Consider the following 126,731-nt stretch of genomic DNA (forward strand, 5'->3'; position numbering starts at 1 on the left):
GTCTCCACCTGCCCAGACAGCTGCAGAGTGCGACACTGAATGCGGTGCAGGTGAAGGGGTTAACTCCCCCCGGTACCAGCTGCTCCCAGCAAGAAGCAAGGAGCAGTATCCTGCCCTCCGGGCAGACCAGCCAAGGGGAATCTGTCCAGTGGGTAACCAGATCTCCCAACCCCGGGCTGTTAGAGCAGAGTTTCTGGGGAACCGGACATGATTCGGGGCCCCTCCTCACGCTACCACCCCGCCGTCACCTGCCACAGCAGAGCCCGCTCCCAGTTCCACCACGTTTCCCTCCACACAGCCTGCTGTGGGACCACGTGCTTTAAATAAACCAGGGCTTTGTGAAAGAAAAAACCCACCGCAGAGAAAGGAAAGTCTCCACCAGCGAATACGGGATGGGAGGAGGCAGGAGAGGGATTTGTGGGAGGGGAGGAGGGTCTGAGTCTCTCCCCCCAGCACCCCCAGGCTGGGTGCTGCCGTCGGCCTGGGTGCTGGCGGGAGCTGCCACGAGTGACATGCCAACCCAGGCGTGATCCTGATGGACTGCAGAGCAGCCCAGACCTCCAGCCGTGCAGGGAGCCTTTCCGCTGGCCTTGGGTCTGCACGGCAAAGCGTGCCGCCACGGCCCTGCAGAGCCGTGTGTCGGAGGGAGCAAGGGCTCCGGGGGCTGCTCTTTTCCTGTGAAGTGGCACGTGTGCAGGGCTCTGGGGAATCTCAGCGCCCATCTGCTCTTGACTGCAGGACCTAATGGCTTCTGTTTTAATCCAGGCACTGGCACGTGGGTGTGGGTGTGTGCATCGCGTCCTTGTTCCTGGCGTTGGCACATTTACAGTCTCTGGATATGAAGCATCGTAACAGCACAGCTCTGTGGGACTGCCCGTGAGTGGGCAGGCACGCGAATGTCAACGTCACGCAGCGAAAGGCTGTGTGCCCGCCAGCCTGGGGTACAGGAGAGGTGTTCTAGGATGAAGTAAAGTTTGCTGTGTTGCAGTGTGACGTGTAGTAGGGCTGGTGGCTGGAGAGTGGGGAGGAGGGTGAGACAAAGCTTGTCAAACAGGGCACGGAGTCAGGATCTGCTGCGGGGTCCAGGACTGGAGCGCAGCACAGGGACGGGCTGACTGCTCACAACAGTGCCCGGAGGAGCAGAGGCAATGCTGGGCAGAGGCAGCAGGAAAGGCAGACCCTTGGGAGGGCAGGGAGGAGAGCTGAACGCCACGGACGTGGACCTGGCTCTCTGCAAGGGCAGGGCTGAAGCCTCTCTTGTTTTTCTGGTTAGTGCAGTGATGTGCAGCGCAGTGCAAGGAGCATAATGCTGCGGGCCTGGAGGAGAGCAAGGGCTCGGCAGCAGCTCGGCCGGTCGAGGGCAGGGGAAGGAGGCAGCTTCCCTTTCTCTCCATAATGCAGCAAAGAGGCAAAATAATAGCAGGAACCTAAGCTGCCAGCAGAAAAGCAAGAGACTGTTCTGGAAAGCACTGGCTAAAGCTGTAGGAACACGTTTCTCCTCCCACTGACTTTCAAAGCTTTGCAGTGATTAAGACACACATCACTGCCAGGACTCCTCAGTAAAGCTGCTATTAGGTGGTTTCCCTGTGGGACAGGGTGAGGTACAGGACTTCCCAACGATGTGAAGCGAGATAGAAGAGGAGGCGTTGGTCCCCGTCTCTAGCCTCAGTTGGTCCTCCCCGGGCTTCTCTCTCCAGGGAGGTTTGTGGGCCCTGGTTTGGAAAGCACCCGTGAGCTGTGCTGGACACAGGGCAGTGGCGGCACACTGCTCCTCCTGGCCTAACCTGCAGTCTCGCCTGGCTCCTGCTATTCCAAAAGGGAAAGGAGCGGTTTTCATTCTCCCTCTACGTTAAATTTGCCACGGTGGCTGCCACAAACAGAGGGAGGGAGCCGAGTGCCTTGGCTGAGCTTTGAAACCTCAAGGGCCACAGCTGATGGGGAGGGGCTGGCACACCGGGGTGGGCACAGCCGCCCTGTGTCTTTGCCCTGACAAACCACGGGATTTGGACAAACGAGTTCCCTGCTCTACCCAGCACCTTGGTTTCTACATTTATAAAATGGGGATAATAACGACCAGCTTCACTGCAGTGCTACAAAGGCTGATATTTAAGTCGTGCTTTTAAGCTCTTCAGGAAAAGGCATTACTATGAAGTGAGCGCGGCATCCTGGAGCGGGGTCCTGTCCGCCCGCGCCGCCGGCCGGAGCACGAGCAGCCCGCCGTCTCCTACAGGTGCACACACTTGTGCTCGTTCTGTTTTCATTTTCACTCTTCAAAGGGCTGGGCATCTTGTATGAGGGTGTGCAGGGAGCTGGGATTTGAACTCATTAGCTTTGTGCAGCCTGCACCTGCATCTCACTTATGTCTGCAGCCTGTGGGGAAACAGTTTTGTTTTCCTTTTTTTTTTTCCCTTTTTTTTTTTTGTTTAAGAGGGGAGGAGAGGGAAGAGAGAGAAAATGACAAGTGCTCAGGAGGACCAGCTTGGTTCTGGGCCAGGTGCTGCACAGTAGGAGCAACAAAAAATGCCTTAGAGGTAGCTGGTGAAACTGTTCCAGGGAACGTGACTGAAATACCTGTGCCGCTCGCTGTGCTGAGGCCTCATTTGCCTTGGGACCGCATGCAAGAAGGGATCGTGCGGGGGGAGCTTCGCTGCGGCTGCTGGCTGGGCGTCTCCTGCCTAATGTGTCCGCAAGACCAACCCAATTTCAAATCTCCAGTTGTGGATGCGCCTTGTTTGGTACAGGCAGAAAATAACACAGAATTTCTGCCTTTTCACCCCATCCTCCCTGCGGAGGGAGCGTGCAGAGAAGGAGAAGGGTTAGACTGTAAAGCTGGACGGCAGCACTTGCATCTCCTTATTCTTCCCTCTGCTATTACTCACTCTGCTAGCATGGGGTTTTTTACTTGAAGCATTAGTTTCCCCATCCGTAAAACAGAGGTGGAAACTAGGAGCCTCACAGGAATACTCTACACCCTTCAGATGGAGTTTGTCTCATCTGAATTCACATCTACCTGCCTCTTCCCCCCAGCCCTGTATCTTTTTCTTTCTCTGTGATTTCAGAGAGACTCCCATAAATCTTGTTCCAGGCCTAAATTAAATGACTGCTCAGAAGTCAAATCCCATCTGTGGCATGCCCTGTGACCTGGCAGTCTTCCTTTCCATCGCTTAAAGCTGGCAACGTCCCAGGGTCTCAGGGAAGTTCTGCAGAAGGATTGTCAGGCTCCTGGGATTTAGTTTAGATCAGTATTTCCATCCCCAAAACCTGTTTTCAGGGGAAGGGAGAGAAGAAAGCGGTTTGATGCGGAGTTTTAAATTGGCCATGTAAAGTCCATACACTTAAAAGTTAAAATACCAAGCAATCTGTTTTATGTCTGAATTTGTTGGATCCTCTTAAAGACTATGGAAACTTAAATACAAGAAGTCCTGTTTTTCCCACAGTTGCTGTTCCTTGGTTATGTGCTCTTTCTACCAAACATCCTGCCCAGTGTGCAGCAGTTGTTGGTGCCTGCTCCGCTGGCAGCGGCTGGTAAGGGGCTGCAGTTTGCAAATCTTTTGTGAAAAGTCTGATTTTTATCTTAAGTGAACATTTTTGCTTAATTTAATACCAGGACTTTGCAGTGTCTGAGCACTGCACAAAATGTACCTAATGAATGCGGAGGAACAAAAATAACAACAGGAAGCTGTTACAAAAGCAGCAGAAGATGTGATCTGCACCACGGCGGGATCAGGCTCCGGCCCCGCTGCGCACGCAGGAAACGAGCCGCAGACGGGGTGCCAGCAGCGTCCCCGGGGAGGGAGACGGAGTTGGGACCCACTCCAGAACTTTTCCATGGGAATTCAGCAAGACCTATTTTCTGATGAAGTTGGCAGGACACGTAGCCGAGCCAAGGAGTTCACTCCAGAACATGGTGATTTTTAATAAAGTCACAATTGCTGCTCTGTGCTAAATGAGTCATTTTAAAGTCAGCCCCTCATAAAACAATCCTTTCGCAGATACTGCTTCCTTCTATACATGTTTCACCAGCACAGCATACTTTTATGGCGTAAACACTACCTTAACTTATACTGCTGCTGAACAGTTACTGCTTGTTCTCGCAGATTTCTCAACAGCGAAATCCAGGGCCGCGCACAATGCCAGTGAACAACGTGCTTGTAGAAAGCGGGGGCAGAATTTTACATCCAAACGCCGGTGGCGTGAGCTGCAGTTACGGTGACAAGTGCATTGACGTGGGCACGTGGCACAGGGCCCCCGCTCCCTGGCTGGACGGGGTAAGGGACCGAGGTGGCTGTCGGGCTGCTTTCCTCAGCAAGGACGCTCATTTGATCGCTTTCTAGTCCACTGATTTTTCACAAACTTTGTCAAAGTGAAATCTGTGTTGGAGGCTCCTTCAACTGCCTGCCAAATTCCATAAAATTATTTAAAATTGTCCGGTGAGTTAAAAAGAGAGAGGGTGGAGGAGGTAGGGGGAGATGACAGATGGACGGTGTGAATGCAGAAGTCTTGCGTCCTTAGGAAACCAGGCTTAAAACATTCAGAAAGCTGAAGAGGTCTCTGATCCATAAACCCCTTTGTTCCCAGGCACTAATCTACCCCAACCAAGCAAGCTGTTGAAGGGCAGGATGATTTAGTTTACTTGGTTTTGTTTATTTGCTTTTTGAGGACGTGTGGGCCGAAATCATGTCTGAGAATATGGCATGTCTCGCATTATTTGACTGCGGATCACAACCTTGTAAAACAGCTTTTTTCTAAACTACACAGTGCGAGTATTTGTAACCTGAATGCAAACTGCCAAACACACGTTCACAGAACTCTGGTATTTTTGTTTAATATGTATATATTTTCTTTTACAACTTGGACCTAATGAAAAACATGTGGTTTGTGCTGAGTAAAAGGAATAATAGAACTTTGTGGCGGCTGTCTCAGTTCCTGCTGGGCATTACTGACCGCGTGTACTCTCTTGCTGGCTTGTGACTCCAGATCCTGCAGAATAACTTGAACACGTTCCTCATCCCCACCCAAACCTGAACATCGCGGTTTTCAAAAACGCTGTTGTCTTGGCAACCTTCCAGATCCTTTCTGGGCATTGAAAACTCGGCTGAAACTACTGGAGCAAAAGCGTGTTTCAGGTGTTTTCCCAGGCCTCCAGCACACCTCCTGACTGCCACCCTGCCTTCCTCCTGATACTTGGTCGCTTCAGTTGCCTTTGCTCTTACTTCTGACAACAATGGCACCGCCGGGGTACCTCCCTGTTTCCTTCCTGCTTAAAAGAAAGCCCTGTATCTGTCCAGCATTTGAACCAGGGGCACCAAAACATTTTTGTTCTGTGGTTATTCACGACTGAGAACTGCAAACAGTGAGGACAGAGATGCTTCATGAGATCTCCGGAGAGCTGAGTCAGCACTTTCAACTTCCTGAGCGGTACAGACTCAAGAGGGCATGAAACAGGGCTGCTGCTTTAGAGATGGCACCGAAACCATACAAATGCAGAAAACTGCTCAAAGAAATGTAGATTTGAGTGTGTGCCATTGAAACACATATAGGAAAATCCTTCATTGTGAATGTAAATTTAAACAAAATCGTCTACCTCCCGCCTTTCCACACAAAGGAAACCCACTGCCTCTTCCCTAGGAGAGTGTTTTACCAAGCTCATATGAAACACTTTTTACAACATCCCTTTGTCTCTCTTGGAACCTGACCAAGAATTATAAGCCTTTAAAGAGAGCTTTTTGCTTGTTCAGGCCCAAAGGGAGTAGCTGGGTATAAATAATAGATGGGCCTCTACTGTTGCCAGTGTTTCTGTTTTGCTGCTCCTCACAGACGCAACCTGGGAAAGGTGTGGCGGTGCCTGTAGCAGCAGGAGAGCAGTTATCTGGTCTCCCTCGAAGGAACATGATGATAAAGTGAGGAACAGCTGACAGGACCAGAGCTGGTATGTGCAGCCCAGCGGACGTGACGTTCCAATTTTAGAAAACTACAACTGGGGAGACTTGCTCGCTTGCTGGACCTTGCTGCTGTTTTCCACACAGGGAGCCCTGGGAGAGCAATGTCTTATCTGTCCAGCCTACTCAGCAATAACAGCCCCTCATCCCGGCAGCCGATGGTTAACAATTAATACCTTTGGAGCATACACCTAGCTAAGGAAAAATGTTAGGGGTTTGCAATATACAGCCAGGCAACGTGAACTCCTTGTTTTTCCAAGGTGAACAGCTCTGCCACGTCAGCCTGGAAAGCCACGGTTACCCCTTGTTTTCAATTCTGCCAGTATTGCATCTTCCACTTCTCGCCTGCATGTAAGCATCAGTGGTGCAACCCCCGTGGTCCAAGCAGTCCTGCTTCCCGCCCGCCCCCTCCCACCATCCCTGCGTTCTTCTCCTTTCATCTGGTGCCTTCTAAGCTATTAAAAACCAGCTCCCCACCTTTCCTACTAGATACCCTTAACTGTTCTCTCTTCTCCCCCAGTGCCAAATTCTGCCTTGAATTGTCAAGTTTGACACTGGCAATTTGGCAGAATCCCAGTTCCCACCCACCTCTTTCTCCATTGCTGTGGTTTGTAAGGAAGGGAGTTAGGGGCTGTTGCATATTCCCAAAAGGAAAGTCTTGTATTTATCTCTTGGCAAGCAGAATTAGGAACCTGAGCGAGAGTATACAGGCTCCTGCTCTCTTCTACTCCTCAGTTACTATCTTGGTCTCTCTGGGCAGATTAAGGCTTTTGTGCTGTTTTTACCAAGGTCAGCGATCTATTCTTTTGTATTCACTGTACTCCGCTCAATTAGTTGAGGGCATTTAACATGGATTTTTCATATTTGTATCACAAATTCTAAATGATCCATGAAAAGCAGCTGTTCAGAAACTTCGGAATTCATTATCCCCAGTGTCTTGGAGTAAAGAAACTTTGCCAGCCATTTGATTGGGGCCCTGTGTAGTCAGTATGATGGCAAACTGTCAGTCATTTTCAGTCTGCATTGAAGAAATAATGTGATGCTGTGGCATCTGGTTTCCATTTTACATTCTCTACAACCTCTTCTTTACCTGACTCGCTATTTACTGATAGCTGTGTCAACAGGTCAGTAGCTGAAGACCTGGGTAGCAGCACCCTCAAGGACTTTCAGTGTTGGCACGGTCGTATGCAGTGGTGTTTCACGCCACAAACCCCTGTCGATCTCATTCCTTCTTTCTTCTCTTCCTTTACAGAGAACATGCTTTAGATTTGAGCTGGAATTTTTTACTTTGCAACACAGCATTCCTTGGTCTTGTTCGCAGGCTCTTTTAGAAATACCTAGGACCTTGACAAAACAACATGGTGATATGAATGAAGGACTAGAACAATAAAAACTCTGCCTTTCACAGCAGACCTTGATGCCATGGCCTGGAATAATAGGGGCAAGTTTAAACTTGGGAAAGTTTCAGCATAAGGTTTTAAGGGTTGCTTTCCAAGTCAAAAAGGAACTGCAAGAACAGCGGAGGAAATGCAGAACACAGAGCACGCAGGTTCCTCTTCCCTAAATAAGCAACAGCGGGCTTTCCAGTGAGTGCTCTGGGCTTTAATTCCACAAGGAAAACTCATAATCCTCTAACGTGAGCTGTGTTTGTGATATTAGCTCCCCTAGCTTCGCTTAATCATTGACAAGCTCAAATAGAGGCTATGGAGAAGGACTCCACCACATTGCAATAAGCCATAGCCATCCTTTTTGCATTGACACTCCTATTTTCTCATCCTTTACTTTGTGTCAATGATTTTTTTCTACAGGCCTTAGCACAGCAGGCACCTGAGATCATTTCTTAGTGACAGCCTCAATGTTTTCCTGTCCAGGCATTGCACAGTACACATTTTTGAGCTCGCTAGTCATGCTTTTTCCCTGAACTCTAGCTCCTGCTTACACAGCCCTTCTACGCCTCACTGCTGGGCATCCACGCGTCCAGCTTACAGCACGACGCACCTCAGCATGCACGGGCAGCCCGGCCCACACGCGCCCTCCCCTCAGCTGCCCAGCGCTCCCCGACGCACGGGTTTGTATCGTGAGCACGGGATACAGCTAGAGACAGCTTTTTATGCACCGCATGATTCTGCTGTCTTACATGTGCGTGTGCAAACGCCATGCCAAAAATCACACGCACGGCGCTCTCATCGGCCCTTCTGCATCTTCCACCCAGCCGGTTTCTCAGCGGCCGTTGCATTCATTTGTACAGAAACAGCGTGGCTGAGAGCCAGAGGCTGCTCTTGCTTTCTCCTCTTCCCTTCCTTCCTTTCTTCGGCTGGCTGGGTGTGACAGTCTGAATGCAGTTGTTTATTGCTTTTGTTTCCACAGATAATCAGATCTCTTTCCCTGACATTATGCAGCTCAGCACAAGCACTCCAGGTGGGATGAATCCAGTTCAGTGCCCTCCTCCCACCCTAGGCTGCTCCTATCGCTAATGAACTGCAAACAACCATGTTCCCCATGTTCAACCTTCACCCTGCCCGATGCATCCATAATCTAAATATAGGCCATAATTATTCCACTGGCGTCGGCAGACCCATTGACAGAACTGACAGTGGCAGAGGTCGGGAGACCCTTTGCACCTTTAATATATTCTCTTAACCATTTCCATGCCGCCGGTGGTTACAGTCTCCCTAACATCCAATAAATGTGTGGGATTTGTCCTTTGAGTGTTCCAAATCTGTTTGTTCCTTAGTCCTCTCAGTTCCTGTACCGCCAAACCACAGGCTGATTATTTTCCTCCCTCTAATTGGGACACTTCGTTTGTTTATCTGGTTGTGCAATCAAAACGTGAACTCAGAATGCTCTTTTCAAGCCAATGACCTGCATCTCCCCCAGATGCAAATCCCAGTGCCTGAGAAAATGAGTGCAGGAATCGATCTCCTGGCCAATGCGCTCTTTCCATGTTGGAATACCCTGGAAGCAGAGGCGCTGACTTTCCATATTATTATTTTTATGGCCCTATGGAACAAACAGTTGAATATGGTGCTGTGTGAGTGAATAGCGGGGGGAGAAGCTAATCTGTGCTGTAAGTAATTTGATCACAAATCATTTAGAGAATGTAAATTGTAGGGGAGAGATGTCACTCCTGGCAGGAGGTCGCCTGTGTCACCTGTCAGACAGTCCCCAGTGGCGATCATGAAAATTTCTTTGCGGGATTATTAATAAATAAACATAATGCTCTGCATTTCTGCAGCACCTTTCACTGGAGGGACAGAAAGCACTTTTAACATTAAGAACTATGCTATGCAAGTATTTTAACTTCCTTTCAAAATAGTATTTTAAAGTCAAATTTGTAATTTGTTTCCTGGGTTCATAAAATGGTATTAAATTTAAACTTCATGATTTCCACCTCCACCTCTGCTCATTTTGAGGTAAGGTATAATCTCCAGTTTACATCTTGATAAATTAAATGAAGTGACAAGTCATTAGTTCTGAGACGTACGTGAAGTACTTGTAGCGCCGTAGCTCTCAGTGTACCAGTGGTCAGGAATCCCATGTGCTGCTATGAAGGACAAAGTTTTTGTCCCACAGAATTTATAATTTAGTTCAAAACTAAGAGAAGCAGTAGAAGAGAAAGGAGGAGGTTGGATAAGACCGTGACTGTTTAGATCTCCTGTAAGCGTACGTCACGTGGGACATGAAGTTAGAATCATAAAATTGTAGTGCTGTCATTCGGTGTGTAGTGATATATTGCTGCGCTTCTAAAGAATGGGATCCTGGCTGCGCATCTCGGTATATGTATCGCCATAACTGTTAATAAGCTAGAGGAATATATCAAAGAGGTGAAGAAAAGATGGAAGAAGAGCTGTTGATGCTGTACGATCCCTGTGTGCTATGCTAACCAATATTGCCTCATTTCTCATTTGCATTCTTTTGTCTCTCTGTATCCACGTTGTTAGTCTGAAATGTAAAACTTACCTGCAAGCTTTTTCTGGGCAGGAGACTTCTTTTGTTCTGTATTTTTTGCACACCAAGCCCAGTTTGGGTCCTGACTTATGAGTAGGACCCAGAAGTCCTACAACATTACTAATCTGTTCTGTCCTGCTACCATTGAAGTTTATGGCAAAATTTATCCCACTTTCTCTAGCTGTGAAATTATATAGCACTGGTGCTATGAACAGATCTTAAAAGTGAAGAAGAGAGCAAATCACAAAAGAAAAGTATTACCCAGAATAGATTCTTCAGAGACTATCCCCTGTGAAAGGGGGCTGAGAATGGGAAGGTGCATGCCTGCAGCTTCTGGGCAGGGTCACACTTGTAACATCTGGCTGTGAAAGCTGGAAAGCTCTGCCAGCTCCTTTTGAATAACAGGCCGTGCTCACGGAGACTGAGCATAACTGTGCATTTCCTGCAAAACTCGCCCAGAACACTTGGAAGGGGTCACAAGGAGGAATGTCAGGGAAAATAGGGGAAGGGGCCTAGGACTGTTAAAGCCAGAGCTGCTCAATCTGGCTTCAATTGCTTTTCTCTTCTCTTTTCTTTTCTTTTTCTTTTCTTTTCTTTTCTTTTCCTTTTCTTTTCTTTTCTTTTCTTTTCTTTTCTTTTCTTTTCTTTTCTTTTCTTTTCTTTTCTTTTCTTTTCTTTTCTTTTCTCTTTTCTTTTCTCTTTTCTTTTCTTTTCTTTTCTTTTCTTTTCTTTTCTTTTCTTTTCTTTTCCTCTTTTCTTTTTCTTTTCTTTTCTTTTCTTTTCTTTTCTCTTCTCTTCTCTTCTCTTCTCTTCTCCCTTTCCTTTCCTTTTCCTTTCCTTTCCTTTCCTTTCCTTTCCTTTCCTTTCCTTTCCTTTCCTTTCCTTTCCTTTCCTTTTCCTTTCCTTTCCTCCTTCCTTTCCTTTCCTTTCCTTTCCTTCCTTTCCTTTCCTTTCCTTTCCTTTCCTTTCCTTTCCTTTCCTTTCCTTTCCTTTCCTTTCCTTTCCTTTCCTTCCCTTCCCTTCCCTTCCCTTCCCTTCCCTTCCCTTCCCCTTCCCCTTCCCCTTCCCCTTCCCCTTCCCCTTCCCCTTCCCCTTCCCCTTCCCCTTCCCCTTCCCCTTCCCCTTCCCCTTCCCTTCCCTTCCCTTCCCTTCCCTTCCCTTCCCTTCCCTTCCCTTCCCTTCCCTTCCCTTCCCTTCCCCTTCCCCTTCCCCTTCCCCTTCCCCTTCCCCTTCCCCTTCCCCTTCCCCTTTCCCTTTCCCTTTCCCTTTCCCTTCCCTTTCCCTTTCCCTTTCCCTTTCCCTTTCCCTTTCCCTTTCCCTTTCCCTTTCCCTTTCCCTTTCCCTTTCCCTTTCCCTTTCCCTTTCCCTTTCCCCTTTCCCTTCCCTTCCCCTTTCCCTTTCCCTTTCCCTTTCCCTTTCCCTTTCCCTTTCCCTTTCCCTTTCCCTTTCCCTTTCCCTTTCCCTTTCCCTTTCCCTTTCCCTTTCCCTTTCCCTTTCTTCCTTTTCCTCTTTCTTCTTCAAGAAATTCACTCATGGAACTGTGAGAAAGCAAACCTCTGCAAAAATAAAAGAGAACTCCAGCATGGCCGAGTAAGGGAAGGCATCTGGGTATTGCTAACAACCAGCGACCCTATATAAACAGGGACCAACTTAAGACAGTTCACCATGAAAATAGGGGAGACAGAGCAGTAAAGCTTGCGCCTTTGCTAACAGTAACGAAGCAGTTAGAGAGGTGTGTCTTTACTGTCAGCTTAACATACAGTTTGAGTTCACACCTGAGCCCGAGCTCTCCAGTTATGCACAGTGCCCGTGTGTCAGTGTGCTCTGTGGCTCCAGCCCAGTGAGCCACATTCAAACCCTACCCACGGAAGCAAGAGGGAGGCAACGAGTTTGAATTAAAGCGCTTCAAACTCCAGCACAATTGGCAGTGTGAGCTGTAACGCGGGTGGCGTGGCATGCAGCTTAGAGCCCGAACAGCAACAGAATAGCGCTGCTTCTGATTTTTATTGCTCCATACGTGGTGTGGCCAGTCTTGCTTCTCAAAGCAAGCCTGAGATACCTGCTGACTTAGCACAGACACTTCTGCCAACAAGATGGTTAAGAGAACTGGTGCAACAGATAGCACACCACGGGATGTATCAGAGAAAGTACTGAAGCGACGCGCCTCTGTCTCCCGTGTTCAGGTCTCCTCTCTGGGTTCCTTCCCACCACTGTCCTTCCTTCTCTCTGCCCTGTCGGAGCCTCTCAGGGCAGGGGCAGCAGCAGCAACCAGCCAGCCTGTGCGTGCTGATGGGAAGTTTAGATACTTGCTTCTCCTTTGACCCCCTCTTGCAGGGTTCTTACACCAACACACAGACTGCTTCTCGTGGTGCAGCGTGACTGCTGGTTGTTCAGCCTGTTGCTCAGGTCCTGCTGTACGGCCGAAGGCAGCGGCACCTGCATTTCACCAGTAGCTACAACTTTCTGGTGGTGATGAAGGACTTCTCAGGAGCAGGCGCTGCAGCTGGGAGTTACTTTTGTGTGACTTTTCTCTTTGAAATCTAACTCAAGGAAACCTTTTGCTGCTTGGCATTATTTGTCCTTTCTGCTTTCTCCCTCCGTATCATAAAGTTCCCAAAAGAGGACAGTGGGACGTGCTGGCTGCAGGGGAGATCCTAGTGACCACGTGCTGTCAAGAGCTGAGGTGCCGGAAAAGCCAAAGAGTCGTGAGTGGGCAGAGGGTGGTGCAGAGTCTGCAGAGACACCAAAAGGGAGGAGGGTGTGCTGGCTTCGGAGCAGAGGGGAAGTTACATGAATGGAGCTGCAGAAAGGAAAATGCATGAGTCAATATTCATCCATATATTCATGATCTGTAGGCTTGAGTGCTGTGATGCTCATTATCTAGGCATGACCTTAAAAACTGCAGTTGATTGAGAACACGGCAGCCCATCTGCTTGGCAACACAGGCTGCTGGGGGCCTCACCCCAGCACTCTGCTCCTGCACTACTTCTCTGTTCTTTCTTTGAATACAAATTCAAGGGCTCAGGCTTCATCTCCAAATCCTTTGCTAGGGGTTGAGACAAGGCATCCACAACTCCTTCTCTCTCAAGAGCACATGAGTGAAATCTGTGTGTGCAGGGGACACAGCTTTCTCTGTGCCCAGCTCCAGCTCTGTACAGCAAACTGCCTCCTCCTCCCTCTCTCCCCAAAACAAGCAGCGACCACGAGCCTGTGTGCCTGAAAAACTCCATCTTCCGCTTGCCCTTCCACAAAAGCGGCAGACACAGCCATCCCGCAGCCCCTGCTAGGCAGCGCGGAGCTGATGGCACGAGCTCTCTTTGCAGTTCGGGGTGGTGGTGGGTACCACCCCGGCAGTCAGACGGAGACGGCCCTGCAGCCGGCCTGGATGTGAGGAGGAGAGCATGCTACGGCCGACACTGAGGCGTTCCGTCTGCCCCTCGGCTCTGCTGGGGCGAAACACCTCTCCCTGGCTCTCCTCTCCTCACGGGAGAATGAGCAAATTCATGAATGAAAGCTCACAATTTCCTGCCCTGCTAGTAGGGGACAACAGGCCTCTTCTATTTTTTCTCTACCGCCCCGCCCTGTTTGCAGCTGACCAAAGAAATGAATGAGAACCGTCCGCTGCCACTTCATCATTTAAAATACACAATTGCCAGAAAAGAGGAAGCAATGTTAAATTTTTCTGTCCTTGTGAAAAATCCTGCTGCTGCTTCCTCCAGACACCTTCCTGAGCCTGCTTTCTAGCATCCCTTCTTCTTTAGAAGAAAATGTGTCTTTCTTCGAAGCAATTAAACTCTATAAAAAAAAGGACATTTTCTCCATCATACTTTCCCATCTCCCCTTTCCTGGATGGCAATCACATACTCCAGATCTCACGCTGTGCAGGATATTCTGCCACTGGTCACATCTGGTTCCCTGATGAGATCCGCAGGCGGCTGAGCTGGAGCGTTCACCGGGTCACGTGGCGGCTCTAGGTTGCCTTATCTTCCTGAAGACCAGCGCTTTTTAATCTCCTTTGATTCTATTCCTCGCTTTTTGCAGCGCTCTTATCAGTTTGAGACTAAACTGCTGCACAAATGCTCATGAGATCAATCTACAGATCTTAAATATGGTAAAAAAGAGGTGTTTCTCTGAGCAATCTGTTGGAGAGATTTTGTACTGACTTTTAGACTAGTTCCACACTGGTATGCATTCCTTTAGCATTAATGCTTCCTCTGGGACTCGAACCTTACAGAAATATGAGAACCGAGCATGCAGGCTGCAGACACACTATGAAAGCCAGCCTGCATGTAGTGCGTGTGTGGAGAAGACATGCTGCAGCTATGTCTGTGGAAAGAGAAATTCACAGCCTGTCTTCTCCAGCCACTGCTGGAAAATGGAATCTCTTGAAACTCTGTCATTTTCATTTGAGGAAGAAGGCTTTGTTTTTTTTTTTTTTCCTGAAAATAACTTCTGGCAGAAGTCTCCTCAGTGTATGCTATTAAGAATGGAAAATACAAATAAGTCAATAGGCATATATTAAGTCAGTAAGGCCAGGATTTTATCAATAATGGACTGAGGATGAAGGATACAGTGACAGTTGCATTTAGCATTCAGAATAAAGTAAATCAATCAAATTGACTGTGTGTTGATTTAAAATCCTTAAAGATTTGGGTCAAGATCGTTCTAGTTTTCCCGAAACAGACTTGTTACCGAGAATCTTCCTACCCACAAGTCATACAGAAATTTTCCTGTTTAATTTTCTCAGCCTCCACCGATGCTGTGTGCTTACTTGCCATGCTTGGTCCTGTTCGAACAATGAAAATAAAGTGGCCTCCCTAGCCATGGGTCAGTACTGAAACATTTGGGCTGTAAATAATGAGGATGTGGTGGTTGCTCTACAACTGTGTATTAGCCATAAAAGCTTTAGCGGCATAAAAGACTATTTCTTCGTATTTTAGGTTAAAAATTATTTAAAGCACTTTTATTTATGTAGTTCTCCATTCCTTACAGGCTGATCTTCAGGCTTATACTAGCTGCTAAGAGTTCCTTTTGGCAGTTCTATCAGTGGGGTTTTAAAAACTGTAGATTAAAATGTACATCAACCCATCCTTGAACTGTATAAAATAATCAAATTGATTGAATGAAAACGGTTAGCTGAGATTTGTGAGTGGTGCGACCTTCATTTAGATGGATGCATATGAAGTACACTTCTCCCACTTCAGGCGACGCGCTCGGGAGACACAAAGGCTGATCTTGCCGCGCCGTGCCGGCAGGGAGGTGTCGCTGGGCAGGGTGCGAGCGGGGCCTGGCGTTACGCACACCAGGGCCAGCCAGGCCGCCAGCATCGATTCCTGGCCTGTTCTGGGGGGGGGGGGGGGGGGGGGCTGTTCTTACAGAGGCCGAAACAAGGAAGAGGTAAAGTAAACATCTGCTGGAGGTTCTCACTTTGGGGGTTGCTTAAAAGAGAATTTCACACAGAGCCGTAGCATAGAATATGAAAGAAAGTCGATTTCTGTCAAGACTTAATTGAGGAAATTTAATTTTCTTTCCTAACTGAATTGCTTTTGATAATCTAAAGTAATTCTGTCCGGTATGCCTAATTTAGCAATGAAAAACCTGGATCTTGAAGCTGTGCACAAGAATGTAGCAGATTTTTAAAAACAGCTTTTCTGAACGGAAAGACGGTAACTTATGGCTCCGTAACAAAAGATTTTTTTTTTTTTGTCGTCGTCTTGATGTAAAACACTGAAGTCCTTACACCTCAATGCACTGACGCTCTCTTTTTAAGAGAAAGAAATGCACTTTTGCAAATGGTACATCAACAGACCTTGGGAAAATTGAGTTTGGAGAAAAAAATTGAATTCATTTTGTTTCTCTAAGCATTTTCCCATGTTTCAGATTTTGTACTGATAGATTGATGATATGATTTGCTTTAAAACCAGGTGGCCTCTTAGTTTCCATCTGTTGTGTCTATTGCTCTGTCTCTAGTGAGAAGCATTGCATAGCTGTGCAGGCATCTGTACCCTTGAGAGAAAACTCTGCGCTATCAGAAATGCTCAGGGAGAGAGAATCTAGTTTTACAGTATCTTAAATGTGAGGCGTATCAGAAACTTGAGCCCCTGGAATGATCATGTTTATATTCACCCAAACTGAATGCACTGAATTTATATTAGCTTTGTGTAAACGACTTTACAACAAAAACAAAACCTAGCGACATTTCCAGAAGAAACAGTCCAAATCTTACAAAACCACCCGAACGTCTCGGAAACATCTGCTGCAGTTTCTTGGCTCTCTGGATGCCAGAGGTGGCACTGCTTTAGCACGGATGTTTTCCTAAAAGTAGGAGTTTTGATGGATAAACGACGCCATTTGAGCAAAGACCTGCCGTCATTTTTCGGGTTCTGCAATACAGAGACTTACTGTGGAGCTTAAACTATGTGAGTGGAGCCTGCTGGAAAAAGTGACTTATTTGAGCCAACACGTCTTTGGTAGCAGGTTCCCCGCAGCTCTGGTGTAGGTGTAGGTGATGCAATCGGCCGAGAGAGGAGACGCAGCAGCCGAGCGTTACGCTCCACGCGGGCTGCAAGCATTTCCCTGGAAGTTGTACGTAACGCACAGGACGCAGAACAGGGCCTTTCCCCGCTACTCCCAGGGAACGCGCGTAACAACTGCTTGCTGCTGTTGGGCAGGGCGTCACGGCGTCCGACTGTCTTCTCCGGACAGCGAAGCCCGGCGCCACGACACCTGAAGGAGTTTGGAAACACGTAAAGGCCGGGGCACAGGACAAACGGGCTGAAAGCGTCGATCACGTCCCAACCAACGGGGCTCCCCGCGTACGCGCGGTTTCGTTCTGGGTGCCGGCTGTTCGTTAACGAAGCGGGCTGCCTCCAGCTCCCTCCCTCGCACCTGCGTTTCCCATCCCAGCTGAGGCGGCAGCTGTAGTCGGCTCCACGCTAGCTGCTCGCAGCAATTCGGCTCGTCTCGCTTAGGGGACTGAGTCTAACAGAGAGAGCTGTATGATTTTTAACTGGCAAAGGGCTGAGTGGAAACAAAGATGTACCGGCAAAAGGTGCTTTTGCTTGCATAGCGTGTTTCATTTGCTGAACCGCGCTGTCACGCCAGCGCTAGCACTTTCTGCTATGACAGCACCAGGAGTTTCCCAGTCGCACCAGCAAACACCTTCTGCTGGAGCTGGGCCTTGGAGTGCCGAAGCTGATGAAATGCGGGCAATCGCGTTTCTCAGCAGATGCGCTGCTACCGGCGCCTTTTGCCCGCTTTGGACAATTAGATGAGGCTCGCTAGTTTCGTTTTCCTTTATTGTTCAGTTCCCTTTCAGGTTTTTTGTTCGCTTGTAAAAAATCTCCTGTTGCAAGTTCAAGTTCAACTTAAAACACACCGAGCGCTAACGTTTGTCGTCTGCCAAAAACGCAGCGGTTTGCGAATTCGGGATTTTTCCAGCCGGGGCGCGGCAGAGCCAGGCCCGCCGAGCCCCCGCGCGGCACCGGGGCACGCGCCGAGCCCGCCGCCCCCCGGGCCGCCCCCCGCCGCCTGCAGCCGCTCTCCGGGCCGCCCCCCGGCCCCGCACCACGGGCGGCGAAGGAGCGCGTCGCGGGCTGGCGGGGCCGCAGCAGCGGGAAACCCCGCAGCGGGCGCCGCCTCGTTCGGCAGGCCGGGGCGGGGGGGGGGCGCGGGGAAACCGTGGTTTTCCGGGGGAGGAAAGGCCGCGGCGGCGGTGGGAGGGCTTCGCCCGGGCTCTGGTCGGCGGGGCCCGCCGCGGGGACGGGTGGAAAAAACACCCACGCGCAGCCCGCCCCCCGCGGCCGCCCCGGGCCCGCTCCGCCGGTGCTCGCGGCTCCGCCGGGCGGGCAGGGCCCGGGGCTGAGGCGGGGGCAGGACCGAGGGCAGGGCCCGGGGCAGGGCCGCGGAGCTGGGCCCGGGGCTGCGGCGGGGGCAGGGCCCGGGGCTGAGGCGGGGGCAGGGCCGTGGGCAGGGCCCGGGGCAGGGCCGCGGAGCCGGGCCCGGGGCTGAGCCGTGGGCAGGGCCCTGCCCGCGCCGCCTCGCGCCTCGCCCCGCCCCTCCGCGCGCTCCCGGCCCGCCCGGCCTGCGTGGCAGCCGGCGCGAGGCGGGGGGGGGGGGGGGGGGGGGGGAAGGTTGGAGGCGGCGCGCGCCCGAGCGGCGGCGGGCGGCGCGTGCGCGGGCGGCGTGCGCGCGCGCGGCGAAGTTGTCTGCGGGACGCGGCGCCGCTCGCTCGATCGCTGCGGGGCTGCGGGGCTCCTGCCCGCCTACCCCCCCTTCCCCCCCCGCCCCTCCGCGCCTCCTCCGGGACGGGCACCGGCGCTTCGCCGCCGCCTCGCCGGCCGCAGGTGAGCACCGCAGGGCCCCGCCGCCGCCGAGGGCCGCGCCGCGCCGCGCCGGGGGTGTGCCCGCCGCGGGCCCCTCAGGCGCTGCCGCCGCGCCTACGCCGCTCCCCCGCCTCAGCGGGCCCGGCCGGGCCGCGGGTCGAGCCGGGGGCTGGGGGGGTGCGGCCGCCATGGCGGGGCCGCCGAGGGGCTGCGGGCAGCGCTGCGGCGCGGGGGGCGGGCTGCCGGCCTGCGGGGCTGCCGGGGCTGCCGGCCCCGGGGCCCACACGTGCCCGGCGGGGGTGGGAAGCGGACGGGAGCGGCCCCAGCACCGGGAGCCTGGCGGGCCGCCGCCGGGGGGGGGTGCCTGGCAGCCTTAGGATTCCAGCGAAGTTAAAGCGGCTACAAAAACGCGGATATTTGCGCGGTTTGGTGCCATCGCAGAGTTTTTTCGGAGGTGGTTTGTTGCGGTGTTTTGTTCTTTTTTTTTTTTTTTTTCCACACGAAGCGCAGCCGTGCTGCCAGGCACGCTGCCCCGGCGGAGCGGCTCCCCCCCAGCGCCCGGGGCCCCCCCAGAGCCCGGCGCCCGCGTTTCCTTGATTCGCCCCCTCTCCGTGAGGCGCCGGCAGCTCCGGGGCCGGCGGCGAGGGCCGGGGCGCGGGGAGCCCTGGGCGCTGGCCGGGGCCCCCCCAGCCGCTCGCTGCGGCCCCCTCGCCCCCGCAGAGGAGCCTACCTGTGCCGGGGCTGCGCCCTTGGGGGGCTCAGCAGACGGGAGGGAGCTCTGCGATAAACGCAGCGCCCTGAGAGGGCACATGCCAGAGCTCAGCTGTGGAATGCCATCCCTGCCCCCCGCCCCCCCAGCGCGTTACTCCCTCCAAAGTGCGATTTATGCTCCTTTCAAATAATGGTGGGTTTCTGAGCTCCATCTGCTTGTCTGCTCGCGCACGCGGAGTATTTCTGCCGACGGTGATCGCCTGTGGCATTACTCGCAGTGTAGGTAGTTTGATAGGAAATACTGTAGCAATTAGAAGTCCAGTGATGCAAGTTCCTGACACCTTATGACTGTTTTGCTGTCATTTCTGCGTCTCCTCTAAAAGTTCATTTTTTGTGGATCGCCGTAAGCGACCGTGTAACTTCTGCGGCATTTACACAGTTTTTACATTTTGAGACATCTCTTGACATTGAGTCAAACTCTTTCCACTGTTATTTTTTCCCTGTTGACATTCTTTGTGGCAGTCATATTCTTTTAAGCAACAACAGAGGGGGGGGAAAGAAAAGAAAAAAAGAGAAGAAGGCTTCTTTTCGATAAGAATGTTGCTGCCCCTGTTTCCTACGGCTGTGTGCCTTAGAGACCTAAAAAAAAATGGGGGCTGGGAGGAACTTTTATTATGGTGGAAAAAGAGTGTCTTCTGTGGGAAGTGAGATTTCTAGACGGAGTGTGAGTGACTGCTGTCACCCCAAAGGAACTTGTCAGAACAGAATCAACCTTTTGGTTTCTTAGCACCTGCAACGTGTAAAACACTTCTGCTCGTTTTGTTTTCCCTCCGTCCTCTGGAATTCTGTTTCCTGACGAATAACGTGTTTTACGAGAGAGGACAGATACGTAATTTGAATACAAGTTTTAATATACCTTTTCAGACTCTTTGGTATTCATCTTGTTGGGAGAAAAGCAGGTGAAGATGAATAACTTGGACTTCAAGCACACATTGGGAAACAGAGGGGTTTTTTTTCTTCTTTTTTTTTAGTACTTGCCTCCTGTGATCGTGCCCAAAAAGTTTTATGTTAATATGTAATACTTAAATGTACATTGAAAATACTGAGCCTACACTGGCTTTTCTCATTTCTCGTAATAATCGAGGCTGTACTAGAGAAAGCAGCAGGAGATTCTGAGATTTGGCTTGCGGCAAACTTTTTGGCTTTATTCAGACCTGTCTGTTGGTCTGAAGGCCTCTTTCAGTGGCTTTAAAGAGGTTTTTTGTGTACCGAATGATCTATTAATGATTGTTTGCTCAGGGTAGAATGAGTATGTTTTTTGTATGGGGATAGGAGCCAGAAATACCCGTGTGGGTTTTTCTCCTGCCCTACCTCTGCTTTCTTATTTGTAAAGTGTGGGGAGTTACCAAGTCCACCTCCTGCGCACCTTCAGAACACGCTTTCTAGATGTGTAGAAGACAAATTAGTGGATGTACTTTAACACCTTTTCCTACTTCATGCGGTGCCAGATGTATTTAGCCTCAAGGCTATGAAAAATGTGTACACAACAAACAGGGTAGTACAGATGAGACTGTGTGAACTGGAGCAGCCAACAAGTGGGGCAGGCGGTAGAAATCAAATGTATTCGTTCTGAATTTAAAGCAAGAAAATTGGCCGTACGTTGCTGGAGGAGCAGAGGAAGTACTAGAGAAAGATTTCCAAAATTAAATGATGAAAGTAGGCATCAGTCTGACCTCTGGGGCTTGACTTTTGCTCCGTCCTAGTTGGGATATGGTCCTTACAGAGAACGAGTTTAATAGCCCAACTTGTGTTTTAGCTTTTGTCATTCTAAGTTGCTTTTCTTAGGTGGTCTTGTTTACCAAAGAGGTTGTTTGTGGTGATCTCCAGCAAATGAGAAAAATAAATACATAGAACCTCATTTTAGAAGTTGGGCTCCTCTTTAACCATTGGGTGAACGTGTTTTTAATTGCAACTTGTCAGTATTGCTGCAATGCAACACTCATCTAGATGGACAGTGGCCACGATGCTCTATATGGTTTGAGCATAGACCTATGATTAAGGAAGTCATGAAGAGCCATTCTACCTGTGACACGCGCTCCTGCATTTGTCTTTAAACTCACTTAACCAGTCTGTTTTACTTTTTATGGGAATGATGGTGACTAATTCAGTGTACACTTATCCAAGTGTTTGACCGGGTTGTTTGTGGGAAATTATGTGATATGTCATTGTATCCAGTATAAATGCAACGCACAAGACAAACAGTGTTGCAATTTTGAAAGCAAACACTAAATATTCATGCTGTTGAAATATAGTTCACGATTGCCTTGATACCACTCATCACTGAAGACCCTGAAAATGTGGCCTTTTGCAAGAAAGTGGTGACTCACTCTGCTGCTGGTTACAGGACGGGCTGGTGGCAGAGGAGGCTCGCGTGCGTCCGTGCCACGCTCTGTGCACCGGACAAAATGGCCTTTCCCAGTATAAATCATGGGGAAGCTAAAGATTGTCTAAAATGGACAGAATTAAAGCTTTGTCCTATTAAAGGCAGAGGCCTTGAAGATAGTTTCTTCTGTTACTAAGCCCTGTTAACGCTGTGTTTATTATACTCACCCTTCCCTTTGTAAAGCTTTTAGTACAAGCACATGCAAGTACTTGGCAAGTTCCTTGCGCTTTTTCATCAGTAGATCTCTAAGTGCCCTAGAAGATAAGTACGTTTTATCTGAGAGCTGAGGAGAACAGAATCGGGAAGATTTGGTATGTCTGTGTGACGCAGAGTCCCTGGACGGCTGAGCTAACATCGAACAGCTTGGTGCTACCAAACTGGACGTTTCCCACGTGTTCTCTGTTCCCCTGTGCCAGGGCTGGCATTCTGAATATTGGCGAGTTGGCTCAGCTGAGTAAATTGGTGTAAAACTAAGGAACCAGAACAGAAAGAGGGGGGGAAAAAAAACCCCGAAAGTTTGATTAAATAAGAGAGTTGAACCACTTTACTCTTTGTGGCTGCTGAAAGGGCAGTCTGTGTTTTCCCTAGCTGCGTCCTTGCCTTTTCCCGGAGGGTAACTGACCCACCGAGGGATCGGCAGACTGCTGCTCCGGCGGGACTGGGATGTGCGCTGGGGAACGCAGGTTGGACCCTTCTGGCCTGATGCTTTTCAGGGAGCGGTAGTCTGTCGGCTGCAGAGTGTGTGTTGGATGTGATGTGACGGGGTCTCTTCCACTTCCAAATTCCGTGTTTCGCTGTAGAGCTGTGTCTTTAAAGTTAAAAGGAGGAAAAAAAAAAAAATAGTATCTAGGAGATAGAAGAACGTGTTCAAACTGAGAGGTAATGTTGGCCCAGACAATATTTTTCTTTTTGAAGACAAAAAGAGAAGCCAAAAAATTTGCATGCAAAATCTAGGTTTAAAACTGACTTGAAAATCATAGCCTTTCTCCCCAGCAGGTTGGAATTGCTGCAGTGTGTCTAAATCACACAGAAAATCAAGCTGTATAAAGTACTCGTTTAAAAATTCCATACAGGTTTGGGGGAGGTATGGAGGCGTGTACGTTTGGTTTTTAAGGCCAGATTGGTAGCTGCTGTCTTTAGTTGGCTGAAATGTGGGACAGGGAGAACCGAGGTTCTGTGTGAGCGCATGACAAAGTGGGCAGTTCTAGAGCTTGTAAGCTAAATTTTGTTTAAAAACAGAAAACCACAGGGAGTTGTTTTTAATAGTGGTTCAAATGCAGAAGTCTGTAAAGCTGTCAAATCTTTTTTATTGGTAGACAGGTCTTTTTCGATCTTAGCTTATTTTTTATATCCATATTGGATTGGATCAAGATTACTTCAGGTTCTAACCTGTGCTAAGTATTTAAACATCTGGACTTACTGTAAGCACCATTGCTGTACATGTGTGAGTAGTCTCTTGGATTATTTTTTAACATTTTAAAATATTTCAGAAAACATTTTTTTTAATTATTCAATTAAAACAGTATATTTAGCTTCTAATGTTTAGTCGTATGATACAGCTTATCACATGGCACGATACAATAAATTGCAAATAATTTTCCGGTGTCGGTGCAATTAAAGAAATTAAATTTCTAAAGTGTTTACTTCAGCTTGGTTCTACTTTAAGTGTCTGCTATCATAGATTCCAGGCAGTGAACAGCTGTCTGTCGCAGATGGGAGAGGAAAAAAACCTTCCCCTTAGCTTCTTACTGCTAAAAAGGTTTCCATATAAAACCAGTAGTAATGTAATACAACCTTTTAGTCAAATTTGAGTTTCCTGTTACACGCTTAAGTGAACCGGCGGCAGACTCTATCTATTTGAAACCAAATGGTGTAAGTGAATGAGACTCTAGGAATTTAGTACTCCAAAGCGTTCTTGAAACCTCACAAATGCTTGTTTAGCAGTCAGAATGCATTACTTATTACATCTCAAAAAAAAAAAGAAAACAAACTTGTAGGTAGTTTATGAGTTACTTCTTTAGAGTCTGTTGTGTTTCAGTAAGATAAGGTGCTGTTCTCTGTCCTGTTCTTGTACTGTCTTTCACACAACAAAATTGGGTAGATTAGGAACTGTCAAGAGAGCATGTAGCAAATCCGTATTTTTAATAAGAGTCCAAGTGCAATGAAGCCTGAAAAAGAGCAAGTGTGAAAGGCGTAATGATTTTTGTTAGAGTTGTGTTTTCTGCTAAGATCTCAAGATGGCAGAAACGGAGTTTGTGCACAGAACTACATGAATTTACTTTTAGATTGTCAATTGGATATGCTGTTTTATTGTTTTATGAGCTAGTACACCATGGCAATTAAACTTATTAAAATAGTTACGACATGTCTGATCACAAAATGCAGAAGATGGCAAGATTGTTCTTTTTAAAGTGAAAAGTTGCATAAAGCTTTTTCCCTTATGGTTGTTTTCTCGCTATCTGCCCCCCCCCCCCCCCCCGGACTACTAGCAGGTATATTACAATCCCTAGGCACTTTCTTCAAGTTTTTGTGTTATTTGCTTTGAGTAACTTAGGTCTCCAGTTCTTGACTCCAACCTTTGTATGTGCTTCACGTGATGAATCAAAGTAGGTGCCAAGCCATCCCCTGCCTTTGGACAGACCTCGGGCACCAATCCTGACAGATCAATGCATTTGCTTTTTAGGAAGGCAGTTTATTTTGTCATTTTATCAAAGTATTGACTGGTTTTGGTTGTAACTTCAAGCAGTTCTCATTCTGAAGCAATTCCAATTTCTCTGCCGGGAGCTGGCGGATGCAGCGGTCCGTGCACGTTTCATTTCACCGTGTCTTTAAAACGTGGCTGCACCTCTGGACTGATTTATCTCAATACAATGAGTAATACGGTGTTTTTTTTTTTTTTTTTTTAATTCAGTGGATGGATTGTTTGTGTAACATCAGTTGGAAATTGTGTTGGAACGTTGTTTTTCCAAGTTTGGAGACACTGCTGAGGCTGTTCCAGAAACCCCTTTTGGAAACGAGCCTTCCGGTTAGGGGCAGAGGCGGCTCCCAGCCTTGTGTCGCCGGTGGTGGGATGGCACGTGGGAGTGCTCCCCGGCGCATGTCAGGCAGCGCTCCTTCGGCGAGCTTAAACCTCTTGTAAACCAACCTACCTGAGGAATCCAGGGTAATAAACCCGAGTGTGGCAATGCTAGAGAAAAGGGCAGATTCCCCTTTGAGGAGGGGGTGATAATGTCTTGCGCCGCCCCAGCTATTTACAAAAGGAATGGCTGTCAGCAGCCTGGCTGCTGCGTCCCCAGATACGCGCTTCGGCATTGCCGGGGGACAGCTGAGCGACCTTCCTGAGGAGCTCTCAGTGTCTTCTTTCAACGCAGCATCCCACCTTTCGCACCCGAGACGTCCTTTGGTACGGGTGGGATTCCCCAGGACTGGTTGCGCCGTCCATTTGGGGGACGCTTTCACCATCTTGCTCCTCCGTGCGCTACGTCCGAGTGACTTGTAGTCGCCTCACCTACGGCGCTAGTATTTCAGGGGTCAAAAACTGAACTGATAAGGGCTGTGACCCCGCGCCCAGCCCAGCCTGCTGACGGAGCAGGTGTTGCTCCACACCCTGGGGAGGATTTGCAAGTCTTTCATTTTGCAGAGCTCAGCGACAGATACTGTTCTCCAGTTACTTTTGTCGTTCGGTCTTTTGAGAAGCGCACTTGCTGCGAGGCAGGAAATATTCACCAGCCTGTTGAAAACCTGTGGCGTGCGTGAAGCAGAGCTTTAAGTCCATGCTGACAGGAAAAACGGGTGCTGGATAGTTGGGATTGCTCCCTCTCGGAGCCGGTGTGCTGGGAGGTAGCGCAGCCCGAGCGGTTTCATCCATGCTCGCTGCTTGTGGTGCTCTCTTCCAAGGCAGCCGCTGTCTTCTGGCTCAAGTGGTGCAGGATAATTAAGTTCCAATTTTTCTTCTTTCCTTACAGCCAACTGTCCTCTTTTACTTGGGAGAGTAACTTTTTTCTTGACCTAGTGATTTTTAAACTGTGGAGTTGGAGATAAAAATCGCTGCAGATGGTGCAATAAGTGGGGAATGTTGACCTACAGGATGGATTGCAACTTCACAGTACATTCAATACGATTCCTTTCAGGAATTTCACTTTAAGTCTCTGTCCTGTTCTTAACCTTGTGGACACTTGTCTCTGCCGTCCTGAAAAGGAGTGGGTTTTCTCCTTACTGGAACATTTTGTTTCTTGCATAGGAACACTCTGAATGTCAAGCCGATCTTGGAGAGTTTGTGGTGGGTTCTGGCTCTTGGGGCATACGTATGTTATTACAGTGAGAAGACGGGGAGGAAAGCTGTAGGTATTTTAAGATTCCTTTCCTCCAAGAGTAGGGACTCGGGGTAGAATAGATATCCCCAAACATGGACACAAAAACTCCCTCCTCTTCATTCATGGAAGTTCTGCTTTCATTCTTTTCGTGCTGTCAGTATTTTAGCTCTTCTGTCAGTTGTACAAAATGTAAGTCTCAAAAACGTTAAACTGGAACAAAAAAAACCCCAACCAACCTTGAAAAGGGTTTTAAAAATACATGAATGTATTCCAGAGAAGCAAATCAGTCGCAACCGTGTGTGTCTGTATGCTACCCTTTCTAAGTGGTGACTTTCAGCTGTCACTATATTAAGAACCAGCGCTGCCTTTTGTGGCAGTCTGTATATACTGAACTCAGTACTATGTAGTAAATATTCTTGCTGTGTTTTCATAATCATTCTACTTAGAGTAAGTGCTTCTTGGGTGGGTATTACAAATCTGTTAATCTTTATGGTATTTATAGGGTAATTTTTAACTCTCTTGAGCTCCTTACTTCCTTGCGGGTCAGTTACTCAATTTATAACATTATGTCAGTTGTAAGAACTTTACCATCCAAGGGTAAACAGTGCGGGGTACAGTTCTTTACCTGTGTTTGCTCTTAGTTCTTTGTATATTAAGGTATGCAATAACTTAGTCTGTGACTTATTTATTGGGATTTCTTTTAGTCTCCCTGGTTTGTACTTTAAAGTGACTATGATGACTTATTTTAGCTTTTGTGCTTCATCACTAATGCGGGGAGAGGGAAAACATGCAGCAGTCCTCTCTGAAGAAACGGCTGTTAATCAAGTTGCAGCTACTTAAGTCAAAATTGCTGCAAATAGTGTTTAAATATTTTTGATTGTCTATTGATGAAACTGATTACTGTAAGTAAACATTGCTGTGTTGTGAGCACACAGCTCTCTCTGGGGCCGGGTTTGGCTCTGTAGTAGGAAGGGATGGCTGACTTGATTTTATGTTCTCACTCTAGTTGTCCATGTTAAAGTGAAAATCTGCTCCGACTCTATGGGGCTTGGCCTATGGAAAGAGAGAATAAAGTCATCTCCCGGCACAGGAGTTTTTCTTACTGAAATTGCCTTTCCCCTTGCTCCTTTTGCTACCGTCAGCATTACCACAGCAGCGCAGTCTTTGTGTAGCAAAGGGGCATGCCCTCTTTCTGTAGCATTTTACCTGTTGAGAGTAAGTTTGGAGCTGTAGGGTAGGGGGAGAGGTATGTGTAGTCAAGAAAACTGTTGGTGACTTGGAAACCATGGGTTTGAGGTCCAGTCCATCATTGCTCGTGCAGCCCTAGCTCTTGGAGACAGTAGAATGGTAGGAATTTTTCTGGAAAGCCTAGGGTAGATAAGGTCAGAGATGCTAAGTAGTGTAGTGCTAAGTCTCTGCCTTTTGTTACCTGTGAATGCTGAAGTGTGATCTACCGACTTTTCTTCTCTTACGCTTTTCTGTTGTGTATTTTCAAGATGAAGCTTCTGCTGTAAAAGCAGGTTTCGGCATCTGTGATGGCTTTTTGAGGATCTAAAAAGTCCCCGAAGGAGCATGTGTTCTAGTTGCACTTTTCTTTCTTCCCAGGGGTAAACCATGATTCAGTCTCATGGAAAAACAGACCTTGTAGCATTTTTGGTACAATGGACTGTAGATTGTCGCTCTCAGTGAAGTGTGTACCGTTTTCAAAGATTCAGCCAGGTTTTTTTGGAGTTGGTTGTTTTGTAAGCACATCACGCTGTGGTGTTCCTGTGGGTTTTTTCTCTGCACCCCCCCCCCCCCCCCCAAATGTTCTGTTTACTTACGGATTAGAAAAATGTCAAAAGGGTCGTGAAGGAAACAAGAACTTTATTTTCAGAATAGGAAGGTCAAATGTTTACTGCCTCTGCATTGTTCATTCCATCAGTAACAAGGCAGTGGAAATATTTCAGCACTGCTCGGGCCATCCTCTCCTAATCACCTTATTCACATCTAGGCACACCTTTTGGAGTATTTGGCTTTACATTTTCCTAAAGGTGGCTGTGGGTGGGAGCTTTGTGCTCGCACCTTCCCTCCCGCACAGCGTGGCCATGGCATGGGGTCTCTGAGGTGCCCTCCTGCCTTCTGTCAGCTTTATTGCAGAGTTCGTGGGACTGGCAGGAGAAGCTGGCAGCGTCTTCTGGCTGGTGTGTGAGAAGTTGGTCAGCTAGAAAAGCTTAAGGGAAAATGAAGCCTGGGTTGGCGGGAGATGAGCATTGTGTGTGTTTTTAAACAACCCATTTGCATGTGGTGCTCCAAAGGAAGTAAAGTTTGAAATGAATCATTTCATCACGAGTCTCATCAGACTTTGCTGAAGTCGCATGTCATCCTTCCTATTGTTCATCTGAAATTGGGGACAGCTGTGTGCCAGCTTCCTCATTTTTTTGGTGGCATAGATGGCACTAATGGTTTGATAAAAGCAGCTAGATGATATGGGGAATATAGTTTCCCTTTGGAGACTGTCTCTAACTTGTTATACAGGACCATATTTGAATTTATATCTACTCTTAAGTCATCAGCCAGCAGTAGTAACCAGGGTAGCTTTTGTTCATGCATCCAGTATGCGGCATTAATTCCCCTCCGGACTCAGTTGCTGTTGTCCATAGTTTTTCCTTCATGCTGTTTCCATAGGATGAAGTACTGGTGCTTGCAAGTACGTGGCTGGACGTTTTGCTGAGAGCGCGTGGTAGTTATGCGCTTCATAGACTCACTGTCACTTTACTAGTAGGCTTTTGGCTTGGTTTAGGCTGTAAACGCTTCAGGGAGCAACTCATCGTGCAGTGGAGCTGGGGTCACTAGCTGCTGTGCTGAAGCAACTCTCCTTGCCATCTCCCGTGTTTTAAAGCTTGGGTTTGACCTCTAAAACTGGATGGTGCAGTCCTGCCTCTGCCTCCCTACACCGAGGGTTCGCGTTTCGGGGTCTCTGGATTCGCCCCTCTCTTGCCTTGGTTTGATCTGAAATAGTCCATGTCTGTTAACCAACTGGTAGATGTTGCAAATTCATTAATAAATGTTTTCTGTTTATTTAAATACCTTCTTTTTCTTCCACACATTCCCCTTTTCCAGACATTTACTCTTTTAAAACAAGTTGTGCAGCTCTTGGTTGTAGTGTGAGAACTCTGTCCTCTCACAGGAATGTGTGCTACCGAAATGGCTTTGTTGTTTTTACAGAAAGCTTGCCCACACACTCCGTTTGCTTTCCAAATATCTGCAAATCCCTGCAGGATCCTGCTGACATCACTGTGGTGATCCGCATTTATTTTGTGATACTGTCTAGGGGTTAGAGCAGAGCAGAGTATGGAGTCAGGACAGGCGTGTTTTGTCCCCATCTTTGACTCCAGTCAAGTCCGGACACAATACAGCAATTCATGTTATTTCCAAATAAATTGCTGCATCACTATTCATTTATATTTTTCTACTAGCTCTTGAAGCTGGTTTGTTTTACATTAGGTTAATTTGATCCTTTGCTGTTGCTGCTCTTTAAGTTTTATTTTTCTGCTTTTGCACTTGCTTTGCCATGTTCCTTTCTACTTCACTGGTCGGGGATAGCTGCACGTGGATTTTGCTGGACTTGAAAAATTATTTCTATTGATGAGTAGTAGTGTGTTATTCACAGGTATTAATAGGGTGTCAACATAATCTGCATTGATATTACTAAACCATATTGTAGCTTATTTTGAAATACTGTAAATATTTGTGTTTCTTTTCTGAAACAAACCTTTGTGTTTGTGCAAGTATCTGATTGCAAACAGTTGTCTTTGAATGCTGATGAACTGGTCCATGGTAGATATTTTCAGCTGTGTTCTGCATAATTACTCTTAAAAAGTGGTAATTTGAGATGGTTGGAAAATTACATTTTACTTAGTTCATGGATTGCTGAAAGCTAAATTGCATTCTGTGCCTCAGCTGGACCTTTTTTGATTTCTTTCTTTTAATTGCATTAGCACTTTAACCCGAAGTACTTCTCGTCACGGCTGTGGCTGATAGGTAGGTATCTGGTGGTTGGTAGAACAGATGCTGCATTTTGGAAACATAATGTAAAGGCCTTTGCAAATGTCTGTTAATTCTTTGATTTCATGCTCTCTGACGCAAGCGCTTTTTTAATTATTATCTGAAGGTCTGTGTAGTGTCTGCAAAAGAGCTGTGAGATGGCCCTCCGTTTTAGGGGGAAGGAAGGACCAGGCAAGTCTTCTCCACTCTGCCCATTTCTTGCGCCTGTATGGCGAGAAACTGCTCGGTCTCTGATCAATATGCTGCTGTAGAGCTGGGAATGTCTGGAAGGCACCTTGTGGTATGTAGCAGAGATCTTTCAGACAAGAAACTGGAAGAGAAACTGCGGAGCTGTTGTCTTGGTAGGTAAAGCGTCATTTTTGCAGCTCCCTCAAATAGGTGAATTTCTGTTCTAACAGCTTTGTATTAATCTGAGATCAGTGCGGTGTCTTGGCAGTTGGGGAGGTTGGGAAAGAAACGCAGGGTGGGCAGGGTAGAAGATTTTTGTTTGCATGAGTAAGCTTAGGGTTTTTAATAATCTGATACTGAGTTTATGCTTCAACATTGAGTCTTATTAGAATAATAGAAAATTGTTACATAGAGGGCAGAATCTAGTGTGAATTGTGATTTGTCTCTTCCACAGAGCTTGCACATTTAGTTATAATTTTCTTGAAAGGTTAATTCCCAGTTTCTCTTCAGAACATTCTGTGCAGGCCTTTCTGTAGGGAAAAAAAATTGGACCCAATTTAAATAGACAAGTCTTGTGAATCCTGAAAGAATGTGGGCATTTAGCCCAGGAAAGGGAGAGTTCTCTGCAAGAACTTCATTAACCCTGTCTGTCATCAAAATAAGTAATAAAAGTAGCTATGCAGACTTCATAAAGAACAGATCTTTTTTGTTTTACCCCGTAGCCTTGATATGCAACGCACTGGTGAATGAATCTTGTTCTTTAAGGAAAACTGTGCCCATGTGGGAAAGGAGATGGAGATGTGTTGCATACAGTGATATAGAAGTGTGGATACGAACTAAAGACCTGCATTAATTTTTGGAAGACTGGTGCCATGAGTTCCAGGAACACGTTCAGGAACACGTAGGGAAGATGACTATTTTATTGAGTATCAGTAAGACACCTTATAGCAATATTGATAATACAGTCTTATTTAGCATATTTTGAGGCAGAAGAAAATACAAACATATTTCTAATGTAGCTATTTTTGTAAGTAGAAAAATGTTAAATCTTTTTACACGAGGAAGAGTTTCTGCTTCCGTTTGGCTGTTAACTTGCGAGATCCAGATGCTGTGAAAGCTCTTCCTGCAACACTGGCATCTGGCTGCTTGGAAGTTTTGCATAGGGTTTTATGAGATGGCTTTGAAGTTGCCTTTGGATTTGAATCATATGAATCTTTAGATTGGCTGAGCTGCATAATTCTTGGCATCATTTCCTCTTACTTCCGATTATGAGAAATGTAAATACTTCAAGCTGCTGTTCTGATATTTTGAAGTTGGGCGAATGTGTATCTATATCTATCTATATCTTCCTCCGTTCCTTCTCCCTGTATTTGAGACAGATATGTTGGCTATTAAAGACTTGAGTCAATGGCTCTAGAGACAAACTGCATGAACAGAGTGGTTATGGCAGGTTTCATGGATTTTGAGCCCATCTGACACGGGCTTGCTCCTTTACTTTGGTCTGCGTAAGCTTTCCTTAAACCTTTGAGAAATTACAGCAATATTTCAGAAGTATCTCTGTGAGGTTGGCTTAATGTTTGTCAAGTGCTTTGAAGTGTGCTAATGAAATGATATTTAACAGTGCTAAGTGGTGGTGCTTCTAATCACATATGTATATATGTATTTATAGAAAACTTTGTTAGGATTTAAGGTCATATGTTAAACTTTTCTGAAAACAGACCAGGCTGAACACTTCCCACGTTTGGGTTTTGGGGCTGCAGCAGCAGAGCTTATTTAAAATTTTTTTGTACTTGTTACTTCTGCTTTTGTCTTACTGGCTTAAGATGATCTGTTTGCTGGTGCTCTTGTTTGAGATGGCTAATTGCTAAAGGTGTCTCGAGGGGAGCAAGCTGTGGAAGTAGTTTGGATTCTTAGTTGTGTGTGGTAGAAACTTATTGTAGGGATTGGCTTAAATTGGATGTTTGCGCCATAGGTTGGGAGCAATCGGTCTTCCCTACTACTTGATTTTTGGCTCTTCTTTTCCACAAGGGCTCTTCAGATGTTTATCAGGAAACTGTCTGTGTTTCCTATGCAGATTGCCAACTTGCTGGTAGTACAGTAAGTTTGCTTACTTAGGGGCAAATAGCTGGTTGTTCCCTTGATGCGGAAGGGCAACCATGCAGCCAGCGTGGTAATGAAGCTGACATTACTGGTACAGACAGTGCGCGTTTCATGGCTGTATGTGATGTTACTTAGTTCAGTTATGATTTAACGATGTGAAAATGGCAGTTTCTGTGAACGTATACATTATGGATGTATTTCCAGCCTATATTTAATCTTTCCTTCATCAGAAATGAATGAATTCTGTGAAGGATAACAGAAATGTTCTTAAATAATTTGGCTTCAGGCTCGAAAGGTTTATTGCATTATAAATTAAAAGGTGAGCATGTTGTTGCATGCTTAGTAAGCAATACAGTAAAATTCCAGGTAGATTTAGTATGTGTTTATTTTTAACGTGTGTTTCGTTAGCACCGGTAGTGGCCTGAGAGGTCTATCTCCAATGTTTCAAAGGCTGTAAAAATGAATACAGTGAATACTTTTGGAAGGCTCAAAATTGCAAGTAGAAGAATATACATTAAGGTATGTTGGCTTCTTGCTTTATCTGAAACATACATAAGTGAACACTAGTCGGGGGGAAAAATGCAACCTGCTGTTGCTGTCCTGTGTTTACAGTATTATCTCTCTTCAGAGGAACTATTGTCACTTTAAATGCCACTCACTGCTGTCCATCCTCAGTTTTGGATGTGAATAAATATTTGATATTTATCTCCATCTTACACAAACTTTGTACATAAATACTTACATGTGGTGTTGCACTAGGAAATTCCGTGCAGTGAAATAAGAGGTAGGAATAGTCCAGTTAGGCTGGTGAGAAGGAACATCTACCTTATCCCATTGATTACTTAGTCATAACTATAAATCACCAAGTACTCTTGGCACTGGTCCTAGGACTGTTTAATAGGAGCCGTGTGAAACCATCCCTTGTAATGGATGGATTGAGCTACATAGCATCTAAAGTGTATTCAGGAGACTTTTACTGACAATTATGTCTCTTGATTTGGGCACAAGTTCTAGGGAGCTGATATTACAACATAGAAAAAACAAACAAACAACCTTTAACTCTAAGTAGACCTTTTAAAACCAAAATTAGAAGTAAGCTGACTACCTTCCTGGTTGGTGGTGAGAACTAATGAAAGTAATGGGCATGCGAAATGTTCTATCAAAAGTATTGTATAAACTCCGGTAGCATCTTCAGGCACAGTAATACAGTCGGGGAGGGGAGAATACTGTGTCAGACCTTGCTATTTTCAAGTCATTTTACTAGACTTGTCTGCAAACTAGAATACAGAGTATTTGAAATGATAATCTTGCTTGCTTAAAATGGGAATATAGACCTGAGCTGGATGTAGAGAATGATTTGAAAGAGAGTGGGAAGTTTGACACAGATACTTAATTATTGACAGGAAGCATTTGTTTTATTGACATCTACAGTGAGATGGCTCCGAATAGCTTTAAATAGTTGACTTAATGTCATTTTGCTTCTAGGTATGGAACAGTGAATTACAGTGTCTGTCACAGTATTTGTTTAATGAATATCAGTTGTTGACATAGTATGAAAAAGCTCTAGGGCTTTTCAGCCATTTTACTAAAACATTCTCAGTTAGTGGATTTTGGGTCTTTGAGAAGCCAGCACTCTGTTACGGGCTGTTGAAAACCTAGTTTGCACAAAGTCTTGACAGAAGGTCTGCAGAAAGTCTTAACACAAACCCATCTGCACCTGCTTTCAGGGCAGTTGCAAGGCTCGTAAAATGGAAGGTGTGATTAAAGCACTGTTCTTTTGCTCGGTGGTCAATTTGTTACAAACATCCTCATCCTTTTTAGGGGTTTATAAATTGCAGGTACAATTTTCACTGAGGGCTGTGACTTGGTTTCTGCATTTTGATTGGGCAGCTGCTACTTGTAAAATTTTGAATATATAAATGCATAAATATATTTTTGTATTTTCTTATTGTGAGGTCAGTTTCATAGTTTGAATATTTGTAGCTTCTATTAATACGAGTTAGCCAAGGTTGGATGAGGATATGCTTCTGAAAGTTTTCAAAAATACCCATCTGCTAACTCGACCTTTATTTGAATTTCATTTAAAAAAACACAGCTGGGGTCCTTAGTACTTAGAAATACAGATAAAGAGAATTTTACTTTGAATCGCCACTGTTGTCTTTAACTGCATTTGCTGAGTGATGCTTTTATTACTTTTAGTACTAGATCCAGGGCCTACCCTTTAAAGCTTCCCTGATATTAAAGGCTGGGAAAGTTGATTTCTGCCAGTTTGCATTTGTCCTTTAGAGCTTATGTCAATGAGATTGAGTAAAGTTGTATTAGCTAATATATTAGCACTTTGGTCACGGATGGCATTACTAAATCTACCAGAGTTGTGTAACTGAGCAGTCTTAATGTATCGTTTTCAAGAGACTGTTCACGCTTCCATATATTTTCTGCTTTCTCGGGCTTTGCGGGTGTACGTAACTCATGCTGTCTTACATTTGCATGTATATATCTATAGCTACAGTTTCATCTCGATGCTAAGCCTAAAATTTTGGAACTATTTACTGGCGAGATACCTGCACGCTATGTGACAGTTCTTGCTTGAATTCCCTTGTTGCGATCGGGAGCTGTTGGGAAGACAAACCGTACAGCCCTCCCTCTGCGGGGCTGGTGGTGTTCGCAGGCAGCCTTGCCACCGCGCGCTCCAGCCTGCTCCACGTTGTGTAGGCAGCTCTTTCCGAGCTATTTTTTACTGAATTGTATTACTAACTCTGCAGCATTCTCTCCTGTCTTGTGCATTTCATTGGCATTCTTCATGTTGTTTCCTTTAACATCCATATTCATATTTTTTTCGGTGTTGGCAGGTGTGTATTTCACATTAACATGAGGGTTTTTTTGGATGTTAGGCTGCTATTTGCGTATGGTAATTTCCAGTCATCATAAGGTGACTGTTGAGAGAGATGAGCAGAGAGGAAAAAAATTGTCAAGCGTTTACAGTAAATACTCTCTGCTTTTGGAAACGCTGTCAGAAGTTTAATTGTTAGGTTCAAGTAAGTTTGTCATGTGCCAGACAGAATCAGTCTGCTGTAACGAACGGGTTACGCACCTCACCAGCAAAAAGGGAGAGTGAGAAACCAAGGGATGCTCAGGATTTCCTGTCACCTTGCACTGCAGAAGGAATGGGGTAGGCTTTTTAACCTAGCCTGTAATTAGGTTTTGCATGGAAGCATATATTACTGTGCTTGCTTTGCCAAAGCTCTTCAGTATGATGGATGAGATTTAAAGGTTGATCTGACTAAATTGCAATGAGAATACTAACGACAAAGATATTTCTGTTGTGAACTATTCCTACCAGACATCATAGCTGTGACAGAAATGGTGTAAGATAATGGACAATAAAAGTCACTCGAAAATAGTACTCTCCTAGGATTGGACTGCCTTCCCCACGGCACGTACCCTGAACCAGAGCGATAATGTAAACATAAGCCAAGATCATAATTTAAATATATAGGTAATCTCATATACTATCCTGACAGATTTATTTTATGAGCGAGCAAGAGGAAGAATATTATTGGGCAGCAGAGAGGAAGAAAGTGTTACTGATGTGGTTGTGTTTATTTTGTAAAATAGTTTGCATTGCTCCAGTCTTCGGGGAGCCTGCGGCGAACAGCGTGCTGATGGCTCCGGGGAGGCGCGGGAGCCCAGCTCCCACCGGCAGCGTGTCCGCTGCGGGTACCGACCGCTGACCTCGGAGCCTGGCTTATGTGCACGGGGGGATGGTACTCACCTTAATCGCAGTTCTTTGTATAGGTTAAAAGATGGAAATTTGTGCAGTAGTTTAAGTAATGTACTTGACTGCGTTTAAACAACTCGTGGATTGCTGGACCTGTATAAGACTTGCCGTTTTGTTTTATACCAGGTACCCAATAGAGCTGCTTGCCTCCCCCACCCCCCATGTCGCTGTGTAGCGAGGGGGATATAGTAACTGAGTGGAAAAGCATATATATATCTCGCATGATACTTGAGGGCATTGGAGCAGGTCGGAGGTACAGAAAGCCCCGTAATGTTTCCAGGAAGAGCACAGCTGCCTCCGCTTCGCAGCCAGGAACGCTGAGACTCCTGGAGATGGAGTCGTGTTGCTTTTACAGTAGGAAGTGGTGCAAAAGTAGAAAACCTCATAGTTTATTCTGCAGAAGACTTCTTGTGGCAGTACTAGGGAAGGCTGCAGTTGCTGTGGCTCGTTCTGCATTTACCAAGCTGTTCACTGGGAAGTCTCCGATACGTATTACAGAAAGAGCTGCTCTCTGCAGTGCCGCCCCTTGCTGTGTCCCTGACCGGTGAGGATCGGTTTAGCAATGGCTGGAGCGTTTGGCTTTGGCTCCTCCAGCACTGTGGGCAGCAGCAGAGCTGAACGCTGGGCACGTGGAAGCGGCTGGCGTGTCCTGCGGGAAGGTGAAGAGTGTTGGTACAGAAAACGGTTGTAACACTGAGTGCTCGTGCTGCTGCTTTGCTGTCTGCTTTAGAGGTGCACGGTCCTATCACATTGGTTATGCATCTGGGAGCAAATCGTTTGGCCTGTGGTTGGGTCTGAGGCATCCGGAGACACACGGTGCTACGCGATTAGACCAGGCACAGCTGCCTCACCCAGCCGGTTCAGAGGAGCTGCACCCGGGGCAGTAGGGTGTGTGAGACTGAACGCCAAGATGCTGATGAGGTTCTGCTCCTTAATGAGTGTCTCGTAACTAATGATCTTGGCCTTTGCTGCCAAGTGCCCTGGGCTGTTCTGCTCTGAGAATCCCACCTGTCAGGTACCTGCAAGGTACCGCGGGGTTCGATGGGCTTTTGTGTTTTGTTTTGCTTTCTGCTGATTCAGCTGTCAGAGGGACAGGATGGGGCATAAGGACAGTTAGGTACCCAAAGAAGAATCGCAGCCTGGGACGTGGTAGGGGAGCTGACTGCACAAGAGGGTTTTTATTTTCCTTTCTTCTGTAAAAACTCCAGGTTACCTGTGACTACGGCCACTGTATGCACTGCTGCAGTGATAACTGCACTGCAGAAGGGTGACAGTAAGTGGCAGGATTCCTAAAGACTATGATGCCAGTCAAGTTACTGCGTGATGGGGTGTTCTCTTTTTTAGGTGTTTTGGCATAGTTGGACATACATTTTGTGTTTCTCCTTTTCGCATTATTCCCCTATGGAATGGAGGGTGTGTGGTGACAGACAAACTTACATCAGGTTGTAGTTGGAGAGAATAAGCTGCTCATACCCCGTGGGCTTTGGTCATATTCCCCGCTATGTTGTTAAATTTATTCTGAATTCTTAGAGACTAACTGAATTGCCTGCAAAACTGTTGAGATACGAACCTGAAGAAAATGAGGGGGAAGGTTTTGGTAGCTTGGGTATTTTCAGTGCATTGTCTTCAAAATTTCTCAGCTTATACCTTAAGATCTGTTGGGAGAAGTGAAGCAGCTCTATGCCGAGTTCAGTTATATTTTCTCAAATACTTATTTATTTTTCATTGGCCTCTGATTTAATTGGAAATCTTTCACTTCCTTCCATTGTTTTCGGAAACTGTTTCCCTCCGTGAGTGGATCGGGTACAGGCAAACAGCCCTGCACCACTCAGTTACATGGGAGCTGCCATTTTTTGTGTGTGGCGCTCTGCTGTCATGAGGTCCTTCTTGTATTAGAAAGTAAAGCTTTACTAAGACAACGTGAGTCTCACGTTATTAAAATATCAGTACTTAGCTGCATAGTATAATTGGAAATATCAGTAGATTCTGTATTCATGAGAGTTCCTTCTGATTTTGGTATGATAAATGTACTTTTGTGGTTGGTGCTGAGGGAAGTGAGCCTGTGTCTGTTACTGTAAGACAGAGATGGTGCATACGCAAGGTCATTGGGTTTTGCTAATGTTGAATGAACATCAACTCCAGTATTTGAAAGTAACCTGAACTGCTAACGCTTTTGCTGCTGTAAAAGTTACTACATTGGTTGGCAGCCAAGCCAAGTAATTTGGAATTTCTCTGGCTGATTAAAATTGACCCCAAATACTAAAACAATCGTGATAAATCCTTAACACAACTTGGCTGGAATATCTTGGAAGTAATGCTGCATCAACAGAACTTTGCTGAAATCTTCCTCCCTGCACTCCATCTACCAGCAGGCACAAACGTGGTTATCTGCTCCGCTTACCTATTCCTCTCTCCAGGACTGGACCCCAATTGCTATCATGTGTTTTCTTTTTTTAGAGTATAGTTCCCAAAGCAGATAATTGCTTTTGTGGAGGTAGAGGTAAATGCTTCTGTTTTGATTAAAATAGGGTAGAAATCTGTCTTCAAAAGCTGGAAAATGCTGCAAGAGATTTTATGAACTCTATACAGTCCTTCCTTTTCTTTATGCGGATTTTTGAGGTGTATGTTTTATTGGGGACTTACATGTATGAGATACTTGAGTATTCGTAGTAATTCCAGAAAGCTCTTAGGTTGTTCTTATAATGCCTTTCACAGATGATGATCCTGTTCCTTTATCCACTTTCTGGAAAGATACATGATGCTTCATGCAATTTAAAAATGTTTTAGTTTACTGTCTTGGTCAAGACCTAGTCTGAAAATGTTTGATGCTGCAAAGCTCCTTAGGAAATTTGGAAGCAGGAATAAAAAAGCCTGTCGCTTGAGAAGTAAAAGTGCAGAGCTAGAACAATGCGAGGTAAAAACCTGCCAGTGTTAAGGGAGCTGATTCCAAGACCTCTTGTCTTATTTCCTACTATTGTCTTCAGCTGTTTAAAAAGATTTAAAAAATCTTCAATTACTTATCTGCAACTGGTCCCCTCCCATCCCCCCCGTTTGGTAATAAGGAAATGAGAGCGAATCTGGAGTGTTATTGTCACTGCTTGGTTTTGTGTTGAGTAGCTTTTTTTCTCTTCCCTGTTTGATTTCTTTGATGCTGTATTGTGTCAATGATACTGTTGCTGCTAAGAAGTGACATGTAAAGTAAATTTGTTGATCTTGGTCCAGTTGTTAGTAGAGTTACATCCTAAAATACACCAGGATAGTAGATCTATTTTCTCCCCCTTCTCATGCAGGTCAAAGACTGAATTAGATGGGGAGACATAACTTTGGTTTAGACATGGTGACCACTGGCTCTAGATGTTGGTGAATTAAGTGTTGCATTTAAGATTGCTACTTTAAAAAGACAATTAAAGGAAAGTTCATTACCTATTAATATCACTGTCAGTTAATGAGGCATTACATGCTTTAACTAAGCTGAAATGTCATGTAGTTCAGCCTTTTTACTGCGGTGTGGTTAACGTTCACATGGTGTTATACGTAGAAACAGCTTCTCTTAGCGTGAGATACTTCCATCCTAACCCATACAGCCCGAGTGAGGTGGGAGATTGTAACTCATTCAACTTGAGAAGATCATTCCTTTTCGAAGGAATGAAGATACGGCTTTTGGTATGCTACCAAACGTCATTCAAACGCTTGTGTTAATTACAAGGAAGGGTTTCATGGTAACTGTTGGATTCCAGGAGATAACTTCCTTAGCGCACAGATTGTGTAGCCTGAATGGAGTGATGGAGTAAGGGGTGGCTAAACAGATTTAAACGTTTCTTAGGTGTTTATGGTTTTCTTCTGTAGTCTAAAATAACTCCTATCCAACATGTTGCAGCGAACATCCAAACTAACCTCAGGATTAGTAAAATGCAGCTCAAAACATGGTCCTTTCCTCAGAGTGCAAGTATCTGGAATGGGGTGCAAGTCACTGGTTTTAAGCAGTTGTATCAGACACTGTCATGTTTTTTCCTCAACACTTTCATGTTTAAAAATGTAATTGCAATACTGGTTCTGTAGTTAGACTTTTTAAAAGAGGGGATCTCAAAAAAACCCGTAGAATTTTGTACAATTGCAATTCTGCGCACCTTTTTTGACACGGTAAAGTGCCTTTGTGTTGTTGGCCGCTATTTGAAGACCCTCCGTGAAGCCCCTTCCCGGGGATCCCCCTTGCAGCCTACCTATAGCATGTGCTTGCCCACAGCCCAAGAATAGCCGAGCTGACAGCTTGGAGCAGGACACGCTGTCCCGTAGGTGTCAGCGGGCTCGGAGCTGGTGTCATGTGAGCTGGGCCGTATCTCTTTTCAAAGCTGATATTTTGTTCTTACTTCTTCCTTTGCTTCCAGCTGTAGAGCTTTAAACAAACAGTGACCAAACCCAAACACTCTGCCTAATGCATTTCCATACACGCTCGTGGCAGCTAGGCTGTTCTGAGCTGTTAATCACCTTCCCATTGTCTAACCCTTACCGTAAGTAGTTGTACCTTGAGTTTCCTCGTGGCAGCTGGAAAGTTAGGGTTCTACTGGGAATGTCCCAGATTTGTGTGTTATCAGGTGACTCGGCTGCTCGAATTCAGAAATAAGTCCCTTTACTCTTTTTCAGCTTTAGCCCTTTCTGAAGGCAAGACTCAGTAGAGACGATGTTTGATCAGTGTCAGACTGCAGATATTTCGCATGATACTGCCTGCGCGTGCCTTTTATCTCGAGGCTGTAAATGTGAAATTTCTGAATTCCTTTGGAGGGCAGTGGCGAGAAGCGAGGCCGTCGGTAGCCTGTAGTCCCTAGCAGTGTTTTCTCTGTGCTTGTGGACTTAGAAGAGAAAGAACGTGTGTTACGTTCTCCCTTCAAGTAAACAGCCTTTCTTCAAATTGTGAATAATAAAATAATCAAGATTGTTCTGGCAGTGTACTTTAAGGTAGGAATTTCATAGGACAGTTTAATGGTGATATTAAGTGACATACTTTTAGTTTTTAAATGTTCACCTGGTTACTAATAAACCTACAGATGCCCAACACTGAAGGAATCTTAAAATCAAACTTCTTCATACTAATAGTGATTATCCTTTTCCCAGTGAAGTTTCAGAGTACCAGCTTTGAAAAACTCTTTTTATTGAGAGCAACCTATGTGCTAGCCTGTTTATATGGCGCAGGTACTCCAGCTCCCCAACTGTTTTCTAGTGAGTGTTTGTTAGCGTGAAAGTTCTTTTGCTTAAGAAATAAGAAGAGCCTTTTCTCTGCTTTCTCCCCGATACTGCGTGTGACCGTGTTACGGTAGCTGGTGTTGGGAAAGATCTGCCAGAGCTAAAGGCTTGTTTCACTGACAACTGTGAAAAGAACCAAGCACAACTTGCTACAGAAATTCTTCTGCATCATATTTGCTCCCCCACTCCCCCAAATATTTAAAATACCTTTGTATTTTAAATTAAGAGTTAGTCACTGCCCAAGTGCCAGGCATGCACTATTAATACACTAATGAGGTCAGGTTGTGCTCTTTTGCTGAATGAATACTTGCCAAAACTCTTGAAACAAGGTTCTGAAAATGCTTGTGTTGGCCACTAAATCTTCCCTTGTCACCGTTACGCTTCTAGTCGCTGCTAAGGACAGCAAAAATGCAACTCTAAATGACACGTTACCTGGAGCATTTGTGGATAATGAGTAACTAGCTATGAATAACGTTATTAAATAAGCCCCCAAAAATGCATACAGGCCTTTGCGGGGAAAGGACGTTAGTGTATTTATTGTGTGTGTTCCGTATATGCTGTGAATGTATTTTGAGGACTGGCTTTGCTCTCGAGGCCAGAGCCTGACCCCAGAACTGGCATGGAGCAAGGAGCGCTGTGATCCGCTCTGAGTGTCCCCTGAATAAAGAGCTGATAAAATTACCGCGATTTGTCCCCGAGTCAGGCTCAGGCATGGTGACACTAATAGTTCAAGTATGGTTTTTTGTTTCCTAGAAAATACATGTATGCCCGGTCTCTTGTGCCTCTGCAAACAGAAGATGTATCCGGCAGGCGTTCAGCCAAAAGCCCGTAACCGCCCCGTTACTGTTCACTGCGGCGCTCCTGAAATCCGTGCACAGCTCGGTGGCAGAGGAGGGTTAGTCGGTCTGGGGTGACACTGTCGTTCCAGCACTAGGAATGTCTCAGCTGCCTGACGGGCAGCTCTTACAACCTTGCAGTACAGTTTTTGAAGGTGAGCAGACTTACCATTTCAGATTACTGCGCGGTGCTGGCCTGGAAACCGCGGCATCTGAGCGAGCCCTCCCTCTGCAGGGAGGGACCCGGTGAGAGGGAGAGCGTGGAAACCGCGTAGAGGGGTCTGGGCATCACGGCTGGGGCTTGTGGGCAGGGGTGGCTTGTCCCGATGCTGAGGCAGTGCGGCTGTACACACACGCTTGGAGGAGCGCGGTATTTCTGCACGGTGGCGATGAGCAGTCGAGAGCGGCCGTACCCATGCCGCTGTGCGTTGGACTTGGGTGGTGTTTTCAAATGTCCAGTATCCTATTTAAATACCAACAAGTTTGGTACATCCAGGTCGGGAAATAAGTTCCTTTGCATCATTCAACCACTGTGGGATATTCACTTTTCAATTTTTTTTTCTCTCTCTCTTTTTGTTTTTAAATTCTAAAGATGAAAACTGACTACCGCACTTCCGATTCCTTCTAGTTGGTTTGTGTTATGGTTGATTATAACCTCTTTTTTTGAGCCCTCTCACCCAAGTACTCATGTCTCTTCTTCCTTCCGCCTACCCACAAGCTTTTGCTTGGTTTTATAATACTGCTCAAAGTAAAACTTACCTTGTCATACTGTGAAATAATTTGATTCAAGGTAGACCCAAGGTGTGATGTACAGAAGTCTTATGTTACAGGTGCTGGATTTCACAGCTCTTCACCAGCTGTGCTACCAGCGTTAATGAAGGTTAAATTTTGTTTTGTGTTGTGACTCAGAACTTCATAAACGAGATCTTTGCACTTAAAAAAGGGAGGGGAGACTGACTTGGTCTCTATAGGGTGAAGAGTAATTTTAGAATGATAATTAAGGATCGTTGCAAACAGTGATGGTGAATTTATTTTTGCCTCCTTACAGTAAGCTCTGTATCTGATAACTTCTGCTAGATTCTCTTCTCCAGTGCTGCATCCTTTTAATTTCTGTAGCTTTTGTAGGAAATTCTGCTGGACAACTGTGCTTAGTAAGTAATTGCTGCAGGTAAAACTGGAACAAATTAATTCATGGAATTTTCCCTTGTTTGTTTGTTCCTAGAATAATACTTGGATCTCGTTGAATCTAATATGGTTTCTAGCTACTGCTTCCTGTGGCTTACCAACCTGCACGAAAACTTTTAATTTGGGGGTGGGGAAGAAAGAGTGTGGGTAAAGCTACACTTTTAGGTTGTCCCTGGCCAAAGAAAGCTACAACTGTCTGGTGGGACTTTCTGTAATTTTTGTTTTGCAAATGGAAACGCGCTAACCTTCCTTGAATTGTGCACTAAGTGTCTGATGCCGGTGGGGATCATCTAGGTTCAGTAGTTCAAGGGGAAGTAACACCAGCTGCTGTTACAGGTGTCAAAAGCCGTGCCTTTTGTAGATAACATACCACTGACCAAATAAACCCCTTTTCTGCTCTTTTGCTTATTGTGAAATGGTACCAGTAATATTTGTGATACTGGTATTTTTGTTTTGTAATCTCGGGAGGGCTAGCGTAGCTTTGACCGGTTGCTGTGTCCTTTCAGCTTGCGGGCGGCAGCGGGTACGTTCCGCTCCGTCAGCGGCGAGCTGAGCTCCGGTGGGGCTGCTGGTGGATACGGGTTTTCTCTGAGAATTGTGTTCATGAGTCAATCTGAGGGAAAAAAGGGGAGGAATCAGTTCTTGCCGTCTTGATGTACAACCAGATGTAGGCACACCCCTAGAAAGAGTTTCTTGCTTTCAGCGTGGATGGACAGTGATGAGACTTCTCTCTCCCCTCTTTCTTTTAAATCCGGCAGAACTGTGAGGCAGAGTTTGGTATGATACCATGGAAGGGCAGCATAACCATCCACATCATCTAGGGGACCAGAACAACCCTCTGTGCAAGCTGCCGGGGCAGGAATATCAGCATGATCCGCAGGTAAGTGCATGTATCTCTTCAGTCTTTCTCCTTCGCCGTTTTCTTCCCTTCCTTTTATAAAGGTCTGTGGATTTACTGGCATTTGGGCCTCCCCCTTCTGTTTATAGTGCAGTTACAGCCGGTTTAGGGTATGTCCAGTTTGGGATTCTGCCAGCCAGCCAGAGTTTCCTGAATCTAGGTTTTTTTTATGATAATAAAAGGAAATATTTCTTTTTTATTTTGCTTAAAGCAAGTGTTTTTGAATCTTCTTGTAAAAGCATGTACTGTGTTGGCTTTCTCTTCTCTGACTTCTTGAAGAAAAGGCCAAAGAAAAGCAGTTGATTGTGTAAGTGAATAAATGTATTTTATCTCCTTTTATAATAAATGCTAAAGAGGTAATTACCAAATACAAGAAAAAGTTCATCCTGCATGAAACTGTAGGCTCCCTGCCCTAATTTCTCGTGAGTCTCTGGAATCTCTCCCATAATATATTTTGTCTATACTATTACCAAGTTTCATGATAGTGGCTCATACCTCTCTCTTCCCTGCCTTTCAGCAGAAGCGGGCTATAAAAGTACGGTTAGACCTGTATTCAAAGTGATGTCAATACCTTCACTGTAATAATGAAACTTGTATTTTGTGAATTCTGGCTGCTTGCCTTTTTTAGACTGCCTGTCTGTGTATCAGAGCAATTAAGTTTTACCTGTACGTATTTTAAGGAGTAAACAAAAGATCGTGGAAAAGCTGTCAAAAAGAAGATGTTGCAACTGTGGTGTAACGCTACCTCGGGGAGGGGGCTGTGGGTGTTAATTTGTCATTCCAAACGTGCAGTCCGGTGGTGATCAAGGTTCCTTGAACAAGAAGCGGTCATTAGGAAGGCTGTAACAAAACACAGTATAGGGTTTGCAAAAACCCTACGTTGCCTAGACATGGAGTGCAACGGTGAACGTGTCTTGTGCAGCACTGCTGGGAAAGTAATGTTGTATGGAGCCAAGCCCCCCTCTCCTAATGTAGCAATTTGTCATATTAAGTCATTTAATAATAATTGAATCCCCTTGATTAATCTCCTAGAATTAGCCAGTTGCATTTTGAGCAATTAAGGTTAATTACTGCCTCATTTGGCAGGATAGAGCCCCCGTAATTATTTCATGAACAAGATTAGGAAGTGTTCCTGTGCAGCAGATACGTTCATGGCATCTTGGAGCACATGTTAGAATTTGTAATGACATAGTTAAGCGTAATTAGTAGCTAATAATCTATGTTCTGCTGTTATGCTGATGCTGAGTGGGCTCATTTTGCTGTATGGTCATTGTTAGTGAAACCTCCCCTCAACTCTGGTAATATCCAGGTTGTGTTAATGGAGGTCTCTGAGTACATTAACTGTTCTGAGAATGATCTAGTTTGGAATTAGGATTGCAGAAAGACTTTCTTTTGGGTTTGCTGCTAAAATTTAAAAAAAAAAAAAAAAAAGCTGAATAACAAAAATATACAGTCTACCGGAGAATAGAAGAAAATGCTCCTTCTTAGCAAACTCAGTTTAGAAATTAACAAGAATTGTACTGTTTAGAGGGCAGGCCATCTTACATTGATGGCACGATATGACTGCTTATTACATATTTCTGATTTTCCATTTTGCAGGAACATAATTATGTATCATTTTCAATATTCTGGTACGTATTACTTGGAAGAATCCAAAATTACATCATTTCTGTCTTCTGAAGATAGAAGCAATACAGACATGCTATATAATAGCTTGTAGAAGAGAGAGGGGTTTGGGAGGGAAAAATTGGCCACACTTGTCTTACAAGACATGTCATGCATGGCAGGGGTGAAAGCTTAAGCAGAAAAAACAGAACTTGAGCTTTTAGAGCCTCAGATGAGGAGTGTTTTTTTTAATCTCCCCTCTAGCCCTTTCATTCAAAACTACTGTGTCACCCCCAGAAAGACCGGAGCAACGGTGTGCTCCTCTAGTAGAAACTTCTCCTATAATTACGCTGCTCTCTAAAGCTTTTTTATTTTTAATTCTGACAGAAGTGTTATTTCTGTTTTATAAGTAGTTAGTATAGAGCTATGAGTAAGTGAATCAGACTTTTCTTTCTGTCTTTAACTACTGTACTTCAGTAATAAGATGACACTTTTGAGCAGTACTTCATATTTAGAAGCTTTCTAATTAGAGTAAGTGAATATATAAGTATAAAAGAGGCCAAATAAAATCACAGTTGAGCTGCTGGCTCCCTTACCTGCCCAGCGCTACCCTGATGAAGTTTGTCAGCAAGAGACAGAACACTTTCTAGTAATGTTCCAGAGTGAAAGTGTCAATTATTTAAGTCTCTAGATTAGTTGGTGTTTATAGCAGTAAGCAGTAAAAGTTATTTAAGAATAAATCAGTGATATAAAAATACAGAGCTATAATTTTTTACTTAGTTTTTGTACTATATAAACGTAATAACTCACTTCCAAACAACCCTTATTATATACTCACCCAGCTTAGCAGCAGAGCTGCTCGCTGTAGTTTCATTTTTGTCTGTGAAATTAAGGTAGATTTGAACTGCTCATCTGGCAGCAAAGACTCTTCAATCTATCGTTTTCTGAAATGCTTAGAGTATTTCTATATTAATGTCTTTGTGAATATTACCTTGGTCTGCTATTTTCAAGCTGGTATTTCTCTCTTTCCTTGTCATAAGCTAGTACAAATATCTGCTGGTAGGGATGTTAAAACTTTGAAATTCAAGCCAAGTTCTTCAGCAAACTTTAAATTCTAGTTAACAGGTCAGGTTAAGGATATTTTATGATGACTCTATAGTCTAGTTTTGAAGCTGCGAATTGAAAAACCTGATGTATTCTTCAATAATTAGTCGACTACCTGTTTGAAGGATAATCCATATTTTAAAAGATTCCTCATAAGTTGTGAGCTTAGAAGTTCTGTTTTTAATCAATCTGTTCTAATGTGTTCTCAAATTCACATTGGAATTTCAACCTCAAAGTATGCAAAATTCTTTTCAGGTAGGCATTATTGAATGGAGATGGGTGTATAATTTGGGACATCATAAAGCGGTTTGAAACACTGATGTTGATAGTAAATCATTGCTTATAATGTATACGTGTTCAACTGGAGGGGCTGAAGCTTCCCCATCTACTACCGCAGATGTCTTTTAAAGGTGAAATTAGTTTACGGTAAATGTCATTCCGATGAAGTATGCACTTTAGAAGCAAGGAAGCCATTGCTTTAAAATTAATGATGCATTGCAAATATCAGAAAAAAACCTTATATCCAGCGTAAAGATAATTAAAATTCAGGTCAGAAGTGTATGACTTAGTCGGGCTAAATTTTTTAATGAGATTTCAGAAAATTAATTGGGTGAGTATGTTTTTACTCTTCTAAAGAATATTTCATTTCATGGCTCTACAGGAAAGATGCTTTTATTGTCATCTGAAGATTGTAGTGTCTGACTTTTTAACTGTTGGTTAACCAATTTTTAACAATGTTTAGGCCGATTACAAGTAATCTAAACATCTCATGACCTTGTAGCCATTTGTGCAGAATGATGACTAGTGCCGGTTTTCCACATGCCAGTCAGACAGCAGTAAAACAGCTGACTTTATATTATTAATTAACATTAGCACTCTGGGTTTATGTATTGTGCAATTAGCAGAGAACATTCCCCTTTTTTCAGCTCATTCGGGCTTATTTCTTTCTGTGCCTCTGGGAGAAGCAGTCGTACAGGCATTGCTCTGCAGCATGTTAGTATTTTACTGATATTTTTGTCTCTGGTCTCTCAGTAGTCTCCTTTGCCTGAAACGTCGGGTTAGCGGCTGCAGGAAAGGCTGCTTGGACAGTTTTCTCGGGACTGTTCAGGTTTTCCCCAGCTCTTAAATAATTACAAAGAGGTAAATTTATTGACCAAACGTTAATTGTTCTGGAGATTGAAAGTCTTTCTACAGAACAGTTTCTTCTTATTCTTCCTTATCCCAAAATACCAATTCTGAGCTGTACAGCTACTCATTTAAAAAATACAAAAATTCTGTTCGGGTTATGTAGCTGCCCTACCTGCACGTGGTTATAGCAGCGTATGAAGGATTTGGGGGAAATTGTACCAAATCTCCAGTTGTAAATTTTGGCATGTTGGTACTCTGGCATGCTCAGAGTTGCCTCTGGTGGCATTGTAACAGACCCCCCTGGAAATGCAGAAGCCGGAGTAGAAACTACGTCCTATCACCAGGAGTGAGTACATGGCAAGGAACTCTTCTAATACTGTCCTCCTCTGTATTTGCCTGGCTTGCTTTATAATCTGGTACAGAGAGACTCCGATTAATAAAGCTGCTTCTCCTTGCAGCATCAGGTGTGTACAAGATAACACAGCTGAAGTTTTAATTTCATTGGATTTTTTTAGTATTATAAAACCTTACTAATTCTGTTTTGCAGAAAATCTGATAACACCTCAAAATTCGAGGCTGAGAGTTCTGGCAAACTTCTGTTAAGTATTGCGACGAGGGCTGTTGCATCCTTTTGCCAGCTTTGAAATTTTTGCTCTTGCATCAGTGATTACATCCAAAAGGGAACATGTGTGCCAGAGACGTTGTCCAGAATAGCTTGTTCTTGGAATAATCTCTGCATTTCTTCTTAAAAATGAATAGCCTCTTTATTTGAATGAGGAATTAATTTACTTTAATCTTTGGCTTTTTTTTTTTTTTTTTTTTTTTTAAATGGAGTAGTAGAAGAATGAGACTTCATTGTGTGGATGAAGAGAACAGCCTTTGTCTCAAAACTAGTTCTTCCCAGACTGTCCCCTTCCTTCAGCTGCCCTGGGAACAGAAGTGTGCAAACAGCCCAATTTTCATAGTGTAGAGGTTCAGTAGGTTGGGGTGGGGGTGTGTGTGTTCAATTTTTTTCCTCCTTTTTTTCCTTTCTTTTTTTAATTTAAGCTCAATCATTGACCTTAAAACCTGTTCTGCAGAGGCAGTGGCTTGGTTTTCCTGTATTCATGCAGACCTGAACCCTTCACCGAGCCTAAATCTGTCCTGAAAATGAGAAGATCTATTTTTCATGAACAGGTTTGAAGATGATGGTGGTATCTAATTTTACACACAATTTATATCTGTATCTGAAAACTCTGAGATTTGCAGAAATAAAGATCATGGTTTATTTGAATGAATAGGTATTGGTTCTTTGACAGCTTTATGAAAAATTGTGATGGTTAACGTGGAAGGACTTGGAAAAAAATGGAGTTCCCCTTGTCAGAAGTCGTGAAATAAGTGAAATGTATAGGGATGATATTCTGAGGAGGTAGATATTTCTTAGGTATTCTAAATGTGTCCTTGTAACAGTATTTAGAAGAGTTACCTGCTTATGTTTAAGTACAGTAAAGCATAAGAGAAGATTAATTTTAAACAGACGTATGGGAAAATGGACTGCCGTAATCAATAGGGAGCTGTCTGGTACGGCTTGGTCTAACCTGAGCATGCTCTCTGGTTTATACCGCAATCAAACATCTTCTAGCCTGTATGAAAGCTCCATTACTTTAATTAGGTCTGATAGGTTGTGCTAGCAAATGCAAATCTAGGTCATTGCATATGTAAATGTGCAGCTGTAGTCCTGGAGGATGCCAGAACATATCAGCTAAGGTGTCCAGGCATCACCCAGCATTAACTCCAGCACGGCAAGCAGACTTTACGTGCTAACCACGTGAAAGTGCTTAGCACACACACATACGCCCTGTCACTTGCCTAACATTTTTTTTTTAATATTTTCAAGTTAAGAAGTTGCTAGATATTTCTTGGCACATACTTAAAATATTAATTTGCACTTAAACACTCTTGGTTTAAACACACAATTTAATGATTTATGAAGGGCATCCTTGATTGCAGCATGGATTTCTTCCTTGAAAAGAAAGTTTTGTGGTAGTTGCTTCATAAAACCTTGTTAAAACTGCTACCTCTATTGTGAATGACAACTCCCAAGTTAGAAAAGCTTTTGCTCAAAATTTCTCACTACTCAAGAAGAGCGTGGCTTAGGAGGCACACGTTCACTCTTAAGGAAATGCTTTGATTCCTTTCTATTTTTTAATTAGGAAAAAATGTTTTGTAATTTTGTGTACTGACACCTTTGTTTTGGCTGGGTAAAGCGATTTGACTGGACGGCTCAATGAATTTGCTTACTAGCTCATATATAAAAAAAAAATCAGGAAATGGAGATGTTCCTGGTTAGTTACCAGTCAATTTGAACAAATACTTGTGTTCAGACGTTCTTCTCATGAGTTTGTTGCACAAAAAATGCACGTAAACTGATATTTTGTTAGCGCTCCCTGGCATGAGATGAGTATTCTTGTAATGTATACTGATGAGTATTAGTGAGAGACTGCAATACATTTAAACTGAGAAAGCTGCAGGGGCTGATTACTTTGAATATTTGCCTGTCTGGTTTCATCCCATGTTGCCTTACTTTGTTGATAATTTAGTAACTTAGAGGGGGATGTATGTAAGTAATACAGCAGTGTTATCTTAACATTCTGCTATTCATCTGATGAGCCATAGGCTACCTTTTTCCTCATCAGTGAAAGGATTCTCCCGTTTTATTGTATAGTATACACCCCGAAACTTAGAGAAAGGAATCCTGAATCTTCATTTTAATTTTTATTTTGCTGTGTTATAGCTTGTGAACACAGTATAACTTCAAGCACAGCGTGAGTACTGAGAGTAACCTTCCTTTGCTTGCTCACTCAAAGTTCGATTGCAGCCGGCGGCGGCTGCGCGGTAAGGTGGGTAACGGGGCTGCTGCCGGAGTACAGGGGAGACTGAGGTGATCTTAAAAGGGAAACACGCCCTGAACTGTTAAAAGGAAATACTTGATGAAATTAGCTTCCTATTTCTGCGTGACTCGCCTTCATCAATAACTGCAAATTCTAATGCAGCCTTCTTATTTGTGCAGGTTGTTGTTCGTGAATTAGAATTTTTATTGTGCTGACTTTAGCCTACGGAAATGAAAACCATTTCTCATAGTATGAGAATGCTCATGGTGGTAGATGGAAAAACTTACCTGTGGCCTTGGCGTTTCAAAAATAATTACTCCAAGTGTCATTTAATCTGAAAAGGAGTGGGTTTGCTCTTTTAGGGAACTTAAACTGAGAAAGCGGATGGTGATGATGGCCTGGAGTTAAATTTCCAGTTATGTGCCTACTTGAATTAGCAGGGATTGGCTGGGCGCTATGGCATTGCACTTTTGTCTTCTCCGGAGTTCATCGCTGTCTAAGCTTTTCAGTCGTCTCTTCTCAGAACGGCAGAGCTTGGTCCTCCTCGGTGGCTGGCGCGGGGCGGTGGCGTGGAAGCGCAGGGCAAGCTCCAGCAGCAAACAGCCTTGCGCTGCCAGAGAGATGAGGGGGAAGGTGACAGCAAAAAGACCCGACAGTCTCTTCACTGGCTGGTTTGTGATTTCTGTCTGCATCTCTGCATCATTGGCATTTATAAAACGCAGTCATTTTTCTTGAGTATGCCTGCAGGAGAGTAGCTTTCCTTGTGGGGATTTCTCCTGCGTTTGTTGTGGTAAAGGTGCTGTAAAGGTGAGAGTTTTCAAAGTAGCTTTTCTTGGTTGATTGATGCAGTTTGCGGGTCAGAAATTACTGTTTAGAGGACTTTATTGGTGAGTTTTCTTAAAACCACTGAATTTTACAACTTTGTTTACAAAACCTCTGCCAAATAACTGTGATTGTCGTTCAGAGTTCCACAGACACCTTGAAATCTGGAAGCTTTTTCAGATGTCTGATTGATACTTTTTATTGTTTGTTGAACAGTAGTTGTTTTTATTTCTGTTGCAGAGAAAGGAAGTCCAAACTTACTCATCAAAATAAATATACACTGTAAGAGATCCTCACACTGTCTTGTATCTAGGGCTGGCAAAAGATGCTGGACTGAAAGCTTTACCTGCATTTCAAATCTTACTTGCAGCCCCATCCCTCTGTGTTAGGGAATGACAGCGGTAGCAGTAGTCATCTCCTTAAAACACCCAGCCCTCCTGGCCTGCTCTCCCCAGGCACTTGCTGGGGTAAGATTCAGCTGCGAACGATGGCCGTGTCCCCGGGAAGCCTCCCCACCCCAGCTGTTGTTGGGTACTTGCTTTTTGTGGAGTTTGATGGGAACTCTGAAATGGCTCAAGATGCTGAAGCTTAAAAATATTCTACTTGGCCTGCATGGTAACTTTAAGTAATTAATTTTCATAATTTCTTTTTCAAACATTGGTTAGCAATCACGTTAATTATGGGAGAGACCAGAGTGGCTCTAGGGAGCAATTCCTAGTCCGTGGAGTACGTAATCCTCATTACGCTGTGTCTACCTGCCTGGCTGGGTGTCTACCGGAGACGCTCGGAAGTAGGCGTCAGCATCTCCCACGAGACGCAGGCGGGCAGAGTTGGTGAGAGGGTGTGTAACTAGGGAGACCGTAGTTTGGGACTAATTAGTTACTTACACGGAAGGCGAGACTTTACTTCCTTTAAAAAAAAGTCATTTAACTTAATTCAGCCTATGCTACTAATACATTTACTAGGAAATAAAAATGCATTTATGGTCAGAATTACCTATAGACTGATGAGCCTAGATTAAATTCTTGACCGTCAGAAATGAGAGCAAGAGGGTGTGCACATTTGGCGATCTTTTCTGTACATTTTTGGTAGCTGCTACTAGTTTTATGCTTTGGTCTGGTTAATATTTTTACGCAAGTCTCTGCCGTTACGCGTGCGTGTGCTTGCAGCTGTATGCTGGGCTTTTACATTGCGACTGCTCTGGGACAGCGTTGTCTGAAGTGGGCAAAGAAAATTGAAGGTGGGAAAAAGAAAGCCAGACTACTCCGTTGTCCGTTGCACACCAAATCAACTCCAAATTTCTTTGTCTTTCTTGCTGGGCAGTCCTTACTGTGAGGAATTTATCCTCCTGAATATGATTAGTCACAGAAACCGCTGGTTTGCAGTCACAGAGAAGAGAGATTGGGAATGCAAGTTCATGGGTTTGCATCACTTTTTCTAGTTCATTGTTTTAATTTCTTTTGACCCAAACAGAGACATTTAACGTCGTACCCGTATCGCTGCACACTGGCAGATTTTCAGATAGAGAAAAAGATTGGGCGAGGACAGTTCAGCGAAGTTTACAAAGCAACTTGTCTTCTGGACAGAAAACCTGTGGCATTAAAGAAAGTTCAGGTGAGCGTTTTTAAGTTCAAAGTCTTCTATATTTAGTGAGTAGAATGGAAATGTTTTAAGTGTCTACACAGATTACTTTGAGTCAGATATCTCTTTCAGTATTCTTTTGTAGCAGTAATAGAATCATAGAATCGTTTAGGTTGGAAAAGACCTTTAAGATCATCCAGTTCAACTATTAACCTACACTACCAAGTATGCAATAAAATGCTTTATAAGTTGAGAGTTTAAGGTTTGAGAGCACTGGATGATCTGGTTTGATATTTTTACATTTAAAAAAAACCCGACACTGCTTTCTTATTTTATTCAGTTGGGTTTTAGAGGTTTTTTTTTTTTTACTTTATTATTTCAAGATAAGGAATAAAGCATAATGCTTCTGAAGGTCTCAAAGCACTTTTAGAAGTATTAACTCAGGTTAGTTTCATGGTGCTCAGTTCACACCTGGATAGAAGAGGCCAAGCGGTCCCACTGTGCTCCTGCCTGCCCTTCGGTTGGATCCTCTGGGGCTGTCTTCTCCATATGGCCCGGACACCCTATATGGGACCCTGTTGCCACTTGGAGCTGTCTGTTTGCACTGCATGGTCCTAAACCCACTCCAGGCTGGCGAGGGATAATGTTTCTAAATCAGAATTATGTAGCAGTAGTGCAGTTTCATATTTATTTTTAATTTCACTTTTTACTTTATAAAAAGGGTTCACTAAATTATTATTAAATGTGTGTGAAAGAATGAGGCCCCAATGGCCATAGTCATACAGCTGGGAGCCGGCCGTCGCGACGCAGGTGAATAACGAGGACACGAGAGCACGAAAGGGAAAAATGCCTGCGCTTGCTGGTGGAGTTTTAGAAGAATTTCTGAAAAACTTTCATGCAAGCAGTATAGACTTGTAACCTGTCTTAAAGTATTGTGCAGTGTTCAGAACAGCATTTTGTTTGAAGGTATTTGCCTTTAATCCTGCAACAGATCCTTTAAACTCTTGTTTCTAGTGACTTCCTCTCGGGTTATTACAGAATGAATATTAATGCTCAATATTATTGTTATTACAGAGAAATCAGTAGAAGCTATATATCTGTTTAAAAGAAAAAAGTAAACATTGAAGTTAATAGTAACTAAACTATGTTTTGAAAATCAAGACAGCAAATTCACAAACTAGTATCTTTATTTTTTGTGCTGCTTCAAATATTGCCTCAAGGTTCTAAAATTAATTTTACCCTATTGCTAGCCCTTTAGTGGTTTCAAAATAAAGAAAACACTGATCTTTCTTTGATCTAGGGATTGTGTGTACACTCATTACAGTAGGGGATACACAAATTGGGAGAGGAAAGACCGATTTCTTGTTAAAATCTAAAATTCTTTTTTGTTGTTTTTTCATTTTCACCCTCTGTGTTTTTGTCTTTGAAGATTTTTGAAATGATGGATGCCAAGGCTAGGCAAGATTGCATTAAAGAAATTGACCTCTTGAAGGTAAGAATTTTACAATGACTTTTTTTGGTTTTTTGTTTTGAAAAAAAAAAAAAAAAAAAATTCCAGGTTGGCAAAGTCATTTAGCTTTTATGGCAGATAAAGCTTATATAGCACACACAGTGATCTTAATACACCGTGCTTTCTTTTGCAAGCTGGAATGCCTACATGGTGCAAGAGTATTGTCTTAAAGTTTAATTTTTGTTGAGTTTTCTGCCTATAGTCTAAGGAGTATATTAAAAATGTTTGTCATAAAAAGACAAGTACTCCTCTTTCAGCGAGGCATGTGAATTCTGCCCTTTATGTGTTTTGATTTGTTTGTCATTTAAAAATAAACTAATTAATGAACTAGCTAAATGGGAAAGCAGTTTTGCATATGCATGTCATGTATGTATATATATACGTATCACACGTAAGGTGTTTAGATAAAGGCTCTGAAACCAGAGAGTGGTTTTTAAGTGATTAAACCAACTAGTGATTTTTTTTTTCATGCCAGTAACTTATTTCAAAATGTTGGTAGAAAATACATATGCAGTGCACTTTAAATATCTATTTTCAGTAAATGCAACAGATTGTAGAAAGCTAGAATTTTAGTATAGCTAGTCAAATTTTTTTAAGTATTAAATAATTCATTTTGTAAATATTATTTTAGGTATTTCTATTTAAATTGTCGATTTATATTCATGCATTGTAGATAAAGCTTGAGTCCGCTAGACTGTAGCGAAGGCATGTAGGATAAACATGAAGATAGCAGTTTGTGTGAACGTGATCCGGTTGCTTAACAGTCATGGACAAAAATAATGCCAACATTAACATTCAGAAAGAGAATTTGTGATATTTTTGGGTTCTAGGTAATAGAAGCAGTTTTGTCTTGAACTCTGGTTATGGAAGGTGTCATAAACTTGGCACAGGATCTATTCAGAGCAGACCGTGCAAATCGGAGGAAAAGGGAAATAAAATGCCCACGGTGAGAGGAGGCTCCAGGTCAGCTCCCATCCACCTGCGTGGGATGACCAGGGCGCTTCCTGCTGCTGTAAAGCTCACCAAGAGGGCAGATGCCAAAGCGGGGTTACTGCCGTGGCTGAATTGTGAAAGCCAAAATGATACATTGAGCTAAACAGGGTTGATAAAATTGGATTACTTTGCACAATATTTTATAGAAGACTCGGAAATGTTCTAGTAAAATCATTTAGTTGGGGGTGAAGGGAGGAGTGGGAATAGCTGCTGCCAGTCTACAGAAACAAACTAATACGCTGTTCATTATTGAAAACTTTATTGTGCTGGTAGTTTAATTATTATTTACTGTTGAATGTCAGCCGGTCTTCCTGCTTGGATGGTTGCGTAGCACCATCCAAGGAATCCGAAGTCTGTCAAAAAGTCAGTTTGGTGAATCCTGTTGTATTACAGATGCAAAGGGGATTATTTCTTAATATTGCCTATAGTTCATTTCCTTCAAATGACTGCTCATTTTCAAGTCGGAGCCAACGAAATCCATTGAATTTTATCCAAGACGCGTGTAGCTCAGCTTCTGAGAAGATCAGCAGATAAAATGAGTAATCGAGGTTGAAATTGCCAACTTTGGAGCCGCCCGTGCTGTTCTGGTCAGCGTGCTGGCTAGCCCCGTGCAGGCGCAGGCTGTTCCCCGCGGGCAGCCGGGCAGAATTCCTCGAGGTTTGCTTGGAGGCAGGGGGGGTTGGTGTCTCAGCCTCAGCAGCTGGGGCACATGGCTCCCGCCCTAAGGCGTGTAACTTGTCACGTCCGTGCATCTGCACCTCAGTTTCTGCGAATTGCTGGCTCCCGTGCCGCCTGTTCTCACAACTTCACGGCAATAACCGAAGGCTTGCACGTGGATGTGCTGGGACAGCCGTGGACAGCCGCGTTTCAGAACTTCGGAGCTGCTGCATCGGGGCAGGACGCAGGGCTGGGGTAGATGTTGCTGTTTATGCAGCATGGGGCAGAACAGTCGTGCTTGGAAGTAGGAAAAAGTTTTAAAAGTGAGATTTCGGCTCTTGCTGCAGAGTACGCATGGTCTCTGGCCTGGCTTTTTACGAAATTTCGTGGGGTTTGTTGTCCTGTTGTGAGCTTTTCACATTTTGGTTTCTTTTAGAATAGTGTGTGTGCAGCTTCAGGAAGGTAGGACAGGTGTATTTTTCTCAAATGAATGACTTTCAATAATTTTAATTTCAGCATTTTTAGTGTCATTATATTAAAAGGGAAAATACCTTTCACTTCCTAAATTACCAATTAAGATAATTGTTCTTGTGTCTAGAAAGTGTGAAGTGCGTAAGGACTCAATTCAGCATGGTATTTCAGAGTCCGTTTAAATCTTGCTCAGTTTAACTTTTTTTCATGGCTGTTGATGTGAAGTACATGTCTGCCTTGCAATTATAATTGCAATTACATGGTGTCTGGCCATATAATATGGGGTAGTCGTGTTTTTAAAACTTTATTGCTGCTTTTAAACTGGTGTCTAGTATGAAGTATTTATAGACTATTACTAGAACAACTTGCTGTACGAGCTTTTCTTTCTTTGTTGTTCTTATTTTTAATGTAGACCATTGCGGAATTTGTGAAGGAATTACACAGACGTGCTGTAGGCCATCCATGTCAAAATAATACTTTGTCTCTTTTGATCAAAGACTTCTGTGTGACCATGGAAACAAAGGCCTTTTTTTTGGTGATTTCTAAAGGAATTATAATTATTCAAAATTTAACAGAAGCCAGACAAAATTATGTATTACTTTCAGTGTAATTCTGGCTAAAAGGTTTAGGTAAAGCAGCTCAGTAATACAGCTGTAATCAGCATTTGGGCTGCCAGCACCCACACTCGCTCATTTAGAGGTGGCTTACCCCTCCGCGTGCCTCTTGCTGGCGGTGCTGCTGCGCATACGCATCGGGCATTAGCTGCCATCCACCTTCCACGGTGCGTTACAGAAATGGGAAATGTCATTAACCCGAGATAAAGTGTTGGTAATCTTTTGTGCATTTAAGGATTTGTGAGAATGAATATACTTTCCTTCTGACAAAAGAAATTTCAGGTAGTCTTTTCCATGCCACAGACAAATACGATAGTTATAAAAATAACCCCGGAGGCAATGTATTTATTTAAAATAAGATTGACAAAAGGGAGAGTGGAGAATGGAAGCTTGGCTTCTCCAGAGTGGTCTGCCTGGCTGCTCTGGGGAAACAGAGTTCAAAGGCCGGTGAAACGAATCGTAGGAAAAACGTACAGGTCTGCATGCACAGCTCAGCAAGGCCATGGGCCCTCTGCTGTGCTTTCCAGCAGAGAAGAGAGGCTGGCAAGGCTCCTTGGAGAGCGCTCAGCCCTCTGCCCAGCTTCTGCGGAGCCTGGTGTCGCTTCTGCTGCTGAAATGGGGGTCCTGGGAGAGCTGCTCCTCAGGAGAGCCATCACAGAATCACAGAATCATAGAATCGTTTAGGTTGGAAAAGCCCTTTAAGATCACCCAGTCCAACCATTAACCTACACTACCAAGCCCACACTAAGCCAATCAAGGGTAGACCAGACTGAACCATGTCCCCAAGTGCCACCTCTGCCCGTTTTTTGAACACTTCCAGGGATGGGGACTCCCCCACCTCTCTGGGCAGCCTGTTCCAATGCTTGACCACCCTTTCCGTGAAGAAATTTTTCCTAATATCTAACCTAAACCTCCCCTGGCGCAGCTTGAGCCCATTTCCTCTCGTCCTATCGCTAACTACTTGGGAGAAGAGCCCAACACCCCCTCCCTGCCCCCTCCTTTCAGGGAGTTGTAGAGAGCGATCAGGTCTCCCCTCAGCCTCCTCTTGTTTCACTTGTTCGCTTTTAATTTTATACAACTTCACTGTAAGAGAAGAAACGTCACTCTAGATCTGATGAGTTTCTTCAAATCAATACAAACCATCAGTAGAAAATGTGTACGTGCTCCCTCACAAAAAATACATTTAAAGTCTTTGTATTAGTTAAGCAATGCTCGGGTCTGAGTAAGCTGGGCTTTGTTACGCCTCTCCGGAGGCGTGCAGTCTTTGTTCCTTGTTGCGGTGGTCATGGTTTGATGTTGTGTGTTACTGGCACGTGGTGCCAAGGCTTAGAAAAAGGCTCGTGAAGCGTGAAGATGGGGAGGGCACCCTGAAGTGCTTTCGCTGTCAGTAGCTATTCTGCTTGTGATTTTTGGTGCTTTTTTTGGCTGGAAGTCGATCTTTGATCGATGTACCTGAGAGCAGACATTTAAAAGACATTTCAACAGAAATGGTGGCCCGTGGTATTTATTTATTTAAGGCTTGGTCTTGTGGGAATGTTCTTCTCCTGATGCCTGCACATGGATCCCATTAACGCTAATGCGCGCTAGTGTCGAGGCATCGCGAAGGAGAATCTATCCCTAATGTGCATGCAGAAAGGAGTGATTAGCATGATGGATCGTAACAGTGTTTCTTTTGGCTTTGTAACCCCTGGAATAGACAGGTTGAGTCACAGCTGTTTAGTAGATGAAATGCTCACTTTAGTAGTTTCTAAATTTACTGCATTTCTGAGAGCACAAGAGAAAGATAATCTAATGCAAAATGAGCAAGGGAGGTTGAATACAGAGATCTAGATATTATCTTCTAAGCAATTACAGTTTTCCACTTTAAGAAATTCAGACATAAAATATTAAAACAGAAATTTTAATTTGTTGAGCCTGTTTCTTAATTTAGTCCTATGAGAAAAGCATAACAATCTGAGAAGACGCAATTTTTTAAGAAACATAGGAGAAAAAAAAATTAAAATACCAGTTGTGAATATAAGAAAAAGCTATACTGAAATGAAAAAAGTAACTAGTGAAGATGCAAGCATAAATAATCAGAAAAATGTGATGTATGCAATTTGTGCATTATTTTCCTCCAACAAAGTTTTAAATTAATTATGTTCTTATTCTAAGGGGCAAAGAGATCTTGGGGAGTACTGCAATCAACAGTTGGGGGTTTTTGTTTGTATTTAACGGGGGGAAATCAGTTACTGCTTAACAAAGTTTCTTTCAGGACATAGCCTTTTCTGTTGTAAACTCACAAAATATTTAAAAGCAGTTTCACCCTATTTTGGGCCCTATTGCCCTTTACTCAAGACAATTTTATTATGCTGTGCTTGCGATGAATGGTATTTCTTACGGGATTTTTGTCTATAATAACCCAGAGCACAGTTTGTATTTGCACCTGTTAGGAACTGTTTTGCATAATGCTTACAGAACCAGTACAGGTATTGTATCTTGGCGTTGTCGTTACTACCGCGTTACAAATTTTCTTCTTGCGCTTCCTCTATCTGCAGCAACTGAACCACCCCAATATAATTAAGTATTTGGATTCTTTTATTGAAGACAATGAACTTAACATTGTCCTGGAACTGGCTGACGCTGGTGATCTCTCTCAGATGATTAAGGTAAGGACGTGTCAGTTCTAGGGGTGCTACAAACTTCCCGGATTAGGCAGAGGCGAGGAGGTGGGGGTAAGCACACCTGTGCTAGAAGCACTTTTATTCTCCTCTTGCGGTCTCACCCACCCACAGGGTGCTTCCAGAGCCTAAACCGAAGCGTCTGGTGGCATTTTAAACACGCCGGGCTATGGCACTTGCTGCTGGTCGCTGCTTCGGGAGGGAGCCGGCCTCTGTATGATTTGGTGGGGCGCGCGTGTTACTTGCAAGGTTGATGTATCCAGGCTGTGATTGATGGGGACATTTAATTAGTGTTAGGTTCACTGTTCGCATAGCCTGTCTGCCACTCTGAAGACATTCAAGAAAGTGTATTGACTTTCTTTGCAATGGGGATTTGGGTTTGAGAAAATGTTTCAAGTACTTGTTCTTCTCTTATGTTGCTCTTAGGAATACTTGTATTGCTGCAAACCAGCTTTAGTTAAGCTGTTACCACCTGCTTTTATATTTTCTTTGACATGTTAATCTTTAGACGTACATCCCTTGTGAGAACAGATGTGTTATATCATGTTTGTTAGCACTCTCAACCTTCTCTCCATGTTTTACCTGGGTTTTTGCCATCATTATTCTGTAATTATCATAAATGAATTTTTGGAAAGTTCTCCTCCTCCTTGTTGTCACAGTTAAAATATCTTATTAACAGATTTGTTTTCTTTGCCAGCAGAGCTATGAGGCAGTAGGCCAAAGGCTGTCAAACAAGTTACCCGTTTAGTCCATAGTCAGCAGCTAAATTTACAGTATCCATGAAAATCTGCTCCATCTCACAGGAGAGTCCCCCTGGGCGAGCGAGCTGGGAACAGGCAGTTGGCAGAGCCGTTCCTGGGGAGAGCCCCGAAATTCCAGACCCGGCCTCACTCTGCAGCCGCTCGAGAGCAGGAGCGATGGTGGGCCCTGCCCAGCCGAGGGGCGAGCCGGTGCCTCCTGCAGCCGCCGGTGTCGGTGTCGGGGGCTTGCTTGTGCTCGCTGAGGCTCCTGGAGACAGCGCTTGTCCTTCTCCTGGGGACAGCTCGTGTGTAGTTTAGTCCTTCAGTGTTTTCCTGTGGCTTCTTGTATGCTTTACCCTTTTCCCAACAGATCCTGGGAAACTTGCAGTTTATCTCAGGCTTTTTGTAGTTGTGGTTAAAGATGGGAAAAAAAAACCTGAGGATTGTCAGAGCAGGAGTTAGGGCTGTGATCGTCCCAGGGTGTGCAAGCGTTCTGCTTGATTTTTAAATCTTAGCTTTATAAAAAGTTTTACCTACATAATTGTGAGATATCATCGTAGAATATTTGAATTTTTTTGTCATTTACACTTTTTAGTTTAAAGTTTCCCTACTGATAAATATGTTCATTTATCTATCAGGGCCAGTTACTTAATTTTCTTAAAATTACTTTTTATGTCATTATAAATAGGAGTTGCGTTTTCCAAAATGTAATTTGTAGATTCTCAGGTTGATAACTTGAACAGCGCTGTATCTTGCGTTCTTTCTGCCAGTGCTCCCCGGTCTAGTCTGTTTTCCCACCTGTTTATTGCAAGCATGAAGAAGATGCACTAGGTTTTTTCCAAGGTCATATAAATTATGTTTTTCCATTGGTGCAAATATTTTAATTCCTTTTTTTTTTAATAAAAGGAAAAAAAAAAAACCCTTAAAACAAGAACAAAAGTCTTGTCCTCGACATAGCTTTAACTGCAGAAGGGGAGTTTGCCTGCTGCCCCTCTGGGTCACCCCCGCACCCCACCCATCCCTTGGGAATTGAAGCGTATGTGAGGATTTTCAGTTTCAGCGAGGCGGTAGGAACAGCAGTAACAACACTCTGAAGGTGCGAGAGTGATAAAAACAGGGACTGTCTTTGTCACGCCCCTGGTGCCTGCATTATTTATGAGGTATTGTAAAGCTGATGTAAGAGAGTGCTGCAGGATAACCCGCTGGAGAGTTGGGACTTTCGTGTAAATGTCAGGCGAATCTTATTGGACATGACATTTAGAAAATTATCACTTGTGGTCTTGCATATCTACTCTTAAATACTTTAATGAGAATTAAATAATATTGTCGTGTATATAACACTTTATCCCTCGCCCTCTGTAATTCCTCTGTCTCTATCAAATTTTGGTTTGAAACTGTTGCAATCTGTCAGATTTGCTGCCTGAGGAATTGCATGGTCGTGCCCCTTCACAGCAAGAAAATTTGCCATTGCTCGAGTCAAACATGAACCAGTAACAGCATTTCACATAAAATACAAAATGTGACAACGGACATCAGATGTCTGTACTGAGAGGAAAAAGCACAAGATGCGAAAGGGGCAACAACCAATTCCCTTCCTTTATTCTTGCTCTTGCATGCTGCTGATGGAAATTCTCAAGGGTACGATCCAAAAGAAATGCAGTTGCAGCGTGCTAGAAGGGTGTACAGCGTTTCAGAGATAGTCGTTATCCAATGACACCTTGTATATCAAAGGCTGAGGATAAACCTGAAACCTCTGGAAGCGTATTGTAAGCGTGTTTTGTTGATGCTCTGGATGAAGAACTGGCTTGGCGTCTAGCACAGGGAGAAGCAGTGAGAAGCTGGGGACCAGTAATCTGAGTAGTGCAGTTTTGGGATGCCTTGGAGGAGGCGGTCACGCTTTGCGTGTGATGTGCGCGGCTGCTCTGCATTTCTGAAATGGAAAAAGACTAGTTGAAGATACATAATGTTTAGCCTTCACTGAAGTGTGCAGCTGGTTATTTATCCCTGCAATACGTTGCTCGGGAAGAAGACTTCAGTGTTCCAGAGAACCATCACCACGGTGCGCTCCTTCGTATCGTGTGCATTGTGCTTACGATTATTTTATGTGAGAGCTGTGAGCACCCAGAGGTCCGTTGAATCCAGACTCGACTTTGCTTGGTGCTGCATAAATGCACACAGAATGGTCTTTTTCCAGATCTGTGTGTCTCCTGATCAGTAGTGTCTTTCTGTCTCGCTAGAGGTAGTTCAGTTAATTTAACATTCCTGTTATGCATGAAATAGAATATATTATTCTACCCGATCACAAAAGAAACATGGATATTTTATTGATGGTCTGGCCATCTTTTAAAAAGGAGAAACAGATTTCCTTATTGTTGTAATAGACTGCACAATAATGAATGTTTACAAGATTTTTTTTTAATGATCTTTTGTTACTTAAGGCAAAATATTTGAGACATTTGTTGTTTTGAGGCATTAAATATGTTTTGCAAGGTAATTAAGGAGATTAATGCTAATTATAATTGGTGTCCATTCAAAAATGTCAAACCCATTTAAGCATATTTTTCATAATAATTGTTAATTAGTGAATTGCATTGAAGTTTACATACAGAGAGAAGGAGTTAAAAGCTAATCAGAAGAAAAGTATCTGCTGCAGATCTGGAAGACATGAGCAACCTGCAGCTGACTAACATGAGTCTAGGAATGAGTCAAATGTGTTCCTTTTCACTGATCTTTTATTTATTTCCTTCCACAGTATTTTAAAAAGCAGAAACGGTTAATCCCGGAAAGGACGGTGTGGAAATATTTTGTGCAGTTATGCAGTGCAGTTGAACACATGCACTCCCGCAGGGTGATGCACAGAGGTAACATTAATTCAGTCTCTTTTCACTGAATAATAATATAATGTTCCAATTAGTAAGCGCCTACATTCAAAAACAATTATGCTGATGTTCAGCCAATGCATGTTTAGAGAGGCTGGAGCTTGCAAGATGGATTTCTCCTTCTGTCTCTGCCTCATTGTTAAAGGATTCAGTCCGAAGTGAGTGGGGTATTAGGAAGATGAGCTGCTTTGTATTCCAGACACTGATATTAAGTAGAAGTGTCAAACTTGCCATTAGAAAAGTGTCAGAAGTAAAATGCTGAGACTACTGGATACAGTGAACTCTAAGAAATAGTCTTCATTATATTGGTTGTGACCTTAGAGAGTTTAGAAGAGTTTTTCTGTCTGCGAGCTTTTCTGAAATATTAATACAAATAGTCCCACGCTCTCACCTGTTCTCCATTTTCATTAATTATTTTTGAATCTCTTGTCTTAGAACTTTTCATAACTTGGAACTCTATCCAAAAATTATGTTGCTTCTTTCAGCATAAATGAAGTGCTTTGTGAAGGACTTGACCCAGGAAATGCAAATATCCCAAAAGGCACCGATAGCAATTTCTGCTGCTTGTTATTTTCTCTCTCCTTTGAAGTAGTGAATTCTTCACTATTTTTTTTTTACAGCAACATGATACCATTTTTGCTCCTTTATACATCCGCCGATGCAGTTTATCAGCTGTACCTGAATTAGGTCTGTAATTGGTGGCTGAAACTTGGAGCCTCGCACACTTAGTCTGCATTAACGTGAGGAAAGAGCCTCGCTAACTCAATCCCGAGATGACTGCTAGGGAAAGTAACTTTTACACTCCATGAACAAACTGGGCTGCATAAAGCCCTGAATTTATGTATATGTGGGACGATAATTTGCCCTTGGTGTGAGGGGACCATGGCGGGCAGTACAATTTCCTGCAGAAAACCATCATTTGCAAAGAGAGGCAGGCTGACTTCTTTGATTTTGATCAGTTAAAGACATTGCCTCTATTCTGTTTTGCTGTTTCCTACGTTTTCCCTCATTGGTATTTCTTGTGTGCTGGGAAGTACACTCTGATTTCTGTGTATGTGCAGAGCTTGAAGTCTTGGAAGATTCAGCCTATCAAAGCTATAAAGAAACACGGTTCTGCTTGAGCCTCCTTTGTGCAGAGAGCGCTCCAGGCTATGTTTCTGTTGCAGTATTAGAACCAAATAACCTGTTGTGGCTTTGACCTTTTACCTTTTTCTTCTTGCAGACATAAAACCAGCCAACGTGTTTATAACAGCCACAGGGGTGGTGAAGCTGGGAGATCTTGGATTAGGCCGGTTTTTTAGTTCTAAAACCACTGCAGCACATTCCTTAGGTAAGATGGTACTGGTACAGTTGGCGTCTGTGGTGTTCAAAAGAAGTGGTGCCTGTCCTCCTCCGATGACAGAAGGTTGATTCAGTGGATGCGTACTATGTTTTCTGTTTTAAAGATTTCTATTTTAAAGATATTTTAAGTATTTTAAATACTTTTCATATGAATATAGTAAGCATTTTTTGTTTTAATACTCCACTTGATACTTTTTTCTGGAAGGTCTGGCCAGTAAGTGTATGATTTATAGCAAACGTGACAAATGCAGCTTTCCCACTCCAAATGGCGCGTTTGCCTGAGCTTTGCTTACTGCAACGAGATGTTACAGCACCACCGTTGCTAGCAGGCGCTGGTCAGCAGTCTTACCCTGAGCAGGGGTTGTGACTGGCATCTGAGGCGAGGGAAGTGTTCAAAGCCCTCGCGGTTCATCTGTTCCAAAAAGGGGCTTCACTTGAAACTCAGCGTAGGCTGTGGAGATCTACGTTTTCTTAATGTCTTCCACGTATCTCAAGGCTGTTTTCCTACTCTTCTGGTGGTGCAGCTAATTGTTCTTGCCAAAGCGTAGTACCTTGCTCTTAGTCTTATTGAATTGTACCCCGTTTCCAGACTCTCCTGCTTGGGACCACTCTGAATTCTTATTCTGTACGCTTTGGTTCATCCCAGCTGCTGCTTACCCAGTAGTGTTGCCACGGTCCCCCGTGTTAATGCGTATGGTGAACAGAACCAGAGCTATCAGCTGTCTTGCGGGACTTCACTTGAAGTAGCCTTCGAACTAGACAGGGAACTGTGTTTCCAACCAATTTTGCATCCATTAAGTAGTTTCATTTAGACAGATTTAACAGTTGCTTGTAAGTAAAGTTATATAAGCCTTTGATTAAAGTGTTAAAGTTGTAATACATGTTGCTTCCGTTTCCCCCTCTCTGAAGCCTCTTACCTTATCATGAAAAAAACTACATCATTTGTCATGGTGTTTTATGGACCAGTCATAATGATGATGATTTGTTTCTTGTTCTTTTTTCTGTGTTTTACAAGTAGCATGATTATACATCCAGCATTTTTCTGGGAATTGAAGTTAAGTTGACTGGTTTAGAGCATCAGGGTGGTTCTCTGCCTCATTTTTAACATTAGCATTAATTACAATGCTAAAGAAAAGTATGCAGTATATATGGTTCATTCTTCAAGTCTTACAGTATGAAGTATTTCATAATTGTCTTTGTAACCTCTTTTAGAGGTGGCTGATTTTCCGGTTTTATTAATGCGTCTCAATTTTTGAGTGGCAAAGGTACTTCTGTGTTACAGCAGTGAAGGAACTTTGGCTTTTGGTGCACTATGTAAGTCTTGTACATGTAGCTCTCACAGCTGATTTTGGAACACGTGATGTGTTTGTTTCACTGCTTGTGCAATTTTCTCCGCGGACTGTGAGTCTTGCTTGATTGTTTCTTATATGCATGCAAACTTAATTGATAATAGTCACTAACCACACTGGGGCATCTCAATGCATAAAAAAGGAAGATATATGCCTTATTTTGTGTGTGTTTAAAAAAAAAAATTGAGGCATTTCTACGGTTTACTTTCATAAAATATTGGGAGGTTTCCCTTTGCATCAAAAGCTATCCTAGGTTATAGACACACTATACTTAATAGATTAAAATAAATCCTCTTCACAGAAAGTTACAATCATGTCATCTGAACAGGCAAAAATATGATCATGTCTGATTACATGATCTTATCTAGTTTGACTGCTGCACTTCTTATATTAATAAGAATAAATTGGGGCTTGGAAGCTGGCTGCACACGTAAGCCAAGCTTGTGACCTTTACCAGGGATGCTCTCTCTCTCTTAATTGAGAAAGCTTGTGTAGGAAGAGTTAAGCCTCTTCTGCACGAGCCTTGCCCTTCCTCAAGTCAACAGCATCCTCGAAACAGGTGAGGTGCAAAGCGCTAAAGGGTGTAGCAGTGAGTGATACTGGAGACAGTGTGGTGTGTCATGGGAGGGATGGACACGCCACTGTTTCCAGTGGTTCTTGTATCCAAGAAAAAAGAACATTTTTACAATCAAAAAACATGCACACTTGAAGGTTGGGTTTTTTTTGATAATTTGCCAGACATACAGGTTTTGTAGCAGCAGGAATTCCACTGATCTTAGTTTTGGTTTAATTAAGACATTTGTTAAAGTAGCCGTGAGTGATGAACACCCTGCAAACGGGAGCGTGGTACCCGCGTGGACCCAGGCTGCGAAGCCGGGCACTTCCCGTAGCTGCGTTGCCCCGGCAACCGCCCTGAACCATCATTTCTCTGGCTGCTGACCCATGAATTGAACGCGCGGCTTATGCAAATATATTCATCTAATTTTTTTTTTTTCCTTCTTTGTATTTGCTAGCATCAGACTGGCATAAAAGGGCATTAGGCAGTACCACAACCCATCTGACAGGTGTACCACCGGGCTGCGGCAGCACGGCTGCCGCCGTGTCAGGAATCGGAGCCGTAATTAGAGCAAGGAACAGAATGAACGTCAGACGAATTACCAGGCAGCAGATCATATTTGTCAGGAAGGATCGCATACATAAAAATTAAGTGACAGTACATGCCGGGGTAATGAAAGAAAAATGAAAGATTTGCCCGTACACAGCTCGCAAGATGCAGGCGAGCGCCTCGCCCGGCGCGACGGCAGGATGCCGGACCGGCGGCACAGCCGGCCGGGAGCATCGCCGGGGCGGCGCGCGACCGTGAGGCAAGGAAAACCTCCACGGGCAGACCTGTGAGAGGGGGAACGTGGACACCTCCTGTCTCGCCAAGTGACGGGACTGTGTTGGGAAGGGCGGCGGTATGGTGGGATGGGTGGTAAGCACCAGAAACCAGCCGGGGGCCGGAGGGTGTGGGTGAATCCCCCAGGTGCCGCCTCTTCTGCCGCTTTCCCTTTTCCTGTGTGACTTGTGGGAGGAGGCAGGAGATACTCCTCCATAGGGGTGAGCTCTTCATGCACAAGCTTTACCAGAAAACTCCCATGTTTTAAAGGTAATGAGTGTAGCTAAGGTGAATTTTACTACTACTTGTTACAGCACGGTGGCTTACTATCCCTCCTTCCCTAATTTAAGCTCCCCTGTAGCAGAAGCTCCAGGATTTAGTTTAATGGAGATGGACTTGCGTGTCACAGAAATTTCATTTTATTGGGGGGTGTAGGAGGGAACAGGGGGGGCAATTCAGCATGAAGTGAGGAGGAATGCTTTTTTCCTTTTTTTTTATTTTCAGTACTGCTTACTATTTCTTGAAAAACTTTTACAACCTGTTCTTTTGCAGTCTGTAATGTGAGCATTTTACTACATGCATAGTCTCCCCCCACCCCATTTGTTTGTGCGGTTACTTTTTTCCCCAGAGGAGCCATATGATACCTGTTTGACAGGCCGTTTCACTACAGAAAATGACTATACTTAACCCAGGGCTTTGCACCCAGTAATGATGAAAATGAGATCTGGATGCTGGAGCTTGCGTGTGTGACACCATGCAGTTGTTGATTTTATAGTACTGGTGTGTGATGTGCTTCCAGGTGTCATCTCTTTCATTCAAGATTTAATAGGGCTAGGAGTATTTTTTTTGGCTGTTTTTAATGTTTGATTGTGTCCATTATTTATCTTGTTGATCTCTGAGGTGGGCATCCAGAGGAGTATCTTGTCAGTTAAGGCTATTCTAATATGCTTGTTAGAAAGTTTAAGTCATTAACTTTGCTATAAAGCCTAATTAGTTACAAGACAAAAATTATAAATAGAGCATATTTGAAAACGGCATAGACTTTGGAAAACTTAACAGTAAGCTGGTGGATTTTGTTTTAATAGGAACTGTAATAAATATAGAGAATTTCCATTAATATTAAAGTGGCTAACTTTATTGCAAACTGGTATAATGCCCATTTTTAGCCAAATAAACTTGGCATTATCCAAAGCTTCTGATTGGCTTTACGTTTTGAAGAAAAAAGAGGAAAGAAAAAACCCCAAACCAAAAAACAATTTTACACAGAATAGTCTTGTTTTGGAGGGAGCAGATGATTCATTATTTATTCTTGGACAAGAATAAACTTGGAGCAGACTTTCCTTTTGGGGGATGCATACAAGTCAAAGCTTCCCAGTTTAGAACATGCAAATAGCGGTGGATTGGAGTACGTGGGGTGTTGCTACACATTCCTTCTGGTTTCTTGTCGGATATGAGTACGCAGGGAGTAACTGCAGTCATGAGGACAGCTCTTTTATAAACGGACTGTTTGTCTTTTTTTTCTTTTTTCTTTTTGCTCACCATGCCAGTTTGCCATCTGAAACAAAATCACAGTACTTCAAGGGGCTAGTAAGCAGTGCTTGTTAAAAAAAAAATGGGCAGAAGAAATCTGCTTAAAATTTCAACAGCCAATATTCTGTGCATTTTGAGAAATTTTGGCCTTTTGGTCTGTGCCTGTAGTACAGTATTTGTGGAAGAAAAGATTGCTGCAGAATTACTGCAGGTATGTTGTACTACCTGCATGTAAAAAACCAAACCAAACCAAAAAACTATAAGGACTTTGGTAGGGTTGTCTGTATAATTAAATACAAATAAGGAAAAAATAGCTTAGGGCAACAGGTCTTGCAAAAACAGCTGCAATATTATGCACAAAATATTTATTCTCTTGTAAGAATAAGTGGATTTAATTTTTTTTTTCTTTTCTCCCCCTTGAAACAATTAGTGGGGGTACGTCACACTGAGATTTGAAGGAATTTAAAGTATATTTTAGTGCCTTTGATCACTGTTTCACTTTAGCTAATTCCCAAAAGTTGAGATAATTCCCAAATTCTCCTTCTGGGAAAAGACCTCAGACTACTTCTTGGAAATACAGCCCAAGTAATGCAAACATTTAGAAAAAGATACTTATGAACTAGACTTCTTTTAAATAATGCTGTAAAATTTTCTTGGTAACCTACAAGCGTGTCTGGAGAGATGAGATGGGTGAGAGTTGTGGCCTTTCATTTTCAAGAAGAATTGCTTCCCTGCTGTGATATTATTAAAACATACTAAAATATTTTTCTCAACTGTATGTGTGTTCATGGAGTAGGTAGTGTGTCTTACATGTTAAAGCTAAGCTAACTGTTCTGGAAATCCTTAATTATTTTAAAAACTGGGTGGTTTTTTGTTACTCATGGATGGCATCTCAGGTTTTTGAGCATAGTTCTTTGCCTTTTTCATTTGTAATGAGCATATTTCAGAAATCGCAAGTATTTCAAAACATTGCAAAGTTTGTTTTGACAGGAGTGGAACATCTCTAGAACGAAGGAGCGCTTTAATCAGTATTACCCCTTTGAGGCCCGCGTTGTGCTCTGATATCTCTTGGTTTGAAACTGGGAATACTCTGTAAAGGTACAATAAAGGTCAGAATTTGCTAGGTTCTTTCATATTCAGAACTCTGTTCCCTGCTGTGAGAAAGAAAAGTGATAGATTCAGAAACACTGTTCGGCTCAGTATTAAAGATTAGCTGGAAGGTGCTGGTGAAGGTGGAACAATAAAAGCATTCCTTATCACTTGTTCTCTTGTACCTTGCAGCCAAATATGGCTATGGAGTTTGATTAATTTCAAGAGATGCGCTTTTTTTTTTTGTAGCATTTAAAAAACCCCCAAAGTACAGAGCCTATTAAAATATTTGGAAATATTCTGCACTGATTCCAGTCTAATGACAATCTGCCTAAAGGTGTGGGAAACTCCTGCTGCAAGAGGCTTGTCTGTGGTACATTGAATTCAGTGAATGAGACTCCTGATAGAGCCTCCTAAAAGTATGAATCAGATTTGCTCTTGTTTCGGCCGACGTGCAGCTACGGATGAATTTCACAGGAAGCACTGGTCCCTGGCTGAACTGTATTTGTACAGGGAGAAGCTCTGTATAGAAAACAAGGATGGTGTGTGACTGTGCTAATAACCTGGCTGCTGCCACTTTCACAACAACAAAACTCCGCTGATTCAAGCTGAAAAACGTTTTTTAAGAGTGAGCGTGATGTTCCCTGTGTAGCAAAGGACTTGCAGAGTTCAGGAGTGATGTGGCTCTTTACCTGGGTGTTCCTCTGGCAGATGTGGGAATTCAGCTCAGAGTACCTGTGTGCACTGGTTGCTGTAGTTGCACAGGTAGGGTTTTTAATTCAAACTATAGAATCATAGAATCATAGAATAGAATCATAGAATCGTTTAGGTTGGAAAAGACCTTTAAGTTCATCCAGTCCAACCATTAACCCACACTACCAAGCCCACACTAAACCAATCAAGGGTAGACTAGACTGAACCATGTCCCCAAGTGCCACCTCTGCCCGTTTTTTGAACACTTCCAGGGATGGGGACTCCACCACCTCTCTGGGCAGCCTGTTCCAATGCTTGACCACCCTTTCCGTAAAGAAATTTTTTCCTAATTTCCAGCCTAAACCTCCCCTGGCGCAGCTTGAGCCCATTTCCTCTCGTCCTATCGCTAACTACTTGGGAGAAGAGACCAACCCCCCCCTCCCTGCCCCCTCCTGCCAGGAGCTGCAGAGCGATCAGGTCTCCCCTCAGCCTCCTCTTCTCCAGGCTGAACACCCCCAGCTCCCTCAGCCGCTCCCCACCAGCCCTGTGCTCCAGACCCTTCCCCAGCTCCGTTGCCCTTCTCTGGACACGCTCCAGCACCTCAATGTCTTATACATGAAAGGAATTTGAAATTTATTTCTGGAGTAACTTTGCTGCCTTAGTCTGTGTGTTTTCCTGGTGAAACAAGAGACTCTGCTCTTAATCTAACTCTGCATAATTAGCATTTCCCTAACTTGGGTGTTGCAGATATCCCAGAGCTGTTCTGGTCGCGTGGGTGTTGTAGCTACACGCACACAGTGCTGGGGAGAGTAGGAAGAAATGCTGTTCCGATATCGCTGAAGTGCGCTCATGCTCAAGTGCAGTGTCTCAACTTTCAGGATAGAGCGGGAAGATGCTTACTTAGTCGTGATCTTCTCTACCGTTTTGCAACCTTTATAACTTTAAAGGCATTACTCTACCAGCTGGTGATTAATATTGAATCTGAACAATATTTTGTATTTTCAGCAGGGCAAATACCAAAGAAAGTTTCGATTAATAGTCTCCGATAAGACTATTCTTGTCAAATTGACTAATGTAATGCAATGGTGAGCCCTGACTGATTGCACTGGAAGCCTTGTGAGGTTTTCTAGAAGATGCTCATTACAGGAGATTCCCACATAATGTTGGACAGGCCATAAAGAGAATTGAGCTTGTCAGTCTTTTATCATGACGGTTATTTAAAAATTAATGCATCAGTTTTGAAACGCAGAGACCTGCTTGTTCATACATTTGCTGACAACGCTACAGTAATGATAGGTAAATGTGCAAGGTAGACTTCATAAAATCAGCTCAGGCGTGGACTGCTCTACAGACCTATTAATATAATGGAACAGACTAATGCACAGAAAATCAAATACGGACTGTAACGCACTCATCCGTATTATAAACCCTGTCATTCTGCTTTGATCGAAGGTCGTTTTAAGGCATTATCTGAAACGACAATTTTAGCCTACCGAGCAGAGCCCTGCTAACGTGGAAGGCAAGGCCATAACTTTAGAGCCCACGCGTTATTATTTGCTCTGAGCTTGTCACGCAGTGACCCAGAATAACCGATGGCAAGAACAGCCACGGCTGGGGGGCCGCCCCTGGCACCAGCGCTCCGGAGCACGAAGACTTCGGGGAGCAAAAGTGGGAATGATCTTCGTGTTCCCTCCTGCCGGTTGTGTGCTGCTGTCCGCCCGTGCTCAGCTCCTGTACTGGCTGTCAGTGAAGGGCTAGCATGTCTTCTGCTTCGTCTGCTCTGTTAGCTCTCCTGGCAGATCTGAGAAAAGCAGCAGCGCTGAGGAGTTGAAGGTGGGGAAGTGTCTTACATACTGGTGCTCAGCGGGGACTTCCGAAACTGTCTTCAAGAACTTCACATAATGAATCACCATTTCTTCTGCAGCTGCATATTTTTAAGCAGGAAAATGAATCACTGCTATTCCAACCAAGTCAGTTCTTGTACAGAAATCTGGCAAATGTGTGGGAGTTACTTGGAGAGCTGTGCTGTCCATTGTGCGCGTCTTGCGTGCACATGGGAGAGATCCGCAGAAAGCCTTGCTGGATTCTTTGAATGAGTCCTGTCTGCTTTTGGTGCTCTGTGAAGTTACTCTTGCGGTCTGTTAAAAATTATTAATAGAACTCTGGTCTCATCCATACATAGAGGCCTTTCACCGGCAATTAAAACCAGCCAGATCTGGGGCAATGTCAGTTTGGCATGCTCTTACGCTGGATATGAGATTACTGAGCATGGAAATATAATACTTTCCTTGTGTTAGTTTTCCTGTGTTGTAGTTTGTATGGAATTTGCAAAAATGTAATTTCTCATTAGGGTACTCTACACCTTGAAAATGAAGTGATTTTTTATTTGAATGACTTGCAAGCACAGGCTGAGTTTATCATATAGGGCAGCTGATTACTGAAAGTCCTGGGGGACCAAATAAATGACCCAGTCAGGGAAGTGGTCCCCTTTCTTGGTTACTTGGTTTATTTTGGGAAGTGGAGTTTACATATGTATTCCTGTAACATCTTATGTTTCACACTGCTTTGATAGGATTAATTTCACGTTATATGCTACATCTCTGAATAGCTCTGGGTAAAAATCTTTGAGGTTCAGTAGACTCGAGGTTTGGGCATATAAATGCGTGACAGAAATGTAGAATAAAGACTGAAGCATGTTGGGTTGGGGGGGGTGGAGTTTGTTGGTTTCGTTTTGCGGTAAGCTGCCTAGTTTTCACCCCAAAGAAAGAAAATGCCTTGAGTATTTAAGGTGGAGTAGCTGGTGCAACGTGATCCCAGTTTACCACACAGAAGACTTAGGGCTTCAGAATGCTGATATGGTAGAGACTTCAGTAATGGGGTAAACTGGGAGGATCTGGTGGATATGGCATCCATACTTACGACCTACGTAAGGGGGGATGTTGGGGATGCTTTGGAGTAAATTGGGTAATTGCACGCTAGCATTGGCAGTACTAGTTTCAAATCAATGCTCTTTGTTTTGACTAAATAACCTAGGAGAAGGTTTTTGTATTTCCCTGATTTCCAGCTTCTGCTCAGACGCTGATGTACCGAGAGCGTGTATTGCCCGACTCAGGTGCTGCCCCGCGTCTGACTGTTCCTCTGTGCCTTGGTTTATGTACACGGTGTGAATTCCTTGGGGCTCTGAGCGTCTTTTTGCCCTGTGAGGACAGGCTGCGTACGGTGCCTGTACCAAGGGGATTCTGGCCTGTGTTTAGGTTTTCTGGATGCCAGAGGAATGCAGTAAAGATTTGGACTCGCGTGTATGCTCAGCCCGGCGTGGTCTAAGCTGGAGGGACCCCAACGGGATTTTGTTCAGGTAGCGCGCTGCCGGCAGCAGCTTTGTGCTGGGTCGTCTGCGCACTCGGCGGGGGTTGATTTTTGCCTTTTGGGAAGCTGTTGCTTTCTGCCCCAGAACTCATTTGTTTCCTGCAGCGTGCGAGCCCCTCCTTAGGAACGTCGAGGGACGGTGGTGGCTGTTCTTCCCCCTCCACCTCTAACACCATCCTTCGTCTGCTTATTAGCTTCCAGCTGTCTGCAGTCACATTTCAAATGGAGAAATTGTAAACTGAATGTTACAGGCAAATTAAACATTTGCCATCTTGTGAGGAAAGGTCTTTAATTAGGAGAAGGATACACTGGAATGCCAAAAGAAAAAAAAAAATTGACAGGGGACGGGGAAGCAGGAGAGAAGAGAGCATATGAAGTCCTTGGATGTTTTAATAAATGATGTATCTGAGGATTATTTGATGTAGTTGAGACTGCCAGGATGTCTTGTATTTTCAGTACCACAACTGAAACTTATTTAGGATTTAAAAAAGAACCTTTCTGAGGTAAGGAATTTATTAATAATTTCCTGTAACTCCTGTCCAAAATGCTGGAGTAAATTTCTTTTGATAAAATACAGACTTGTGGAAGTACATAGAAATCCCACAGCTTCTGACGTGACTGCAAGTTGGAGCAGTATTTTAAAGTTCGGAATGATTATCTTGGTTCTTTCAGAAAGTTTTTTGAATACCTGTCTGGTGCTGGGCTTGTTACTTCCATTTCTCTGCTGTAGTAAATGGTCTCCTGAACTCTTAAAAAGGGTGCCCCGTCATATCTGGCGCCGCTCTGTCATGCTGCTGGCGCGGCGCGTGTGTCAGGTGAACGTTCAGTTGATACGCTGTCATGGGGTTCTTGTGTTAGCAGAGTACATTCGTGACATCTAACTCGCAGTTTCAGTGCTGTTGAGTGAACCAAAGGAGGCTGATTCTTTACGATTGCTCTGTCCGTCTGAGACGCTCTGAAGCTACTTGGAAGACTGGAAGGGGAAGAAAATGTTCCTCACATTTCAAAAATACAGAAGACACTTTCAGTAATGTTCAGCAGTCCTCTGGCTCTGTATGTGATGATATATTTGGTTCTACGCCTTTGTAACCATGATCTGTTTCCAAATTTTTGTGCCAATCTCTTCTAATTAGCTATTCATGCTAAACCTAATCCTTTAATGAAGCCAAACTTCTGTATAATACAGGTTGCACAGTCACTTGTTAAGACCGTAACTCCTTGTTTGTTTGTTTTTTTGCAGTGGGAACTCCATACTATATGTCCCCAGAAAGAATACATGAAAACGGCTATAACTTTAAATCTGATATCTGGTCTTTGGGCTGTTTATTGTATGAGGCAAGTATCTTCTAACCTTCTTTTCCCAGGTTTGTCTTAACCACGCAATATGGTACAGGAATTGAGTAGGTCAGGCTTACTTTAGTTTAATTGTTGAGAAACCTTATGAAAAGTAACCTCTTTTTGAGCTCATCATGTGCTTTTTGAGCATGAACCACAAAGGGATTGTGCCATCCAGCGCAGTACACACAAAGTTAATTCAGTAGGTCACAGTAGATGTTGAAGATATGGACATGAACAAGCCAGCTTACTGCATTCTTCCTACTGTGAGCAGAGCTGTTATTAGGGCAGCATATTCAGAGTTTCTCCTGAATACTGCATTTGTTTTAAAACTAGCAAATTCATTCGAATGTAAGCTGCTGGCTTGTTAAATTGAATTCTGACCAATCAGAATATTTTAATTTTGGGAGCTTTCAATAAAGAAAAACGGAGTTCTTATGTAATGTGAAATCAGTTTCTTTATTAGACTATGGCTGGAATTTTTTCTAATTGTACATTGCCTTCTAGCCACACGCACAGATACAAAGCAGGCACACTTTGTATGAACTACACACTTAGTGTGCAACTTTTTCTTAAAAGCTATTGCATGTATTTTGAAAATAAGTGCAATTATTGTATAACAGTACTTTGAGTTTTGTGTTTTCATTTTTAGCAGGGATCAAAGGGTATTGAACAGTCTTATACTCCTTTATAATCTAATCTTAATCTTTTTTTAAACGTATGCATCTTTGAATTCAAGTGAAAGATTTTATCCCAGTCCAGAGAATTTAAAAATCCCTGGAATATTTAGTACTGAGAATATTCCTCACATCCTCTTTGGATAATAAATTATGTGAATTGATGAGGTTTTGCGTCTTACTACAACTTCTTGTAACCACATGGAATTAGAAAATAAACAGAAATTTATTTTATTGTGTCAGTACATCAGGTGTGAAAACTACTACAGTTAGCCGGTACTTCAGCTAGTTGATTAAACAAAGCTTTTAGGACAAGACAGCGTAAAAGTAAATTTTCCCATAAGCTGTCACTGTTTATGTATGTTGGGGAAGAACACTCATCTAACACAACTAAATGTTTGTGCAGTGAGGTAACCCGCTGTCACTGGTGTGCTACCAAGCCCTGAGTCACGCAGTTCGATAGGTGCTGATTTATTGTTGGCAGAGTGAGAACGCGCCGTGCGGTGTGCATCTTCAGAGAGAGATTGGTGCTGGAAACCTGGTGAAATAAATGGGTAAAATCCTGCTAGAGGGACTTAAGCGGTCTTGGAGGCTCAACTCTAACAGCCCTTTGCTTCTTGTGTGTAAGACAGCAGCACAGCTGGCCCAGATGCGGTTATGGACTGTAATGTGTTCCAAAAAATGCTCCTGGGGGTAAAAAAAACCCCAACTATCCATTCTTTTTATCCTCCTACCAGTGTCCATCCAAAGACTGTATTTCCACCATGGTTTAAAGGCTCTTCAGACAGCCTGTTGACAACTGCTGACTCTCCCGTACACTTGGCATGGCGTAGAGTTTAATTAAGGAAGAAGATTTTATCTGTGTGCCTAGCATAAATGCTCCGTAAGTCACCACGAGCTCAGTGTCGAGTCCCAGCATTGGCCTTGCTAGTATCAGAGCAAGCAGTCACTAGATCTGCTGAAGGGAAGGTCCACTCTGGTGGAGACACTGGAGCCCAGCGTGGTTGTGTCACTGATTTCTTGTTCAAATTCCGTGGGATAGAAGGGAGAGAAAGGGCGTAAGGCGCCCTGCTAAGTACTTGATCAAAAATATTTGGAAAACTGTGAGCTTAAATTGAGTGGTTTTGTGTCTATCCTCAAATTCTCATTACCTCTAGTGAAAGAATTCAAGAGACAGTTAATAATTCCTGAAGCAGCAGCAGCAACGTGCCATTGAAAAGGTGGTGTTTTTTATAAAGGATGGCTTTGCTTGTATTGCTTCTCATGAGATACTGAAAACTGGAGTGGTACAGTATAGCTGTGTGTACCTGGGTCTGCTGGTGGCGTTTGAGGAGGGATTTGGAGACTCTTCTGTGGGAACAGAGGGAAAGAAGCCCGAGCTCCCAGTAACTCATTACGCTGAACAGTTCCAGGTACGCTTCCTGTATTGGGCCTGAAGAGGAATTCTCGGTTTAAGGCTTTGCCGAGTTGAGGCCTTTGGCCCTGCCACGGTGCGTTGGCCTTGCCAAGTCTGCCAATAACAGTCGGTCGCCCAAGTTGGACACCGCTCCTCGTTTGCTGCTGTCGTGTACAGCTTCTCCGTCAGGCTGCTCCGAGTCATTTCTGAGGCTGAGCTCTGCTGGAGATGGGATTCCAGATTTATGCAGAGAGAAATATTTAGCGTTGTGCTAAGATATGTTTTTGTTGCAGGCAATATGGTCCCCTTATGGCACAGTAGTCTTGGTACTCCTTATATTTCAAGAAGCTGACTTAATTGCGCACTAAACATAATTCTCTGGTAGGAGTAGCAGTACTATAGTAACATGTGAAAGATTTGGCATGTGCAGCATTTTTAAATTTACTTCCTACGTAGGTAAGCTTTAACTTTGTGAAGAGGAGCTGTGAGATCTTGCAAATTCCAAGGAGGACTGGACAGTTACCAATTTTGTGTTCAGTAGATAAACAGCTACATGACTTTTTGAACTTTTTAGAATTTGGAAAATGAAAAATCAAATTCATGTGTCTGATTTATCTTCACTAATTTCTTGTAACAAGAATGTTTTTCCATTTGGCTTAAAAGTAAGGAAGCAATGTTTGTTTGCTTATGAGTCACTTCTGATATTTCTCCAAATAGATTGTGTAGATAAGCTGCAGAGAGATTTAATGTACAAATTGCCTTCAGAGATGTGCGTGTCCACTGGAATCCACTTAGGGCACACTGAGGGGTTTGGGATGTGATGCCACATAGCACCACTTAACTTTGACATTGATAATCGTACAGTGATTTTTATTAAATCTTATCAATATAGTAGTAACTGTCTTCATCCCTCACTTCCTGTAGATATCTGTCAGCAAGATAACTTGGAGGGGATAAAAATAAGTTGTTAATTCCCGGAATATAGCTACAAGCGATGACTTTAGCAGTTCTGGCAAGACGATCAATTTAAACACTAACAGTGATTCTTCTCTATATGTAGTTTTTAACCAGTCATACTGCATGGTGGTCATTTTAAATGGAGATCTAGCTGTCCTGCAGTAATTGCTCTAATCAAAATGTCAGGAGCAAACCCCGACGTAGCATCACAAACTGTTGTTAGTGAGATGTTTGGAGCGCCTGCGGTCACGACCCCCGCAGACCTGACTGTTTTAGTCAGAACATGCGTGCCATCTCTTTCCATTTGAATTCCTTGCATTTACCACCCCAAAACCCCGCGTTGTTTCCTTTTTGTTCCTCCTCTTTTGCACGTGGCCGCTTAACTAGACTTGGAAAGAAAAGTTAGCAGGGATTGAAAAATGCCTTTCGACCTTACTTGCATTATTGATGTTTGTATTGAAATCTTGGAGACCTTATTTAACCCTTGATTGCCTTCTGTGCCTTCCCTAATGCGCCCATTAGTGTTTTTCTTGGAAGAATCTTGCGTGCTGGGCTCTCCAGTTTTGTTTTAACTGATTGAGAGCAGTTTGCTATCAATCTGTAATTGAAGATTAGAGTCTCTAATTGGAGTCTGTAATTTTTTCCCCACTGATTTGCCTCATACCGTTACAACGGTAGTGAAGTAATGGCGATACAACTTCACCTTTTGCCTTCCAAGATCTTCCAAAAGGCCGCAAGCACGGGGCTGTCGGGGCTCTCACCCAGCTGTTGGGGCTCTGTTCACGAGCCCGTTGGGTGGCTCTTCAACCTCAGGTCTGTAGGGTTATGAGGAGCAGCTTAGCATTGCTACTGATGGTGGTGGTGGTGAAACCACGGAGAGGCAAAAGCGTGCCCGTTCCCCAACCCGCTGTTCTGTGCAGCTGTGAAAGGCGCAATTCCTCTTCTCGCTCAGCCTGCAGCAAAGCACAGTAAATGTCACTAGCACAGCAATATCTCGAGCTATGTTGCGTGAAGCATTACAGACAGAAAACTGAACAAGCCTGGAATTTTCTGAGATGTTTTTGGGAGCCGTGTACTCAGCTCGTTGTGTCCTTCAGTGTAATTTGGGTACCTTCGTATATTCTGTATTGCCATTTATAAGCCTCTCTGGGTATCTGAGAAATACCTCTGGAAGAGCTTCCTGAAAAATACTTTAGTCTGGTGGTACGTAAGGAGATAACCTTGGAGATTTGGCCAGAATGTATCTTACTACTTCTCATAATGGCTCAGAACTCATTGCAGAGGGTCCTACCTCTGCACGGCTGTCTTGGCACAAGGCGACCGCCGGCAGCCGAGGCATGTTTTCACTAATTTCACAGAGTAACCAGTATGTCTTGCAAATAAGCAAGGAGAAATGTACTAACTTTTAAATTATGTAAAAGACAGGTTTACGGTTTAAACCAAGGATAGTTTATCTTGATGCATCCTGCATTGCTTAACACTTGGACGTGTGTTAATGGTAATGAAGTTTTGGTAAGGCACCCCTGGCTGCAGCGGGCTCCTGCGGTGCCCGGGGGCCGGCTCGCGGATGCCTCTGTGCCGCGCCACGTCCTTCTACTGGAAATGCAGCCCAAACGCAGCATTTCAAAACCCTGCCCTAATCAAAACTGCTTGTCTGTCACCAAATCACTAATAATCCATCAATCTTGATTCCTAACTGCAGGATAATAGAGTGGAGGATCTAGTATTGACTTTTTTTAATTCTGCTGGGAGCGTGCTGTGTGTGTCAGCAACAAGACAGCGTTCTTCAGATGGCTTTCACAGCGCATGGTAATGAGCAAAAGACTAATAATCATCAAATAACCCCCTATTAAAGCCGTAGTGAGAAGCATCAACTTCAGCTGGCCTCAGTATGCAACGCTTGCCCATTTGATGCGGCTTGTAGCAAAATGGTTTAAAAAGATCTAAACAGCGTGGATAATACCTACAATTATCCAGTGGTGCTTCGTTAGAAGGAGCTGTCGCTGTGCTGCGCGGGGCAGCCTCTGACAGGCGTCGAGAGCGACGAGCGGCGCTTGAGTAACGCCCTGGACTAATAAGCAGATGGGCCCGGCGTGGCCAGCGGCCGCGGGTGGGTCTGCTGGGCTTGGGTCCTGCTGTGGGAAGGTGAGAGGGAAGGCGCTTAGCTCATCACGTGCACCTTTAATAGGCACGACTTAAGCCACATTTTGTAAGTTCAAAAATGCCTCTGTTGCTGCGGCTGTTTTTCTGAGGCTCGTCGTTCCGTGCTCGCTTAGACCTCCTGGTTGAGAACTTGCGGGGTCAATGGTTTTCCACACACAAAGATGCAGTTTCCTTCCTGAGACTTCAGTATAATATAAACATATCTTTGTAAGGAGCCTCCACATGCCCTGGAAGGAATTCTTCCCCACCCAGAGCCTTCCGTCATGCTCTCCTTGCTATGTGAACAGCCTGTTTATCTTGGACATCTGTCATATTTTTGGAGATGCAAATACTAGATTCATAAAACAGAATTGAAAGAGGAAAAAGACCAGATTGGTTAGTAGTTTGGTTCCCAAGTCTGCCTGGGATACTCTTTTCTAAATAGCAGCTTGCCAGCAGGAGGGGATGTTTATTTTGAGGTCATTTTCATTTGGGTTTTTTTTTTTTTTAAAGGCTGAACTACATTGCTCATGCGTATAAGACTCTTTGTATTCTAGGTAGCTAAACATCCAGAACTAATCCATTTATGCTTTGTAGCAGTCTGTTAAGATACTACCAGTCACAGAGAGCAAATGAACAGAATATAGTCGTGACCAGGAAAGATTAAAACCATGACTTGTTATCAAAGACAGAAGAGCTGCTGCTTTTTTAAAGAGATGGTTGTGTTTGGGAGGCTTTCATAGTCATCTTTGAGCCAGCTGGTTTGTAACAGATTGCCCTGTGGTCTGAGCATCCTATTTCTTGGGTTTTGGTTTGTTTGGTTTGGTTTGGTTTTTTTAAAAAAGGTACTTTTTTCTGTGTACCTGTAGAATTGCCTGTATACACCCAACATCCCACATCTGAAACATTTTGGGTAGAAGGAATCACAGTGACAGGAAAACGTGGAGACTTTTCCAGGCTGGGTGGTGCCCAGTGGCTGCGTGCCGTGGTCGCGGGCGGCTCCGGCGGGATGCAGGGACGGGGGGCTGGCATCGCAGTGTCGGGGCGGGGGCCTGGCTGCGCTGAGCGGGCACCGCCGGCACTGGCACATCGCTGCTGGGGCCGGGCGCCGCGTGGCAGCGGGAGCTCCGTGCTGCTGCTGCAACTCCGCTCGCTCGCGTGCGAGGGCGCGGGGCGTTGGGAGGCCCTGCGACGGTGCACAAAACTGTCCTGATCTCGGCGCGGCTTCGCCTGCGGGCACTCTCAAAGGGCAACATCATCACTCGCTCGCTGCCCAACAACAGAAGTTGCTCTTGCAAATCGGCAGTACTGAGGGTTACTAAATCCTTTGCCTTTCTGAAATATTGTCTGATTTTTTTTTTCTCTCCAGATGGCAGCTCTTCAGAGTCCTTTCTATGGAGATAAAATGAACCTGTTTTCTCTTTGCCAAAAAATAGAGCAATGTGACTACCCACCTCTTCCAGCTGAACATTATTCTGAAAAGGTAAATGGGGAGCACTTTTGCAGGGGAGTGTGGTGGGGGTGCAGCGAAGTTCCTCCCTGCACAGGGGAAGGGGAACCTGGGAGGAGAACCCCCCCATCCAGGGCAGAGCAGGAGGTGGCCAGCGTGCCCTGGGTACCTTGCGGGCTGGCTAAGGAGACGCGTGGCGATGCCCGAGTACTGACAAGCTAAATTAAGACAGAAAAGAAGATTTCTTAGTGTGGGGGATATTTTGAAACTGAAAGTCTGCGATGCTGGCAAAAACCAACGAACCATGGGAAAGCCCTCTCCTTCGCTTCCTTTCCCTTGAAATAACATACCATAAAACAGCGCTTACATTTTTGTTTATGAAGTCTTCAGTGTGTAACAAGGGGGGAAGGATTCTTCTTACGAAAAAGAGGTGGAGGAAAGCTATTTAGTTCAATGCAGTAAGCATCTATGCAGCAGCTATACGGGGGCCTTTTAAAGTCCTGGTTTTGTGCATATGAGAGCGAGGGATGGAGAGCAGTAGCTGAACCAGAGTATATATAAAAAAAAATGGTCAGTGTGCATGCTTGCTCGGCAATGTTTCACTTCAGCTACAAACACGTGTGGTGTTTTTGTTCAGGGCCTTTTGAGATGGGTTTTTTAAATTTTTTTTTTTTTTTTTTTTTTTCCTCTTACCTAGACAAACCAGCTGGTTTTCCTTACCTCCTCATTCGGTTACAGTTGCCTTCTATTTGAAAGGAAATGGCTAATGTAATTTTAAATGTTCACCATATCCTTTGGGGATTTTCTTTTGTTTTATTCTACCTTAGAGTTCTGAGGAGCAAGAGGCAGGATGCAGGGGAAATACCATACGCGGCCGGCAGCAGACGGTCTGGTCTCCACCCCGAGACGGACCCTGCACCACACATTTTACATTTTACTTAGGTTTTTTTACTTGCTAAGTAAGTTGTGCAAAAAGATTATTTGAGAATTGTTCTGGAAAAGTGGATTTTTGTTCCCCCTCCCCCAAGCTGCCGTAGCAGCGAGTCCCGGCTCTGAGCATTCACGTTTGCCATGCTGTTGTAGCACGCATTTCAGGATATGCCTGCTGGCAGCAAGAATTAGTGTTAGCTGACAGATGTGTTTCCTGTCTTTACAATTACTGTCTGTTTGCTTCCCTCTGGCAGTGCTAAAGAGTGTGTGTAGTGTAGTGATACAATCCAGGGTGAGAAGGATGGTTTAAAGCTCAAAGGCGCCAGGTCCCAGAGAACTAGGCTCCAGATGGTGTTCATACACTATTAACAGAATGCTTGACAAAGTCTGAGGAGGGCTGTGCCTTTGGCTGTAGCTCATCTCGCTGCATTAGCGGCTGCTTCTGACTGAAACCGTATAGAGCCTCAGTGCTGTGAATGTTAGAACGTGGCTCCGGCATGAACAATGCCTGGTTTAGTACCTACTTCTAAAGATTGGATTTTCAGATGCTTTTGGAGTGGATAGCCAAAGGGGAAGGTGTGTTGGTGTCTCCCAGCAGCCAAGCTGGATAAACCGCGCAGGCAGGATCGCTTCTTCTGAAAGGCTGGGAAACGCAGAGGCAGCTGCCTGCAGCAGCAAGGTGGAGCAGAAAGAAGTTGTGTTTCCCGCAGCCGGTGGGTGGGTGGTTATCGCGGTCTGGACGTCCGCGTTTTCCTTCACGAGCAAATGTCTCTGTTTTAGATTGAAAGGGCAGAGTCTTTACAACCACTCTAATATTGTCACTGCCGCAGGTTTGCGAGTGATGTGGGAAAGGAATAAAGCCTTTACATCCTCCCGCCCGAGGATTAGGCCGTGCCACGCTACCGAAGTTTTCAGTGGTGCTCTGGAGCCATCGGCATGTCTTTCCTTCACTTCGGTGATGCTGTCTCGAAGTGCAGCTTCAGCTGCAGGCTGACTGCCGATCACATGAATATTTTAGTTGCAGCGTTGTTTTAGATGAACAAGGCAGAGCATTTATTGAAGAATGCCGGCTCTAATGGTGTTCTCTTTCAGTGATGTTTCTCTTCTCTGTAGCCCTTTGTGGCTAACCAGTCCAAATCCTCCCGTGATCAACTGCCGTGCTGCTTGTAGCAGGAGGAGGAGGAGCTGGGACTCCAGCCAGGATTAATTTTCTATATCGGGAACAAATTTGCTAGTAATTGGAGATACGAGTTGGCAGAGCTTATCAAGGCTTGGTCTGCCAGTGCCTTGTAGATGATGGTGAAACGCCTGTGCTGTCCTGGTCATCGATGGAGGGCAAAACGTCCCAGGCTGTGTTTAAGTGCTGTATTTATGTGGGAGCCCAGGTACTGGTTGGACAAACTGCACTTATGGCACAGGCTCTGGTCCGGGCTTTAGAAGCATTTTAATTTGTTTGTGGGCGTTTGGTGGTGGTCTGTCCGATCAGGGCTGAGGAATGTGTTAAATCTTTGGGGTCTCAGCTGTTACAAAGGCAGCACCCCCTGCCCTGATGAATTGAGTCCCCATAGCAGTTAGGAGAGCGTGGGCCGGGGCCAGGCGGTGGAGGTGGGTTTGCTCTGGAGGTGGTGGGGTTTGCATCGCTCTCGGGGCGCACACACAAAAAGACAGGCGAGGTGGTCGGCAGTAACTGCATTACACGGTGTCCTCCCCGCTGGTGCTGCCCTGCGCCCCTGCCTCCGCCCTGCCTGCGCGCCGCCCTGCGGGGATCCCCGCTGAGGCGTGCGTCGGGCCCAGCCACAACTTGGAGCATGGGGCCTTGCTCCATCCGGAGCTGGAAACCTCGCTGGGCACATGCAGTAACGCAGCTGAAGCCGTGTGCTTGATAGCTGTATGGTCATGCTTTTAATTACCATTAAAATAATTGGCACTGTGGCTACTGGGAGGATGTGAGAAGATCAGAGGCTCAAGGCTGTTTCTCCTGGTGCCTCGGGGGTACGAGCAGCTTTCAGTGTCTGTATAATTAAAAGCTACAATCTTTCATGTGCACAATAAAGAGGGTTGGGAGGTGGGGAGACTTCAGCCCTTCTGCATTTTATTTATTAAACATAATCAATGACCAGTCTCTCGTCTTCACAAAGGTTTTTAGGAAAGGCTGGTGTTTGACAGCTGTGCTCCAGTACAGACACAAGTGCTGTTCAGGCTTCTTATATTAAAACCCTTGAACTGCCGCGTTGCCCTGGATTGGCGTGGGCAGGGAAGCGCAGTCGTACGGGAGAGCTCCGCTCGGGACACCTTTTTAAACCCCTCCCTCTACTTGCCCCTTTCCTCAGGTCCACTTTCACTGGCAAGTCCAGCCCCACTGTCAGCTCCGTCACTGCTGGTGGTGATCGCATTTTTCCTTCCTTCCTTCCTCCCCATCCTGCTCGTGCCGCCGGTGCCTCCCTGTGCCCAGCGCCGCTTCCCCAGCCCGCGCTCACTGGGTGCCCTGCCCCGGGCTCCCTGCCCCGCTCCTCCGCCCCGCTGCCTGCGAGCTGCCGCACGGCCCATGGTACTGGTCATCGCTGCCCTGGTTCTCTGAAGTGAATCAAACCCCCCCCCAGGAAAAAAGATTTATTTATTTAAAAAAAAAAAAAAAAAAAAAAAGCTTTGAAACTCCCAAGTGTCTGGAGTAACAGATGAGAGGTGGTGGTTGCATTCTCGGATGAGCCACACTAAACCGCTGAGCAGGGAACCCCTGGGTATGTATGCGCTACTAGCGCGTTGTAAATGATGATGTAAAATCCACTGGGTTGTGTGGAGGATTTAACCCTTCAGTGCTGAGGTTTGGTGGAAAAGGTTCTTCCTGGCCCTTTTGTAGGGTGGGGGGACACGGGATGGGACAGACGGACGTGTGCCTGCCGTCTGCCCAGAACGGCTGCATGAGAGGGTCCCAGCTCCTGCCCTGGACTCCAGTGGTCAGCCGAACGTTCCCACAGCCTTTTCCAGCAAGGAATCAGCTGACTCATTCACATTCACATGCCTGTTTTCCTCTCTTTCAGCTGCGGGAGCTGGTCAGCATGTGCATATACCCAGATCCAGATCAAAGACCTGACATTGGTTACGTGCACCAAATAGCAAAACAAATGCATGTTTGGACCTCCAGCACATGAACCATCTGCACACACTCGCAAGAAGCCAGCACAGCTTAGTCTTACTTGAATTTTTTTTTCTCAGATGAAACCGCCCGGTGCCTAGTCACACAAGCGAGAGGGTTGAGCACTCGTAGCAAGGTGCTCCTTTATTTCTGCAGGTTATTTGCCAAGGACTCTTACAAGGTGGTCATGCTTTAAAGTGAAGATTCTGTGAGGTATTGCAAGTGATTTTTTTTTTTTTTTTTAAGGCCAATAACATGTTACAGATGTAGATCATTTAAGGGTCCTTTCTTAAAACTGTCGTGTGTAACCTAGGATAGATGACATTAACAAGGGTGTCCGAGCATTTGACACACCCCTTCTATCTTAACTGTAATGTGAAATACTGAAATAATTCCTTCAGTGAAATCACTTTATACTAATGTAAGAATTATGGTAGATTTTGTGTAATTTGTATAACTGCTACTTTGCCTCTTCTGCAAATGGTTAATAGCAAATTCAGTTTTTACTTCGTATATTTTAAAGCAGCCATTTATGTGTTTTTATTAATTCCCTCCTCTTCAGACTTAGGAACTGGGAAGGGTTGGGGGGGGGGGGGGTGGGGAAACACATGTGTTTCAAGATTTCTTATTCTTAATTGAAAATTTAGAGTAAGTATTTTGCTGATACATTTATCTGTTAACTTGGCTACAGCCAGTGAGAGGAGTTACGCATGTACCTGGGGAAAAAGAGACGACAAACATGCCAAACCAGCCCAAAACAAGCACTGCTTCTGCAAATTGTTTCTCTTTAAACTTCTTTTCCCACTTGGCATGGTTCTTTTTAGACTACAGGTTCTTGTTAAAAACCAGTGTTTATCTATCTAAGCCAACTCGATTTTGGTGAAGGTGATACTTTTACACGTTCAGTAGTACCTTAGGTACTATAGGTAAAACTGAAGCAAAGCAGTGTTTTAAACACTCCTTTTTTTAAAAATTTCCAAAATGCTTTGTGTATCTAATAATTCCAAATAACGATCAGCCCCTGTCTATTTAACTGTGAAAGCTAATTTACAGAATGTGAATTTTTATAAAATCTCAACCTGATTTGAAGGAGTCATCTTCTTTAACTACATGCAAATTTTTCAACTAAATTCATTCATTGAATCAATGATTTGTTTCATTACTGTCGATGGGGAAAAAAAAAAACAGTCACTGCTTTAGGAACAACCATGGATTCACGTTCAAGTGTTTCCATTTCATTTGCCTGTTCAGCGGAACAGGGCTGCACTTAACGTTCTTGAGGACTACAGCGGGGGAAATAAATTAGCCTGTACGGTTACAGCGCTGCTTCCATGTGTGACAGTGGCTAATGCCAAAATGCAGATTTGCGTGTGACAGTTCAAATGCAGCCTGTGCCTGGTTTTGGGGTTTTTTTTTTCTGGTTTTTTTGGTTTTTTTTCTTAAGAAAAGCATACAATCCTGTTTTTTTTTTTTTTTTTTTTTTTGAAATAAGATTAGGGTTAGAGGGTTACATACATATATATGCTTTTAGTGGAAATTTTTTTTTTTTAAAAAAAAAAACCTAATTTGCTCTACTTAAAGGAAAACTGCAGTGCCATCTTCAACTGCTTCCTGTCAAATTCCCAAGTACTTATATAGGGTAGCAAAGAAAAGCTATTAATTGCTGTGAATAATGTTGGTATCATTAATGCAAGGTGCCATTTTATTGAGGCTTCTCAGCAGAACGTTGAGCCTGCTGCTCTCATGAGAGATTCAGGAAATTCAAATCAGCATGAGAATGTCGGGGAGGCAGCAAATTGCTTCCCAGGTTCCTATGCTAACTGGTTTAATTTATACCCAGCTTCTCTAGCAGTCCTTAGGCTTAAGCCCGAAGACTGTCACTCCTACACTGCAGATTTCCTCTAAGCCATGGTGGCAGCTACAGGTTCAGCGGGATGGCTGTGCTGCGCCTCTCCTGGTGTAACACGGAAAAGGAGCTTTGGCTTCCAGGGAAGCTCGGCTTAAATTCGAGTCTCTTGCCAGGTCTGGTCACTTTCTTGCTACATAGAATTTATTAGTGCTTATAAGTAAATGCATTTCAAAAGGTAATTTTTTTTTGCAATTGTGCATTTTTAGATAAATAAAAAAAATGATTTACAAAATAAACACCTTTGTTTAAAAAAAAAAAATCCAGTATTAAAGTAAAAATAAATAAATAAAAAACCAACCACCACCCACACCCCACTGAAAACAGTCCTAAATGTGTGTGAAACTGTTCCTTACAGCTGTCAGAAAATGGATGGATGACATAAACCACATCAGTGTCCTGATGGAAAACTGTGCATAAGCACCTTTACCCTGTAACTTACGGCACATCTGCAGCTGGTTTGCGTGGATGGTTGTTGCAGGATGCTAAGACTCAGGACTGGTACCAGTTTACCTCTTGCACCTTCCCTTTTGACTAAATGAGAAAATAATTCTGTAGGTGGAGTTTCAGCTAGCTTTTCTTGGTTGTGTTTTTTTTAATAAGGATTATGTGGTACTGTATGAAAGAGTTTGAAATCAGTTTATCGCAAATAGTACAAGCTCAGGATTTTAGCACAAAGAAGGTCCAAGTGGAAGCTTGTGGAAAAACTCAGGCAAGTAACAATTAGGCTTTCAATTATGCTATCTTCAGTCATGTAGTTTAGAAATGAAGATGCATGTACCAGCATGGAGGTTGGATCTGCTCTCTCTCCTGTCCCTATCTCCAAAACCCAGGGAAGAATAAGTATTAACACATCACAGTAACCGTGTTCTTCCCTGCGATAACGTAAGTAGCAGCAGTCTGCTGTCGGTCAAGGTTAGCAGTTCAGAACCTCCACTGCTCACTATTTTCATACCCTTTCTTGAGCTGGTATGTATCCATCAAGGAAAGAACATTACGTTAAATTAAAACCCATCAAATTGGGCTTACGCAGAATAGTTTTACCCTTGCTGTTTGGTTCCTAGAGCAAGGTAACAAAACCGCTGTTGTACCTGGGGGGGCAGTTTGATGCTTGGTGCCCACTCCAGGAGCCTGGCGCTCTCTCACCTGATGATACAGGTCCTGTAGGGTCAAATCCAACTTCCTGCCACAGCCCACAACACTACAAAGAGCAGTCAGGCTGCTGCAGGTGTGTTCTGCACCGGCCTTGCATTTTCAACAGTGTAAGAAGGGAAAAGCAGCAGCAGCAATCAGCACCACATAAACACACTACTTGGGAGAATGGTCAGAACCCTCTTTATTCTTTGTTCCTCCTGATGCTGGGAGGCTTCTCAACATAACTCGTGCTGGGCTCCAGCACCACAGAAGGGCTGCGCGTCACCGCTCAGGAAGTGTCCATGGTTTGTACAGTTTCATCCACCACCTCAATGTCCAGGAGCGTTATGTTTTCTGTGAGAATGCCAGTAGTTCCTTTTTCACACTTGTATCTGCCATACCTGTTAAAGAAATGGATGAAAATTAAGCCAGAAGATAGTACTACATGGGAAACCTCTCTCTGAAAATTTCAGAACTAACCAGCTTTCTCTGGAAGTTCCCTATAAAAGTCCTAAGTTAGTAAAGGAACTGTGCTACTGCAAAATCTAAACCGATTGCAGTAACTGACAGTTTCAGCTACACAAGCATTTTTTAGGAAACACACACTCTTTTTTAAAAAAAAAAAAAAAAAACAAGTAACTGGAAAGGCTACTTTATAGAAGTAGTGGGATCTCATTACCATGTAGGACATTCTTGCTGTGTACCCTCACTCAAAGAACAAGCAATTTTTTTTTTTTTCAACTCTAGACTAGTTTTACCAGTGCATTAGCTTTGGGTTTCTATGCACAAATTAGCTAACATTTAACACAAAGACTGCCTGTAGTCAGGCTGTGCTTCTGAAGTCTTAACTGCATCAGACTGAAGGAGTTGTCACCCTTTTCACCCAGCAACACAGCAGAATCCAAAATCTCACGTAAAATGTGCGGTAAAAGCTCTCTCCTAGCCGACCACCTGTAGGCATTTCTGCTCAGAATGGAGTGCCATGCTTATGGAGCTGTACCGTAAGAAATCCAAAAGCCCTTTAACTGGAGCAGTGCTATTCTTTGTGGCTTTGGCCATAGCCTCTGCCTTAGGAAGAAGGGGAAAAAGCAATTTCTTTACTATTTTGGAAGTGGCTTGAAAAGTTGCACAACTTCACATGAAGTACAGATTGCAAAATCCAGTAGCTGCCTTGGGGGGGGGGGGGGGGGGGGCTGTGATTTCACTGATTAGGCAATGTAGTTCACCAAGGACCAGCTGAGTGGTGAGAAGTAAAATTTACCAGCTCCTCTAATGCTCAAATGTTGCTCACTCCAGAATTTCATCAGCTCTGTATCCTGACCGTTACCAGTATTACAGGACCACACAATACATACTTAAGTGTAACCTTGTTCCCAAAAAGAGTTCCATAGTTGACTGTTTTAACACAAAATTTAAGATTCAGAATTACTGTCTTAAGGAATCAAGCAACAGAATGATGTCACCTTTGTGAAAGATTTACACTACAGTTTCACATGCCATGCAGACATCCCATGTGCTTTAAGGAAGTGAACACTGAGAATTGTAAAATGGGGGGGGGGGGGGGGGGGGGGGAGCTGTACAGAAATCTGTCTTTCTGATGTGGCTTGCCAAATGGAAGAGCTAGGAAAAAAAAAGCACAAATTTCGACCTAGTCAAAATGGTTAAGAGAGGATTGTTTGGTTAGGAAAGCATGAATGCTTACAAGCTTTTTTTTTTTTTTTTTTTTTTAGTTTGTTTATACATGAAATGGGACTCAAATTTAGTCCAACTAAAAAAAAATTCTTGTGACTGCTGTATTTAGCCATTAACTGTAAACTGTCCTTTCAACACACTAGTGTGTTTCTGGACAATTTGGGGGAAACTGCCTCAAACCAATGTCTGTATTGTCTTAGAAAAATCTTGCATAGAGCACATTTTCCAGCCATTGGCTAGAAAGGGCCTCTAGAAAGAGAATAAACCACAACCTAGCAGTCACAGGCCAGAGTTGTGGCGTTTTCTCTTGGGTTTTGATTTTGTCCCTGCAGTGAGTTAATAGACAGTGGCTAATGACAGGCTGTGCTGCCCGATACCGCTTCTCAAAGCCCCTCGCTAAGACTGGGCAGAGCTAGAGAGGGTACAGCGATGCCGCCAGCCCTTCTTACACCACACAAGTTTCAGCAGGAACATAGCAGAACAAGACTGCGTTGCTACATGATAGCAAAAAAAGCCAAGTATCTGCTCAGTCACAAATGCAAAACTTCCTCAAACTGCCTGAAACTCAAGGTAAAGTGGGGGCAGGTAAGAAATTAATTTGTTTCCTTCATACTTCTGTACATGCCACTAGCAGCCCCTCTTCAACTGCAGGTACAGCCACCAACCTTGTTTTCTTGTTTAGTTGAAATTGAATATACAGATCTAGAGATTACTCTGACAAAATTTAGTATTCCAGAAAATAGGAATTGCTGGGAAGAACACGGGTAATGTACAGCTTCAGGAATACTAACCTGTCCCCCTTTCTGTTGGCCACGTCATATGGACGGAGAAAATCCAACTTGCTCTTGCTTATGACACAGATATCGATGTTACTGCCGGAGCCCAGATCATTGTATATGCCGGCTGCAATGGCATCTCTCACAAGCTGCTTGGCTTCCTCTTCCTGGAAAAGTCAGAAAAGCTGTCATTGCACAAGCGTTGGCATTTCACAGAAATGTTTGTCCACGTGACAGTGGAAGCTGTGAGCGCTCAGAACAATCAGTGAGACACCAGCGCCTTCCGAAGCACCCAAGTACTGCAGAGCGCTGGCAACAGCCTGCTGCGCGGTGGGACCATTAAGGGACAGCCTTTGCTCCTGCTCCTGATCCGCCCCCCAGTACAGACAGTCAAGGAAGCGAAGTTAAGATTCCTGTCTTAGCAAATGGATAAAATAAGTTTTACAATTTTTACCTTCCAGGCTTCTGTGCACGTGTACATCACAAGTTCCCTGAGTGCCCTCTGCACAACAGTTGCATACAAATTAAAGATTCATGCTAGTTTAGTTCCCAGACCTCCCTAGGTGTTTAATCCTCCTCTGTAGTACCAAAATTATTTCAATGATTTTGTACTGTAGCTTGGTTTGCAAAATTTATTCAGCTCATCTTAATATTAACTGTGTCACAAAGCAGCCTAGCTCTGCACCGAATTGTAGCTGGCTAATATTTTTGATTCCAGTCCTGAACACAAGTGCAGAGAATTTAAAGAAACCTGCTGAAAATGCTAGTCACACTCTGTCAAAATACCACAATTTGTAGTTAAGTTCTTACCATTTAAGTGGGGGGGGGGGGGGGGGAGTTTGCTAGTTTCTTTTCTGCTGTACACTTCAGAAATTCCATAGGTAACTAAAGCAAAATATATTTCATATAGTTCATTTAATGCATATTGTACATTTCAAAAGTGTGTGTATTTCTGAATTGCTTTCTACAACTAGTAGAATCATATTTGCAACAAAACCAGAATAGAAAACTAGAACAGGAAGTAAAGCTCACTGCTTTTATTGCTTCCGAAACCAGGCACAAATCCTGCAAGAGTTCTAATGGTTGCTTTCCCACAGGTTTTGTATCTCCGCTTGCTTTTAAAAGGGCAAACGTGCAGCTGCCGAAATACACGTAACTGGGAGACATTTACTACTTAGAAGCTGTCTAAATAGCCTGGAACAGCGTGCAGTAGTGTCCGCCTTAGTAGCGGACCACACATAAGTAGCATTCGCATGAGTGTCTTCACAAGGAAACATTTCAAATTCAAACTCTGTTAAAATATTACAACAGATCTGTAATCATCTCAACCCCCCCAATAAAGTTCATGAATGGTATCGCTGTGAAGGCGTCAGAAATACGAGTTTCGATACGCCTGATACCTCCTGTGTCCTAGCGCAGGCTATTACAGCTGCGCTGGCTCCCTCTACAGATCCCAGGCAGCGCTTATTTTTATTTCAAAGGCAGCTTATTGAAAAAAATCACAGATCAGCTCCAGCGCTGTAAGAAATAATCTGATACGGCCAGTAAATCCTTAGTTTTGCACTGTACCCGAAGACAGTGAGCATGAAATGTTGCAAAAAATTTTCTTGATGTATCATTTTAAATCTTGTCGTGTTCTCAGGACCTACACGTGCCTGTCCTTACGACAAGGGGCACGCTACCCCTTGACAAAGCCCTACAATCCCGGGGCGGGGTGGAGCCCACTGTCCCACACCTCCTGCCCTGGCACAGAGACACAACCAGGGAGGGCGCGTCCTGCACCCTCGGCTCCGCTAACGCAGTACAGAGTAAGCACTGGTGCTCCAGTCCTCCGGCAAAAGTGTCGGAATAGCCAGAAAACAGGTTGTGTCCATACAGCTATATACACATACTTGTAGCTTTTCAGTAACCTCTGAAGTACCAGAGCACACAAGACCCCTTAATTCTTCCTCAAAGGTGTATAAGGAACTAACTTGAAAACCGACTAGTGCGTGCCTGTTCCAGTAAAGAAAAAAGACCGAAACACATCTATGAACACAGACATTTGGACTCCATTTTATCCTCATTTATGGCAGCTGCTGCTCAGCTATAGCCCAACATGATCCTAACTGAATGCGAAGTTTACCAGTCATTGCTTTGCTGGTATTTCACACCTTCGACACCATGAACAGAAGAGCAAATATTCAATGCTGATTTTGATAAATGCAGCTTTTAAAAATTTGCTTCGTTTTAAAGGCCTCGCTGTCACTGCCAGCATCCTGCCACGTGAAAATAGTGATGCTGAGCTCCACAGCCCGCTCCTAGAACGTCTCCGCTGCAGACAGCGGCTGCACAAGCCCCAGCGTACAAGTGCAGCTGAAGAGGAGCCCAAAATTAGCTCAGCTACAATCACGTCTGCTCCCGGTGCATACTTTGCGTTCTCCGATGGCCCTCTAGAAACGAACTTGTTAATAACACTATTCCCGTCCTAGCAGCTTAATTAAGGTATTGACCAGGAGAGGGGCATTTTTTTCAGTAAACTATACTAATAGCATGGATTCTTATTTCACTCCCAGTTTTATTAGTATTACTCATTTTAAAAAAAAATGTATTACTCTTTCTACCAAGCTAACTAGAACAAAACAGTCATACTGTAAAAATAATTCCTGTACCTTTCTTCAGTGTTTTTGGTAATAAAACTCTGATAAGCAAGTATTTCCTCATTCAACTGACAAAAGACTACCTTCACTGATTTGTTGCATGCTAAGGGTAGTTTAGTACTGTAGTGAAACTAAATACGCTAAAATAAATCAAAGAAGTACGTGTAGCTATGTTTTAAAACTTAAAGTGGTAGCAAAACCAGACTAACGTTACACTATTATGTGAGCGTTAGTGTAAGAAAAGCACTGCAGCTTAGGAAAACTACAGCAGATTGGCGGGGGTTTGTTGCACTCCCCCTTTTCATTTAATCTTTTTTTAGGTAACAATATAAATCTCACAGAGTCCTCGCACTAATTTTATTTACTTTTTAAAATGTACTCTGTCAACCTACTGTTATCAAAATCGTTCTAAAAATAGCCAGTACGGTCAGTAGAGCTCAGCTGTAACTGCACTAAGGCATCCACCACACCAAGAAAATCTAAAAATGTGATCTCGGCTCTTTCATCTGCTATAGTGCAGCCTCGTTCATGAACCTGGAATAATTTTAGTTTTAGAAAACTCTGCTTCAGTGCTGTTTACTACTACTCCTCTTTCTGTAATTTAGAAAGATGACCAGAATAGCCACAAGTAAAAAAAAAAAAAAAAACACCCCACAACGTTCCTTGACAGAGATCCTGCACACGAAGTTCCAGCAAGGACTGCTATTTTACAATCAGAAAATAGGGGGTTATCATGAAAAGCGCTGACACAGCCTTAAGTACAGGGGCACGAATGAGTCCCTGCAATAATTAATCTTAAAAAACCCTAAAAGTTCAGAGTATATAAAAGGAGCACTTCCTACTTTATGGTTGCAAAGACCAAGCTAACTGGGAATATCATTCTCTCGGGTCCACGCTGCTTCTTAAATGAGATTACAGCAGGAGTGATGTACTGTACCACAAGTCGGTTGTGACAAGCAGCACTTTATAGAGCTATCTGTTAGTCTCCATCACCACATCACACAATGTGTCCCCGGACTCCAATGTGCAACTCCATTTACCGCTACATGACAAATGGGCGGCACTTGTAAAAGGCGCAAAGAGGTCCAGCTCAGCCGTGTAATGGTCACCGCAGATGCACCGCAGTGCTTGAGGGGGGAAAAACCAGACCCCCAAGTTCATTAAAGTGACCAGTAATGGATCTTTCAAAACGTGTCTTAGGAATAGTACAGTAAAGGCTAAAATAAATAACTCAGCATGGAAGGCTAATCTGAAATGGTGTTTGATAAATTATTTATAACACAGACAATTGTCTGCATTTAATATTGGAGCTACTGGTAGCATCTTTAAAAGATGATTTATGTGCTGTAATGCCATTAAGCTTTATATGGGCCCGCTGCTAGCTATAAAGTCTGCTGAGATTTAGAGAATGAGTTTTAAACTGTCACTGCAACATCATAGTAGATAGAGACTGTATTAAATCTTTACTTTAAACCTGTTATCTGGAGAGTTGCATTTTGTAGACACTCAAGAACTGATAGATTACCTCTCCACAGCTGCTACGGTGCGAGTCCCAAACAGCACCAATAAGGAACTTTTACACATTTTTCTTGTATATGACTTGATTCAAGTTCCTCTTCTCACTTAAGCAATTTCCAGATTTCAGATGCTACTGAAGTAAAAAAAGAAGAGAGACTTTCCTACAGAAGATGGGGATATTTCCACATCATATTAATACTACCTTTACTAATAGCTTTTAAACAAGTTTATCATTATACCTTCAGCAGTAAAGGGAGCAGCTGGAACGGCTTTGTCAGTATCATTTCCTCAGCATTCTTTAACTTGCTTGCAAAGTTACACAGGAGATGTCTTTTCCAGACTTAAAAACTGTAGAACAGATTTTTTTTTTTTAAAGGATTTTTTAAAAAAATTCTTACCAAAGTGAAATTAATACCTTCTGCAGGTCACCAGTATCCTGTTAGATATACGAGATGTAGTGCAGTTCTCCAATAATAAGTCTTATCAAGAATTTGAAATACAGTACACAGTGAATATTAGTATAGGATGAATATGATTGTGTAACAATTTTTGTAAAAGTAAAAAAATTCAAGTATTTATCACAACTGTCTTTTACAACAGAATGAAATCTGTTGAAATTATACAATGTAAAAAGTCAGTGCTACTTAGTGAGGACCCACAAGACTCACATGGGAAAAGAAGGATGGGGGGGGAAATCAGAAGCTTCAGGAAGGACAATGGTAATAAAAAAAAAATCTATAAAGGAGTGTTGGGAATTTAGGGCTAGGAAAGTGCTACCTCTTGAAGGACATAAGCACCTACAGAAGCATAATTAGACTTTGGAAGAGTAATCAGCAGACTGCAACACGTGAGAGGAGGCACACGCCTGCCTGCGGGGAGAAGCTGTGGTAGAGATCAATATGTAACGAAGCAATGCTAAAATCTGCTGGCCAAGTCCAACGAGAACAAAACTGAGAAGCAAAGTATTTTGTGTTTTTCTTGTAAGGGGAGGTTGAAAGACTCTGTTAGTGAGAATTAATTTTGTAGAATAGAAACAGAATTTGTTTTGGCTATCTTTTGAAGCTGGAAAGGGGCTGGCACACGTAATTTAAACCTCAGGTTTAACAAGTCTTCACCAAAAAAAGGTACGCATTTCAAGTAGTACCTCGTAAGCAGATGAATGACATACTTTGTTTCATAATTTTTAATTTTTTTTAATAGACCTATGCTACAATCAAAACATTTTGCTTTTCTTTCATCTTTGATCAGGTGAATGAAATTTAAAAGTAGCCAGTCTTTCTTGCTCTCCCCCCACCATCTTTTGTTTGTGCTCTAAAAAGTCACAAAAGAAGTTAGTTAGAAGCAGGATGCTGAGATCTAACAGTCCAGACAATGCAAAACAGGCTATTAAAATAGATCCATGCAATGAATATGTAGGATCAGGATTCCAAATCACAGAAAACGGGATTAAACTCACATGCCAAATGACCACAGCACAAAAACATTTACAAGACAGAAGTTGCGAGTAGAAAGAACTAAAGTGATGATCACACCAAAGGCAAAAGGGTTATGAAAATCAGAATCTAAGATTAGCAGCATTGGGGAGACACGGAGCAGTAAAACAAAGATGGGTCCTGGGAACAACCACCAGTTTGCGCATAAAGAAGAACAGGTAGAAATTACCAGAATATTCCCAGCATGGGATGGAAAAATTAAGATCTGAAGAGATCTAGGACTAAAACTATGCCCTGTAATAGGTATAAAGATGGCATCGCCTCTACTCTGCTGCATTTCAACCATACGCTGTTTTGGAATCATGTGTGCTCTGAAGAAAAAAATGTAAATCTAAAGAAAAATATACCTTCAAATATCACATACAGGTTTATTTAGTTTTACTGAATAGCTGTTAAAAAGACTAAGATAAACAGAAATTTAGTAGTTTCTAAAGCAAAAGTGCGGGGGGAAAAGTAAAATAACAACTCTATTACTTTGTGTGTTAAACAGCTGAGTTATTTTAAATCAAGGTAACATGTACCATGTTATTTTCCAGTTCTGTTTCCACAGCCTTACTTAACAAGAAACTGAAATGCTCCAAATTCTGAAACATTACTTTCATTCACTTGCAGGAAGGCAAGTGAATGACTCAATATTTGCACAACAAACAGCGTCAAGGACTCAAAATATTAAATATGATTAGAATTTTCTCTCCAGAATAAGTCCTGTTCAAATGCTGTAGAACACGCCTTCTGTTTGGAATGGTAACTTTAAATACATTTGTCTAAATTCTAACTTCTCTGAAGCTTTCAAAGCTGGACTTCTATTTAAAAGAAAGGAAGAAATAAAATAAAAAGCAGCACCGACCAGTTTCAGTCACATACGTTCCTGTATTTTCTTGTGCCACTGTACTACTAGCCCGTGCGTCACTTTGCACCTTCTCGAATGCAAAGTCTACAGAGCCTGTCTGTGCCACCACCAATGCAGTACCTTGGAAGACAAAAACCCAGCTTAAATCCCTGGATTATGAACACTTCAGGGTTAGCGTGCTGCCTACGTTACACAAAAAATACAGAAAAATTTGTTTTGTTAGGAAGTAGCAATCTTCAGCACAAATATGGCACGGGCAGGAAATTATGCAAGAAGAAATCGGAGCGTAGCCCTGACCTAGCAGTCTTGTCAGAACTCAGCCATGCGAGTTTTTACACAAATGCACCTACAATCACGCATAGATCATAGAATCAGAGCTCAGGTAATTCTGCACTGCATTGGATGTCAGTTTTGTTGTGAATAATATGTTAGTGAATGTTTATTTTTCTAACTGTTTTCTACTAAGAACTTTTCAAATAAAATGCACCTTAGTCCCTAATTATTATTCTCAGTGACTACAGTTTTTTCATGTTCCGATGGTAGACGCCTGCAAGCCCAGACTCATCACCACCTCCCCCTTTCTGACATCGTACACCACACAAGTACAATAAACCATGTTAATATTTCATACCAGTGTGAAATATGCTGGAGTATCAATTCAACATCTGCTGTCTTTAGGGTACTGGCGTCCCGCAGAGACACTTTCAATTTGTAATTGAGTTCTATACTGAATTAATCAGCAGTTTATCTTTTTTACTAAAATAATGTCTTCCCCACTAACCTGGATTTACATTAACAATTTATGCCAAATTACCTGCCAAGGCAAGAAACTTATATGCTTCGGAACTGCTATTCAATAACCTTAGCTCCTATATGTCATTCCTTACATGAAGATTAGTACAATACATATTTCCAATGGTACAGAATTAAATTACAAGCTCCTCTCACAACTACAGGATTTCTTTTAATACGATTTCCATACTTTGACCTAAGAATGAATATGAAAATTCATTTAATCCATCACTTCTTATGTCTGGGTGAAGTTCATGTTTTTCTAGGGAACTGAGTCTCAAAATAAAATGAATTCGCTCACCAGTAACAGAGCTGTAAATTCTGCCAGGCTGCAAGTTCTACTCTGACAGTGCTATATCCCCAATTTTCTGTACCTCTGCGTTACCATACAGTACCACACTGAACCTTAGCCACCAGGAAGTAGCCAGAAATATAAACTATGCAAAAGATGACAATTAAAATTACTATGTATTACTACTGCATATCAAAAAAATGAATATCCAGCAATTACATGTCTGGCTTCAGATAAAGCAAATCTCTGTTCATACAACCGACTTCACCTCTGACAAAAGGATGGAAGGGAATGAAGACCAACATTTTATTTGGAAAAAGAAGTCTTGGGCTCTCTGATAATTTTTCCTTCCTAACACACCAAACGCTCCATGAAGCCTGCTGGCTGGGAGGGAGCCTCCCCTCGCAGCCCGGGCCGACTCCCGCCCTCCACCCCATTCCCACTCATCCCTGCCCGGGCTGGAATTGGGCTCTGCCTCCCCAGCCCTTGCCGCAGGAGCCGCACTCGGGCTTCTGCCACGTGAAATATTTTCCGGTATGTTTTGCCCGTGTTCCGCCGTTACGGGAGATATACAAACTGAAACAATTTAAACTGCAGCACCTGCTCCCGAGAAGTGCATCAAAAATAATTACCTGTCCTACCTCTAGTCTACCCTGTGCAGTGAAATGATCTCTGAACATGGAGCCCTGCTTCCAGCTAGCTTGTCTACCTTATTACATACCAAGTTTAAGTGTTACTTTCATAAAGGCAAAGGAATTGTTGCTCTTTGTCATGCAGCAAGGCCCAATTTAAACTAAGGTAAAATTTATTTCCCTCGATATAGTCTGTAAACAGAAAACTAGAAGAAGGTGCTACTGGGTATCGCTGGTAACTCAGACTGATTCTGTTGGCAGCTTCCCACCCCATTTCTGCACAGAAACTGTGCTTTGAAATACTCAAAAAAGCACACCTCAAAACACTTCTCCAGTAATCCCAGCCATTCCAGAGCACATCTAGCCAGCACATTTTAAATCAGCTTTGTATTTCCTGTTTAACGTTGGTTCTGCCAAGGAAATCAATCCAAGGCACAATTCTGTGAAAGAAGATGAGAACAGTACTAACTGTCCAATGTGTCAAGCAGAACCCAGGTTACCACAGGATAATTTTAATCTAATCTAAAAATAAGAGACAGCATGATAAGCCTGTATTTTCTGGATGACTGTCTGCACTAACACCTGATGTTTACCCATAGAAGTTCAGGTCTCTGAAGGAGACAATAACACAGGTATGTAAGAAAAGCACAAAATCTGTATCACCATGAGCTCGGTCAGAAGAGGCAGTGAAGATATGCCACTAACAGTCGCAGTTATTGTCACCGGGTAATGAAATAAACAGATACGCGGAGCACTTAAATACTAAGTACTTATTTTTGTTCACAGAATCAGATTTCCCCCACCCCCCCCCCATTTACTTAATCTCTGTGTTTGACACCAACAGGGGTTCAAGTATCTCAGGCAGGCTCTCCAGCTTAACTCTGATAGTCTGGCTTGATCTCTATTGTCTGCTGTCTGAGTTCAGCCGACAAACCTCCCAGCAAGTGGTCACCTTCCCATGGAGTCATTAAACCTCTGAATGTCAGCTGGTGGGATTAGCCTGCAGACTTCCACACCTGAGCCCTATGGCGGGGACACAGGCATTTTGATCACCATCACTAATGAATACAGAATTCATATGCAGCTTGTCATTGCTCCTGAGCCTTGAATCACACAGATGCAGGCTAAATAAGACTGATGAGACAACTATTGTTGAAGATCAGAGAGTTTTGACAGTTTCCAAAAATAGCTCGGTATTATTGTCAGTAGTTAATAAACAAAAATACCACCATCATATTGAGGGACAGTAGGAAATATGAGCACAGAAACATCCGAATGATCTGTACGTCAGCTGTTTAAAAATGGAAGAAAGTGACATGTTTTTGTAATATTTTGTACTCCACCTGATGTATTTTTTACTGAAATAAGAGGTACACACTGAAAGCTGAATTCAGACTGCTTTCCACTTTGATACAGCAAAGACCTTCAGCGCACATCGAGCATCCGGAGGAAGGCATTCTTTATGCCTCAACTTCTTCACTCTGGGGATATGGGGCTGCTCAAAAAATCAGCAGCAAAGCCAGAAACAAAACTATGGACCAGAAGAGCCTGCGTCTCCGCATTTTGCAACTTTCAGTCCTCTTCCCTCCTACTTTGACAGTTGCAACTATTAACTGAAAAAGGTTACTACCTCCAAATACTCCTGTCTGCCCATCATTTCTCCTTTTACAGAGGATTACCCAAATCTGCCAGCTGAATTGCTCATCAGATTGCTCCCTAACCCATGTTTGTCAAAACCAAACATGTCAGCAAAGCAATCACTGCAGAATGATCACAAAAGCAGACCTGGCCAACAGGTGAAGGAGTGCAAATCTCTGGCAGGAGAGCAAGATGCAGTTTTTTGTACAGCACAGCTGCTGTAGGAGGGTAAGTGCCTCTGCTCCAAGTGGAATATCATCAGAACAGCCCCCTCTTATTTTTAATCTGTTCTTACCCCTCCAGAGTCTTTTTATTTTCATTCAGTACCACTTTATTTCCTGCCACACTAAAAAAGTGGTATAATAAATCACTGTAAATATAATGTCACATTTTTGGGGTGATCTATTTTAGAAATAGTTATTAAATATCTACCAGACTACCTCCTTCAATTTTTTTTTCCCCACCTACTCCATGCCCCTGAACTCATTACACAAAGATTTACTTCCCTTTCCCTGCAATAGTTCTGCTTTCTGTGGCTTCTACTGATTTTCTTCCTTTTGGATCCCCTTTTTATTAAACCTGGCTGTTTTGATGAAATACAGAAAAGAAATTAAGTTACAAGCACCCCATTTCCTTGCTTAAACATGAAGCTCTTGTCAGAAGGCTACAACATAGCCTTGCAGTACATCAAGTAATTCTTCTACAGACAAAAAGCTTTTACTTTTCAAACAACAGAAGTCAAGTACCAGAATAAAATATATAATAATGCCCCCAATCTCCCTAGGAATTCAACAACCACAGCATAGATAAACCCGGAATTCCAGCATTTAATACTGTATATACTTTTTTCCCAGATCATGATGATTTCCATATCCACTGACTCAGAGTATTTCCTTACTATTGTTTAACACCAGAAGGCATGAATGCATTTGCAAAATCTGCCTGTAAGGTTTAAAAACCATGTGGCTACTCTATTGAAAGAAAAATTGGCTGCAATGAAAGATCTAAGCTCAAAACACTCTATTAGATGTGCTGTTCTTCCAGTTATGTTTTTTAAAGTAGATCTATAGCTGCCCACATGACAGATTAATATTGTTCCACAGTAGTTAGGTGCTTGGCATTACATTTTTGAAGCATCTACAGGCCTTCAGGGCTGAAAGTGTTCACATCTTCAGCAATCTATAATGGTTCCTCTAGAGGCCAGCACTTGCTTCATAACGAAACATGCCTCCATAAATCAGACTGCAGAAGTGGCACTCGTGTACGTCACCATCTATCTTAACAGTTTCTCTGAAGGATGTTGGGTAAAGATCATCTCCCGGCATTGCAACCAGGGAAAGGACCATCACAGTTGGCATTGATAAAGCATGTGCTACTTAAATCTGAAGACACACTAAGTCTATGGAAAAAACCACATCCTGCTGGTGTTAGCATGCCTCAGGCAGTGGTAGAAGCTTCAGCAACTCATCTTCAAAAGGCAGAGAGCCAGGGCTCTAGAAACCTGCAAAAATTGGCTAAGCCTGCAGTCGTCTTTTTATTTTATTATTTTTTTTTTTTTAAGTTGAGCATCTTCAAAGTCTACGATTCTAACTGTAGGGCACAGCAGCTGCCACTGCAGATTTGATCCTCTCAGCTTTTGGCAGCTCTCAACTTGAAATTCTAGCAAAAGAATTTTTCAAGTTGCTATTATTGCCTGTCATGGATTTATAAATATTGTGCACTATCTGCTGTGGCATGGCTCTCATGGGACACCAGTGCATGCCAAAAGCATAACAGAATGAAAAACAGTTCCTATTCTTCAAATAAATGCTAATTTTTTTTAACTGTGCTCACACGATGCGTTTGGTGATCAGCTTCAATAGTACAGAATATATATCAGAGGCAAAAAAGCTGATTGTCTTTTCCAGTAGTATTCAGCTGCTACTTTCATTAAGCTCGTTTAATTACATTCCAGATGCTAATTTGCAAGTCGATACCAGAGGGTGCAGGACAGTTTGCCTTTGAATCATTTTTCTGTGATGTGATGGTCATGAAGCACACCACTACCCTCCAGTAGCCCTAGCAAGATATTCTGACAATTGGTGCAAAATAAAGCAGTATTGATCTTGACAGAAAAATATTAATCCTCTACCCATTTTATTAAATTAACCTCCAGGAATTTTATCATCATTGCCATTTCATAGCAAGTTTTGTGTAAAATATATATAGTGTACTTCAGATTTAATTTGTTTTAATTTCAATAGAAATATCATTTGTTATTTCATTACTTTACTGGAGGAAAAAAAAAAAAATCACATCTGACTTAAAAGGTCAGTATTTTAAGCTGGCAGCCATAACAGAATACAAAATGTTTAAGAGTACAGTTGAGCTTTATCACCTGAAACTTTGCTGGTTTAGTTAATATGATTACTACATTGTTACTAGATAACAGAGCATCTAGTAAAAACAAAGGAAGGGTTAAGGTGCATGCAAGTCTCAAAGATCTTAATATCTATTTCAACAAATTGGTAGGCTGCATTTCTACATGCTTATTATAACAGTGAATATCTGCTGCCATTTATGGTTGTATATGAAGAAAATTTAATTAGGATGACCTTTCTAAATAGAAAAAGTTGGAGATTTACCAATTTTTGGTGCCTTTTTTGGTTGCTCTTACACAAAGAATGACTTAAAATACAAGCTTGAAAACTAGCTGAGAATATGATGAAATTTTTAGTTTCACAGCACAGCTCTTTGACATTTGTATCTTTGAAAGCGGACTATTATGCTGTAGCTGTTGATTCCAAGGATTTGTAGCCCATGTTTTCGGTATGAATAGCACACATGCCAAGTGCACAGTCACACAAGAAGAGACTGGAAAAAGAGACTCTGTCATTCTTACAGCAGCATGAGGAGAGAGGGGAAAAAAAGAAGTAGAAAATCTACCTCTATCTAGTGGTTCTTTCCATCAGTCATCTAGTGTAATGCTACTTGCAGAAGAAACCTCAGTGCCTATTAAAAATATTCCAGTGTTTCCGATAGCATTTATAAATATACTAGAGGCCAGAAGTCCAGTGCCTTCAGATATTGCCCAAAATATTGCAACAACACAGGAATCCTGATCTTACTGCATTTTCGTAATTTTGCACACCTACAACTATTTGATACATACTGACAGAAAAGCAGCCAGATCCAGGAACAATTGGAAAACTGCTTATTACTACCTCTTAAGCAGTTTAACTACTGGAAAGCTTCTCAAAACAAGTTTTTAGGGGTTCTTTTTTTTTTTTTAATCAACTGGTATTACACATCACATTACTTTAGGAGATGTAACAGGATATGACATATCACTTTAATTAATTGATTTTAGAGAGGAACTCAGTGGACTTGTAGGATCATCACCTGAAAAATAACTACTGCAGTCATGCCAGCATTTGAAGGGGAGGAAATGACCCACAGCACTTGCAGTACAAAGATGAGGAACATCTGAAGACCTTTTCTGAAGTAAATCAACTTTTTCCTTTTCAGTTATCCAGTGATAGGAAATAGCTGTAAGATTTGTTGTATCTGCATTTTAGGCTGACATGATTGCAACTGTTAAGTGTTACAAGTAATTTTTAATGGGTTCAATTTTCAATTTTGTGTTCAATTCTCAGTTTTTTTCTTTACTGTGAAATTATTAATCAATTGGAATAAGAAGGAGCATTCACAGAGTCTGAAGAGATTAGTGTGGTTTAAAAGAGGGCTTGACATATCTGAGGCATTTTACAAAATATGGTCACAGAAAGCCCTTTAATTGTTTGGGTTTTATCTTCACCAATAGTCTATGTGCAGATAAGTGCTTAGTTTAGCAGGCACTGAGCATGGTGTAACTAAATATAAGGAAATACTATAGATAATACAAAAATAATGTACTGCAGACGTTCATGAAAATAACTGATCTCAATCATGACACTCCAGCTTTTAGCTCTCCTGAAAGATTCTCTAACATGAACAACCAAACATTTTTCCATTTTTATCAAGATCAGCAAAACACAAACCACCCACAACCTCATAAATCTTCTGTAATCAGCTTTTAAGTAGGTATTAAAAATAAAAGTGCAGTTACTAGTTCTGAACATACCCTATCAACCAGAAATCTAACTGGTTTCATATACTACTTGAACATTTTTTTATTGCTTTTACCATCATGCATTCTCTTTTCAAGATTGAGAGAGAGAGAGAGGACTGACTACTGAGGGAAAAACAGCAATATTGACCATGCAAGGGCTGTTGAATTCCTGAAGTCAACTACGATCAGCAAGTTGTATGTTTTTAAAGCTTTCACCCACATTCAAATCACACAAGTTTTTCCATACATAAATTTGCAAGAAGCTTTATTTCTTTAAATTGATTTCGCTCATTTGCAGTAAGCCAACATTAGTACATTTTAAGTGAAGGGAAACTAGACCCAATTTAACTATTTTTAAAGCTTCAAACCTCTTAAATTCTTACAATCATGAGAATTATTGAGGGAAGAAACACTGAGCTTTAAAATAAGATTTTCTTACCTCCATATCCAGTTTGTATTTATCTTCGAATATGGCCATAGCTGCTAATGATCCAGAACCTATGGTAACAAAATTAGGACATTTATTTAGGCAGTGTATATAGATACAGGGGTTTCTGGGGGGTTTGTTTTGGTTGGTTTTTTGGGTTTTTTTGTTTGGTTGGTTGGGTTTTTTTTTAAGAACAAGGTAACAAGTATCAGCAGCACAAACTAAACTGAAGTCTACCTTGGCTTACTATACACTTACAAAGTGTCTACCCTCTTTCAGTCCAGCACCTAATTTAATCCTAAATTTATAGCTAGTGTACACAGACTTGTCATGGTCCCCATTCTGACAGCCTTTTTCTTTCTACTATTTCGAACACCAAGATATGAAAATGAGTTTAGAAAAAAAGAGTTAACCAAATGCCACAGTACGCAATTGCTGCTCCTCCGTTTCTCCTGTCCCACTTTTGTGCCTGGCCACATTAGAGGGTATGTCACTTAATACCAAGACACTCAGAATGAACAGATTGCTTTAACGAGCTGCCCTGGCACAGTCACCTCTACGCATGGGGATGAGTAAACTAGCAATGGTAATAGGGTGGCTGGCTGCTGCCATCAGGTTATTTCCCATATCCACTTTAAAACAGTTTATTATGCATTTACTCTGTGCCATTATTTTTACATTGAACAATAACAGCTGAATAGACAAAATGACAGATAGGAAAACACGAGTTTAACATTACTTCTCTGAAAGGATGCAGTGCAAGTGTAGCAATGGAACAGAAGCCATCTCTACCCAAAGCACTGTAACTGCAGGTGTTATAAACATGCTTTCCATAAATTAATAAAAAAAGCAGTATGATACTATTTGAAACTGTAAACTTGCTTTGTTCAGAAAGACTGAGTCTTCAGGAAGCTATCTTGTCTGTCTGTGGCCCTAACCATATTTCAGAAAGCGCTACTTTTGGGGAGTGAATAAAGTTACCTGCCATTTTTTACTCCAATTAGAAGATTTTTTGGCAGTTATTACTTCTTAACTTGTTTTGCATACTGCTATCTGTTTAGCTGGGTCACAGAGAAAGCCATATTTTCTATTTAAAATGATTTGTGTATATCGCTTGACCACCTCAATGGTTTAGTGAAAGAAAAAGGCAGCGATTAAACAGTTTCAAATGAGGTGTCCTGCTGATTTTATCAAGTCTGCTGAATGTATAATGAAAAAGGAGAAGCTGACAGTGACACTGTTGAGAAAATACAGACTACCTTATCTGAACCATTTAAGGAGGTCCAATTATAGATCAAATTTAAAGGGTAGAAACAGCAGATTTACAGACACAAATCAATGAACATGGTAATCCCAATGAATATGACAGATATTCCTGTTACAGAATATTGCTGTGGTTGAGGATCATTACCTTTACAGTACCAAATACATCACATCTAAAAGCAGTAGGACACTCTAAGTGTGTACTTGTATTACAGGCAATGACTATTCATTTACACCTTGGAGCAATACATGACTCCATTTTTTAAACACTGAAACTGGGAATAAAGAAGATTTTTAAGCAACTAATAGCAGAAATGAACTGCTGATACAAACAGCTGGTATCACAGAACAAATCACAAATAAAAGGAATTTTACTGATCCTTCAAACAAGGTCAAAATAAGGTGTGTTCCAAAACAAATACAGGACTTGAACCATAAAATAATTCTTCTTGTGGAATGACACAAGAAGATTTCTAATGAGGGGGAAAAAAAAAAATTTGATATGGTCTCAAACTAAGACCATGTTCTTACTACACTCAAATGAAGGCCTACCATAAACAGAATGGAAGCCTCAAAACCAGGAAACAATCTTACCCTTGGATAAGGGTTCTTTGAGAACATAAAGACAAAAAGAGGTGCAAGAATGAAAGTATAAAAGGTAATATCTGACATATTACTACATTAAAGCTACTGAGCTAAGAAAAAGTAGTCTTAATTTCTTAAAACTTCTACTGACAAATAAAGTTTATCAATAACACAAATATTGAGGTATTTCATACATTGTTCTGACCGGATTCATTCCGCCAGCTCCTTTTTAAAAAAAAGTTCCCAAAGGAACCTACAGGCAAGAACCCAGTAGACTTATAAAGAAGAAAAGGGAAAAAGGCAGGGGGGAAGGGGGGGGGGAAACGACACACCTTATGTTACATTACATGAAATCCTTATACATAAAAGCGTTGTATTGTTAATTATTTGCTATATTACCAAGATGCAAATAAATGCCAAATTTAATACCAACTTTAAATAAATAAATGCATTCTGTCCTATAATGTAAAGTTTTCAAAGGGTTGTTGAAAGTCATAATTTATTTAAACCTACACATAGATAATTACATCTAAAAGCCACAATCCCAAGGAGGTTCTAACAGAACAGGAAGTAAAGCTGGAAAAGCTTAACAAACTCAGGGGTTTTTCTCTACTGCTTATAAATCCTAAACATGAGTTTTATAAGCTTGCATTAAAAAAAGTGCCTTAACAAGAGTCTTACAGCACAGCCAAGCATTCTCTGAAAGAACAGATTTTTGTAATCCTAAATAGCACAATGAAAATTCTTTACTCTTACTAGCACCAGATGTAAACACCATGCTTTCAGAAACACAAATAGATGTACACTTCCGAGTTCCTGCATCAAAGCAAATCATCTGCTGTTTGACAACAGCAATATGAACTGTTTTGAAACGTACTAATGATGTGCATATATTCACCTGTAGCACTTTAACTAAGAAAAACCCCTCAATCACCTTATTTGCACCACTGGTGGACTGACTGACTTGACCATCCATGCAGAAACACAGAAAACCAGCAGTGGACACTTGCTCGCGAGCACAGTTGCAAACTTCAGTATCCAATTACACCTCCTTCCCTAAGCTTGTCAAATTCCACGTACAATCCAAACAACCCCACAATGTTCTAAGTAGTTCAACCGACTTGTGAAAGCTATGCATTGTAACAGGAGAGCTGGCAATAAAATCTCTGAACGTAAGTAAACATTGGAAGTATGGTTTTCTTATTGCAGTACCTATAAAAGCACAGAAAACTTAGATATTAAGGGTCTATGGAGAACTTGTTTGTATGTGGGGAAACAGCTGTTCTCTTGTCCATGTATGCAGTGCCCACCAATAATTCATTTTTAACAAGCCTGCTTTGCCTCTATGTAGAAACAAGCTTAACAATTCCCAAACATAATGCCTGGAGAAAGATAAAATCCAAACATTGCAAAACACCATCCATTAATTAGGGATGGATGTTCCCACATCATACACATAACAACTAATTTAAGTCACTACCAGTTAGGATTCAACATTGCTAGTGTGCAGCAGTCCAGCCTCAAATCTATTAAAACATTCAGGAAAGCTGCGAGATAATGCATCATTAAATAGCATCTTTAACTGAGCTCAGATTCAAAGTAATACCAAACCAGATATTTATCTGGGACAGGTAACTTTAGTTGGACATCTTGACAATGGACAACCAATGCAGAAATAGGAACTTTTCTTTGTTAGAGGGCTTGGGTTTTGGGTTTTTTTTAATGTTGGAAGTTTCCAACTGTTCTGTGTATGAGCAATAAGGACAGTTAAAAAAGCGTAATTGGTAAAGTCATCATGTATTTGTATTATATAACATTTTGGGGGGGAACCCACCTTTCAGCTAGGTTTTTAAGAACCACTAACTGCTATGAATGGTTATACTTCAACAACCTTGGAAACACAGTCATCAAGAAAAAAATGCCATTGTCAACTCCAAAGAATTTGTTTTGCATATGTTTTCAGTAAGCTGCATTTTAGAAACAAATATTCAGAAGTATTAATCTAGCATCTAAATATATAAAAATATTGCTTGCCAAACATAGAGAACTAAAGAAACTGAGACGCAGAGCTGTATTCTGAGGCAAATGCTTTTCAGTCTGATAATGAGCATGAACCAGGGAAGTTATGAGATCCTAAGAGATTTTATTTTTTTAATTCTTTAAGAAACATTGGTCATTTCCTAAGTTTTCACAACTAATTTATTAAAAAAATTTTCTGGACTCAAGGGTAATAAACTCACTTTAAAAATCCTATTTGGTCTTTACTTGAGGAGTTGTACCACTTCAGTATTGATTTCAAGTGAAAGATGATTATTGATACATAGGAAAAAATCCAGCCGACAATAATTTCCACCATGTTTTGCAAGTGCAGAAGCTTTTCTAAAACAGATGAAGTGGATCTTTTTAGCAAAACATTCACCAAAAACAACGCCTTATTGCTAAGCACAGTCCATTTTCCATCACCCAAGGACCTGTTTGCTACCTCAGCCTGCCACACTGGAAGATGTACAGAGCCTTGAGAGAGTAACATTTAGCACTTCCTAATCCATCAGTGTCAGGGCTCTCTGACAGGGCATTTATTCACACGCACTCATTGTTATTCAATTTGCTGTTCATTCTAGGTAAAAATTCGGTGATCTCCACAGCCCCATCGATCGGGATCATTTTTCACCCTGGTTCCTGGCTGAGGGGCTGAGTCTCAGCAGTGGTAGTGCTTGCTCTGCAGGACGACATTGCCAATGCACGAAGAGCTGATTTATGAATATGAAGCAACACTGGTACCAGGGGACAAGCTTTAGCCACTAGAGACGACTGGAACATACTTACTGTTTCCGAAAGCTGAACTAGAGACTTCAAGTGCTTTAATTTTATGCATGCATTTCATTATAAGTCTTGGCCAGAAGCTTTCCTAGACAAGCCAAGCAATCAGACAATCTTGCATCGTTTGCTGAAATCCAATTTTGTCCTTTGTCAGCATAAACAGTTTAATTTGATGTTTTCACTCCTGAGTAAGCACTGAGTATCTTTTAAATCTCCCTTGCAAGGGAGGACACCACTCTGTCCATCCATTAACACACTCCAGCTAAATAAAAACACACTCCAGCACGTTAAAACAAAAAAACCCACCCCGATGCCTCAACAACCCTTCCTATTAAATACTGAGTTTCCAGAAATTAACTGGCCAAAAATATCTAGCCCGATTTAATAAACTGTCCTTAGAACATCTGGGAAAAAACCCAACAAATAATAGATTAGTCTAAATATGATCAAAATAAAATTCCCACTACAATCTCCAATTTGACCTTTGATACCTTTTCTGCTGCCTCAGTTCTATCTTTCATTTATACACATAAGCAAATCTTTTCACTAAAATATGTCCTAGTCACTGGAGAAAGTATCAGTGTACCGAGTGCAGAAAGGTAATGGACACTTACACTGAGAAGGGCTTTGTTTGACAGCATGGACAAAAGTAACAATCACCAGACACAGACCTGGGACAGCTGACAGCAAATCAAACTTTAAGCTACAATGAACCTAATTCATTGATATTCTACTTCCTACCTGTTTGAGCTTATTCTGCTACTATGGTATTTTGATTTTCGGAAATGCCACATTTTAAAGCTTTTAAAACAGACACAGAAGTAAACGTGCACATAAACTGTGTGACTTTACTCAGGCAATCAACTACTAGCAGCTATCAGTATATAGTTTTACTGTTAACTACATTATTGGGTAGAAGGCAATTGTAAGAATCAGACAGTTACTTTTTTAATATTAAAGGCTAAAAAAATGACATCACGTGACTGTTACATGGACTTTATTTGCCAAGGAATTTGCCAGTTCCTAAGGTAATGGCACCATCTATTGGTCTAATACCACCTCTGCAGAATTTCTGCAAGTTAATCACAGTTCTCGTTACACAGTTAACCAGGTAATTCAGTTTAACAGCTGCACCGTTTCAGTAGTGCAGAGATCCAGAAGAAAAAGAAAAACCTTTAGCATTTCCAAGAATATAGTAAGTAGGTGTTTTATCTAGAGATGCCAACCATGAACAGAAAAAGACTAACTAAAATTAGGATTATATATTCCCATCACAGAGTGGGCATAAAAACTGCCTCAGACATAGGCTGAATCCGATTTACTAGTCTGACACACTTTATTTTCTCGACGCTACTATTGAAAATACTCCCTTTGCCAAAGACTGGCCAAGTTCTGTAATACTTTGTGATGTGTGTGTCCTTCCCTTCAACAATGCATGTCATTTCCATTCTCAAAAAACCCAAACCCAACCAAAACCAAACAAGGACGATGGTCATCACTAACTCCTGCAAGTTGCAAAGCTTATTATAGCTTTCACTTCAGAATTCTTACCACAGGGGCTCTCCAAGCATCCCTTGATAATTAAGAGACAGAACAAGATGTTTAAAGAAACAATTTTATCTAGAGGACATGGACAAAGACTAGTTAGAAGACATAGGAGAAATGACAAATTCACAAATCAAGATTAGAGATGAACAAAGATTTTGTATTCGGTAATACAGTGTCTTCCTGAATATACTCATAAGAGGCCTCTAATGGGGTTGCTTAGCCAGATCACAGATCAACGGGTATATGCTCAAGAGCTATTTCACAACTTGAAATTATTGCTACTGCAAAGCAGCACTGAGGAGTTCAAAAGTTTAATTCTCTCCTGTAGGCATTCTTCACCTTCTTCTGTAGAACTGGGAAGTAACAGAGCAATGTTTCTGCTTTTTAAGTGAGAAGGACAAGATGCTCCAGGAAAGCTGCCTATAATTTGCATTCTGCTACCACAGAGTACTTACTTCCAAGTTACCTCATATTTTATAGTTGAAACAGCAAGCAAGAACGTATTTGCCAAGATTGTATTTTACAATATATCCCAAACATTGTTTTTGTAACTGGTCTTGATGGGGAGCTCCTAAATGCCAAAAAAGCATGCAAAAAACCTGTGGTTTCAGCTTTCAGTATTACCACACTCACTAATTCAAAACCGAATGAGATGTCTATACAGAACTGCATATACATATAGCTCAAGTTACTGTTCTTACAGAAAATGTTATGTAGATGGAAAAGTTGGGGTACTAACACTGAATAACCTGATGGTGGGCTACTGATGTCAAGTTGACCCCAACAATAGACAGAATTAAACTTCTTTACTGAGAAGCTCCATAGAGGGGTTAAGACCAATTATTATAAGCAGCAAGTAACCCGGGTGTTGCTTCACCACAAATAAAGCACCTTCTTGAGTAAAATACAGCTGCTGCTTAGCAAGAAATGCAGAAACACAACAGTCCCAAAGGAGAAGCAAGGCACATTTTTTTTCCTAATGAAACTACAGAAAGATTTCAGGCAGAACGCAATTCCCCAAGTGAGACTTTAAATGAACCATGAGCTAGAGCTATCTGCAGATCAAGTTTCTAAGGATTCCCCCCCCCGAGCAAGTTTTTGGGAATCCACAATTCTCTTGCTTTAAGGTATGCTGGGGAACACACACAGCAACTTTCCTAACACCAATTTTTTGGCAGCTTAGATTAGGTAGTATAATAGCCCACATTTTTCAAATGTTAGAAATAAAACAGCGCACATGCCTTACAAATATGGGTACAACTTTATCTTTGAAGTCTGAGGTCTGTGCAGCTCCCAGCAAGCGATGGGATTTAAGTAAAAACATTTTAAATAATAACTTCAAATGTTCACACTTTTTACCAGGCAACTGTGTTACAATACTGAGGGAATATCACTTACCCATGGTAACGTAAGGCAGTTTGTCAGTTGATCCGTGGGGATATATGCTGTAAAGGTGAGGTCCTGTGACATCTACTCCCCCCAAAACCAGGGCAGCACCAATGTAGCCTTGATACCTATGAGCAATGTTAATACATGAGTGTGAAAGTCCACAATAAAGCTGGGGTTCTTTTTAACACAGCGTATGCGTTTGAGAATTTTTCCATGATTACACCAGTTATGTCTCTGTAATAGAAAGACTACTTTTACTCTCTGCAACCAACAGTTGAAATTAAGAAATTTACTGAAACGTGGTATGTGTCAGCATCAAGCAGAACAAACAAACAGGCCGGATGATACCTTTGTGCTAACAGGGAGAGAATTCAGGTTAGTTTTCAAGAATGAAATTCCTATATTTGCAATTAAGTTTTTATTTAGAGACTTTGAAGAAAATGTATTCCTTCATTTCCCCTAAGAGATGTTCTGGGCTGCTTTAACTTTTTAATTTATTGTTCTGTGAAACACTTAAAAAAAAAAAAAGCAACCTGCCCATCAATACAGCATTAAGCAACTGAGCTGAATTATTGTAATTTATCTAGGTCACTTGGTTGCACAAAGCATTTTTTTTTTCCTCATTGCTTTATTTCACCTTCCTGGAGACTTTCCAATAGCTTGAACAATATCTTTACTTGAACACACTCATTTCATTCTTTCCTTCTCTTTCAACAAGATTTTTCACTTCTGCAAAAGACAGTACTGAACAGTATTGGAACACTTAAAAGTTTGAAGAATACACCCTCAATCTAAGGGCATGTTCAGGGTTATGCTACTAGTTAGGAAGTTCAACTGCCATGCAATAATGGTCTGCCATTAGTCAAGCAATCAAATAAAATCTTAAGAACTGCAATACAGCTTCCAACCATTTTACTCATTTACCTCACTATTCCACCAGCAGAGTTCTATGTTAACAGCTGTAGACTTCAAATGGTTAAATACTTTATTCTTTTTAAAATAAAATACATTTTGAGGCAGTGACTCTATTAATGGAGGTCTCAATTTTACAAGCTCAAATATTACAAGATTATTGCTGGTCCAGCCATCTTGCCACAAAGATACACAAGTTTTCATGGGTGTGATTAACAGTTTATTAATCTATTGGCCTTCTATTTTTGCAGTGTAAACACCAGCAACACTGTACAACTGTAGCATTAATTCTCTAAAACACCATAGACTTGATTTCTCGTCCATCTCAGTTCAAAAAATCTATGAAGCAAAGAGCAATTGCTAAATCTTTCCTAAAGTCTTGTTATGAAGGTTAAGTTGGCTGAGGAAGGATGCTCCTTCACAGGAGCTTAAGTGGTTTTAACAGCATTGTTAATAAACAAGAAACCCATTCAGTTACCTGAAGAGCATTTGCTTTAGCATTCGATTAGCTGTGACAACTCTTGGAAGTCGTCCAGTGGATAACGAATGGAGCTCCAGGTTGGAAGAAATCAGCTGAGTTGTCATATCAGTATCCGCAGCTGTTCCAGCACCGCAACAACTGAAAAATATCATGAGCAAGTTAGGAAGAGGTAGGGAGGACAGCGGAAAGAAATAGCTCAATACTTTATCCAACAAGTAGAAGTTTTCTCATTGAAGACTTGAGGAAATCAAGTTCTCATATGGTCAATATTTTCAGAGCATGAGAATAGCCTGTTCAAGCATAAATGAAACACCAAAACTCCCCTTGCTAATAAATTATCATCTTAAAGTACACCTTAATATTTGCTGTCAACAAAGGGCACGGTAGAAATCCCAATACTATTACCAGTACTATTAGACGATAAACAATTTTAATACTTACTAGATATTAGGAGAAATGAAGTGTATTTTTGAACAGTTCTTGTCAGCAACAACCATTCCTTCGGTTGCTCGCGTATCTGCTCCGAGGACTATGCCATCCTACAGAAAGAGAGGATTATTCCCAAAGCCCCGGTCTCCCAAGGGGACGGGCGGTGCGAGCGGCTGCCAGGCCCGGGGCAGCTCCGGCGGGAGCCCGCAGGAGCCGGCTCCCCGCAGGCCGGGCGTGACTCAGCAGCGCGGAACCTCCCGGCCTCCCGCCCGCCGCGCAGCGCCGGAGGGACGCGCCCGGCGCCCGCCTCACCTTGAAGACGACGCCGGCGATGGTGGTGCCCGTCTTGCGGGCGGCGGGCAGCCGCTGCCCCTTCCGCACCAGTTCGGCCTCCAGGAGCGAGTTCCTGCAACACAGGCCGAGACGTGAGGCCGAGACGTGGGGCCGGGCGGGGGCCTCCCCCAGCCCCGGCCGCACCCCCGCGCCCCGCTGCCGCCCGGCCCCGGCCCCGGCGCCCCGCCCCGCGCCTCACCGCGCACAGTTGTCGAAGCTGAAGCCGCCGCTCGGCGCCTGCAGCACGGAGACCGCCGCCATCTTATCGCTCTGGCAGGGACGGGGCGACGCCTGCCGAGTGCTTCCGGGTCAGCCGCCGGCGCGCGCGGCGGGGCGGGGCCTCGGAGCGGGGGCGGGGCCGGGGCTGGGCCCGCCTCTCCCTGCCCGCAGCCCGCGAAATGGCGGCGGCGGCGGCGGCGGGCAGGGGGGCAGGGCCGGGGGGTCATTTCCAGGGGGTCAGGGCCGGGGGTCAAGGCCGGGGCATCATGGCTGGGGGGTCATGGCCAGGAGGTTATTGCCGGGGGGTCATGGCCGGGGGGTCATCACCAGGGATCAGGGTCGGGGCATCATGGCTGGGGGGTCACAATGGGAGGTTATTGCCGGGGGTCATGGCTGGGGGGGTCAAGGCTGGGGGGGTCATTGCTGGGGGTCAAGGCCGGGGCATCATGGCTGGGAGGTCATTGCCAGGGGTCATGGCTAGGGGGTCAAGGCTGGGGGTCAAGGCCAGGGGGTCATGGCTGGGGGGGTCATCACCAGGGGTCAGGGTTGGGGCATCATAGTTGGGGGTTTATTGCTAGGGGTCAAGGCCGGGGGGTCAAGGCTGGGGGGTCAAGGCTGGGGCATCATGGCCGGGGGGTCATGGCTGGGAGGTTATTGCCAGGGGTCATGGCTGGGGGGTCATTTCCAGGGGGTCAGGGCCAGGGGTCAAGGCCGGAACATCATGGCTGGGGGGACATGGCTGGGAGGTTATTGCCGGGGGTCAAGGCTGGGGAGTCAAGGCCGGGGCATCGTGGCTGGGGGGTCATCACCGGGGTCAAGGCTGGGGGTCGAGGCCAGAGGTGTCTGAGCCGTGGGCAGCGAGTGCTGGTGCCGCTCCAGGCTGAAACGAGGGGTGGCGAAGCCCGCACAAAACCTCCATTTCCTTACGTGTCATTCACAGCAAGCAGCTGGCGCTGGTTGGCCCTGTAGCGCATAAGGAGCTGCCGGACCCCCTTCCTCCCGCTGCCCCCGGGGCCGCTCCTCGGGGAGGTGCCGCTGCTCCCTGGGGACAGCACTGGTCGGAGCAGGGAGGACGGGAGCGGACAAGGTGCTTGTCCAGGCTCTGCCCGTGCTTTTGGGTTAAATGGGGGCTGTCTTGTTATTCCTGCCTTTGACTTTGTTTTACCGTATTTAAAATGGCAGTAATGCTGCTTTTGGTGTGTTGCAGGACTTGTCTAATAGGTTTTGTAAAAAGTTTTGAGACTTTCAAAGAAAATGAAAGGCTGGGTGAAGGGAAAAAAATCCCAAATTTTTATGTTTAGATCTTATAAAGAACCTAGAATTGCATAAGAAAGTGCAAAACTGCCTAAAACTGCTGTGCTGCTAATGTAATGGTTATATGGTGAAAGAAATAAATGCCCCTTTTCAAAATTAGGGAAGTCCTGCTGTATATCAAGAAGGTCAGTAAAATTAATTTAGTATTTTCTGGGTAAACTACGTTCGACCTCCAATTTAACTTTTCCTCCAGCTTACTGACCTGTTAAAAGGAGTGGCCTAATGCATCGGTAGAGAAAAGAACTTGTGGTGACTTCTCAGGGAAGGCTGCATTTTAAAGCAATGCAGACATGTAGTGAGATTTTTGCAAAGTTTATCACTTATCTAATTTGCTTTCTAGATGTATAAGTGCCTGAAATTAAAAATCTTGTTGATTAAAAAAAAAAAAACGTAAAATGTTATTTGTTCCAGACATTAAATGTTAATTACATGAAGCCGCCTCTCTTCAAGAACAACACAAGAATGTAAGTAGTGCATTGGCTTCTTGCCTAAAGGAAGCTTTCTCCAGGTATTTTACTGAGTAAAGTGTCTTCCTTCTTGAGGTAGTTAATGCTGGGGACACAACGTCATTAGAGTAGGTGGCATTGCTGAGAGGAGCAGGCCTGCGTTTCATTCCGGGAGGAGCGATGGCTCTTGCATCGGAAGCGAGTCAGACATCTTGCAGACTCCCTCTGAACTGAACCAAATTAGCAGATGGCCTAAAAATGAAACTAGGGTCCCATGTGTCCACACCAAATCTATGTGTCTGCAGCGTCCCTCCTAATCATTTAAAAACGAGTGTTCTCCATCAGTGTGTTACTCCAATGAAAGTATACAAACAAAAATGGGGTGGGTGAGCAAAGCTGTGGCGCAATGTCTGCTTTTTCCTCAAAAATACTTGCCAATGGGAGGGAACACAAACAGCCACGGGGAAGAAAACGAAAACCCAGCCTCTTTCTTGCTTGTGCCAGTCTTGCAGCAAAAAGACCAGCAGCGTTCAGACTGGAGGAGCTGCAGAGCCAAGCGTGGCACTCGCCCCTGCCCGTGAATAGGAGAGTCCTGCAGTGAAATACGAAAGAATCAGTTCATGTTAGAGATAGGGAGACGAGAGATCCTGTGACTTACAAGCTCTCACTGAGGACACCTTGCAGGTTGTGAACTCTGAGACACGTGCTGATATTGCTCAAAGTTGCTGTGCCACTGGAGAGGGGGGAAAGGCGCCTGATACTTGAATTCTGGAAAAAGGAATGGACATGTTTGTTTCCCTAATTGCCCTTTGGTTTCTGTTAAGCGTCAGAAAGCCACGATGCTCTGTCCCCCACAGGCTGGGGGCTCCTGGGGATACATTATTAAGCTGGTGGAGCTCCAGAGATCACTTTTTTGGCATAGGCTATGCTGGACAGAATGCCCTGGGTGTGGATTCATCGCTGCTGTGTCCTGTAGGGCCCAGATGAGGCTTGGCTGCCTGGTTTGAGGTGGAGTACAATGTACTGAGAGCATTTCTTCCGACAGACCACAGAAGACCATCTTTAAGATAAACACAGAGAGAACCTGCACTCTGTGCTGTCTTCTCCCCCTTCTTTCAACCCCTGAGTAACTGAAATCCCATTTTCTTGTACACCGGTTAGGCTGGGAAGCTGTCTGAGAGAAAGAATATCCTGCTGCCAGATGCTCTTTTTTTCTTATTCTAACACAGTTGTTTTTCTCTTCACTTGATAAAGTTAAAATAAACAGTCTCTGGGGTGAATTACAGGCGTCAAAATTGGATTGGCATACAAACTGTAGAGCAGTTGGTGGTTGGGAGTCTGGGGAAAAAGGAACAGCAGGTTTTAGCTAGAGGGGACAACAGCTTTATTTCCCTCTTGGTCCTTGACAACTAAGCAGATGTCCTACAATTATTGTTTTACCTTCTAGTAATATAGTGTCTTTTCCTATCCTCCCAGGTACGTGACTGGCTCTTTTGCAGATGTGCAAGTACCTCTCTTCCCTAGTTCAAAGCCGTCTTAGTGCACCACTAGCTCCATCTATTGCCAGTTAATGGCTGGCTGAGATTCAGACAAATGCTTGTTTCTCCCTCTCAACTTTATAGGATACCTATTTCCAGGCCCATTTACGTAGATACAACTGATGGTCTTAAGATCTTTTCTGAACATCTTACATGGGCTTTTTCACACCCATTGTATTGCAAACTTTGCTTCTGGGTTGGTGCCCTCCACTGTGTACACAGATGTCTTGTTCACGTTTTCTACAGTCCTTCAGAGTCCTCAGGTGCAGTTGTGATCGGGACCACTAAACCCTGGCAACTGCCCTGTGTTCCTCTGAACAGATGATGGGGTAATGGGTGGCATCGCTATGCATAACCACTATCATTGGGTGCCTGCTGTACTAGGTTGGAAGAGACATAATGCGATGGCTCTGATCTGAAGAGCTTGGTAAGTCTAAAAGTATTAGAAGAAAGCACACTAAGGAAAAGAGCGTCAAGTTAAATGAATTTTTAAGGTTCTGGGCCAATATATAAAGGAGTGCTCGCATGGTCTCCTGACAGACAGCAAATGGTCTCCAGCAGTTTCTGTTCAGCATGAGGAAGGTCATCTTTGCACTGTCGGAAATATCCTCTTTGAAAATCTGAGGCTACGTACTTTCAGGGCTTGCCTTCACCTGGTATGATGAACTGTGCTGAAGCCTGAAGAATGCAAACTTTTGTCTTTATTTTTTAAAGCGGTCCTGAAGTCTGTTTCTAGGCTTAACGAAGCTGCAATCCAGGTTTATCATCCTACAAGACATCTGACAGGGAAGTTAAATAGCACTCCAGACACATTTTTAAGAACTTACTTGGGATAGAAGGAATGTTAGTGTTTTTCTCAACAGGTGGGCATTCAAGCTGAAGCCTATGTCTTTACAGTATGTGTGTGTATGCAATGTATAAACTCGCAGGTATTTTAGTGTCTGCATTTATACCCTGCCTGGTTTCCCAGTTTTGTATTCAGTGCTTTCTTTGTGCGTGAGTGCCAAACGACGTCTTAAATTCTTGGACCTTATTTAAAGAGACATTGGGTAACTCAGAATGTTTAATGAAATCTTCAGTACAGTTTTACTCTACAAAGCTTGCACCTGCTCTTGCAGTATGAAAGACAAACATGCTGTTTCTTCAGGGTAACAAGTGTAAATCATCAGTCAATTTTTTGCTCTCTAGAATAAGGGAGTTGCAAAAAGTAAAGTCTTAGCAGATGAGGCTTTTGATCCTGTAGAGACAGGATTGGTTTTACGTAACGGGATGGGGTGATGGGCAGAGGGTTTCCATTGTTCCAGCACTCCCTGATGGAATAACTTGGCACCTAAGCCTGTTTGTTGAAGGTTTTCAAAGGACTGCCAGACAACCTGATAGCCACAGTCAGCCCAACAGCTGCACGCACTGAGACAGTCTCGAGCGCTCCATAGTACGGCAGTGAAGCCTGAAGCTCTGTTAGGTAAAACTCAGCAAGGATCCCAGTACAGTGCTGGTGGGAGTGTGGTGCCCAGTAGCTTGTGGCTATGGGACTGGTGCCTACAACTGTTCAAAATGAAAGGTGACAAATCATCCCTGGCACATGCATGTGAAATGACAGTCAATTAGAGAAACCTAGGAAATGCTTTCTTGTGCTGTGGGTAGCCACACTTGTATCTCTGCTGCCTGAAGTCCAGATAACTGAATGGCTGACTGGCCTTACGCTCAGCGTCTGTCTGCAGAACGCGTGGGAGAATATACCGGGGCCCTGCATCACCCCACCCTGCATGGGACTGATTTTCATTAGAGCTGGCCGGAGGCAATGCAAATTGCCCAGAAGCTGAAAGCACATGTTGCAGTTGTGCCTGAACCCTGGTCATGGCTGTGTCTTGCGCATATTCCAACAAACACAGTCACTAGTTCCCAAACTAGCCAGCAACTCCTGTAATGTCCCAAGGTGAACTTGTGTTAGGAGTGGAGCCAGGCAGAGAGATAATCACTGAACTGGAGAATAAATGCACCATGTGTCTCTCCTGTTCAAAACCACTCTAATTTCAAACATCTTGCCTCAACAACGATCTGTTAACAAACTGCAGGCCAAGAATCTGTCAGAAGAATTTAAATACAATTCTGACAAGACCAGAACTAGATAGACTAAAACTTTACCAACCTGTGGCTAAAATGAGGCTAATCGAGTAAGTGCTTGCCTGGGTTGGGACAGAAGGTGATCTCTCAGGGATCTTCTTTGTTGTGAAACTGTAGCTTCTGAAAGCGAGAGATGTATCTGAGGTGTTTAAACTCCTTACAGGAAACAGAGAGTTGACCTGAGTCCAAGAGCGTGTCTTCATTACTTTGAAAACTGAAAGAAGAGGTTGAAGCTGGGAGCAGACAAGTGTTGCAGTCAAGGGGATGATGCACTGAAATGTGAAGCAAGTTCCCAAGAGTTTCTGAAAGAACCATTTTCTGAATGGTGAAAGGAGCTGGCAGAGGCGTAAGACGGAAGGAATAGGCTGTCTCCCTCCAAGGGAGGGGGACAAATGAAGTACACAGGGAGCCCTTTGCTTGCTTCCAGCTAAATGCTATAGGATGCTAGAAACTCGAGAAAGTCCAGTGCTGAGCTTACACTACTTTCCAGCATTATGATACTCAGATCATTATGCTACTGTCTATCACTTGTCAATACTGTTTAGGAGAAGTGCCTGAATTTCTGGTGTTCTGTTGACAATTGCAAAAGTCCTTCTGTTAGTAGTGTTGGAATAAGTTTTCAGCTTTATTTCGGTTCTGGCAGAACAAGCTGGCAAAACTACATGAGTTGGAAGAGGAGGAAGAGAGTTTCAGGTACGACGAGGTCTCTGTGCCGCTCTCTGAGATGCTGCTGCGTGTCATTAAAAGGGATGTGAAGTGGGGAGTCTCCATCTGGACTGTGAATATGCATTTGAGTTGACTGAACATGACTGCAGATGTACAGCCGTTATTAAGACAGTCTAAACTTCCAAAAATAGGTCTTGGTAACCTCTAAGTGTTCACATTTGCAGAACACATTTGGAGCAGCAGGTAGAGGTTGCATATATATTATAGCTGTGACGTGCTGTACTGCAGGAAAAGCGTCTCCCATTTGCACTGAGCACTACCACTAAATGTGAGTGAGGTGGGAAGAAAAATACAGTGGGAGTACTGAGCAGCGAGGAGCCAATCTTAAACTGGGGTGATGGGGAGCTGGGCAGCTAGGGTACTGCCATCCGGCATGAAGAAAACTGCAGGGGAGTAGGGAGCGATGCCTGGCTCTTGAAAAACAACCTGCTGCAGATGCTGCTGTTCTTGCAGGTGCGTGTGGATCACAGCCCACAGCTTCCCTGGCTCTGCTTGCTCCTGTCTGAGAATATCGGTGGCCTCTAGCAGGTTCGGAGCCTTCCAAATGTTGCAGTCGGGCTCAGCTACACCAGGGATGGCTGGGAAGAGTGGAGGGAGTCTCTTAGAAATGGGCAAGCTGTTAGACTGGGGTCTTCCTAGCTTTGAGAATGCCTCATGTGCAGACTGTCCCTTCGTAATCTAAGGGTGGGTCTCTACCTAGACCGCTGCGTTCTTTCCTCTCTGCCTGCAGAAAGCAGGTGACTACAGTAAAGTTGACGCTGGGCTAGAAAATCTAAACGACCACCTGGATTGCACCCAAAAGGGATGGAAGGAGGTGAGTGTGTGACAGCCTAATCCGAGCAGTGACTTGTCCTCGAGGGAGCAATTACACGTCCTGTGAATCTTCGGTTCTTTCTGTGCTTTCATTGCCAAGTACTACCCCTTCGTTCCTCCTTGGGCAGGGAAAGCCAAGGCAGCGTTGAAGAGGTGGCTCTCTCCTGTGAGCTTCAGAGTGACACGTGGAGCTTCTGTTACAACACCTGAGCATATTTTACAATTCTGTGGTCTGTAATTTATAGCCCTAAATATCCGCATTTAACCTTTATTACTGGTATCTCTGTGACAGGAATCTAGCTTAATGTCCTGAGTCTGACAAAGATGGGAAGAGCTGATGAGCAGGGAAGTGTCCGATTGTCTCATTCAGATGGACAACTGATGATAAACCCATAGCACTGCTTTGGAGCTGAGTCTGTATTACGCCCCATGGAACCCAAAATGCTTTTGTCTTCCCTGGGATCACAACAGGAACCACCGAACACCCTAGAGGTAAAATTGAGAGTAGCTCAGATACCGATGGCAGCTGATCAACTGCTGAACTGATCATTCCAGCCTCACAGGATTAATTATCTGGCACTGGGAAAAAGCTTCACTCTGTGGAAGCAAAGCCTCACATCCTTTTTAAGCTATGAAAGCCATAATTACTTTTCCTACCACTCACTGTTGCTTTGTATAAATAGCCATAAGGTATTTTGAAGTGTCTTTTGTGTAGGGGTAGGTCTGCTTTGCTGGGCAAGAGCACATACTGAAGGCAGGTGCTGTGACTCCGTGGCCAGCCCAGGGAGGGTCTCCAAGGAGTCACAGTGGCCCCAGGGGACCACTGTGTCCCTCAGGGCGGCTCGTGCTCCTTGGCACCATACCTGCACGTAGGCACAGGTCTCCCAGCACTGATTATTGGATGCACGTATTGATGTTGCACGGCGTGGGAGAGAGCAGAAATAAGGGGAAACCTCCTTGCAGATTCCTGTGCTAGTCTGACCGAAACACTGCTCCAAAACTGCGGAGGCACCCAGGGCTCAGCCAGACACAGCGCGCTTCCTCTTTCTCAACATCTGTATTCCTGTAAGTTGATGTGGAACTGCTTATGCTGGTTTTTTGTAGACCTTCCCTCCTGTCTTGTGACTGACGTGATTAAATCCAATAAAGAGACGGTTTCTCTATTGCCAGGTTCCTGCAGCGAAAACTTGGGCCATCTGCTTAATGGTCTGTTGGGTTTCTGGTCGCGTGGTGCTGCAGGACTGGCTGGAGCTCTGCTGTTGTGCAACAGTCACGTATGGAAAGCTTTACCCTTTAATGTGTAAAATGGGAAAGACAGGTGCAGTCTGGGTCTAATACTGTTTTTGTACTTTTTCCTCTCATCTCTCAGGAGCTCTCTTGCTGCTGCCTTTCCTCACTCTGTCTGAGCACCAGAGCCCCTCTTTTTGCTTGATAAAGCAGGCACAGAGTCGCTGTTCCCCAAAGCGAGCTCCTTGCCTCAGGGCTGTTACCCAGGATCTCTGGAGGACATAAACCATCTCTCCGTGATGTTTGTGAACCTGAGCCCGTGCCTATGGGCTAGCCCCGTTGCTGCAGAAAGCGTCCCACAGGAAAAACAGTTTGCAAACTTTTTGCTAGCTGTGATTACAGGTTAAAGTAGATCCACAGTGAGCGTCTGCTTAAATCAGAAAACCCCCTTTATTAGAAAACTATGGAAAAAGGGTATCAGAGAGATTTAGTGCTTGAAAGAGGCTCAGAACCAAATGCCCTGTCTTCTGGTAGGAGGATGGGAGATTTAGGAGTAGTTAGTAGCTTGAGGAAAAAAACCCAAAGAAAGATGACTAACAAAGGCAGGTCCTATTTTTTTCTATCAAAAGTTTCTAGGCTACACAGATTTGTTACAAACGATGGCACTAAATAACCAGCCATGCCCAAGCTCCCCTGAAAGGCTCTCTAATATCAGCAGCTGATGCCCCACTGCACAGGGACACAATTGGGTCTGTTCCCCCAGACAATACACCTGTCATTGGGAAACATAAAGCGGGCCATTAGCAGGGGAGGCTCTGCCTGCGCTTTCATCCCAGACAATAAGGAGGGCCTGGAAGAGCGAGATTAAGGCTGGCATGTCTGCAAGAGATTGTTGAAACAAACCTGAGACTGGGGGGCATTATGAAACAAAACCAACAAAATAAAACCCTGGTTAAATCTAACTCTACAAACAAGTCTAGAAAGCAAAATAGCACTGGAATAGGAGCACTGGCCATAGAAATACATGCCTGGGGTTGTGGAGGAAAGACTTTCTTCTGAGCTGAGATGTCTTGTAGTTGTCAGCGGTGTATCATAGGATATTAACACCAAGCGGGGTTCTGCGCACCGAAGCTGCGGTGGGAGTTCTGCATCGCTTAGCCATGACCCGGACTAAGCACCAGCATCTGTGGAATAGATTTTTTACCCAACTAATGCAAGTTCTAAGCCCTGGGCAATACTCTATACTTGGCACTCTGAATGCTTAGCAGTCTCCCGAATTACTAACCCTACAAAGGCCCTGAAAGCAATGCAGCAACACAAGTTGTCTCAGCTGTTTCTTGTGACCGGTACTGAAATGGGAAGCAGCTGACCATCTCAGCTGGTTTAGGGTGCATTATTAGAATAAACTAAGTTGATCAGGAGGGCTCAAACTTTTTTTCTGCTGGTGCAGGAGTTCTTCCAAGACGCAGGCATCAGGAAAGCCACAGAGGTAAATTAGGAAAGTCTTTTCCTTGCTATCAGTCCCATTTCCCTAGGCATATAACTTATAACAAAGTAATGTCTGCTGTGGCTCTTCAGGGATAGATCCCAAACTGTACTTTCAGCCGTGCACAAAACAGGGAGAGGGGACACAGATATTCGCTGCAGAGCTCTTGCACAGCTTCTTATTTGCAAGCAGTTGCGGTGTGACTCGCGTGCTGAAGGCAGGCCATGCTGCTGCTACCGGGGGCACGGTGGGGTGAGGACTGCGGGGCGAATTGTGTGTCTTGCTGTGCGAGGCGGTGAGCCGGTATAGACAGGCTCTTGAGACCTACGTGCTTGGGTCACTCTGTCCCCTTCGGGAGGTATTGCTCTTCCTGCTTGTGAGCTTGTGCCCTCTCCCCTCAGCTTCCTGAGGGACATAGCCCTGATGTACCAGACTCCTGATGTGAAGCCTGTAGCATCAGGAAGTTTGGTCATCCCTGATGTGACAGACTTGAAAGGAGAGGGGGAGAGGAAATTGAGAGAACGAGACAAATAATGGGATTGCAAACATGCAGGTGTCTGGCCATAAACGCAAATCAGTGTAGACCTTTAGTGTGCAGAATAAGTACACCTGTTTGGAAACCTGAAGAATTAGCTTGAACATGTGTCCTCCTGTCTCTCTCCTGCAGAGCTGTGAACGTGAAATTGCATCCACGATGCAAAGTCCAAAGAGCAAATTGTGCACTCGATGACTGCTGCTAGCTAGCTTGGCCGGTCAGTGGTTGCTGTGTAGCTGCAGACCATCTTCTGGGTAACGCGTGCATGGATGTTAGGTGGTGATGCTGTGACTTTGTCCAGAGGAGGTGGAAGAGTTGTCCAGATCTTTCCAGGCA

At 43.6% G+C, this 126,731-nt stretch overlaps 2 protein-coding genes across 4 annotated transcripts; one reads left to right on the forward strand and one right to left on the reverse strand.

Moving 5' to 3' along the window:
• Window positions 1-43,817: 43,817 nt before the first annotated feature.
• Window positions 43,818-88,619, forward strand: NEK6 (NIMA related kinase 6). Of its 3 annotated transcripts, XR_012831296.1 has the most exons (11): window positions 43,818-43,910; window positions 52,931-53,071; window positions 54,468-54,530; window positions 59,821-59,931; window positions 63,436-63,544; window positions 64,785-64,892; window positions 75,549-75,643; window positions 82,185-82,298; window positions 86,234-86,541; window positions 88,169-88,350; window positions 88,593-88,619. XR_012831296.1 is itself a non-coding variant. In XM_075716321.1 (9 exons), the coding sequence occupies exons 1-9, from the start codon at window positions 43,818-43,820 to the stop codon at window positions 86,342-86,344; spliced, it is 945 nt and encodes a 314-aa protein (XP_075572436.1). In that variant the 3' UTR covers window positions 86,345-86,565. The 3 variants fall into 3 exon arrangements, 1 of the variants encoding a protein (XP_075572436.1); XR_012831295.1 differs by lacking the exon at window positions 88,593-88,619 and having other exon boundaries at window positions 88,169-88,389; XM_075716321.1 differs by lacking the exons at window positions 88,169-88,350; window positions 88,593-88,619 and having other exon boundaries at window positions 86,234-86,565.
• Window positions 88,620-89,481: 862 nt separating this feature from the next.
• On the reverse strand, window positions 89,482-116,228 carry PSMB7 (proteasome 20S subunit beta 7). The gene is made up of 8 exons (XM_075716382.1): window positions 116,167-116,228; window positions 115,947-116,040; window positions 115,647-115,744; window positions 115,203-115,343; window positions 113,822-113,937; window positions 106,220-106,278; window positions 91,852-92,003; window positions 89,482-89,769 (listed from the first exon to the last, which is right to left on the reverse strand). Exons 1-8 carry the CDS (start codon window positions 116,226-116,228, stop codon window positions 89,658-89,660), a joined length of 834 nt encoding a protein of 277 aa, XP_075572497.1. The 3' UTR covers window positions 89,482-89,657.
• Window positions 116,229-126,731: the final 10,503 nt, after the last annotated feature.

The sequence above is a fragment of the Pelecanus crispus genome, chromosome 9, assembly GCF_030463565.1.
Source record: "Pelecanus crispus isolate bPelCri1 chromosome 9, bPelCri1.pri, whole genome shotgun sequence".
Lineage (NCBI taxonomy): Eukaryota > Metazoa > Chordata > Aves > Pelecaniformes > Pelecanidae > Pelecanus > Pelecanus crispus.

Excerpts from the sequence above, each read along its gene's own strand:
- PSMB7 (XM_075716382.1), bottom strand. The coding sequence starts at position 116,228 with ATGGCGGCGGTCTCCGTGCTGCAGGCGCCGAGCGGCGGCTTCAGCTTC. Across the intron at positions 116,041-116,166 it reads AGCTTCGACAACTGTGCGCG|GAACTCGCTCCTGGAGGCCG; the intron begins GTGAGGCGCGGG and ends CCTGTGTTGCAG. Across the intron at positions 115,745-115,946 it reads TCGCCGGCGTCGTCTTCAAG|GATGGCATAGTCCTCGGAGC; the intron begins GTGAGGCGGGCG and ends CTCTTTCTGTAG.
- NEK6 (XM_075716321.1), top strand. The coding sequence starts at position 43,818 with ATGGAAGGGCAGCATAACCATCCACATCATCTAGGGGACCAGAACAAC. Across the intron at positions 43,911-52,930 it reads AATATCAGCATGATCCGCAG|AGACATTTAACGTCGTACCC; the intron begins GTAAGTGCATGT and ends TGACCCAAACAG. Across the intron at positions 64,893-75,548 it reads CACTGCAGCACATTCCTTAG|TGGGAACTCCATACTATATG; the intron begins GTAAGATGGTAC and ends GTTTTTTTGCAG.